Source organism: Cervus elaphus, chromosome 13 (assembly GCF_910594005.1).
Source record: "Cervus elaphus chromosome 13, mCerEla1.1, whole genome shotgun sequence".
Lineage (NCBI taxonomy): Eukaryota > Metazoa > Chordata > Mammalia > Artiodactyla > Cervidae > Cervus > Cervus elaphus.
In genome coordinates, this window is record NC_057827.1 from 24,985,393 (window position 1) to 25,108,087 (window position 122,695).

Below are 122,695 nucleotides of genomic sequence, written 5' to 3' on the forward strand. Positions count from 1 at the left end.
GATGGAAAGAGTCAGACAGGACTGAGCACAGCAGAGAGAGAAGTGGGGGGGAAGGGTGCTCGTATTCGGGGCACACTCTCAGTTGCTTGTGCTGCTTACCACTTTCTCATTCAAAGTAAATCTTAAAAACAGAAAGCCACTCATGCCTGGTCTCCCTTCCTGGGGCAGTGAAACCTCAAGTTCCGCAGACTCCTGCTGGCTTGTCTAACCCTGTATGCTGCTTGTGCTGTTTCTCTCATCTCTCTCTCTCTTTTTCTTGGCCATTCTGCAAGGCATGTGGGATTAATCCCGTGCCCCCTGAAGTGGAAGCACAGAGTCTTAACCACTGGACCACTCCTCTTATACTTTTAAAATTCATGTGTAACTCCTGTGGGAGATAGTAGTTGTAAACAGCTTTAATTAAATTGTATTTATTAAAAAAAAAAAACTTTTCTTTTATTCTACTTTGTGTTTTGGGTATTGTTGATCTTTAAAAATTAAATGGTGTTTGATAATGAGAGCATGGAGGAGGGGAGAAGAATCCTAACATTTGAAAAAGCTCCTGAAGCACTCCTCTTTTTTCCAGCTACATATCTGCATGAGGCTGGGTGTTCTTTAAACACTTCAGCCAAAACAAAATAGAGCAACAGACAGAATGCTGAAGCGGGTGTGAGAATCCAGCTACTACCATTTCTGAGAAGTCAGATCTGAAGAGAGTTGCCAAATGTAAGCAAAACAGCTCCCCTCATTAGCTCTTTTATTTTGGAAAATGTAGTTATTTTTAAGTGAATATATAAACATGTTTCAAATTTTGTTTTAACTTTTAATTCAGTAAATAGGTTTTTGTGTGTGTGCTCAGTCACATCCAACTGTTTGTGACCCAATGGACTGTAGCCTGTCAGACTCCTCATCCATGGAATTTCCCAGGCAGAATATTGGAGCGGGTTGCCATTTCCTCCCCCAGGGCACCTTCCCAGACAAGAGATTGAACCCAGGTCTCCTGCATTGGCAGGCTAATTCCTTACCACTGCGCCACCTGCAAAGCTCCAAATAGGGTTTTATACAGTCTATGTAAACAAAAGCCCTTTGGAGTGCTCAACAACTTCTCAGGGTGTAAAGGGGTCCTAAGACCAAGAAGTTGGATAATTATCCTGGAGGAAAGCACTAAGAGCTCAAAAAAAAAAAAAAAAAATGGGGGCCATGTTATCGAACACGAGAAATTTAATGTTTATACGGTAATGCTATATAATCTGTAGTCTGTATTAAATTGTCCCAAGACTGTCCCAGTCATTCCTTTAAATTTGGGAAGGTGGTCTGGGATCCAGAATCAAGGCTCAGGCATGGCATTTGGTTGTCACGTTACATTAGATTTTTTTTTTTTTAATATTTATTTATTTGGCTGCACTGAGTCTTAGTTGTAGCATGTGAGACTTAGTTCCCTGACCAGGGATCAAACCCAGGTCCTCTGCATTGAGAGTTCACAGTCTTAACCACTGGACCACCAGGGAAGTCTTTCATTAGCTTTCTCTGATCTAAAGCAGTACCTTCTTCTTTTGTGGGAGAAACAGTGGGAGGTGTATAATCTTGCTATTTTTGAAGAATTCCAGGGCAGCTGTTTTGTAGACTGTCCTTCACAATTGCCTTATTTCCTTTGTCTGATGGTTTCCTTATCATTAGATTCAAGTTAAAAAAAAGTTAACCAAAATTTTATGTAAAGTGTGTCATTCCCATTGCATTGGGAAGGCCCTGATGTTAGTTTGTCCTATTTTTGTTATGCCAGAGTAGGTTTGGGGACTTTCTTCTTGATAGTGATATTATGTTTTATCGCACAGGGTTTAATGCTTCTTCAGCACTTATTGACTCTTCCTTTGTGGTCCCACGTGTAGCCACATTTGTAACTTCCATGTGTTCTTGAAGACAAAAAATATAGTTCCCTAAGACTTCCCAGGTGGCACTAGGTAAAAATCTGCCTGTCAATGCGGGAGACCCAGGAGACTCAGGTTTGATTGCTGGGTTGGAAAGATCCCCTGGAGGAAGAAATGTCAACCCACTCCAGTATTCTTGCCTGGAAAATCCCAGGCAAGAGGAGCCTGGCAGTCTACAGTCCATGGGTTTGCAAACAGTCGGAGATGACTGAGCCACTGAACACACACGTGCAATTGTAAGATAAAGCATTCTGTGTCTGCACGTTACAACATTCTTGTCACTGTGTTCTCCCAGTCTCTATTCTTATAAATTTTTATAAGCTTGATCTCTTCGTTTCTGAAAGAGATGTTAAGCTCTCCCAGCATGCTTGTGAACATGTTTATTTCTCTTTGTAATTCCATCTATTTGTGCTATATATATTTTCAAGCTATGTTGTAAAGTGTAGGTTTATGTGCAATATTTTTCTAGTGAATTTTTCCTTTCATCATTGACCTATGATCATCCTTATACTTAATATTGCTTTTTTATTTAAGATTTATCTTGTATTGCAACACCAGCTTTATTTTCCTTGGTATTTGCTTGGTATATATATTTTTTTCATGCTTCTTACTTTCATCTTTTCTGTCATTAGGTTTTACATGTAATCACATGTAGTTGAATTTTGTTTTTGTAACAAATTTAAAAGTCCCTGTCTTTTAACAGACACATTTATACTATTTACATTTATAGGGATTACTGAAAATTTTAAACTTATGCCTGTCACTTTATTTTGCATTTTCTATTTTCCATGCTCAGTCTTTAAGTGCTTCTTCTTCTTTTTGATTTTTGGCTGCGCCACGCAGCATGCAAGATCCTGGTTCTCCAGCCAGGGATTGAACCTGTGCCCCCAGCATTGGCAGCATGGAGTCTTAACCACTGGACTGCCAGCAAAGTCCCCCCCTTTTTAGTTTTCTACTATAACAATGCAGACTTCTTTATTCTTTCTCACCCTTTTCACTGGTTTAGAAATTATACATTCTATTTTTACTTGCTTAGAAATTAAATTCTTGACTTGATTGTACAAAGTTTACAACTCATTGTCTTTATCCTTCTTAGAAATATGTGAAACTTAGATAATTTCTGTCCAATTTCTCCTCTCCTGTTTTCCACGTTATTATTCCACAGCATTTTAGGTTCCACTGGGTTTTCTAAGCCCCTTCATTTTTTTCCAAATAGATTTATCCACGTGTTTGCCTGTTTCTTGGCTCCGCAGTGGTTCTTACATTCCACTCCTACCTGCTGAGTTCAATTTCCTGATAACTGGATGACATCATTGAACAGGTCTTTCAACAAAGATCTGTGAGTAATTAACCTTCTCTCTCTCAAATTGTTCAATTTTATCTTCATTTTGTATACTTTATACTGAAGTATAATATGTATCTATACACACATATGGTGGCTCAGAGGGTAAGGAATCTGCCTGCCAGTGCGGGAAACTCGGGTTTGATCCGTGGGTCAGGAAGATCCCCTGGAGAAAGAAATGACAACCCTCTCCAGTATTCTTGCCTAGAGAATCCCACGGACAGAGGAGCCTGGTGGGCTACAGTCCATGGGGTTGCAGAGTTGGACACGACTGGGAGACTAACACATATACAGAAAGTATACAAATTATTAGTGTACAACTTATGAATGTTGACTGAATCACTACCCAGATCAAGAAACAACATCACCAGGGTCCCCCAAACCCTCCTTAAGCCACCCTCTAGGCATTACCTTTCCCAGCTTCCCATTTGCTATCCTAACTTCTAATGAAATAGATTGCTTTTGCCTATTTTTGTTTTTCTGTAAATGGAATTATTCTGTATGTACTATATTGTGTCTTACTTGTTCTCCATGCTGTGTTTGTAAAATTCATCCGTGTTTTTGCAGGTAGCTGTAATTTATTAGTTCTGCTTCTATATAAAATTCTGTTTATGAATCTGCCACAATGCATCCATTCTACTACAGATGGCATTTGGGTGGTTTCCAGGTAGGGGCTATTATTAATGATGCTTCTATGAATATTCTGGTTCTCGTCTTTTGCTGCACACTTGTATGAAATTCTGTTGGATGATACTGACAAGCATTTGACTGTAACAGACGCTGCCAAACAATTTTCTGAGTGTCTAATTAATATTCTTCCTGCAACGTAGGAGAGCTTTGGTTTCTCTACATCTCATGCTAACAGTCGGCATTCTCATTCTTTTCAGTTTTAGGCATTCTTGTGGGTGTATTGTGGGTCTCATGGTGGTTTTAAATTGCATTTCCTATGTTCTCTCGGGACCAATTGGTCAGTGTGTTAGACTAACAAGTTGCAGGTCCCTGGAGACTAATGAGATTGAGCTTCTTTTCATATCCTTATTGTCCATTCTCTTTTGTGAAGTGCCTGTTTCAAGCTTTTTGCTTATTTTTTTCCCATTGGATTGTTTGCCAGTTTGTGATTTGTAGGAGTTCAATATACATTCTGATATGAGTCCCTTTTTTGGATATATGTATTGCAAAAGTTTTCTCTCCCATTCACTGGCTCACCTTCTCATTCACTTAAAATGTCTTTTGATGCAAAAAAAAAAAAAAAAATCTTAATTTTAATTTAGCCCAACTTATTAGCCTTTTATGTTTATGTCTTATTTCCTGTTTGATAAATCTTTTCTTAGCCCTGTAATATCTTCTAAAAGCTTTATTGTTTTACCTTTCACATTGATATCTCTAATTCCCCTGGAGTTGATTTTTGATGTACCCTATTTCAGACACGTTAAATGTGAAAAACAATATGTATCCAAGAACTGATAAAATTCAGATATTTTTAACTTCCATTTTTAACTTAATACTTTTAAAAATGTATTCTATTTATTTGGCTGCACTGGGTCTTAGTTGTGGCATGCAGGTTGCAGCATTTGGGATCTAGTTCCCTGACCAGGGATGAAACTGGGACCCCGTGTGTTGGGAGTTCAGGATCTCAGCCACTGGACCACCAGGTAAGTCCCTTAATTTAATACTTAACAGGCATTTTTCTTTACCATTAAATCTTCTTCTGGGAAGATCCCCCAGAGGAGGGCATGGCAATCCACTCCAGTATTCTTACCAGGAGAAACCCATGGACAGAGGAGCCTGGTGGGCTATGATCATAGGGTTGCAAAAAGTCAGACATGACTGAAGCAACCTAGCACAAATATTCTTCTACAAGACTTTTTAAAGTAAATGCCTCATAGTGTTGAAAAAGAGACAACAGACTCCAAATGAATTCCCTTGCGCTAAACCCCATATCAGCAAGTCAAGACTTAATAACTAACCTATAACACGACACTGAAAAAGAAAATTAGTCACTCAGTCATGTCCGACTCTTTGTGACACCATGGACTATACCCACCAGGCTCCTCTGTCCATGTGATTCTCCAGGCTAGAATATTGGAGTAGGTTGCCATTTCCTTCTCCCAAACTACAATCCATGGAATTCTCCACACCAGAATACTGGAGTGGACAGCCATTGAGGCTGATTCTTTACCAGCTGAGCCACCAGGGAAGCCCAAGAATGCTAGAGTGGGTAGCCTATCCCTTCTGCAGGGGATCTTCCCAACCCAGGAATTAAACCGGGGTCTCCTGCTTTGCAGGCAGATTCTTTACCAGCTGAGCTACCAGGGAAGCCCCTAACACAACACTGCAAATCAACTATACTTCAATAAAATAAAAAAATAAAAAGCCCTAACCTCTTGGCATTTTCAGCCTCTCCCAGGAATGTGATCTTTAATCAGCCAATCTGGAATTACCTGGTCAGCACTAGTGAGGGTAACGTGCCTGATAGTACCAGCCTTCCCTGAAAGGAAGGTGACCTTGCCTGAAACAATCCACTCTCAGCTAGAATAACTCCCTTGCCCTGCCTCCTTCTGCCTATAAAGTCTACCCTTTTGAACAGTTCCTCAGAGCTCCTTTGCCAGATGGAGTGCTGCTCAATTCATGAATCATTAAATAAGGACAATTAAATCTTCAAATTTACTCAGTTGAATTTTGCCTTTTAACCCAGTCATCACATGCCTCTTACTGGAGCAGGGACTCTGGAATCCAGGCAGGCCTGGTTAATATCTTGTCTTCGTCTCTTATAAGCTCTGTAACCTTTTACAAGTTGTGGGAACTTCAAAGACTCTGGTCTTTAGCTTTCATGAGCGGTGTGCAGGTCTTGAACTGAGTTGGTTTCATAGCTGGATCTCAATTCCTAATTAATAATTGATTACATCAACTGAAAGGAGATCAAACCAGTCAATTCTAAAAGAAATCAACCCTGAATATTTATTGGAAGGGCTGATGCTGAAGCTGAAGTTCCAATACTTTGGCCACCTGATGCGAAGAGCCAACTCATTGGAAAACACCCTGATGCTGGGAAGGATTAAAGGCAGGAGAAGGGGATGACAGAGGACGAGTTGGTTGGATAGCATTACCAACTCAATGGACGTGAGTTTGAGCAAACTCTAGGAGATGCTGAAGGACAGGGAAGCCTGGTGTGCTGCAAGTCCACGGGGTCGAAAAGAGTTGGATACAACTGAGAGACTGAATAATAATGCACCACCTGAAAGAGTGGATCAGTTAACTCCAGAACCGTCTTATGTATTCAGTAAAGTCTAAAGTTCTGGGACAGGACATATTCTGTTTTTTTTTTTTTTTTTTTTATTCTGTGTTATTTAATGTGACTAAGGACCATAAAATAACATCAAGATGAATGCCCTTTGGTAGGGAAAACTAAAGTCAGGGCTGGCGCCATGAAGGAGTGGCAGTTGAGCCACTTAATCACATTTCTTTATCAGATTATTCTTTATCTGTAGTGGTTAGGAGAGGATTCCACCTTATTTTTTCTGGTTACCTTGAAAGAGAATTACTTACTTTCTCTGTGGCTCACCTTATCATTGTAAAATGGTAGAGTAAAATTTAATACCAAGCTCATGGTGATGTTGTAAGGGCGACCTGAAGGAGGATGAGAAAAATGTTAAGTGATCAGTAATGGCCACCATTATTCTCATTGGAAGGACTGATGCTGAAGCTGAAGCTCCAATACTGTGGCCACCTGATGTGAAGAGCTGACTCACTGGAAAAGACCTTGATGCTGGGACAGGTTGAGGGCAGGAGGAGAAGGGGGTGACAGAAGATGAAAAGGTTGGATAGCATCATCAACTCAATGGACATGAGTTTGAGCAAACTTCAGCAGACAGTGAAAGACAGGGAAGCCTGGCATACTGACGTCCATTTGCAACTCTTTGCAGTTCCAAAGCGTTGGATATGACTTAGCGACTGAACACAATAACATTCACATTCTGTGGGATATAGTCCAGTGAGATTAACTGTTGGCTCAGACGGTAAATGATCTGCCTGCAATGGAGGAGACCCAAGTTCAGTCCCCAGGTCAGGAAGATCCCCTGGAGAAGGAAATGGTGACCCACTCCAGGATTCTTGCCTGGAGAGTCCCATGGACAAAGTAGCATGGCAGGCTACAATCCATGGGGTCGCAAAGAGTCAGACGTGACTGAGCAACTAACACTACTACACTACCAAAACTAGAAGGTCCTGTTTCTGTGGAGCTGATGGAGACTACTGAAACTCATAAGAAGTAAAAGTCGTTCAGTCATGTCTGACTCTTTTCGACCCCATGAACAATACAATCCATGGAATTCTCCAGGCCAGAATACTGGAGTGGATAGCTGTTCCCTTCTCCAGGGGATCTTCCCAACCCAGGGATCAAATCCAGGTCTCCCGCATTGCAGGCAGATTCTTTACCAGCTGAGCCACCAGGGAAGCCCATAAGAAGTGGCTAAAGACAAAAATCCTTGGTCTGAGAACTGATATCCCACAAGTCACATGGCCAAAAAAAAGTTTTTTTCCTAGACATCAGTTTATCCAGGGGGGTACTGGTAAATGTTCTGTTTTTTTAATTAATTAATTTGGCTGCATCAGGTCTTAGTTTTGCAGCACATAGGCTCTGCGGTGCGGTGCACGGACTTTCTAGCTGTGATGTGTGGGCTCTGGTGCGCATGAGTTCAGTAGTTGCAATGGATCGCAGGCTTAGTTGCTCCAAGGCATGTGGGATCTTAGTTTCCCCACCAGGGATCAAACCTGTATCCCCTGTATTGCAAGGCAGATTCTTAACAACTGGACCACCAGGAAAGTCCCCAGTAAATGTTAACAACCAGCTCTATGGAGGGTGTGTGTATATATGTTGATTTGTAGCATTTCTGTAGTATAGATACTTCCACCATGGCCAATTTCGAACTACTAATATAACATCACTGAACACAAAGTTGTATAGTATTTCCACGTTACAGTTTTCCATCAGATAGATACAATACATGTAAATATCCTGAAGAGGAGAAATACTAGTAAAATACCATAAAATAAGAATCAATGAGTTTAGAGTTTTTCAATATGGTTTATTTCATTGTGAGTTTACATAACTTAATTTTTGATAGTGCCTATGTTTAACAACTGCCTTACAGAATTCCTGAAAATTTAACAATTGGCTCTCTTGAGCCTGTATAAGTTGGCTGCAGCCATCATGGAGTTGGTGGCCTGTGTGTTGTGCTTACTCAGTCGTGTCTAACTTTTTGCAACCCTGCTGACTGTAGCCCTCCAGGCTCCTCTGTCCATGGGGATTCTCTAGCAAGAATACTGTTAGTGGGTTGCCTTGCCCTCCCCCAGGGGATCTTCCCAACCCAGGGATTGAATCCACGTCTCTTGCATTGCAGGCTGATGGTGGAGCTAGTGTTAAAGAACCCACCTACCAAGGCAGGCAATATAAGAGACTCAGGTTCAAACCCTGGGTGGGAAAGATTCCCTGGAGGAGGGCATGGCAACCCATTCCAGTATTCTTGCCTGGAGAATCCCATGGACAGAGGAACCTGGTGGGCTATGGTCCATAGGATTGCAAAGAGTCAGACACAACTGAAGTGACTTAGCACACTTAGCACAAACTAGCCTACGAGTCCTCATTTAAAGCCTGTGTCACCGACAAGTAGCGTTTGTGTGTAAGACCTGGAGACTGGACAAGTGCCAAGCGCAGGTTCAATGTACTTCTTAAGGACTAGTGCTTGTCCAAGTGTCCCTTCCCCCAGGTCACAGCCCAGAGGTGACTTTTCCTTCCCTGACTCTAAGCTGTTTATCATTCCCAGCCCCCAGCACCTCCCCCTGCTTCAGGGCAGACTGTCTGGGGAATGCCTGGGACATGCACGTAGGGCATTGTAGCCAACCACTTGCTGAACCCACATCAGGGGCTCACAAGGTCAACCAGATGGCCAGAAGGAGAGCAGCAGGCCTGGGAAGGAGCTTCCAGTTCCTGGGCTCTGAGCCCCATGGTGCCCGTGTTTTTGGGTTAGGAATGCCCTTGGCAAAGAGACCCCATCAGTCTACCGCCTTCATATATTTCAAAACCTGGATCCAAGCTACCATTTCTCAGCTTAACCTCTTCTCCCTATTGCTTCTCTACCCCTGCAAATAATAGAGTCATGATGTTGACAAGTACAGACCCTGGGTGCTTATTCTAGAATTATCCCGCTTAAGCCTCATAACAACACTATGAAGTGCGTACTATTTTTATTCCAGTTCTGTGAGAAATCCAGGACGTAGACTGGCATGCTCATCTGCCCACAGTCGTAAGGGAAGGACCCAGTGTTTTTCCTTTCTCCCTCAACTGTCTTCCTTCACAAAGTAGTCTCAGTTCATATGTGCTTTTTTTTTTTTTTTTCATTTTTGGCTGAGTCATGTGGTATGTGGGATCTTAGTTCCCCAACCAGGGATCAAACCTGTGCCCCCTGCATTGGAAGCATAGAATCTTAACCACTAGACCTCCAGGGAAGTCCCAAATATGCTTATTTTGCATTCTTCAACATACTGTGAGTGTGTTTGGTCTCTAATCATGTCCAAGTCTTTGTGACCCCATGGACTGTAGCCCACCAGGCTGCTCTGTCCATGGGATATCCCAGACAAGAATACTGAAGAAGGTTATCATTTCCTCCTCCAAGGGAGTTTCCTGACCCAGGGATCGAACCCACGTCTCCTGCTTTGGCAGATGGATTCTTAACCGCTGCACCACCTGGGAAGCACCTTCAACATGTTACTTCCTCCTAAATGTTCTCAGCCTAGAGATAGTGGTGGAAGCCTTGGGTCTGGAAAGATTGCTCAGGAAGACAATGTGCTGTGAGGATGGAGGAGATGAGGGGAGGCGGGAATGTGGATGAGACCCTGCAGGGCAGCAACATCTGAGGGCCCTGGAGGAAGAGGAGACCCAGAAGGGCTGTCACAGAAAGTGTGAGATTCCCAAAGGATGGACCGAAGTGGGGAAACTGCAGAATGGACAAGAAATGGAGTGCTGAGAGATGTTCCCTCGGTTTAGCCATCCAGAGACCATCTGTGGGACTTCCCTGGTGAGCCAGTGGTTAAGAAGCTGCCTTCCAATCCAGGGGACACAGGTTTGATCCCTGGTCATAGAACTAAGATCCCAATTGCTGCACGGCAACTAGGCTCCAGTGCCTCAACTACTGAGCCCATTCACTGCAACTAGAGGAAAGCCTGTGTGCTGCAACAAAGATGGAGCTCAACCAAAAAGAAAAATCAGAGGCCATCTGTGACCTTGGCAGTGGGCACTCCTCTATTTCTCTGCTGGGTGATACAGTGGCTGCTGCAGGGAAAGCAGGTGCTTTCCCAGCGGTGGGTTGAGGAAAGGCTAGGAGTTAGCAAAGTGGGTCAACCAGTGTAGACCTCTTTCAGGGAAAAGGAGTCAGAAGGGAGAGCCGAGGTGGAGGGAGGGCTTTGGGAATTTGGGTTTTAAGACAGTCAGACACGACTTAGCCACTGAACAACAACGACAACAACAACATCAGGGATTGAACCCTGTCCCCGACTCAGCCCTGAGAGGTCAGAGTCCTAACTAATGGACCGCCAGAGAGCTCCCAACCTTTGGTAAATTTAAATGCATAGGAAAAGGAGCTGGCCGAGGTGAGGCTGAATATGCCAGCGAGAGAGAAGTGTGAAGGCGAGAGGTGGCTGAGACCCCAGCCCCTGAGGGGTCTGAGCCCCCGACGGCAGACGGGAGCATCTCCCCCTTCTTTCCTGGGGAGGAGGTGGCTGCCTGGTGGCATCTATTTCCTCTGACAAGTGGGAGGCAGAGAGTGAGGGGTGAATAGTTGGGAACATGCAGGAGACTGGTGGAGTTTGTGACAACCAGTTGGGCAGGGGAAGTTAAGAAGAGATGAGCTGGAGTCGGAAGTAACACGTGTGTGGGGTGGGGTCAGGCACAGTCTCACAGGAGTCACTGCCCAACATCACAGACGGGAGTCTTTGTGAATGCTATGTGTCTGCAGTCCTTAAGCTCAATAAGCTCATTCACCATCAACTTTCTTACTGCTTTGGCCACCAGGAGGTGACAGCCTCTCTGGATTCTAAGGACAGCTCACCGTGACTCCCAGTAACGGCTTGAGGATGTCTCTGAATTTCTTTCCACCATGTAAGGTTATAAGGGGAAGCCATGTGTCTGCAGCTTGGAAATGTGTTCTCATCAGACATGGAATGAGCCAGAATCTTGTTCTTGGAGTCCCAGCCTCCAGGAATGTGAAAAGTACAAGTTACATGTTTCAGCCATCTGTCTGGGGTGATTTGTTACAGCAGCCTGAGCTGACTGAGACAACGTGCATAGTAACTCCATGAGGAAGGTAATCATTTTGCCCAGAACAGAGTAGGATTTTCAACTGCAGGTTAGTGAGTTTTCCACTGTGTCATGGGATGTACCACACAGTGTTGTGGTCTCCCCAAGACTCCCCTCACTTAATTAAATAGAAAATATGTCTTTGGAACCTGCCTCCCTGAATTCAGCATAGATATAGAAATTGATTGGACACATTAGCTCTTTTCCTTTGAACCAGATTTACCTCTTTAGTCATTTAAAAAAAATTATTACTATTTATTTTTATTTATCTGGCTGCACCAGGTCTTAGTTGGGGCATGCAGGATCATTTAGTTGTGGCATGTGGGATCTAGTTCCCTGACCAGGGATTGAACCCAGACCCCCTGCATTGGGAGCACAGAGTCTTAGCCACCAGACCACCAGGAAAGTCTCCTTCAATCATTTAGACCTGAACTTCATTAGGAGGTAATTAGGTTTCCTCTCCAATTAATTGGTGGTGGTTATGCAGAAGGCCCAGTGGAAAAGTTGTGTGATCACTTAGCCAGGTCCGCCAAGGGTGAGGCAGGAGGAGAGTTAAAACCTGCGCACTGAATATATGCTCAAGCTGGTGAGAGGAGGAGTCAGTGATAGACCTTAGGATTAGCTTTGCCAAAAAATCTTAGAAAAGAAAGAGATTAAAGATTCTACAGAAGTGTATGTTTTTCAGTCTCCTCACTAAATAGAGAATGGTATGGCTGCTGATTGAGAATGTTTATGTCTGTTTGGGGGAGTCAGGGCAGGGGTGTCCAGAAGGGAGATGCACAGAGAGCCGCCTTTGGAGTTTGGACATCCCTCCTTCTCTTCCCCCTACCACTCCCACTCTGCCTTCCACCCCAACCTTGAATACTGGGTACAGTGGGCAGGGCAGTTACCCAGATTTCTGGGCAAGGTTTCCTCTTGGCATCCAGACCCGAAGAGATCAGGGAGGCCATGGTTGTTGAAATAGCCTGGCAGGAGGAATGCTGAGTCTGTCTTCCTGCCAGTGGTAGGCACAGGATGTACCAAATACAGCCTGGTCCTTTGCTCTGGGTGCAGATGAGTCTAGATTCTGAGGGGCCTGGAGCTTACACTGTTGGGTTGGCCGAGAAGGGGATCCTTTTTGAGAAAATAATACAAAATTAGGGAGACCCTTTAAAGGAGCCTATTGAATGAGGGATCCTGAAGTGTAAGCTTCAGAGAGGGTTATGTGTGGAGACGAAAGTGAAATAGGATGAGGAGATAGAGCTTACGGAAGGGGAGGCTACTCTAGACTGGAGTAGTCTGGGGAGGCTGACGTCTGAGCTACAAACCAAACAACCAGGAGCCGGCCATGAGGCCACCGGTGTGAAGAACATTCTGAGCAGAAGGAACAGTGCCAAGTCCCTGGGGCCGGATCAGGCTTGGAATGGCAGGACCGCGAGAAGGTGTGTGTGCCTGGAGATTGGTGAGCCAGGGGAGAGGGCTGGGTGGTGAGTTCAGGGGACGGGGCAGGGGCTGGTTCCTCTTGGGCCTTGAAGACTCGGTAAGGACTCCGTTATTCCAGGATCTGCGGGAGGCTGTTGAAAACTTTTAAGTGAGACTAAATATAAAATCAACATTAAAGGGACTTCCCTGGTGGTTCAGTGGTTAAGACTTCAATGCATGGGGCAAGGGTTCAATCCCTGGTCCAGAAACTATGATCCCGCATGCCCCAAGGTGCAGCCAAAAAATAAATAAACTAAGGAAACTTTATAAACCCAATTCCAGTCCCACATACTTAGGTATGAAATATATATATTATATATTTTTTCTTTTTTTTAAAAGAGCTTTATAGTGGTGTTTCCTGGTGGCTCAGATGGTAAAGAATCCACCTGCACTGCAGGAGACCTGAGTTCGATCCCTGGGTTAGGAAGATCACCTGGAGGAGGACGTGACAACCCCACTACAGTATTCTTGCCTGGAGAATCCCATGGCCAGAAGAGCCGAGTGGTCTACAGTCCATGGGGTTGCAAACGGTCAGACATGGCTGAAAGACCATTAAAAAAAAAAAAATGACTTGCAGAAAATTCCAGAAAGAGGATGGCCAGTGGGGGCGGGGGTGTGTTAGCAGGACTTGGTCCTTCTAGGTCTGATGGTCAGAGGGGCAGGCCCCAGGAACAGAGGGGTGGTTCCTCCCATCTCCTACCATGTCTCTTTCCCTGTTACTGTCACTCACGTTCACCCCACGGGCCCTTGGGGAGCAAAAGGGCTGATCTGTGTCTGCATTGCTGGCCGTCACAGTCTGGACAGCTTCTGAAGCCCTGGGTCGAACCTGCGGAATAGAGACAACCTCAGAGCACCCTTGTATGTGTGCATGCAAAGTCGCTTCAGTTATATCTGACTCTGTGTGACCCTATGGACTGTGGCCCTCCAGGCTCCTCTGTCCATGGAATTTTCCAGGCAAGAATACTGGAGTGGGTTACCATGCCCTCCTCCATGGGATCTTCCCAACCCAGAGATAGAACCCACATCTCTTCTATCTCCTGCTTTGGCAGGCAGATTCTTTAACAGTAGCACCACCTGGAAAGCCCCAAGGTCCCCTTAGCAACCCATGAGAACTCCAGGAGTGAGCACCCTTGTTTCCAGAATATCTGACAGTCACCACCTTTGGGTAGAAAGGAAGGACACCCTCCAAACAACTGGCTGCGATCTGGCTGGGACATGTGGTCTGACCATGACCTCTCAACCTCCAGAAGGTCGATTTCCATAGGAACCTCTGAAACATGCCGCCTAGGGGAAGAAGAAGGAATTGCATTGCTGCAGGTGGCTAATGAATAGATCTGCCCTGTGGTGAGGAGGGAGGAAATGTGGAGTGGGAAGAGAATCTTCAAGTCAGGGAAGGAGGTGGGCAGTGGGGTCAGACCATCGGTGGATACGGTGTTTACCCAGGAAGCCTTGGCCTCTCCGCCAGGTTCCTCCTTTCCCCCACTGAATCCCCAGGGACTCAGGGCCTCCTTGGACAAGGCCAGGACTACATTATTGGACATCCTGGAATCTAAGACAAGAAACCAGTCAACATGGTAGTCCAGCGATTTGGGACTCGGGAATGGGAAGACCCAGGAGCTGGTCTTGGTGAAGATTGAAGAGCTGGTCTTTCAGTGGGGTCTGCTGCTGGAGAGGAATTGGGTTTTAACACTGAGTTTGAGACATCCAAACAAAGGGCTTCCTAAAAAAAAAAAAAATTTTTTTTCAGTATGTACTTATTTGGCTGCACCAGGTCTTAGTTGTGGCATTCAAGAAGATCTTAAGTTGCAACATGTGGGAGCTATTACTATTTCCATGACCAAGGCTCTAACCCCTGGCACCCTGCATTGGAAGCTCAGAGACTTAGCCACCTGGTCCATTCCTGGACCACCAGGGAAGTCCCTCAAAGGACTTGGGGCCAAGTCACCTTGGTTCTTATGGGACCTGGAGGAAAGTGTTTGTCCACACTTCAAGTAATGAGACAAAGAGCGGGGGTGGGGGGGGGCAGCAGGGGGGAGGGGGGAAGTTAAACTGTTTAAAAAAAAAAAGAGATAAACACCTTGAGAAACTTGAGAAACTGGTTAACTAGTCATGGGATCCCAGCGGGCCTGCCTAAGAGGGAACAATAGTTGAGGATTTCCGCCCCCTCCAAAAAAAAAAAAAACCCACACACCAACCACCCAGCCAGCAAACAAAGAAACAATGGAGAGACCCTGGAAACAGCGGCTGTGGCTGGACCCTTCACCCCAGCAATGATGGCAGTCCACAGTCAGACCCTGCCCCCAGTCAATGGAAAATTAAGGCAGACAAAGCTATCTCTGGAAGAGTATAGCTGCAGCCGTTGTGTTAAGCTCTTAGTGGGTGGGACCAACAGGTTGAAAAGGCTCTGAGGCAGGCAACCTGGGTGGGCCCCAGGAAGATGGGATTGTAAACAAGTAGAGGAAACCTCAGGCTTCTCAGGTGGCTCAGTGGCGCCATTATAGGAGACTCAGTAGACAGGTTTGATCCCTGGCTTGGGAAGATCCCCTGGAGGAGGGCATGGCAACCCACTCCAGTATTCTTGCCTGGAGAATCCCATGGCCAGAGGAGCCTAGTGGGCTACAGTCCATAGGGTCACAGTCAGTGACTAAACACACACACACACACACACACACACACACGTTCACTTACGTAAAGGAACCCTCATTTCAGTTCCCTTTCTTGATTAAGACAAAGCTCTTCCTGGGATGGGGTGGGGCAGTTGGTCAACCAAGGGCCAGAAGGTGGCAGTATCTACTCAGAGAGGGGCGGTGGGCAGGCCCCTGGCTGTGGTGTCTCTCACCCGACCACAGACACAGTCACCCCGGTGTGCAGCCCCTTATGGCCCCTTGCTCTGATTCCAGCCCGCCCAGGCCTTCCTCGCTTGGCCTGGAGATGGTCTGCCCACGAGGTAAGTTCAGGCAGGGACCAAGTGCCCAGGCCGTGAGCTGTGTGCCAGCTGGGATGGCCCTGGCCCCTGAGACCTAAATAGAATCTCCTCTTACTCCCATCACAGGAAGTGGGACCCCTAGCATCTTCCTCACTGTTTCCCAGGTTCAAGGGTTCAAGAAGCCTTGTGTTCCAGGCCCCGGTGGCCAGAGTCCAGCGCCACTGCCCTCCCAAGCCCCTTCCTCTCACTTCTCCATCCTCTCTCTTTCCTCTGCTGTCCACCCATCCTGGATTCAGAGTCAGGGAAGAAGAAAAAGAAAATGACAAATGTAGGTGAGGATGTGGAGTAATTGGAACATTTTTCCCCCGCTTTGGTCCACTGCGTGGCTTGAGGGGTCTTAGTTCAATCAGGGATTGAATGTGGGCCACAGCAGTGAAAGCGCCCAGTCCTAACTGTTGCAGGAAGGGGGACCCCTTCCAGGGCCCGAAACTGGGCTCTTGTCTAACACTTGGAAATGAATTGTCCAAGGAGACACATGCTGACAAAGCAAGAGATTTTACTGGGAAAGGGCACCCGGGTGGAGAGCAGTAGGTAAGGGAACCCAGGAGAACTGCTCTGCCACGTGGCTCGCAGTCTTGGGTTTTATGGTGATGGGATTGGTTTCCGGGTGGTCTTTGGCCAATCATTCTAATTCAGAGTCTTTCCTGGTGGCGCACGCATCGCTCAGCCAAGATAGATGCTAGCGAGAGGGATTCTGGGAAGTGGATAGACACGCGGTGTTTCCTTTTGACCTTTCCCGAACTCTTCCGGTTGGTGGTGGCTTATTAGTTCCGTATTCCTTATCAGGATCTCCTGTCATAAAACAACTCATGCAAATAGTTACTATGGTGCCTGGCCAGGGTGGGCGGTTTCAGTCAGTGTGCTTCCCCTAACATAACCACTGGATCACCAGGGAATTCCCATAACTCTTTTGTGTTTTATTGAGGTATTACTTGATGTAAAATATTATATAAGCTTCAGGTGTCCAACACAGTGACTCACAATTTTTTTTAATAAATTTTATTTATTTATTTATTTTTGGCAGTGCCGGGTCTTCGTTGCTGTGAGGGGTTTTCTCTAGTTTCAGTGAGTGGGTGCTACTCACTAGTTGTGTTGGCAGACTTCTCATTGCAGTAGCTCCTCTTATTGCAGAGCACGGGCGCTAGGGCATTTAGGCTTCAGCAGCTGTGGCCCGTGGGCTCAGTAGTTGCAGCTCCTGGGCTCTAGCGTGCACAGGCTCAATAGTCGTGGCACACCGGCTTAGATTCTCTGAGTCATGTGGGACCTGCCCAGATTGAACGTGTATCTTCTGCACTGGCAGGAGGATTCTTTACCACTCAGCCACCAGGGAAGGCCATGATTCACAATTTTTAAAGGCTGTATTCCATTTATAGTTATTTCAAAATATTGGCTGTATTCCCTGTTTCCTACAATATATTCTTGCAGCTTATTTATTTTATACTTAGAAGTTTGTGCCTCTTAATTCCCTACCGCTATCTTTTCCCTCCCCTTTCCCTCTTCCCATAGTTAACCTACTAGATTAATCTCTATGAGTCTGTTTCTTTTTTCACTGGTTTATTTTTTAGATTACGCATATAAATGATATCGTCTGACTTATTTCACCTAGCATAATACCCTATATGTCCAACCATGTTGTTGCAACTGGCAAATTCTCTTTCTTCTTTATGGCTGAGTAATATTCCATTATATTGTTGTTGTTGTTTTATACTACATCTTCCTTATCCATTCATCTGTTGGTGGGCGCCTGGGTTGCTTCTATATCTAGGCAATTATAAATAATGCTGCTGTGAACATTATGGTGTGTGCACTTTTTCAGATTAGTGTTTTAATTTTTTTAGGAGGTATACCTAGGAGTGGAATTGCTGGGTCATTTGGTAGTTCTATTTTTAGTTTTTCGAGAAACCTCAATGTCATTTTCTACAGTGACTACACCAGTTTATATGCCCACCACTAGTGTATGAGGATTCCCTTTTCTCCACATCCTCACCAACATCTATTTGTGTCTTTTTGATGATAACCATTCTGACAGATGTTTGGTGATCTCTCACTGTGGCTTTAATTTGCATTTCTCTGATGATTAATGATGTTGAGCATCTTTTCATGTGCCTCTTGGCCATCTGTAGGTCTTCTTTGGAAAAATGTCTATTCAGCTCTTCCACCCATTTTTCAATGGGGTTGTTTGGGGGTTTTTTATGTTGAGATGTATGAGCTCTTTATGTTCATTTGATATTAACTCTTATTGGTCATATAATTTGCAAATATTTTCTCCCATTCAGTAGGTTGTCTTTTCAGAAATCGGAACTTTTATGCACTGTTGGTGAGAATGTAAAATGATACAGCTGTTGCAGGAAGGGGGACCCCTTCCAGGGCCCGAAAGTGAGCTCTTGTCTAACACTCGGAGATAAATTGTCCAAAGAGACACATGTACTGACAAAGCAAGAGATTTTATTGGGAAGGGGCACCCAGGCAGCGAGCAGGAGGGTAAGGGAACCCAGGAGGACTGCTTTGCCACGTGGTTCGCAATCTTGGGTTTTATGTTGATGGGATTAGTTTCCAGGTTGTCTTTAGCTAATCATTCTGACTCAGAGTCCTTCCTGGTGGCACATGCATCGCTCAGCCAAGATGGATGCCAGAGAGAAGGATTCTGGGAGGTGGGCGGACACGTGGTGTCTCCTTTTGACCTTTCCTGAACTCTTCTGGTTGCTGGTGGCTTATTAGTTCCATGTTCCTTACTAGGACCTCCTATTGTAAAACAACTCATGCAAATGGTTACTAGGGTGCCTGGCCAGGGTGGGCGGTTTCAGTCAGTGTGCTTCCCCTAACACAGCCACTGTAGACAATAGTATACCAGTCCTCAAAAATTAAAAGTAGAATTACCATATGATGCAGCAATTCCACTTCTAGGTGGATACCTAAAATAATTGAAAGCAGGGTTTCAAAGAGATATTTGTATACCCATGTTCATAGAGCAGCATTAATCATAACAGCCAAAAGATGGAAGCAACCCAAGTGTTTACTAATGGGTGAATGGATAAACAAAATGTGCTTATACTGGTGAAGAACCGGGAAGGGTGGCGTGCTGCTGTTTGTGGGGTCGCAAAGAGTCGCACACAACTTAGTGACTGAACAACAACAACAATACGATGGAATGTTATTCAGCCTTAAAAAGAAAGAATATTCTGACAGATGCTGCACCGTGGATTAACCTTGACGACAGTATGCTAAGTGAAATAAGCCAAACATAATACAGTAGTTTCCACTTATATGAGGTACTGAGAATGGTCACATAGACAGAAAATAGAATGGTGGTTGCCAGGGGCTGGAGGAATGGAAAGTTATTGTTTAATTGGTACAGAATTTTGTTCGGGGAAGATGAAAAGAATTCTGGAGACGGAATGGGGTGATGGCTCTAAACAAGGAGGATGTACACCTAGAAATGGTTAAAAAGATAAATTTTATGTTACGTCTATTATGTGGGTTGCCATTTCCTCCTCCAGGGGAATCTTCCTGACCCAGGGATTGAACCCACATCTCCTGTGTCTTCCTGATGAGCCATCAGGGAAGCCATGTGTATTTTACCGCACTTGTTTTAAAAAATGTCCTTTGTTCCTGCCACTGGGGACTTCTCACTGGACACACACCTCCCAGGCTGAGGCTCCTGCTATTTTGTTCTGGCCCCTTTCATTTTTCTGATCTTCTCCCCTGTCTTCTCCTCTTTTATGGGGGGTCCCTCTCCCCCAAGTTCCTGTTAAGACCCCAGTAAAGCTGTTCAGTTCCTCCTATGTTTAACCATGTCCCTGGCACCTCCCTTTCCTCAGCCAAAGTGACTGATCCAGATACTCACCAAAACAATAACAGTTCTCACGCTGCCAAATGGGAACGTGGCATCTGGTGTATACTTTGGCCCCCTGAAGAATTGAGTCATCCAAGTCCACAGTTGAGATGCCATCTTCTCTCCACCAGCTGCGAGGCTGAGGATAGACCTGGGGGCCCCAGGAGTGAATTTGTCAGAGTAAAGGCCTCTCTGGGCATCCTTTGGGCAGCTTGCAAACAGCCCCTGCTGGCAATGTTCCATCTGTCTGAGCATCAGGGATCAAGCCTCAGAAGCACAGGGCCTGAGCATAAAGCAGAGAATGAAGAATCCCAAAGCCCAGGCCAGGTGAACTCAGTATGGGACGAAGTGATTGGGGACCAGAACCACAGGAGTGACAGGAGATGATGGAGGACTGGACATCAAGAAAGTCTGCACCTACGTGTATATGTGTGTGTGTGTGTGCGCACGCGTGTGCTTGTGTGTGTAGACATCCCTGGAGAGGTCTTGGGGGTGGGGAAGATTAAAGGAAACATGGGGAAGCTCTCCCGTTGGGTGGCTGGGTGATTATGACAAATCCCTGCAGGGAAACAGACAGTGCCTCCTAGGCATTGATCTCCAAAGCAGAGGCAGGAGAGGGCCCCTGAGAAGTCTTCAGAACAACAACTGCCACTTGATAAGTGCTTACCAAGTGCCAAGCACTAAACACTAACGTGCTTAGTCACTAGTCATGTCCAACTCTTTGCAACCCCATGGACCGTAGCCCATCAGGCTCCTCTGTCCATGGGGATTCTCCAAGCAAGAATACTGGAGTGGGTTGCCATGCCCTCCTCCAAGAGATCTTTCCAACTCAGGGATCGAACCCAGGTCTCCCACATTGCAGGTGGATTCTTTACTGTCTGATAGTAGCTTCAACTACTCCTGCTACATGCCAGGTTGGCCGTCTTCCAAGCCAGCTAATAAACTTGCAGTGCCAGCCAATTAGGTGATTTAAAATAGTCTAGTAGCTGCATGTTATTTTATTTACTGTTTAAGAAATACAAACAAGGGACTTCCCTGGTGGTCCAGTGGTTGGGATGCTACATTTCCACTTCAGGGGGCTCAAATTCAATCCTTGGTCAGGGAAGTAAGATCCCTAACCCTAACCCCCTCAAAAAAACACAAAATGTCTCTGGGGACTTCACTAGTGGTTCATTACATTGGTTAAACTTCAAGCTTCTAATGCAAGGGGTGCAAGTTCAATTCCTGTTCAGATCCTGGGAACTAGGATCCCACATGCTGTTTGGCATGGCCAAAAAAATTTTCAGTAGGAAGAAATACAAGCAGACATGTATGTTAATACAAGCATGTATGAAGAAGAAAAGTGAAAGTAGTAGTTGCTCAGTCATGTTCAACTCTCCAAGTAATAAACATGTACACCTAATGAATATATGGGAGATATCCAGGGGAAAATTAGTAACTGCTCTGTATTATTAAAAGTTTTTTTTTAAGTGAAAGTAACTCTAAAATATATTCTATTTAACCTAAAAGATATAAACTATTAGTTATCTGTGAGATATTTTGCACTCTCTTTTCTTATTAAGTCTTCAAAATCCAACGTGAATTTATACTCAGGGCACACCTCAGTCTGAAGGAGCCACCTTTTCAAGTGCTCCATGGATGCAGGTAGCTGATGGTTACTCTACTGGACAGAATAGTTTAGATATATTAATATTAATTCTCAATATAAGCACTTTAGCTACATAAAGCGTTTAGCCCCCATTATCATGTTTGGTTATCCTCATTTTACAGAGGGCAGAAGTTCTTTGTCCAAGGCCACCCGGGAGGAAGGTAGCTAAGTCAAGATCTGAGCCACAAGCTCAGCAAGAGGGGGATGGGGACCTGGTCTCCTATAATAAACATTCTGGGCTGTCACCACTATGCGTCTCATCTCCCTTAGGACATAAAGTAAAAGGCTATCTGCGCTTATTCCCTCTGCTTTACAGAGTGGAACAGAGGATGCTGGTGGTGGTTTAGTTGCTAAATCATGTCTGACTCCTGCAACCCCATGGACTGTAGCCTGCCTGGCTCCTCTGTCCAGAATGGGATTTTGCCAGACAAGAATACTGGAGTGGGTTGCCATTTCCTTCTCCAGGGGATCCTCCCAATCCAGGAACTGAACCCGAGTCTCCTGCATTGCTGGTGGATTCTTTACTGACTGAGCCACCAAGGAAGTCCAGAACAGAGCATAAGAGAAGCTAAAGGGTCTTGCCCTGTAGGTGGTCCCAGTGTGATCTTAACCTACGTGGAGTGAACACTTGGGAGACATCATCTCACACTGCAGTGAGTGTCAAGGAAGGGAAGGATGTGGCTACTTGCATCCCACCCTGAAGGTTGAATCTGCTTTGAAAAGTTCAATGCAGGGACTTTCCTGGTGGTCCAGTGGTTAAAACGCTGCCTTTCCATTGTGGAGGGCACAAGTTTGATTCTTGGACATGGAACTAAGATCCCACATGCCTCTTGCCATACCCCCCACAAAAAAGTTCAAAGGAAAAATAACCCCATGGCTCAAAGTAGGAGTGAGAAAGCTCTTTAGACCGTTTTTTACACCATCATTTTAGATGGCTGCCTGAAAGTCATTCAAACAATGCACAGTCATTTATTTCAGCAGCCCCTAGTTGAGGATAATTTTTTCACAAATATAAATAGCTCTGGTATGAACATTCTTGTACTTTCCAGTTTGCCAACAAGGCAAGAAGATTTTAATCTCCACTACTTCATTGTCTGGTGTTCAAGGCGTATAGGAGGGAGTCCAGTGAACGTAGCAAGCCTCACATGTTCCCATGCATAGAAGAATCCCTTAACTTGGCCACTCACCTGTATATTTGTAATTTCACTTTCTCATCGCACAGCCCCATTTCACCTGTGTCCAACACTTGGCTCCACCTAGCCTCCTGCTCTCTGATGTGCTTCTGCTCAAGAGGAAACATTTCTGGGCTACAAGGTCAGCCCAGGATGCCCCTGCTACAGCGTGCGTGTTCAGTTGCTCAGTCATGTCTAACTCTTTGCAACCCCGTGGACTGTGGCCCTCCAGGCTCCTCTGTCAATGGGATTTCCCAGGCAAGAATACTGGAGTGGGTTGCCATTTCCTCCTCCAGGGAATATTCCCAACCCAGGGATGGAACCCATGTCTCCTGTGACTCCTACATTGGCAGAGGGATTCCTTACCACTAGCGCCACCTGGGAAGCCCCTCTCCTAGGGCACAGTATGCAAAAAAGATAGTTTTTCAGGTCCTCCATTCAACCTTGCTCTCTGGAGAATCAGGATAGACCTCCATGGAGCCTTTGCCTCCTGTTTCGTGGAAATGTTTGTTCTGGTTCCTGGCTTCTTCCCAGTTTCCATCTGACTGCCCTTTTACCCTTCAGTCAGGTTTTACCTCTTACTCGGTGGGCAGTTTGTTTGCTGACAGGATCTCAACTGAAACAGTGCCATTAATTGCCTTTCTATGTTTTTAACTAGAAAGGAAGTTCAATTAGGGTACATGAATATTGGAAGGGGAAGACACAACCCCTGCCCGATTTATGCCTAGGCATCTTTCTCTTACTTTTGCTCAATTTCTAGAAGTGTCTGGGGCCCACTCAACCCTGAATATTCATTGGAAGAACTGATACTGAAGCTGTAGCTGCAATACTTTGGCCACCTGATGGGAAGAATCAACTCACTGGAAAAGACCCTGATGCTGGGAAAGATTGAAGGCAGGAGGAGAAGGGGACGACAGAGGATGAGATGGTTGGATGGCATCACTGACTTGATGGATATGAACTTCAGCAAACTCTGGGAGATGGTGAAGGACAGGGAAGACTGGCATGCTGCAGTCCACGGGGTCGCAAAGAGTCGGACATGACTTAGTGACTGAACAACAACAATGGGGACCCACAGGATATCAGAACCACGCCTAGAGAATGTGGTGGGCCTGAGTGATCACCAGATTGGACCTTGCACTGTCTGCTCTTTTGAAGACTTTTTCAAAAGAACCACCCTTCTCTTTGTTCCTCCCTTTCTCTTCCCTGCCCCAGGGGCAGGCTTTCTACTCAGGCCCATTCATCAGGAAGAGACATGCCTACAGTGCCTGTGTAGGTGGATGCCAGTGGCAGCTTGTAGTAAAGATGCCTCACCTTGGCTCTGCTGGATCCTCTGCTTGCCCCACAGGCTGAGGCTCAAATTCCAGCCAGGAAAAAAAAGTTAAAAATTACTTCCTAACCCCATGCCTTTCTCATTACCAGCGGTAACCTCCAGTGTGAACATCTGAAACGCCAAGAACTTGTGTTGATTGCCTTCTCCCTCTTTTTAATGACATGGTGTATTCGTCTGCTAGTGTTACTGTAACAAATACTAGAGACTGGGTGGTTCAACAACAGAAATTTATTTTCTTACACTTCTGAAGCTTAGAAGTCCAAGATCAAGGTGTTGGCTCCTTCTGAGGCTTCCATTTGCAGATGGCCATCTTCTCCAGCCCTATGCACTGGTCGTAGCAAACCCCCTCTTCCAACAACACAAGAGACGACTCTACACATGGACAGCACCAGATGGTCAGTACCGAAATCAGATTGATTATATTCTTTGCAGCCGAAGATAGAGAAGTTCTGTACAGTCATCAGAAACAAGACTGGGAGCTGATGATGGCTCAGATTCAGTTCAGTTCAGTCACTCAGTCGTGTCTGACTCTTTGCAACCCCATGAATTGCAGCACGCCAGGCCTCCCTGTCCATCACCAACTCCCGGAGTTCACTCAAACTGATGTCCATCGAGTCGGTGATGCCATCCAGCCATCTCATCCTCTGTCATCCCCTTCTCCTCCTGCCCCCAATCGCTCCCAGCATCAGGGTCTTTTCCAATGAGTCAGCTCTTCGCATCAGGTGGCCAAAGTATTGGAGTTTCAGCTTCAGCATCAGTCCTTCCAATGAACACCCAGGACTGATCTCCCCTAGGATGGACTGGTTGGATCTCCTTGCAGTCCAAGGGACTCTCAAGAGTCTTCTCCAACACCACAGTTCAAAAGCATCAACTTTTTGGCACTCAGCTTTCTTCACAGTTCAACTCTCACATCCATACATGACCACTGGAAAAACCACAGCCTTGATGAGATGGACCTTGTTGGCAAAGAAATGTCTCTGCTTTTTAATATACTGTCTAGGTGGGCATAACTTTCCTTTCAAGGAGTAAATGTCTTTTAATTTCATGGCTGCAATCATCATCTGCAGTGATTTTAGAGCCCCCCAAAATAAAGTCTGTCACTGTTTCCACTGTTTCCCCATCTATTTTCCATGAACTGATGGGACCAGATGCCATAATCTTAGTTTTCTGAATGTTGAGCTTTAAGCCAACTTTTTTACTCTCCTCTTTCACTTTCATCAAGAGGCTTTTTAGTTCCTCTTCACTTTTTGCCATAAGGGTGGGGTCATCTGCATATCTGAGATTATTGATATTTCCCTGGCAATCTTGATTCCAGCTTGTGCTTCTTCTAGCCCAGCGTTTCTCATGCTGTACTCTGCATATAAGTTAAATAAACAGGGTGACAATATACAGCCTTGACATACTCCTTTTCCTATTTGGAACCAGTCTGTTGTTCCATGTCCACTTCTAACTGTTGCTTCCTGACCTGCATATAGGTTTCTCAAGAGGTGGGTCAGGTGGTCTGGTATTCCCATCTCTTTCAGAATTTTGCACAGTTTATTGTGATCCACACAGTCAAAGGCTTTGGCATAGTCAATAAAGCAGAAATAGATGTTTTTCTGGAACTCTCTTGCTTTTTCGATGATCCAGTGGATGCTGGCAATTTGATCTCTGGTTCTTCTGCCTTTTCTAAAACCAGCTTGAACATCTGGAAGTTCACGGTTCACATATTGCTGAAGCCTGGCTTGGAGAATTTTGAGCATTACTTTACTAGCGTGTGAGATGAGTGCAGTTGTGTGGAGTTTGAGCATGCTTTGGCATTGCCTTTCTTTGGGATTGGAATGAAAACTGACCTTTTCCAGTCCTGTGGCCATTGCTGAGTTTTTCAAATTTGCTGGCATATTGAGTGCAGCACTTTCACAGCGTCGTCTTTTAGGATTTGAAATAGCTCAACTGGAATTCCATCACCTCCACTAGCTTTGCTCGTAGTGATGCTTTCTAAGGCCCACTTGACTTCACATTCCAGGATGTCTGGCTCTAGGTGAGTGATCACACCATCATGATTATCTGGGTCGTGAAGATCTTTTTTGTACAGTCCTTCTGTGTATTCTTGCCACCTCTTCTTAATATCTTCTGCTTCTGTTAGGTCCATACCATTTCTGTCCTTTATCGAACCCATCTTTGCATGAAATTTTCCCTTGGTATCTCTAATTTTCTTGAAGAGATCTCTAGTCTTTCCCATTCTGTTGTTTTCCTCTATTTCTTTGCATTGATAGCTGAGGATAGCTCAGATTATGAACTCCTTACGACAAAATTTAGACTTAAATTGAAGAAAGTAGGGAAAACCATTAGGCTATTCAGGTGTGACTGAAATCAAATCCCTTATGCATATACAGTGGAAGTGACAAATAGATTCAAGGCATTAGGTCTGATAGACAGAGTGCCTGAAGAACTATGGACAGAGGTTCGTAACATTGTACAGGAAGCAGTGATCAAAATCATCCCTAAGATAAAGAAATGCAAAAGGTAAGATGGTTGACTGAGGAGGCCTTACAAATGGCTGAGAAAAGAAGAGAAGTGAAAGGCATAGGAGAAAAGGAAAGCTATACCCATCCGAATGCAGAGTTCCAAAGAGTAGCAAGCAGAGATAAGAAAGCCTTCCTAAGTGAACAATGCAAAGAAATAGAAGAAAACAATAGAATGGGAAAGACTAGAGATCTCTTCAAGAAAATTAGAGATATCAAGGGAACATTTCATGCAAACATGGGCACAATAAAGGACCAAAACGTTATGGACCTAACAGAAGCAGAAGATATTAAGAAGAGGTGGCAATAATACACAGAAGAACTATACAAAAAAGATCTTCATGACCCAGGTAACCACGATTGTGTGATCATTCACCTAGAGTCAGACATCTTGGAGTGCGAAATCAAGTGGGCCTTAGGAAGCATCACTACGAACAAAGCTAGTGGTGGTGATGGAATTCCAGCTGAGCTATTTCAAATCCTAAAAGATGACGCTGTGAAAGTGCTGTACTCAATATGCCAGCAAATTTGAAAAACTTAGCAGTGGCCACAGGACTGGGAAAGGTCAGTTTTCATTCCAATCCTAAAGAAGGGCAATGCCAAAGAATGTTCAAACTACCACACAATTGTACTCATTTCACATGCTAGCAAGTTCATGCTCAAAATCCTCCATGCTAGACTTCAACAGTATGTGAACCAAGAACTTCCAGATGTTCAAGCTGGATTTAGAAACAGTACAGGAACAAGAGATCGAATTGCCAACATCCATTGGATATTAGAAAAAGTAAGAGAACTCCAGAAAAACATCTACTCCTGCTTCATTGACTACTCTAAAGCCTTTGACTCTGTGGATCACAACAAATTGTGGAAAATTCTTCAAGAGATGGGAATAGATCTCCGGGAGCGGCGGCGGCGCGGGGTGCGGCCTCGGGGGCTATGGGGGGCGGCCGGTGGGCAGGTACACTGATGCTGACGTGCTATGAGCTTTCAGAACTTCTGGAAAGACTACAAAGTTCTGGTTGTTATGGTACCTCTGATTGGGTTCATACATTTGGGGTGGCACAGGATCAAAAGCAGCCTTGTTTTCCAAATTCCTAGTAAGGACAACCTCTCTGAACCAGACACTCTGGCAATTACAAGTCCTAAGAAGAACCACCTCCCAGGGGAAGTAGCAGGCTTGCAAGTTTCAGAAAGAAGCAGCTCTGAGTCAGAGCTTGAGCTAGAAAGACAAGATGAAAAATAGCAGTTGGATCAGAAAGAACTGGCTTCTTGTAGCTGTGATTTCCTTCATAGGTGTCCATCTTGGGACGTATTTTATACAGAGGACTGCAAAACAGTCTGTAAAGTCTCAGCCTGAAGGCAAACAAAAGAATTTGAATAACGGAGTAAAATAAATATTTGGAATTACTAAAAAAAAAAAAAAAAGGGATGGGAATACCGGACCACCTTACCTGCCTCCTGAGAAACCTGTATGCAGGTCAAGAAACAACAGTTAGAACCGGACATGGAACAATGGACTGGTTCAAAACTGGGAAAGGAGTGCGTCAAGGCTCTATATTGTCACCCTGCTTATTTAACTTACAGAGTACATCATGTGAAATGCCAGGTTGGATGAAGCACAAGCTGGAATCAAGATTGCCAGGAGAAATATCAATAACCTAAGATATGCAGATGACACCATTCATATGGCAGAAAGAGAAGAGAAACTAAAGAGCCTCTTGACGAAAATGAAAGTGGAGAGTGAAAAAGCTGGCTTAAAACTCAACATTCAAAAAACAAAGATCATGACATCTGATACCATCACTTCATGATAAATAGATGGGGAAACAAAGATTGACTTTATTTTTTCTGGCTTCAAAATCACTGTGAACAGTGATTGCAGCCATGAAAAACCTAAACAGCATATTAAAAAGCAGAGACATTCCTTTGCCAACAAAGGTCAGTATAGTCAAAGTGGCGTTTTCCAGGAGTCATGTATAGATGTGAGAGTTGGACCGTAAAGAAGGCTGAGTGCAGAAGAATTGATAGTTTCAAACTGTGATGTTGGAGAAGAGTCTTGAGAGTCCCTTGGACTGCAAGGAGATCCAACCAGTCAATCCTAAAGAAAATCAGTCCTGAATATTCATTGAAAGGACTGATGCTGAAGCTGAAGCTCCAATACATTGGCCACCTGATGTGAAGAACTGACTCACTGGAAAAGACTCTGATGCTGGGAAATATTGAAGGCAGGCGGAGAAGGGGACGACAGAGGATGAAATGGTTGTATAGTATCACCAACTCAATGGACATGAGTTTGAGCAAGCTCTGGGAGTTGGTGAAGGACAGGGAAGCCTGGCATGCTGCAGTCCATGGGGTGGCAAAGAGTTGGACACAATTGAACGACTGAACAACATCTTCTCCCTGGGCCTCTTTCTATGAGTATCTGTGTCCTAATCCCCTCTCCTTAGAAGGACACCGGTCACATTGGAGTAGTGCTGCATGCTTGCTAAGTCGCTTCAGTCATGTGTGACTCTTTGCAATCCCATAGGCTGTAGCCCTCAGACTCCTCTGTCCATGGGATTCTCCTGGCAAGAATACTGGAGTGGGTTGCCATGCCCTCCTCCAGGGGATTTTCCCTACCCAGTGGTCGAACCATGTCTCTTAGGTCTCCTGCATTGGCAGCCAGGTTCTTTACCACTAGTGCCACTTGGGAAGTGTGGAGTAGGGTCCATATCAGAGTAGGGCCCAACCTAATGACCTCCTTTTTCACTTAAATACCTACTTAAAGGCCCTTTCTCCAAATCCAGCCACATACTGAGGTACTGGGGGTTAGCACTTCAGCATATGAATTTGAGGGGCATGGTTCAGTCTGTAACACGTGTTACATTTCTGTGATTACAAAAGCAACATAGGGGTCACCATAGAAAATTTCCGGAGGTGAAGAAACTAAGGTAAGAATCTCTGCAAGGGATTTCTCTGGTGGTCCAGTTGAAGCCGTTTACCTTAGATTGAGACTTGAACTCATATGCCAGGACTCACACCCAGCCAAAACCCAGATTGGAACTTGAACTGACCCAAAACCCACAGTCTTCAAACTGAGATCACAGACCTGGTTACAAGCTCAGGTTCTTTTTTTTTTTTTTTTTTAACAAGCGCTTTCTTGCCAGTTTTATTAAAGAAAAATTGTATATGATTCACTTTTCGCCAGTCTGTTCTGGCATGCTTCTAATGATATCAGAATCATCAGGATCAATCATAGCCAATGTGCATACCTCTGTTGTACTTTTCACATCTGTGCCCAATTCAGTATTATTGCCATGGTAGTGATGGACACCAGTTTTGGCCAACATGGCATAATACTCTATTTCAGATTTCCTCAAGGCTGAGCAATTGTTGGTGAGGATGACCGGTTTCACTTTGCCCTGTCTGATCATTTTCAGAGACTGCTTGTACCCCAGCACATACTTTCCACTTTTCATAACCAGTTGGAGCCTAGAGTTGATTGACTCCAGTAACTTTTTCACCTTCTTGGCGGCCACCATCTCCCTGCCTTAGGTGCGGGATGCCTCCAACCAAGAGCAGCCACCAAGATGGGAGGGGAGTAAGAAAGCCCAGGCTCAGGTTCTTGATGTCTCATAGCAGAAAGAATTCAGTGAGAAACAAAGTGATAGGTAACAAGTGAATTTATTCAGAGAGAAACACACTCCACAGAGCATGGGACATCACCATCGCAAAGGGGGTGAATACAGTGGCCTTGAAAGGGGTTGTGGTTAGCTTTTATGGGCTGGGTAATTTCATAGGCTAATGAGTGGGAGGATTATTCCAACTATTTTGAGGAAAGGGAGGGGATTTCCAGGGGTTGGACTACTGCCTGCTTTTTGGTCTTTGATGGTCAACTTTGGAACCATCATGGCACCTCTGAGTGTGTCATTTAGCTTGCTGATTGAGGATCAAGGTCTAGTCAAAGTTGACTTGTCTGCCATCTTGGACCCATTTGATTTCAATCGGTTTATGTTGTGTCCTTGGGGTGGCAAAGAGTTGGACACAATTGAACGACTGAACAACATCTTCTCCCTGAAACATCTCATTGTTTCAAAAATTCTGCCTGGCCCCCTTCCCTCCTATTTTACAGTGGCTAAGACTCTGTGCTCCCAATGCAGAGAAAAACTAATTCTGACTTCACGTTGGAACTGTTTTTTTGACTTGCTTTTCGTGGCTGTTGTTATTATCATCATACATAATGGCCTGCCTCAGAAAACCCAGCCCGTCAGCCTGACTGTGGGACTAAAAGTGCCTTTGTTGAGCTCACAGGGAGATAATCCGACCCTGCCCACCTGTGACTGGCTGCATGAAAGAAAAGACTAACACACCCTTCCCCGAGGCTGGCCATTTCCTGAGATGTTTTGCAAGACTGATGGCTCTTTTTACTTTACTTCCTCATTGCCTCTCCATCTTTATTCTGCCTTTTGATTTTGGTTCCTCACTTCTCTCTCTGGTTCTGTAAAAGAATCTGGCATCCAGACCCCAACTAGATGGTTATTTTGAGACTTTAGTCTGCCATCTTCTCCATCTGAGGACTTTCCAAATAAAGCCATATTTGTGGTAACCCAAGGACTAAAGAGCAGATAAAACCAAGGAGAGTCTTAGAATGCAGGAATGGAAAAACCAGACCCTTATTGTCCTTCTGTCCCCCATGTTGTAGCTATTAACAGATTTCTGGTCCTCCTGAGCAGTATAACATGTCTCCCCTCCTACCCCACTCAGGGAGAAGGTATTTGCCTTACTCTTCCCCCACCCAGTATACGTGCCTCAGCCAATCACCAAATGACCCGCAAGACCCTTATCCCACTCCTTGTACCTTGGGTATAAAAATGGACTAAGGACCCCTGTTCAATATCAGTTATCCCTTGAACTGGTCCACTGTTCTAACAACATCTCCCATTCTAATAAACTTTATTTCCCTCACATTCTGTCTCATGTCTGGAAATTCTTTTCTAACCCGTGCCCGGACCATGACAATATTCCTTGCCTCAACAGCTCGTCATTGACTGTGATTGACTTTAAGTAAAAGAGGAAGTATGTTGTTTTCCTTACTCCATCTTCCTACTTAGCTGGCTTTTCTGAAAGTGAAAGTTGCTCGGCCGTGCCTGACTCTTTGCAACCCCATGGACTCTACAGTCCATGGAATTCTCTAGGCCAGGATACTGGAGTGGGTAGCCTTTCCCTTCTCCAGGGGATCTTCCCAACCCAGGGATCAAATCCAGGTCTCCTGCATTGCAGGCGGATTCTTTACCAGCTGAGCCACAAGGGAAGCCAAGAATACCGGAGTGGGTAGCCTATCCCTTCTTCAGGGGATCTTCCTGACCCAGGAATTGAACCTGGGTCTCCTGCATTGCAATGCTGATTCTTTACCAACCAAGCTATCAGGGAAGCCCAGCTGGATATCCTACATTTTCTTAAATGAGCTATTACCTTTTTTTTTTAAGTTACCTTTTAATTAATTAATTAATTTATTTTTCTGGGCCATGCTGTGCAGCATGTGGGATCTTAGTTCCCTGACCAAGGATCAAACCCATGCCCTCTGTACTGGAATCGCAGAACGGTCTTAACCACTGGATCACTGGAGTCTTAACCACTGGTCCCTGAGCTTATATTATTTTTTATAATGGAGGAAATAAACAAATGTAATAGAACATTGTCAGGGAGGACAAAGAAAAGGAGCTTTTGTTTAGACCAAAGAGATGAAAGGAAGAGCAGGCCTGCGTTAGGTGCTGGGAGTGGAATCTTGGAAGGTCAGAACCTGTCAGCAATGGGACCTTTGCCTTTCAGGCATGGAGAAGTGTGCGAGCAACTCAGGGAGGAACTAGCTCTTAGCTATCCCCAAGGTGGGTTGGAAAGTTTGTGAATGAACCTCAAGCTCCTTGAAACAAGGTCTGTTGTGCTGCGTGCTGCGCTTAGGTGCTCAGTCGTGTCCAGCTATTTGCGACCCCATGGACTGTAGCCCGCCAGGCATCTCGGGATCAAGGAATCGAACTGGGGTCTCCTGCATTGCAGGCAGATTCTTTACCAGCTGAGCTACCAAGGAAGCCCCCAAGGTCCTTTGGCCTGGACTAATTATATCCCTCCCACCGAGAAATGGGACGCTGAGTCAGTGCCTGTGGTCTTGGAAATATTCCAACAGAAAATGAGCTGGAGGGTTGGAGAGAGTGGAAAGGCCGGTCTTGATTTTAAAAGGAAAGAAAATGCCTCTTCCCTTCTGTGGCCATCGCTGAAGCGCCGGCGACCAAAATGAAGTTCAATCCCTTTGTGACTTCTGACCGAAGCAAGAATCGAAAGAGGCATTTCAACGCGCCTTCCCACATTCGCAGAAAAATTATGTCTTCTCCTCTTTCTAAAGAGCTAAGACAGAAGTACAACGTTCGATCCATGCCCATCCGAAAGGATGATGAAGTTCAGGTTGTACGAGGGCACTACAAAGGGCAGCAAATTGGCAAAGTAGTCCAGGTTTACAGGAAGAAATACGTCATCTACATTGAACGAGTGCAGCGGGAGAAGGCTAATGGCACAACTGTTCATGTGGGCATTCACCCCAGCAAGGTGGTTATCACCAGACTAAAACTGGACAAAGACCGCAAAAAGATCCTCGAATGTAAAGCCAAATCTCGCCAAGTAGGAAAGGAAAAGGGCAAATATAAGGAAGAAACAATTGAGAAGATGCAGGAATAAAGTCATCTTGTCTACAGCTTTCATTAAAAACTGTTAAAATGAAAAAAATAAATAAATAAAAGGAAAGAAAATGGGGACTTCAAACATTGAGCCAGAGGGCTGAACAGGAATAAAGGGGTGATTTGGGAAGGCCCGGAAAAGGAAACGATGATCCCTGGGCGCCAGAATGGGTTCATCATCCCCAGCTCCATAGCACCCTTGGCTTGAAATGCTAAAAGCAGATATCCTGGATTTAGTAGGTCTCCAAACAGACTTCTTTTTGTTGTCTGGCAGTGGAGAGGCTGAAGTACAGAGCAGATACCAGTGTAATTCAGTCAGAGGATAGCAGACTGAATTACCAGAGCCCCCAGATTAGTGGGTCGATTGATGTCAATGTCTATGTTGGTGACTTCCCTGGTGGTCCAGTGGCTTAAGACTCTGTGCGGCCAATGCAGGAGACCCAGGTTCAATCCCTGGTCAGGAAACCAGATCCCACATGCCACAACTAAGATGGCTCGTGCCGCAACGAAGACCTGGCGCAGCCAAATAAATAAATACAAATATTTTTAAAATAAGACTCGAACTCCCAACGCAAGGGGCATGGGCTTGATCCCTGGTTAGGAAACTAAGATCCTACATGCTGCTTGGCACCCCCCACTCCCCCCAAAAAAAACTATGTCAAAAAGCGCTGTTCTGTTCAACAATTTTAACCAATTGCTAGGGATTAGAGGTATAGCAGAAAACAGGAAAGATACACTCCTGTCCTCATGGACTTTATAAACTAATATAATCTATTCATTTATCAAGGAAAGTTTTTGTCTTAAAGGAATACAACTATTTCTTTGACCTCACTGAGAGAGGTGTATGTAGTTCATGTAACTGTGCATTCATGGTTTACAAGACCCGATTGCCGGACAGGTGGGACAGGTTGCCAACCTCTGCACACAGGTGGAGCCCAGCAGTGCCCTAGAGCAGGATGACGGGGCAGTGGGTCCATGGAGGCAACACACAAGTCGCTCCCCCAGTCACAGCCCCGAGCTGAGCCCACTGTCTCACTCACTGCAGGACACCCCGTGCCTGGCCACCCAGCAGCCATTTCTCACCCCCTTCGTTTCTAAAAATGCCGCAAACCTCTCGCCTCTGGTTTTCACCTCTCCTCCCCGCGTCCATATGCCTCAGGGAATGTTGCCCCCAGCCCAGGAGTGATGAGTGACCCCATCAGCCTAAGGGAAATCCTATGCCCCTTGAGGTGGTTGGTTCGGGACCAGTGTGACCAATATCTGGAGGAAAAGTCCAGGGAATGAGGAAGGGTGAACTTCTGGGAAGTTTTTTCTGCTAAGAGGAAGCCACAGTGCACTGGTTAGAGATGTTTTCATCAGCAGGTAACAGAACATACCTCCTTCCACCTACATACCAACAGATATAGTTTAGGAGTGAAGATACTCAGTGAGCTATATACAAAGTCTGGGGCTAGGTGGTTCCTGGCATTGGTTTGGTGGTTCTAGTGATACTAAGATCAACATCTCTGTGACCGTCTTTGTCTTTGTTTATGGTGTCAAGAAGGCTGCCACTCCAGCCATTCTGTCCATATTAAGACAAGAAGAAAGAGGCTATGCCCATGACACCTGTGTTATTTTATTTTATTTTTGGCTGTGCTGGGTCTTCATTGCTTTCTCTAGTTGTGGAGAGCGGGGGCTACTCTCTAGTTGGCAGAGAACAGGCTTCTCACTGCAGTGGCTTCTCTTGTTGAGGAGCACAGGCTCTAGGCACCACGGGCTTCAGTGGTTTCAGCTCGAGGGCTCTAGAACGTGGGCTTTGTAGTTGTAGCTCATGGGATGTGTTGTTCCACAGCATGCGGGGTCTTCGAACCCATGTCCCCCTGCATTGGCAGGTGATTCATAAGCACTGGACCAGGAGGGAAGCCCGACACCTGTGCTTTTTCTAACCACATCTTTCCCCAAAAGTCCCTCACATGTTCCCACCTTCATCTCATTGGGCAGGACTGTGTCCCGTGGCCACTCCTCACTGCAAAGCAAACTGGGCAAGTCAGTTTCTCCTTAGCCAAAGGAAAAACAGGATGGGACTTCCCTGGTTGTCCAGTGGTTAGGACTCGGAGCTTCCACTGCAGAGGACCCAGTTTCCAGCCCTGGTCAGGGAACTAAGATCCTGCAAACCACATGGTTTGCAGCCGAAGAAACAAATAACAACAACAAATAAGAAACCAAAGAAGAAACAGAAAAGGGAGAGAGGGTTGGGAAGTAGAACTGGGTTAGGGACAAACAGAAAGTAACGCTCCTGATTTCTGATCATCTCAAGGTCGGGAAACTGCTGCTGCCCTCTCAGTTCCAACCTGAGCAGGAAGCAAGCACTGAAAAAGCCAGAGCAGAGAGATGGAAAAAAACCTGCATCCAAGGTCAACAACCTGAATGGCAAATGAGCAAGGTAGGTGAAGACAAAGGTCACAGAAAAGGAAAAACAAGTAGCCCTTAAGTATATGAAAAAATGCTCAATTCGTTCATAGTAAGAGCAATTAAAATTGAAATGACACTGTTATACCACTTTTCCCCTATCAGATTGGCAAAATTCCAAATGTTTGACAATACATTCTGTTGGTAAGGCCGTGAGCAAGCAGGTGTTTTCATGCACAAAGGGCAGAATGGCACAATCTTCAATGTCAGGGGAGGAGTAAACAAAGAAGCTGATGAATTTTGGTCTTTACGTCCTCCCTGAGATGCTGTATCCACTTACCTGGAGACCACCCTTCTGTGGGATGTCCTATTAAGTGACACAATAAACGTCCTCACTGATTCAACCGGCTCGAGTAGGGTGTCTGTTACTGAGAACCAAAAATATCCCGAATCATGCCCTGCCCCCTGCCCTGAGGCCAGGAGCAAAATTGGGTCTGTCCAGAAGCCAGATCACAAAATCTCACTGGGTCATCCAGGGACTAGCCAGATCCAGACAGGTAGAGGTCCAAATGCTGAGATCATTGCTGACAGCAACATCTCGCCCAGAGAATGAACTGTGAGCTGTTCCAAAAGCAGTGGGTGGGCAACTGCCTAGGGTAATAGACAATCCTTACCCGTTGTGAGCAGGGACTGCCTCCTGAGTGGTTAAGAAGCCTGGTGGAATCCAAATGTAGAGATGATCCTAAAAAGTTGGAACTTGGGGTAAGATGACTGCCTTGGGCTTTCTCAATATTGTTTACTTATTTATTTAGCTGTGCCGTCTTAGTTGCGGCATGCAGGACCTTTTAGTTGCAGCTGGCCAACTCTCAGTTGTTGCATGTGCAGATCTAGTTCCTTGAGTAGGGATCGAACTCAGGCCCCCTACATTGGGAGCACAGAGTCTTTCTTAGCCACTAGACCACTAGGCTTTCTTGGCCTGATGTCTTCAGCTATTTGGTTCATCTGACTGTCTTCTTCTTTTTTTGCTGCACTGAGTCTTTGCTGCTGCAAGGGCTTTTCTCTAGTTGTAGGGAGTGAGGGCTACTCTCTAATCGCAGTGCATAGATTTCTCTTTGTGGTGGCTTCTCTTGTTTCGGATCACAGGCTCTAGGGCACACAGGTTTCAGTAGTTGCTGCTGCCGGGCCGTAGATCACAGGCTCAGTGGTTGGGGCACACAGGCTTAGTTGTCCTGTAATAGGTTGGATCTTAGTCCCCCAACCAGTGATCAAACCCATGTCAACTGTGTTGGAAGGCAGATTTTTAACCCCTGAACCACTACGGACGTCCATGTTGGCCTCCTTGACATCTATCCAAGCCCAGACAGCCTTAGTCTGCGGGCCTGGCATTCTTCCAGACTCCTCTCAGACGCTATTTCCAGCAAGTGTCCTGTCTGCAGCCTTCCACTCACGCTGAGTACTGCTCTCAGCACTCGTACGTTTAGTTTACACCCTGCTGTTAATTTGTGACTCTTTGCAAGTTGTGTCATGTGTGTGTATTGTCTATAAGGTAGACAGGCCCCTGAGATCAAGATCTGTCTTCTCGTTTTGTTTTGTTTTTTAATCTCCATTCTCCTCCCTCACAAACACTACCAGCAATAACAATGAGCATCGAGTACCGGGTATTACGTATCACAGACAAAAATGCTCATAAAGATGCTCAGAGGTTTGCCCGCCTTGCAAACAAACACTATGGAGGTGGAAAACTGAGTTTTCAAAGCTGAAGAATGTGGGGGAGAGAGTTCTTTACCGTCCATCTGGCCTGACAGGGCTGTTAAGAATCACAGAAGTGGGAGGTATGTTCCATAAGAACATGGAACATGAGAAGACTGCATAGAACTGGAAAAGATTGCTCTTTCAGAACAATCTTCAGACATCACATCGTCCTGCCTTAGCAGATAAATGTAAAAGAAATTACAGTCAGAAAATTTTACTTTGGCATTGGAAATTCTAAAATAGCTTTTTCCAACAGTCTGCTTTATTTTTTTCCCCAGAGTCTTTACCATGAGTTTCCTTGAGATATCCACTTAAGTGATTTGTGTTCTCAGCTTTTCAAAATTGTTATTTCTTTTTTAAAAACTCCCCTGGACTTCCCTGGTGGTCTAGTGGTTAGAATTCTGAGTTTCCAATGCAGGGGATGTGGATTTGATCCCTGGGCAGGGAAGCTCTGAATGCCATGTGACTGGGCCAAAAAATAAAAATAAAAATTCCCAGGTGGCACTAGTGGTAAAGAACCCGTCTGCTAGTTAGAACCACTTAAGAGATATGAGTTTGATCTCTCGGTTGGGAAGATTCCTGGAGAAGGAAATGGCAACGTACTGCAGTATTCTTGCCTGGAAAATTCTATAAACAGAGAAACCTGGCAGGCTATAGTCCATGGGGTTGCAACAGTTGGTCACAACTGAGCTCACACACACACACCAAATTAATGGTGCAAATTTTCATAATCTGGGAAGACCTGATTGTGTGGATCACAACAAACTGAAAAATTCTTCAAGAGACAGGAATACCAGAACACCTGACCTGCCTCCTAAGAAATCTGTATGCAGGTCAAGAAGCAACAGTTAGAAGTGTACATGGAACAACAGACTGACTGGTTCCAAATCAGGAAAGGAGTACATTAAGGCTCATATTGTCATTCTGCTTATTTAACTTATATGCAGAGAACATCATGCGAAATGTCAGGCTGGATGAAACACAAGCTAGAATCAAGATTGCTAGGAGAAATATCAAAACCTCAGATATGCAGATGACACCACCCTTAGGGCAGAAAGCGAAGAGAAACTAAAGAAGCTCTTGATGAAACTGAAAGAGGAGAGTGAAAAAACTGACTTAAAACTCAACATTCAGAAAACTAAGATCATGGCATCCGGCCCCATCACTTCATGGCAAATAGATGGGGAAACAATGGAAACAATGACAGACTTTATTTTCTTGAGATCCAATATCACTGCAGACGATAACTGCAGCCATGAAATTAAAAAATGCTTACTTCTTGGAAGAAACCTAGACAGCATATTAAAAAGCAGAGACATTCCTTTGCTAACAAAGGTCTGTCTAGTCAAAGCTATGGTTTCTCCAGTAGTCATGTATGGATGTGAGAGTCGGACTATAAAGAAAGCTGAGTGCTGAAGAATTGATGCTTTTGAACTGTGGTGTTGGAGAAGACTCTTGAGAGTCTCTTGGACTGCAAGGAGATCCCACCAGTCCTGAATATTCATTGGAAGGACTGATGCTGAAGCTGAAACTCCAATACCTTGGCCATCTGATGCAAGGAACTGACTCATTGGAAAAGACCCTGATGCTGGGAAAGATTGAAGGCTGGAAGAGAAGGGGACGACAGAGGATGAGAGGGTTGGATGGCATCACCGACTCGATGGACATGAGTCTGAGTACACTCCGGGAGTTGGTGATGGACAGGGAAGCCTGGCGTGCTGCGATTCATCGGGTCGTAAAGAGTCGAACACAACTGGGCGACTGAACTGAACCGGGAAGACCAAGGTGCTGGGTGGCTCGTGGCCACAAGGGGGCGTAGTCTCCCTAGTTCTGGGCTAAGGAGAGGCCTCTGATGACCCCACGGTGCCCAGGCTCAGCGTAGCAGGGACTTCAATCCTCTCCTGTCCGCAGCCCAGGTGCAGGGGTTTGATGGACAACAGGCCACTCCTCTCCGGGCAGCTCCCACAGCGGGTACATCTGGGGTGCAGGAGGCCAGGAGCGGTCAGGCTGGGAGGAGGTCCTGTTCAAATTACAGACTGTGGCAGGAGTGCTGTGTTGGCAGCTTCGCCCAGGAGCCAGGAGGGCGGTGGTGTCTGGGGCATGACCTTGGGTGGCTGGGGTGCTGGTTAGGGTGTTGGGCAGAGCCTGGCTGGTGACGCTGAGAGCGCGTGGGTGTGGCAACCACAACAGAGATGGAGGCCCCAAGGGGCCTGTGGGATCCACTGTGCTGCCCTGCTAGCTCTGCCCAGCCCGGCCGGAACTGGGATGGTGTGCTGTGGTCCAGGCAGAGACCACGGTTTTCATTGAGGTCCACTACGGTCTGGCATTACCTTGTCTAAAAGTAGCTCTTCTGCAGTCGAGCTGAATGGCTGCTCTTCCTCCAAATGACTTGGACTTTGCTTCATTCACGTATTCATTCACTTACTCATACCAGGCCATCAACCTGTGTTGAGTGTGGCCTGTAGCCAGGCACCATGGAAATACAAGACAGTGGGCCCTCATGGACACGTATGTTGTGCTACCATATCTTTTTTTCGTTTTTTTCATTCTTTTTAAAAAATACTTATTTGGTGGCTCCAGGTCTTAGTTGCATCATGTGGGATGTTTTAGTTATGGCATGGGGGAGCTAGCTCCCTGACTAAGGGTCGAAGCTGGGCCCTCTGCATTGGGAACTCAGAGTTTTAGCCACTGGACCACTAGGGAAGTCCTATGTCTCCATATTCCATATTTTTATTCACACTTTTCTCCCCATCACCCTCAGTCTGGCCAGGTTTTACCACTCTTGGAGACTTCCTCAAACCTCACCAGCTCCAGGAAGTCCCTTCTGATTACTCCACAGGGAGGAAAAGTACCTGGTTTGTCCCATTCACTGTTACATCCTGAATGCCTAATACCATCCCCGGTGTAAGGAGGGGCTCGATAAGTGTTTGTTGATTTGAATGAATCAGATGATCTTGTCTGTCTCGGATTTCACAGTCCAGATTGCCTAAAACTTTCACTTGGCAAGTCATCAGGTCCTGCCTGTGACATCTCTCCTACTCAACTGCTGTGTTTATTACCACCCGATGCTTTGTGGCTGGGTTAGGCAGGTCTCTTCACTCACAAGGGATGGGAAGGAATTTATTGGCTCATTTAAACACATACTAGGAGATGGGCAGGAAGGGTTGAGCCTACCTTACGGGATGACCTGGCTTCCCTGAGAGCTCAGTTGGTAAAGAATTCGCCTGCAGTGCAGGAGACCCCGGTTTGATTCCTGGGTTGGGAAGATCCCCTGGAGAAGGGAAAGGCTACCTACTGCAGCATTCTGGCCTGGAGAATTCCATGGACTACAGTCCATGGGGTCACAAAGAATCAGACATGACTGAGCGACATTCACTTTCACTTTCTTAGGGGACAACAGCAATCTGGGACTATATCAGGATCCCCTACTATTCACAATGGCTTCTCTCTTTGATATCTTTATCCCTTGCTTTTGCAAACAGGCTTTCTCCACCCAGAAGATGGCTGTCAGTGGTCCGGACTTACATCCTTCAAGCTCACCAAATCCAAGAAGAATAGGATTTTCCTCTCCAGCTCCAATTTTGAAATTCTGGTAAAAACTCTGCTAGATTTGTTTTGTTTTGTTTTTTATTCCCTACCTTTCTCTTGGACCAGTCACGCTAACCAGGGGCAGTGAGGTAGGTTGATTGGCAGCCCTTACATGATTGGCTGAGTTGGACTAGAAAAAGGGCAGTTGATCCCCCAAAAGGTGATTGAGAAAAACAGATGTGGCCTTTGGGAAGAGCTGAGGCCACCACCCTGATGGGTATCCACAACAGTGGTGGTACTGTGTTCTCACATATCAATATATTCCATGATACTGGGGAAACATACATGTACATAGTGCCTTTGCTGATAATAAAATCTTGGTCAATATTGGCTCATTTACAGGAAAAGGAGTTTAGTGTCTTGTTTTGTTTTGGGCTGAAATCCCCAGTGGATCTTCCCTGCACTTTGCATGAGCTGTCTGTCCTGTCACAGCTGCTATGGGTGGGTCGTCGGTCTCAGAGTGTGAAACTGGAGACAATCCTGGAACCTGTGACTTCTGGTTTTCCTTCTGAGAAAATCTTCCAAGCCAAGCAGTGTGAGTAATATTGGCTTTTTGTCTCAAAAAGGAGAATGGCTCTAAGATTGGTTTTTCTATTTGTGTTTCTTTGTTTGTTTTGGTAAAAAGCAGAGATGGCAATTTTGTAAAATGGAGTTGTTAGGATGGTCTCAGGAATGGGGCCTTTTGAAAAGATATTGTTCAGTTGCTAAGTGCGCGACTTTTTGCCACCCCACGAACTGCAGCATGCCAGGCTTCCCTGCCCTTCACCATCTCCCAAACTCATGTCCTTTGAGTTGGTGATGTCATCCAACCATCTCATCCTCTGTCGCCTCCTTTCAAAAGATGAGGCACTCCTATCTGAAGAGCATGAGGCTTTCACTAGCCCTATTGGGTAGTGTTATTGTACCTATTTTTTTGATGAGGAAACTGAGGCCCAGTGATGGTAACATGGTCACAGAGCTATAGGAGGTGGGGAGCAAAACCTGTCTGGATGGGGAGCCATGTGCCAGAGGCTTTGTATATCTCATATCATTTAATCTGCACTGCAGTCCTCTGAGACCAGAACAAGATGACAAGCTTGGAAAATTTTAAATGCCTTGCCGAGGGTCACAGGCACAAGTAGGGCTGGGATTCATTGATTCAAAAGCCCGTATTATTTTCTCTTCCTGATACTGCATGACCTGGCCCAGGTCACTTTATCTCCATGTGCTTCCATTTCGTAATCTGTAGTACGTGAATAATTAGTAGAGACCTCCTGGGTTTGTTGGGAGGGTTAGATGAATTGCCTCTTACACGTAGAGGACCTATTGTTGTTTGTTGTTGTTATTATGTCACAAGACCTCCCTCCGGGTCACAAGTCAGGCCACTCCCTTTTGCAGAAAAACCAGATCCCGTGGGAGCCCCTTCCTGGCCCAGGTGCTCCTGAGGCCCGGCTGCAGGTGCCTGGGAAAGTTTGCAACGGGCAGCTAGGGAACAAAGGCTCCAGGTGCTGGGTGATGCTTTGTCTGGCGGCAGGCCTGTTTCCTGCTCGATCAGGTTGCTCTCGGCTGGCTCAGCTCCTGGAGCTGACCGCCCCCCTTAGCCCCCCCATCCCTGCCAGCTGAGGGCTGAGGACTGGGCCTGGTGATGCAGGACAGGGCCCAGCTGGACAAGGCCCTTCCTTTCTGGAGCCCAGCCCAGGGATTTCACTGGCTGAAGCAGGAAGCCTTGGGGCACTGGGCCCATCTTCTGGCTCCTTCCCATCCTCCATCTATGGGGTGGCCCCGTGAGGCGGAGAGAGGCTGGGCCTCGGGGCCAGTATCTGAGACCTGGGGTTGAATGCCAGCCGGGGAAGGAAATAGTGGGTCCCCCTAGGCAAGTGACTTTTTCTCTATACCTCTCAGTTTCCCTAGTAGGAACTAGGGACCCCATGGACTGTTCAGGAGGTTGGGCTGGTTCCTGGATAAAGCCCTTGACGGCCCTAAACATTTCTCGGGGCCCCCAACACGGCCTGTGAGAGACAGAACTCCCAACCCTTTGGAGGCTGATCTTAGTACAACACAAAACGAGATCCTGTGTCATTCCCCTCTCCAGAAAACACGCTGCAAGCCCTGGCTTGTGGCCCTGCCCGCCCTATCCCACTGCAGCTCCAAGCCGTCAGCTTCTGCAGGTTCTGTGAACAGGAGTCTCTTCCTGCTTCGGGGCTTGTGCGCTGGCCGTCCCTTGACACTGGGACACTTCGTGCTCTGGGTCTTCTAGGGGCTGTCCTTGTCACTTGGATCCTAGTTCTCAGGTGTCACCTCCTCAGGGAAGCCCTCTTTGGTCACCCCCTAATCTAGCCCCTGTCTCATCCCTCCCTGACAACCTCATCCTGTTCCATTCACTCGAAGCACTCACCTCTCTCTGAAGCTGTGTGTCTGTGTGTGTCCCTCAGTTGTGCCTGACTTCTTTGCCACCCCATGGACTGTAGCCTGCCAGGCTCTTCTGTCCTTGTTTTTAATTTGTCTCCCTTTCTGTTGTCTGCCTCTCCACTGGAACATAAGCTCCCAGAGGGAAGGGCCTAGTCTTTATTTCTTTCTGCTGCCTCCCCAGTTCTAGAACAGTCCCTGGTGCTCAGGGACTCTCTCTAGATACCTGCTCTGTAAAACTCACTTTAAAAAATATGTTTATTTATTTGGCTGTCCTGGGTCTTAGTTGCAGCATGCAGGATCTTTAGTTGGAGCAAGTGGGATCTAGTTCCCTGACCAAGGATCAAACTCAGGCCCCCTGCACTGGGAAGGTGGGCTCTTAGCCTCTGGACCACCAGGGAAGTCCTATATAAGACTCACTTAAAATATTTTTTATTATTATTATTCGTTTATTTGGCTGCTCAAGGGATATTTTAATTGCAGTATGTGGGATCTAGTTCCTGGTCCAGGGATCAAACCCAGGCCCCCTGCACTGGGAGCACAGCGTCTTAGCCACTGGGCCACCAGGGAGGTCCCAAGACCCATTGTGAATGAAGGGCTCGGTGTCCCTCATGCCTCTGTGGTCTGGGCAGTGGACCGGAGCTGTAGTGAAGGAGCTCTGCAGGTATGAAGTTGCTTTGATTTCCAAAACACTTTCTTACGCAGTGCCTCATCTAAACCGCATGTCACACCTACCTGTAAGACAGGTCGGGCAAGATCAGAAGCCCCGTTTTATAGATGAGAAAATTGAGGTGCCCAGAGGCTTAAGGAACATGCCTAAGGTCATATGCGTCATAGGTGCCAAACCAGGACTAGAGACTTCAGAAACTCTTTTCAGGACTCCAGACCAGATATGAGAATGCCTTAAAAGAGAAAAATCCACATTCCAAACCTATTTTTCCCTTAGGTTGTCTTACAGATAAGCACATACTCAGAATTACTGCATGAGGGGGTAGTACTCTGGTCTTCAACGTTCTTTTTCTCATTTTATTTTTATTTATTTATTTATTTCATTTTATTTTTTAAAAAAATCTTTTTAAATTGAAGTACAATTGATTCTAAGGTTTTCTTGAGCTCTGTGATCTATATGTAACCCTTGAGTCACATCCAGGGAAACTCTAAAATATGCCCTCTTTCTTGGCTGAGAAACCCCAGTTTCTTCCCTACCTTGGAATTATAGCAGTGTCTCTAAATAGTACAGGCTTCCCAGATGGTGTTAATGGTAAAGAATCCACCTGCTACTGCAGGAGACATGAGAGACTCGGGTTGGGAAGATCCCCTGGAGGAGGGCATGGCAACCCACTCCAGTATTCTCACCTGGAGAATCCATGGACAGAGAAGCCTGGCCGGCTACAGTTCACAGGGTCCTAAAGAGTCGGACATGGCTGAAGCAACTTAGCACTCACGCGCTGAAGAGAAAGGGTGGAAAGAGGTCTTGATAGGCATGTGACGGTTGTTTTCAGTCCAATCACTCTGGGAATGTAATGCAGGTCAGCCTGCGTCAGCCACTCATAGACCCTCCACTGGGGGGCTGTTCAAAATTACGAATGTGATGAGTCATTCGACACCTTCCAATGAATGAGACCAACAATTCTAACCCTCTTGGCACTCTCTTTGAACAGCTCTCATCTTTCTCAAGCTCCTATGGATGTATGTCACAGCCCTTCCCCAAAGATCGTGTGGTGGCACTGGGAAGAAAACTGAAAGGTGAGATGACTTGCTTATGGAGAATTGTCAGTGAGTCAGAGCTCACACAGAGCTCTGGAGTTTCCAGGCCGTTAACTTATCTTCCTGAACATATGAGTCAGGGTCAGTCCAGCCCAGGTAGTACCGGTACGTGCTTCGCCTGCCCTGCTCTTCCGGGCCAGCACCCAGCCTTCACGCATGCACACGCACAGGTGCCCTTCAGCCTCCTTCTCCATACATCCTGGGAGGGGTGCGGGCAGACTTGGCTTATTCATCTCTCTTAAGAGGGCTGAGCTCAGGCTAGAAACTAACCGCAAGATCTGAACCAAAAAAAGAGAAAGTAAATAGTAATCCTTCCTTTTCATAAATGTTGCAACAGCCTAGCTGTAGCTTGGAGCATGTATTTCGAGAATAACCAGAAACAACCAATGTATTTGTCAATAGTAATCAGTTGTAAAACATTATGGTATATTCAGAGAATAGAATACTATAAAGCCATTAAAATTAATGAAATAGGGACTTCCCTAGTGACACAGTGGATAAGACTCCATCCACCAGTGCCGGGGACACGGGTTTGATCCCTGGTCCAGGAGGATCCCACATGCCTCGGAGCAACTAAGCCAGTGTTCCACAATAAGAGAAGCCACAGCAAGGAGAAGCCCACATGCTGTAACTTGAGTAACCCCCACTTGCCACACCTAGAGAAAGCCCGAGAACAGCAAGGAAGACCAAGTGCTGCAAAAAATAAATTAAAAAATAAAAAAAGAATAAAAGAAGTTGCATAGCAGGGTGTGTATTATGCTGTCAATTTTGTGAATGTGTATTATGACTTTTTTTTAACTTTTCATTTTGTATTGGGGTATAGATGATTATCAATGTTGTGATAGTTTCAGGTGAATATCAAAGAGACTCAGCCATCTATACATGTATCCATTCTTCCCCAAACTCCCCTCCCATCCAGGCTGCCGTATGACATTGTGCAGAGTTCCCTGTGTTAGACCCTAGGTTCTTGCCTGGTATCCATTTATGACTCATTTTTTAAAATTATAAATAGATATCTTGTTAAAGGATAAAAACTACAGAAGAATTTAGACCAAGACATGAAACTTCCCATCACCACTTGGCAGCAGTCAGGATAGACTAGGTTATGATGTGGTAACAAACACCTCTGAACATCTTTGGCTTAAAACAACCAAGATTTATTTCTTGCCCACACTTGAATTCCCAATGTGGCTTGCATAGGCTCAGGACTTTGTTTTCAGCACCTTAGTCATCATTAGACTTTTATGAAGTCACCAGCCCCCAAGAGGCTTCAGGGTTCACCACTGCCATGGAAGAGGGCATGAGAACCACACAGGGGTTCTCAAATCACCCCCCCACCAAAGGGACATGTGTCACTTTCCGTCACGTTTCACTGACCACAGATCATGTGGCTGCACCTAACTTCCAGAGAGTACAGTCCTCCTATGTATCCAGAAAAAGGAGGCTAGAAATACTGGTGAGCCCTGGTAATGTCTACTACCCACTGCAAACCAGCTGCATCTTTTGAGGCTTTTGTGTTTACGTTGATATATCAATAACATCAGATATGCAGATGACACCACCCTTATGGCAGAAAGTGAAGAAGAACTAAAGAGCCTCTTGATGAAAGTGAAAGAGGAGAGTGGAAAAGTTAGCTTGAAGCTCAACATTCAGAAAACTAAGATCCTGACATCCAGTCCCATCACTTCATGGCAAATAGATGGGGAAACAGTGGAAACAGTGACAGACTTTATTTTTCTGGGCTCCCAAATCACTGCAGATGGTGATTGCAGCCATGAAATTAAAAGACACTCCTTGGAAGAAAAGTTATGGCCAACCTAGACAGCATGTTAAAAAGCAGAGACATTACTTTGCCAACACAAGTTCATCTAGTCAAGGCTATGGTTTTTCCAGTGGTCATGTATGGATGTAAGAGTTGGACAATAAAGAAAGCTGAGCACCGAAGAATTCATGCTTTTGAACTGTGGTGCTGGAGAAGACTCTTGAGAGTCCCTAGGACTGCAAGGAGATCCAACTAGTCCATCCTAAAGGAGATCAGTCCTGGGTGTTCATTGGAAGGACTGATGTTGAAGCTGAAACTCCAATAATTTGGCCACCTGATCCAAAGAGCTGACTCATTGGAAAAGACCCTGATGCTGGGAAAGATTGAGGGCAGGAAGAGAAGGGGACAACAGAGGATGAGATGGTTGGATGGCACCACCGACTCAATGGACATGGGTTTGGGTAAACTCCTGGAGTTGGTGATGGACAGGGAGGCCTGGCATGCTGCGGTTCATGGGGTCGCAAAGAGTCAGACACAACTGAGCAACTGAACTGAACTGAACTGAACTGATATACATACTAGTTCTATAGTAATTTTAAAGTAAAACACAGGTTTGGTAGTAAGACCTAGGTTTGAATCCCAAGTAGGTTAATTACCTGCTGTGTTCCTTTAGACAAGATCTTGATCTGCCCAAGACTCAATTTTCCCACCTGTACCTGCTTCCTTGAAGAAGGAAATGGCTTCCCACTCCAGTATTTCCACCTGGAGAATTTCATGAACAGAGGAGCCTGGCAGGCTACAGTCCATGATATTGCAAAGAGTCGGACATGACTGAACACGCATGCACCTGCTTTCCGGGCCAACGTAGAGATGAAATGTAATAGTGGAAATGAAACCTATAATAAACAGTAGTTTACACAAGTAATGCTATCTAACTAGGAAATAAAGAGTGCTTGAGGGTGGTGGTTTGGTGGGCTGGAGGTCAGGTGGACCAGGAAATATGGGGAAAGAAAGCCCCTTTCCATCTATTAGATGGAAAATATCTGGATCAGTTTCTTGTGTATCCCATGGCCCCAGACATGCTGTGGGCTTGGAGATGGGAGCATCTTATTAGCCAGGCTACTGCCTGCTTAGATGTAGCCAAGGGTCAGGTGCAAAATATCTGCCCTGCATCAACCGGCCCCATTCAGCCCTTCTGGGCTCTGCTGCTTCCCATCTGAAGCTGAGTGTGCTGGTGAGGGAGAACACTTTCTATTTAAAGGAGGACCGGCATTCATATTAAATCTGTTGTCTGAGGAAATAATGATCCTCACAGCATTTGTAGAGCACAATTTTGTGGCATGTATCAGACCCTTTGATCCAGCAGTCCTCAGTGAGGAATTCATCCTAAGAAAATGACAGAACAAATGAGTAAAGATGGATCTGTACTACTCATAATGGAAAACTGAACACCTAAATGTCTTGACATGGGGGTTGAAACAAACTATAGAATGCTTTTTGTTTATCCAGCTATATCCAGACATGAAAGGATGTCAATTGTCCATGGAAAAGTTACATGAGAAAGAGCAATATATATGTAAAAGTGTAGATGGAGGAGTACATAGATAGATCTCCTATGATCTCATTGTTGAAAAGAATATATAGGGAATTCCCTGGTGATTTCCTGGTGGTGATGACTATGCTTTCACTGCTGAGGGCTAAGGTTCAATTCCTGTTTCAGGTTGAATCTCACAAACTGCTTAGCTCGGGGGGAAAAAAAAAAAGAGTATATACCTTATATATGCTTTGACATTCTGAAAGGATAAATGCCAGAATATTAGCAATTATTGCCTGCAGGGGGTAGGAAAGTGAGAGTGAAAGTCCTTCAGTCAAGTCCGACTCTTTGTGACCCCATGGACTGTAGCCCGCCAGGTTCCTCTGTCCATGGAATTCTCCAGGCAAGAATACTGGAGTGGGTAGCCATTCCCTTCTCCAAGGGATCTTCCAGACCCAGGGATTGAAGTCAGGTCTCCTGCATTGCAGGCAGATTCTTTACCATCTGAGCCACTAGGAAAGCCAGAATATTAGCGATTATTCCCTCCAGGGAGTAGGAAGAGTAGGAATTCTTTTCTTCGCACAAAGAACATGATTAAGTAGTAAAAGGCCAAGTTATTTAACTGTGTCTCCAGGTACATTTTGTGATCATTTAATGTAACCTGCTCACCTCCGGAGGGGACTTGGCCCTTGTCTGGAAGTCAGAAAACCTTGAGGGGTGTGTGTGTGTGTGTGTGTGTGACCTTGGGCAAGCTACCTGGGATGGGAAGCATTTGTACGAACTTTTTACAAATAGATACAGACACATAGAAAGGCTTGTACTTGAGATCACACAGCTCATGGCTCCTGAACTGCATTTTGAACCCGGGGTTTTCCTGATTCTGGGTCAGGATATTCTTACATTACATCACAGCCACCCCTTTCTGAGTTTCATCTCTAAAATGACAGGGTCAGAATACAGTCCCTTTCAGCTGAAAAGATTCAATGTCCGCAGGAAGTCGCCCCTCCCCCATCATTCCTGGTGTATCACAGGCCCCAGAGTTGGTATGCATGCCCTGTTCATCAGATGCCAGCCTTCCCCAGGGGAAGGGGCTCCAGGCTGGGGGTTGGAGAGAGCTCCTGGCCTGCCCAGGGCCATCTAGAGGGGGCAGGGGGTGGGTGGGTGTGCTCTCTGGCCAGGCGTCTGGCTGGGTGCCTGCAGAACCGGGCGAAAATTGCCCACGAGGGCTGGCTGGGAGCCCAAGAACTTGTTGTCTTTCCCTTTAAACAGACACAGGCTGTCTGTTAAGATTCTGGAAACATCTGACCTTTCGCAGAGCATCTCAGGCAGGGCTGGAGGGCGGTCCTTCCCTTTCTGTAAGTGCTTTAACCCTTTCCACACAATCCTGGACAACAATCCTAACAACCACAACAAAAAAGGAGATCAGTTTCCAAGGAACAGGAAAGGTTCATTGGGTCTCTCTCCTTTGGATTGTCTGGGGTGCAGAGCAGAGATTTTGAGCCCAGAAGTCTCCTGCCTCACTTGCTCAGTTCCTGGTCTCAGGAGCCTGAGCTTAGAGGGAGGAGAGGGGCTGAAAGGAGAACAAAGGGGCCTGGGACTTCAGGGTGGGAGTGGGAACTGCTCCTCTGACCGACCGAACAGTGTATGCCTTCATATTTCCTACAAAGGTTTACATTTGGGTATAGCAGGGCACCTGCTGGGTATCAGGCAGTGAGTGAGGTGATACAAGGCCAACACAATGGCAAACAAACCAAGAGAGAAATGTTCTATGCCTCTGGAAAGGTTCATTTTCTGGGAGAGTGTGTGTGTGCTGAGTCAGGCAGTCGTGTTCGACTCTTTGCGACCCCATGGACTGCAGCCCGCCAGGCTCCTCTGTCCATGGACCCCCAGGCAAGAATCCTGGAGTGGGTTGCCATTTCCTCCTCCAGGAAATCTTCCCAACCCAGGGATCGAACCCACTTCTCTTGCATCTGCTGCGTTGGCAAGCAGATTCTTTACTACTGTGCCACCTGGGAAGCCCTCTGAGGGCGTGGGCTGTGATGAAATAATCACAAGAACAGGGACCCCCCTGGCGGTTCAATGGTTAAGAATCCACCTTCCAGTGCAGTCCCTGGCTGGGGATCTAAGATCCCACATGCCATGTGGTCAAAAAATTTAAAAATATATATTTTTTTATTTAAAAAAAAAGAGTTAAAAAAATAATCACAAGCTCAAATGTCAAATGACAATAGGGTAAAGTGCTAGGGAGGATACAAATGGTGCCCAGAGTGTCTGATGGTGGAGATATAATATGGGAAGGTCAGAGGAGGCGTTCCTGACACCTGGGAGCGGGGGTCCAAAGGGTTACTGCTTGATGATTGAGCACAACCCCTGCAGGCAGCACACAGAAGCTTATTAAAATGCAGGATCTTAGTCCCCATTCCAGATCTTCAGAATCTAAATCTGCATTTTAATCAGATCCCCCAGGTGATCCCTGGGTCAGGAAGATCCCCTGGAGATGGCTACTCCCTCCACTATTCTTGCCTGGAGAATCCCAGGGACAGAGGAGCCTGGAGGGCTACAGTCCATGGGGTTGCAAAATGTCGGACACGACAGAAGCAACTTAGCATTGATACACATACCCAGGTGATCCGGCTATATATGAAAGTTTGAGAAGCGTTGCTAAGGGTTGAACTAGGAGTTCCCAGTCTCGGTATACCTTGAAACTGGAGGAGAACCTTCCGGGTAAGAGCTCTGGGATGGGAAGGAGCAGGCAGCGGGATGGGAGGGATGGGAGTCAAGGGCTATTAGTGTATGTATGTACAGTGGAACCAGGAACAACAACAAGAGTTTGAAATGTGAAGGTCTGCTTACATGCACATTTTTTCCAATAAATATGTACAATACTACATAATCTGTGGTTGGTTGAATATGGGGATATAGAACCATGGATTGTCGCTGTCATTTAGTCCCTAAATCGTGTCTGACTCTTCAGCCTCATGGACTATACAGCACACCAGTCCATGTAGCTTCTCTGTCCATGGAATTCTCCAGGCAACTATGCTGCAGTGGGTTGCCGTTTCCTTCTCCAGGGGATCTTTCTGACCCAGGGACTGAACCCCTGACTCCTGTGTCTCCTGCACTGGCAGGCCGATTCTTTAACCCTGAGCCGCCTAGGAAGCCAAGGAGGCTCAGAGGGAGTATGCTAAAGAAGAGAGCTGGAAGGAAAAGAGACTGTGCCAGAGAAAGTGATTCCTGAACTGAGGACCTTGGTAATGGGGCCAATTACTTCCAGTAACTGGGCGCGGTGGCTGAGGTGAGGGAGAGAGGTCCTTGGAGACTTGAGGAACCAGATTTAGGACGTGTCTCCCACGTGGATGCTGAAGTCATCAAGGACAATGACAGGGCTTTAGCTGGAGAGAAAAACGGGGAGCCACGTGCCTAAGTCTCCAGTGACTACAGGGGAGTGGCTGGGAGGTGGGTGGACAACCTCAGGGCATTTACCAGAGGGTGGAAGAGTGTGGTTCAGGAGAGCCATGGGGATGTGATCCTGAAATGTGTGGATGTGGATTCATGTTCCAAGAGACCCGGGGGAGATGGGGGGTGGGGTGCAGGATGGAGGAGAGCCAAGAAGTGCCCAGTATTATGGAGGATGCCAGTGAGGCAGGGAAAAAAACCCAGTGAGGTAAAGGTTTTAAGTATATAGCAGTTGTTCTCATTTCTTTTTTCTATTTGTTTCTTTCTCTTTCTTCTTCTTCTTTTTTTTTTTTCCTATTTTTAAATTATTTTCCTTACTTTTTTTTTGGCAGTTGTTCTCAAAGTTTGCTTTTTCCACCTGTAGCAGTGGCTTCATCTCATCTTTTGGAAACTTATTAGATATGTAAATTTTGGGGTCCCACCTGTATCAGCTGGGTGGAGCCCAGAAATCTGTGCTACTTATTTATTTATTTATGGCTTGGACTTTGTTCCTATGTGAGGGCTTTCTCTAGTTGCAGTGAGTGGGGGATACTCTCTAGTTGTGGTGCGTGAGCTTCTCAATGTGGTGACTTCTCTTGTGAAGCATGGCTGTGGGGTGCAGGGACTTCAGTAGTTGAGGCTCATGGGCTCTAAAGCTTGGGGTCAGTAATTGTGGTGTAGGTTTAGTTCCCCGTGGCATGTGGGATCTTCCCAGACTAGGGATCAAACCCGTGCAGCCTGCATTGGCAGGTGGATTCTTAACCACTGGACCACCAGAGAACTCTGAAATCTGTGCTTTTTAAAAAGAAAATCTACTGAAGTATGGTTGATTTACAATGCTGTGCTAATTTCTGCTATACAGTAAAGTGACTCCGTTTTATATATATATTCTTTTTTGTATTCTTTTCCACTATGGTTTATCACAGGATATTGAATAGACAATATCCTGTGCTGTCCAGTAGGACCTTGTTTATCCATCCTATATACAATAGTTTGAATCTGCTAATCCCAAACTCCCAGTTCTTCCTTCTCCCACCCCCTTCTCCTTTGGCAATGACAAGTCTGCTCTCTATGTCTGTGAATCTGTTTCTGTTTCATAAATATGGTCATTTGTGTCATATTTTAGGTTCTATATGTTGATATAAGTGATATCATATGGCATTTGTCTTTCTCTTTTTGACTTACTTTGCTTCGTATGAAAATCTCTAGGTCCATCCCTGTTGCTTTAAATGGCATTATTTCACTCTTTTTAAGGCTGAGTAATATTCCATTGTGTGTATCTTTGTGTGTGTGTTGTATGTGTGTATCACATCTTCTTTATCCACTCATCTGTCCATGGACATTTAGGTTGTTCCCATATCTTGACTAATGGAAGTAGTGCTTCTATGAACATAATGGTTCATGTATCTTTTTGAATTATAATTTTATCTAGGTATATGCCCCCTGGAATAGGAAATGGCAACCCACTCCAGTATTCTTGCCTGGAAAATTCCACGGACAGAAGAACCTGGCTGGCTGCAGTCCATCAGGTCATAAGGAGCTGGACACGACTGAGCGACTGAACACTGGGTATATGCCCAAGAGTGAGAAGCAATCTGTGCTTTCAACAAGGTTTTGGTGATTTTTATATATGTTCAAGTTTGAGAGCCACAGGAATGTGATAATGGGAAAAGTGATTCACCTTATGAAAAACAAACAAAACTGAATCTCATGAAATCTACCACCACATGAAAAAGTGAATTTTGGGTTAAAGACCTAAATGTGTCCAGAAGACTATGAAGTTAATAATGTAAAATAATGAAGAATATCTTTGTGACCTTGGGATAGGAATTAACTTATTAAGCAAAATTTCAAAAGCATAAACCATAAGGCAAAAAAAAATCAATTGATTTGATTACTGCCCAAGTATGAGTTCATTGACAAGGTTAACAAATGACAAAATTGGGAGAATATATTTATGATCTCTAAAGCCAACAAAGAACTAATATCTAGATTCAGAATATACTAGTAATTTCTGCAAGTCAGTAAGAAAATCTTCTTGCAAGTCAAATGGCAGGAAAATGGGCAAAGAAAAAAAGGTGATTTACAGGAGGAATTTAAAAGTTAACAAATACAGAAGGAGATGTTAAGATGTATTGGAAATCAGAGAAATATAAATTAAAGCAATAGATGTTAGCAGTTTTAGTTATAATAGCCCCAAACTTCCCAAAGAGGAAATAACCCAAATGTCCATTAGTAGGTGAAACAAACTGATGTTCATACAATAAATACTACTCAGTGATTAAAAAAAAAAAGAATGAACTATTGATACAGCTCTCAAAAGCATTATGCTTAGTGAAAGCGGTTGGACACAAGAGTACATACTGTATGCTTCTATTTGTATGGAGTTCTAGAAGAGGCAGAAAAATTTAGTGATAAAAATCAGATCACTGGTTGTGGAGATGGGGAGGGTAGACTGATCACAAAGGGAACGCTTAGGGTTGATGGGACTGATTTGTCTTGTGTTTACAGATATATCCACTTGTCAAAATTCAAGGAAATGAGTGTAAAATGTGTCACTATCATTGTGTGTAAATTATGCCTTGGTAAACTTGGAGAAGGGCATGGCAACCCACTCCAGTATTCTTGCCTGGAGAATCCCATGGACAGAGGAACCCTACAGCCCATAGTTTCACAAAGAGTCAGAAATACCACTGAAGGGATTTAGCACGCAAACAAACTTAATTTTAAAAATAAAATGTTGCGGTTTCCCTGGTGGCTTAGTGGTAAAGAATCCACCTGCCAATGCAGGAGACACAGGTTCAATCCCTGATCCAGGAGGATTCCACGTGCTGCGGAGCAGCTAAGCCACAACTACTGAAGCCTGTGTGCCTAGAGCCTATGTTCCAAGACAAGAGAAGCCCCCGAAATGAGAAGCCCGAGTACCACAGTGAATAGAAGCCCCAGTTCACCACAACTAGACAAAGCCTGAGCAAAGTGAAGACTCAGTGCAGCCAAAAATAAATAGATAATCTTTTTTTAAAATAAAAGAAATAATAAAGAGATTTAAAAATACAGTGTTAAAACTTCATATCATTTAGACTGGAAAAGTTAGGCAGCTGGATAATGCTAGGAGTTGGCAGAGGGCAGGGGTCCATGTCTGGTGGGCATGTGGACAGGGTGCCCTGTGACCCACAGCAAGTCATACCCTTAGAAGAATCTGCAAGAGATTCTCACATGGCCCATATGGTAAAGAGGGAAGAAGACAGTCACTGCAGACTTCTTCATGGGGGTGGGAGGTTGTAGGCAGTTTGGGGAGTAGATGGATAAAATGTGGCAGATCCACACTTTGGAATACCCCACAGCAGCTAGCAGCAGTAGATGAGATGTGTCCAGGGTTTCCTGGTGGCTCAGTGGTAAAGAATCTGCCTGCCAATGCAGGAGACACGGGTTCAATCCCTGATCTGGGAGGATCCCACATGTAGTGGAGCGACTAAGCGCACTACGCCTACAGAGACGGGGAGCCACAGCTGCCGAGCCCGCGTGCCCCGGAGGCTGTGCTCCGCAACAAGAGAGGCCGCTGCAGCGAGAAGCCCGTGCACCACGACTAGAGAGTAGCCCCTGCTTGCCGCAGCTAGAGAAAAGCCCAAGCAGTGACAAAGACCCACCTAGCAGAGCCCCCCAAAAATTTTTTTAAAAAAAGATGTGTCCAGAGCAGTATGGATGGGTCTGTGGAATAAAAAAGCAAACAAACAAAAAAAAAACCAGAATGAGGTATATGACAAAATGCTATTTATGTAAATCAAAAATACAAAACAGTCCAATTAGAAAATGGGCCACAGACGTTTCACTAAGGAGGAGATAGGGATGGCAAATAAGCACCTGAAAAGATGTTCATCATCATTAGCCATTAGGCAAATGCAAATTAAAACCGCAATGAGGCCTTGCTATGCAATTATTAGGAGGGCCATAATAGAAAACCGTGATAACAACAACTGCTGGCAAGGAGGTGGAGAAACTGGATCTCTTATAAAATGTATAGCCACCCTGGTAAATTGTGTGGCAGTTTCTTATAAAACTACAGCTGCATTTACCATAAGACCCAGCAATCCAGGACTTCCCTGGTGGTACAGTGGATAAGAATCTGTCTGCTGATGCAGGGTACGTGGGTTTGATCCCCGGTCCAGGAAGATTCCACACGCCGTGCAGCAACTAAGCCAGTGTGCCAAAACTACGGAGTCCACACGCCTAGAACATGTGCTCCGCAGTGAAGAGACGCCCACACTCGCCACAACTAGAGAAAGCCCGAGCAAAGCAAGGAAGACCTAGTGCAGTCATAAATACAGAAATAAAATGCCTTTAAAACAAACAAACCCAGCAATCCCAAATTTGGCCTATATTCCAAAGAAATGAAAACTTACATCCATGTAAAAACCTGGACATTAATCAGCTTTATCTGTAATAGCCAAACTGGAAACAACCCAAATCTCCTTCAGTGGGTGAACAGTTAAACTCTGGTACATCCATACCATGGAATACAAAACAGTAATAAAAAGGAAAGAACTGCCCATGTTACAACAACATGGATGTATCTCAAGGGCAATATGATGAGTGAGAAGCCAGTCTCAAAAGCATCTATTTGAACCTACTGTATAGCACAGGGAACTCTACTCAATAATCTGTTATGATCTATATGGGAAAAGAATCTGCAAAGAGTGGATAGGGACTTCTCTGGTGGTCCAGTGGTTAAGAATCCACCTTCCAATGCAGGGGACGGGGTTTGATCCCTGGTCGGAGAACTAAGACCCCACATGCCTGGGGCAACTCAGTGCATGTGCCACAACTACTGAGCACCACAAATAGAGAGTCCATTTCCACGAAACGAAATATCCTGCAAGAAGCAGTGAAGACCCCAAGTGCTGCAACCAAGACCTGATGCAAATAAGTAAGTAAATAAGTAAATAAAATATTTTATAAAAAAGAGTGGATATAAGTGTGTACATATAACAGATTCACTTTGTTCTATAGCAGAAACTAACACAACATTGTAAATCAACTATTCTCCAATAAAAATTTTAAAAAGAAAGCTTCCACTTACATAACATTCTCAAAATGACAGGAATATAGGGATGGAGAAGACATTAGTGGTTGCCAAGTGCAGGGACCTGAGTGGAGGAGCGTGACTATAAAAGGATACCACCAGGAGATCCCCATGGAGATGGGACCTTCTGTATCTTGACTGTGGTGACGGTTACACTAATTTATTTATGGGGTCAAAATAGCATAGAACTCTACACACACACACACACACACACACACACACACAAGTGCAAGAGAAAACTGAATAATTGGGTCTCTATTTAACAGTATGATCCCAATGTCAATCTCTTGGTTTTGCTATCGTACTACAGTTTTACAATTCTAGGGCTTCCCAGGTGGTTCAGTGGTAAAGAATCCTCCTGACAATGCAGGAGAAGCAAAAGGCACGGGTTCCATCCCTGGGTCCCCTGGGTCAGGAAGATCCCTTGGAATAGGAAACGGCAACCGGCTCCAGTATTCTTGCCTGGGAAATCGCAACGATAGAGGAGCCCCGAGGGCTACAGTCCATGCGGTCATAAAAAGAGTCTGACACAACTGAGCGATTGAGCGCACACACACAGTTGTAGAATGTTATCGATGAGGGAAGCTGGATAAAGTGCCCACGGGACACTATGTACTATTCTTTGGTAACTTTCTGTGAGCCTATAATTATTTCAGTTAAAAAAAATTTTTTTTAAAGTACTCGTATACAATTCTATATATCTTGCAAGAATGCCCACAAACAAAAGCATATATTACACACCTTAAAATGGTAGCCTGTGGGGGGAGGGGTGGGAGGAGGCGTGGAAAGATAAAAGGAAATGAACAGCCACATTAATCAAGGGACCCCATGCAGACCACCGTGATAAGGCTGTGAACTGAGAAGGCGATTAACTCAAGCCTCTCTGCACCTGAGGTCCCACATCCAGGAAAGGGGGTGGGTGGAGGGGGATCAATAATGTTAAAGATAAGGCCTTTTTTAAGTGCATCAAAGATGTTTCCCTTTTTTCCATAAAAAGCTGGAGGAAGGTTGGAGGAGGAAGAGAGGCAGGAAAAGGGAGTGGGCAGAAGGGGCAGAAAAGGGAGGAGGGAGAAGGAAGAAAAGATGGTGGAGAGCCAAAGGAGGTGAGAGTAATGTGGAGGTGGATAGCATTCTTTCCTGGAGGCGCTGGGCTGGGCTGGACAGGGAAAGGTCAGGGTTGCCTCAAGCCCTCTGGAGCTCTGAGGCCCCACGGGGGAGGGGGCCTAGATTCCAGGAGCTGCTCTGGAGAGCCTGGGCTCAGCAGGACACGACGTGCTCCTCGGTGCCTGAACTTGGCAGAGCTGATGTTTTGCCTCTCTTCCTGTTCCCTCCCACCCTCAGCGGTGTTTGGAAGGCAGAGCTAGTAAAGCCATTGGACTAATTGTTTTAATTAATTAATTAATTAATTTTGGGTTGCACTGTGTCTTTGTGGCTCCATGCAGGCCTTCTCTAGTTGGGTGAACGGGGGCTCCTCTTGGTTGCGGTGCACAGGCCTTTCATAGTGGTGGCTTCTCTGGTTGCACAGCACAAGCTCTAGGGTGGGTGGGCTCAGTAGTTGCAGCCTGTGGGGCTCTAGAGCACTGGCTCAGTACTTGTGGTCCTGAGCTTAGCTGATCCTTGGCAAGTGGAATCTTCCTGGACCAAGGATCGAACTCATGTGCCCTGTATTGGCAGCTGGGTTCATATTCACTGTACCACCAAGGAAGTCTGATTGGACTATTTTTAAAGCCATTTGCACAAATGAAGTGCACCATCTTAGCTATAAACACAGCTACTACTAATTGGAGACTATGAGCAGGAAAGAAGAACATAAGGAAAAGAAAGAAATGATTGAGAGGACTTCCCTGGTAGTCCAGTGGATAAGAATCTGCCTTCCAATGTGAGGGACTTAGGTTCAATCCCCGGTTGGGGAACTAAGATCCCACATGCCTTGGAGCAATTAAGCCCCCATGCCCGAGTGCTGCAACTAAGACCCAACACAGCCAAAAAGTAAATAAATATTTTTAAAAAGAAAATGATGTGGAACTCTTACTTATGATAATGAACAAATAGGAACAAGTTCAATGTCCAGTAGTAGAGATTTGCTTAAACATGTGTGCCACATCCCTATGATAGAATGCACTAAAAATGAAGGTATGAGAGAATTTCTAATGTTACAGGAAAACATCTGTGATATATTTCTGTCCTAGGGGCAATTGGTTCAGATGGTAAAGAGCCCGCCTGCAATGCAGAAGACCAGGTTCCATCCCTGGGTAGGAATGATCTCCTGGTGAAGAAATGACAACCCACTCCAGTATTCTTGCCTGGAGAATCCCATGGAGAGGAGCCTGGCGGGGCTACAGTCCATGGGGTCACAAAGAGTCAGACACAACTGAGCAACTAATACACATACACACACAAATGTTTGTTGATGGATAACAGAATAACCATGTGTGGAAGAGCATTCTGTGGGGAGTCTGGCAGTCCCTTACCCCTCTCTATTTTTTTTTTTTGCCAGAACAACAGAACATGTGGGACCTTGCAGCCAGGGAGGGAACCCACGCCCCCAGCATTGGAAGTGCAGAAGCCTTACCAACTGGACCCCCAGGGAAGTCCCCAGGCCCTCTGTCCAGAGGAGAGGCCACAGAGGGCACCTAGGCCTAGCCTGGCCTTGGAAGAAAGCTGGCTCTCAGCCTCTGGTTTCACCAGCTCCTTGACTGGCCCGCTCTGGCCAGCTCAGCTCACACACCCAGAACTGGCTGTTTCTGGAACCACCCTGAGACAGCAAAGCCAGGAGGCAAGGGCTGGAGAGGGACGAGCCAAGGTCACTTGATAAATGCTAGATACTATTTATAACTATCTCTCACGCCTCCCGCAGATCTCCTCCTTTTCGTTTCACTCCCACAGCCCGGCCCATGGCAGGTTAGGGGACGCGGTGAGCAGCATTTCTGGGTGGAGAAGTGAGTGGTTTCATGCAGGTGGCTCTGTAAAGCTCGCTCTCCCTTGCCTCTGACTGTAAACAATGCTACCATTATAAAGAGCTGACCATGTGCCAGCCGTGTGCCTACATAATTGCACTTCTCACTGCAACCCTGTGAGGTCCCTGCTGCTCTGAGGCCTACCTTCCAGATGAAGAGCTCAAGGCTCAGAGAGGTTAAGGAATTCTCCCTAGGTAACACAGCCAGTTCGGTGGTAGTTGTTGCTTAAGTGGCTAAGTCTGTGTCCGACTCTTTCTGAGCCCATGGGCTGCAGCCCTCCAGGCTCCTCTGTCAGTGGGATTCTCCAGGCAAGAATACTGGAGTGGGTTGCCATGCCCCACTTCAGGGGATATTCCCCAGCCAGAGATGGAACCTTCATCTCCTGCATTGGCAGGTGGGTTTTTTTTTTTTTTTTTTTTTAATCACTGCGCCACCAGGGAATCCGGGGTGGTGGTAGATGTCAGTGATTTGGCTTTACCAAGCCTGTGCAGATAAGGCAACCCAAGTCTGTTTCAATAACAGATCTAGGATAACAACCCCCATCCTCTGAATTCCAGCTAGTGAGATTGCTGCCTGCGGGGCATAAGTGAGGCCAGGCCAGGCTCTGAAGACGGGGGTGGTGCAGGGGGGCTATAGGCCCCATGGCCTAAGGGCAGCCAAGCAGTCGCGGGGACGTGTCCCGACTGGGACTAGCAGCGAGACTTTTGTCGCCGTCAGTGCCTGGGGGCGGAGGCGGGAGACCGCTGGACAGCGAGCAAGCCCCGGGGGGCGCCTCCGGACAATTCCATCAACATGGGCAGGGGCGGGGCTTGGCGGCTGCCCTGCATTTCCGGGGACGCGGCGCCAGACCGAGGGTATTTGCGGGGACATCCCGGGTGCCCGGGAAGTGCTTTGGGCGGGGCCTGGAAGCAGGGACGAGTCTGGGAACAGCGAGAAAAAGGGCCGCCCCGCCGCGCAGAGGGGACCCTGTGGTGGGCGGTGGTGGCGCGCGGGCCGCGACTCTCAGGTAGGCGAAGGGCACAGGGCGGGCGGGAACGGCGGCCCCGGGAGGAGGAGATCGGAAGTGGGGAGGCCACCCCGCGGCAGCCGCCGCCCCGGCCCCCCACTTCCCGCCGGGCCCCTCTCCCAAACGGCGCCACCTGCACGCTCTGATGGGCACCCGCGCCGCCACTGGGGGAGCCTGTTGTCATGGGAACGCGGGAGGCTGGGCCCATGTTCCCATGGCCACCCAGGGCCTCTGGGCCAAAACTGCAACTCAGAGGCAGTGATCCTCCTGGAGGCAGATAATTAGGAATTTGGGGAAGGCCCGGGCCCCTCCTCATATGGCCCTGGCTATGACCCTTGAATCGGGTTCTTTGTCATAGCTTCTACTCTCTGAGTGACAACGTGGATGTAGGGGTTAGGAGAGAAGGGAAGTTGGGGTCTTGGAAACCGAGGGTGCCCTAGTGGACTCTCTGGAACCATCTTGGTCTGGCAAAAAGCGTCAGGGGCCTGGGTCACCTGAGTAAGGTCATCGATCTCTACTCACATTTCCTCACCAGTAATATGTTGTTTGGCTTATGAATTGCAAGTTTCTTATAAGGGTCGAATGCCGTAAGGACTGGGAAGTGCACAATTAAGATATTTTTTTGCCCAGAGATGGTTTAGCCTTTGGTTTAGAAATCTACCCAGTCCCACCCCCTTATTTTCATAGGCGAAATAGAATCCAGGGAAGTTAAATTACTTCCCAAGACGATAATGATTTGGGAAGGTCAGGATTTGAACCCAGTTTCCTGACTTTCAGGCTGTGCGATTCTTTGCACTGGTGCTTATTATTACTAAAGTTCAGGGAAATCTGAGAAGAAGGAGGTGGCAGAGGATGAGACGGTTAGATAGCATCACTGACTCAATGAACATGAATTTGAGCAAACTCCGGGAGATAGTGTAGGACAGGGGAGCCTGGTGTGCTGCAGTCCATGGGACCTCAAAGAGTCAGACACAGCTTAGCAACTGAACAACAGCAACAGGGAAATCTGGGATGTGTCTCTTCGCAACTGGGGCTCAGACTTTTGGGGTCAGGCGGTCTAAAGATGAGGACATTGGCAGTGGGTGAACTGAAGATGGGGAATGGAGGCTGACATCTTGGGGAAAACAGAGTTTCTCTCCCTGGGCCTATACCTTGGAACTCTTGCTTTAATGTATCATCTGATGGGATTGCCCTAAAAAAACCCCAGGAAACAAGCATTCAGCAGCTTTCCAAAATACTGTCTCTTGTGAAGCCAAGAAATCTGTTGAGACTGTGTGAGCAAGAAATCCTTTGGCTGCCCTAAAGCAGGGAAGTGGGACTTCCCACATCAGAGAGGTGCCTTTCCTTTGAAAAGGTTAAGAGGAAGGTGGAAAAAAAGATCCAGGAAGGAACACTTGGATGAATCATTTGGAAATGATTTGAGACAGTCAGCTAGAACAGAAAATTCACTTATTCACTTTAGTAAACATTTACTGAGAATGAAAGTCGCTCAGTCGTGTCCAGCTCTGCAACCCCATGAACTGTCGCCCACCAGACTCCTCTGTCCATGGGATTCTCCAGGCAAGAATACTGGAGTGGGTAGTCATTACAGTAGTGGGTAGACATTACCTTTTCCGGGGGATCTTCCCTACCCAAGGATCAAACATTGCATTGCAGGCTGATTCTTTGCTATCTGAGCCACCTGGGCGCCTGCTATTTCCAAACTCTTCCCTGGGGATGGAGATTTAAAAACCTGAGTTATGAAGGCCTAGTCCCTGCACTCAAGGAGCTTGTAGTAGAAGAGAGGGATGAGATGTGTAAATGAGTATTTCACTACAGAATCATGAGTGCCTTAATGGAAATCTGAGCAGAGTGCAGAGGCAGCTCAGGAGCCACTCCAGAAATGGCAGTTGAAGATGGCACAATTTTAGCCTTCGAAGCCTGGCAGCATGTCTGGAGCTCTGCCAGGCTGGCCCTTTGTTGGAGACAAAGGAATAAGTGAGTTAAAGTGTCTAAAGAAATGTGGACAAGAATGGGTATTCTCTGGGAAGAAGAGTTTAAGGAATCTTGATGAACTGGAAGCTCTGTGAAGGCAGAACCATATCAGTTTCTTCAACTTCAGCGATGCTGAGAAGGCAGCAAGGGCACAAGAAATATTGAGTGAGTGAAAGAAGGGAAAAAAGGGGTAGGGAGAGAGGGAGGAAAATACAGTAGCTTATGTTATCAAGAGGGGGATGGTTATAGCTTGAGACAAAACCCTGGTTGAAATTCTACCGTACGTAGAGCATCTCCACGGGGTTCTGGAGTCTGATCCAATTTCTGGTCCTTGTACTGACTTGTCACATATGTGACCTTAGCTAATCCCCGAACGTCTCTCTGCCCCCATTTCTCAACTATAAAGCGGGAATATCGTAATTCCTGTTTCATCTTGTTGTGAGATGTAAGTAAATGATTGGGTATAAAAAAGCTCAGCTCAAAAAAAAAAAAAAAAAAAAGCTCAGCTCAGTGGCTTGCTTATAGATAGTACTCAATAAGTGTTAGCCTTATAAATGTCAGCTTTGCTTTAGGTGGGCGTGCATGCTTAGTCAAATCCGACTCTTTGCGACCCCATGGACTATAGCCCACCAGGCTCCTCTGTTCATGGGATTTTTCGGGCAAGAATACAGGAGTGAGTTGCCATTTCCTCCTCCAGGGGATCTTCCCAACCCAGGGATTGAACCCAAGTTTCCTGTGTCTCCTGCATTAAAGGCAGATTCTTTCCTGGCTGAGCCATTGGGGAAGCCCTTAGGTGGGCATAATTTGCCTGAAAATTCATGTCAAGGTATATAAATAACTCTATAAAGACTAATTCTGAAAGTTCCTGTGTCTTCAGACAAAAACACCCCAAAGAAATTATCTTCACTTTTTTTGTGTTGGGGAGGGGAGGAGGGCAACAATCTCTTTGAAATCAAATAAAAGCTCTGATTGCTGTCATCATTCTTGGGGTTCACAGCTCACTGAAGCCGACTCTGTTGGTTAAGGGACTCCTTGCTCTGCTCCACTGCTCACAGGCTGTAAGGAAAGAGTGAAGGCAGTGTTCATAGAGGAAAAGTCTGAGAGGAGCAAGGTGGGTCTGCTCCCTTGCAGAGAGGACTGGGTGGATCAGGCCCTGGGTCCAGGCCCCTTAGAGCCCCTCCTTATTTATTTATTTAATATTTTTGTTTATTTGTTTGGCTGTGGCGGGTCCTACTTGCGACATGTGGGATCTTCAGTCTTAGTGTTGGCATATGTAATCTTTAGCTGTGGCATGTGGGATCTAGTTCCCTGACCTGGGATTGAACCTGGGCCCCCTGCATTGGGAGATCAGTAACCACTGAACCACCAGGCAAGTCCTCCTTCCCCAACTCCTTTGCTAGAACTGAGCTGCGCCCACTCAGAGCCTTATGGTGTCCTGCCGCCTGGTGCTCAGCACTGGGGTGCTGCCAGGCATCCCAGGAGTCTCGAGCCTGGGTAGCTGCTGTGTTAGATCCCTGTCTGACCCTGGATCTGGGGTGCTACCTGCACGCCGACTTTTTGTGAGCATTTTGTTCTGGTGCCATGGTCTACGCCGGCAGGTGGGCACACCGCGGCAGTAACACATTCCTCCTTCCATTCTGTCAGAGCAGTCTTTGGAGCCACAGGAAATCAGTGGAACCCACCCTTCCATCCCCCACCCAATGGGCTCACCTGTCTAGGCCCACTCTCCGAAGGCAGTGCTGGGACCAACAGCAAGGCTCTCTTGGAGTAAGAGCCGGAGCCACCAGGTGACCTAAGGTGACGGAACCACGGGGGTCGGAGGGCCCCACCTCTTTGGGACGAGAGAGCCTTGGTTCCCTGGATAGGAAGGTTCCTTCCCGGGAGTGATGAAGGGCCTTGGCTAGATCTTCTCTCCCTCCATGTAGCAATGGTCAGGGGTCTAGGGCTCAGAGTGGGACTTAAAGAGGAAGAACTGGGGGACAAATGGAGAGGTAGATTCCTGGTTTCTCAAGATCTTGGGACTGGAAGGGTCTCATAAGCCAGACTTGAAACCAGACTGTCCTGGAGGCTTATGCTCCTTGTTTCCCATCCTCACCTGGCCTAGGATATCTGCCTCATACGTCTGAGTGGCTGCAGCGGTTTCAGGGGAAAGAGAGTCACTGGACAGTAATTGTGCCCCTTCGGGGTGACAGGTGCTACGCGTCAGCCAGGCCAATCAGCCAGGCTTTCCAGGCCCCCTGGAGGACAGGCCTGGGGGCCCAGGCAGACAGCCCCTTTGGAACTTGCGTCGGGAGCACGGGCATGATGGTGGCAACCTACCGTGTTCTACCGTGTCGAGCCAGGGACAAGCTGAGCCTGGCTGGTTGCGCCACAGCCCTGTGGGGCAGGGGGGTCCCCTCCCAGGGAGCGGCCAGCTCAGGCCCCGACAGGCCCCGGTGGGGGTGGCGCTCGGGCGCAGCAGGCGCACCCAGGGCCTGGGCCGGGAGGGCCGGTTCCTTCTCCCCGTGAGACTTGCAGCCTCAGCACTGGGTTGGTAGGAGGTGGCCGAACCTGAGCAGGGAGCCCAGAAAAGGGTCCTCTAGCTTGGACGTTGTAGGATGGTTGTGGCCTCGTTTAGGTAAATGAGGCGAACCCGTAATACAACGCGCGTGCGTGGCTTTGTTCGCTGGGCTTTCACCATGCGCAGCACTGCCTGTCGCCTCGTGCGCCCTGTCTCCTCAGCTCTCCTGACAGCCCAGGCAGTACTGTTAGCATTCCCATCTCACAGATGGGGAAGCTGAGGTTCTGAGAGATCCCGTTGCTTGCTACAGTCCCCCAAATAACAGATGGTGCTGAAATTCTACTTCTTATGGAAGAACTGATGTGCTTCATCCCTGGATTCAAACCACTTCGCAGATCAAGAAACATAACGGACGGGGACTTCCCTGGTGGTCCAGTGGCTAAGACTCCGTGCTCCCAATGCAGGCGACCTGGGTTCAATCCCTGGTCAAGGAACTAGATCCCACATGCTGCCACTAAGACCTGGGACAGCCAAATAAGTAAATAAACATTTCTGAAAAAGAGACATAAGGGATCAGTGGAGAGGAGCACAGTTTGCAGAACAGAGATGAGGCCGTTTACATTCATTGCTAGACCCTGGTTAAAGTTGCTGGTGAGACTCGAAGGCAGTGTCCGTGCTGGCCCCGTGAGTGCCCTCCGCTGCAGAGGGTACTGCCCCAGGGACACTCCCAACCCCCGAGATCTGGAAGTCATTGGCCGATTTAAAAGCACACGCAGGGTGTGCCAGCTGGTGTCGCTTTCTCATCAAAATGTATTGATGCTGCAGCCCAACCCCTAGGGAGGAGACAGCCGCATTGTGCCCATCTGGGCAGGGAGGGGAGCTGCAGCTGCAAGTTGGCATGAGAGGAGGGCTCAGGACAACGAGGGGATGGTGGCAGGGGGCCAAGGCCCGGGGAGCTGGGCTACCGCCAGTGCGTGTCTGCGAGGCCTTGCTGGGCAGCCTGCCAGCCAGAACCCAGAGATGGGAGGAGCTTGAGTGCTACTCCAGGACGGGGCGGGGGAGACCTTGGGTTCAAGCTCCACTGGGCTTGGCAAGAGGCCCCTCCTCCACGGCCGGGAAACAGCAAAGCCATGACTCCCAGAGTAGGACTGTGTGAGAGCCAGGATCCCCTGGGTGGAAATGAGAGCCGGCAGGCCGGGCTAGGGGCAGGCTGGCAGGAGCCATCCGTGCCCCAGGTCAGGGCTGGCCTATGCCTGGGCGGAGGCTGTACCTATAGATGATTAATGAGTACTGACGGCTCAAGAGGCTGACTGTGGTCTGGATGAACCATTGCACGGCCAGCACTTGCCCTGAGCCCACACTGCCTTATTCCTTTGTAACTGAGCAGGTTACAGCGGCCTTATATTTTTAGCCACACTTTGCTTTATTTTCTCTTGTGTGTGTGCATGCTAGGTCGCTTCAGTTGTGTCCAACTTTTTGCAGCTCCATGGACTGTAGCCTGCCAGGTTCCTCTGTCCATGGGATTCTCCAGGCAAGAACACTGGAGTGGGTTGCCATGCCCTCTTCCAGGGGATCTTTCTGACCCAGGGATCAAATCCATGTCTCTTGTGTCTCCTGCATTGGCAGGTGGGTTCTTTACCACTAGCACCACCTAGAAAGCCTCATTTTCTCTTGTAGCCTTTCTTATTTCTCTTCACCTCCTCCCCCTGATATGTGCATGCTAAGTCGCTTCAGTGTTGTCCAACTCTTTGAGACCCCACGGCCTGCTAAGCTCCTCTGTCCCTGGGATTCTCCAAGCAAGAATACTGGAGTGGGTTGCCATTTCATATTCCAGGGATTTTCCCAACACAGGGATGTAACCTGCACCTCTTATGTTTCCTGCTTTGGCAGGTGGGTTCTTCACCACCTAGAAAACCTGGAAAAGATCCCCTCCCATCCCCACCCCCAACTCCAGCCCATAGCTAGTCTCATTTTCTTCTTTCACCTGATCCTGCAGATGAGGTGTTTTATTATTATTTTTATTATATTTTTACCTTTTGGTCTCCTTGCTTACCCCCACCCCCACCCCATGATAATAGGTATAAGGTAGAAATTTACATACAGGAAAATGCATAGATCTTCAGTGTACAGCTCAAAAAATTTTAATCTGTTTACACTTGGGAAACCAACATCCTAATTAAGATACAAAATACTCTTGTCATCCCTAAAGTTTCCTTGGCTGCCTATGAGACATGTGGCCCCATTTTGTCTGGCCTCTTTGCATGTATTCCTGTGCATATTTTGGGCTTTCCCGGTGGCTCAGCTGGAAAAGAATCTGCCTGCAATGCGGGAGACCTGGGTTTGATCCCTGTGCACATTTTACCTCTCCTTCTTGCTTTTTATCCTTCTGATGTGTGTGGTAGTGTGTACAGGAGAGAGAACCTCAGAGAGAGAGAGAGAAGGAAGGAGAGAGAGGATGGATGGGGAATGACTGTGTGAATGTGGACAGAGAAAGGAAGCCAGACTTGACTGCATCTTCCTGGCTGGGGGCACAGAGGAAGCGTTGGTTTTCGCTTTGTCTCTTTCTATACTCTTTCCAAGTGGCCCCCCTGAGCTCTTTATAAACACCGGCGTTCTGGCTGAGAAAGACTTGCCTACATCCAAGGGTGGCAAAGGGGAACAGGAGACACAGTGTTGGCCTGGGAACCACTCTTCAGCCCACAGGAAGTCAGCTCAAATGAGGTTTTTCTCTGTCAGTTATCCTCCTTTTTTTTTTTTTTTTTTCACCCTGGGGAGAACAAATTAGCATGCCAGCGGAAGACAGGGGAGCCCACAAGGTCCAAGGCCGCCGTGCTGGGACATGAGTTAGAGGGCTTGTCTCCAGGCCAACAGGTGGGGCCCTCATTTTGTCCGCCCCGTGGAGGTCCTACTGGAGTGCCATGTGAGGCAGTGGGGGTTCAGGGGCAAGACCTGTCACTGTCTTCAAGGGGCTTGCACTGGGTTGGCAGAAGACACACGGAGTGTTTGAGTAGGATATAACTAACTACCAAGTGAGACTGCATCAGCCCCTGCCTCCTCTCAGAGATGAGCACTAAAGTTAAGACAACCCATGTGTTGCCAAGACACTCGGGCAAACCAGCCTGGTTGGTGCTTGAGGGGAGACCTGACATGGAGATTCAGGCACTCATCAAATTCTAATCAAACATATGCCACTCATCAGGCCCTGTTCTAGGTAATAGCAGTAAGCAGAAGATAGAAGGAAACACTATAGTTAGTTGTCATCATTCAGTAGCTAAGTGGTGTCAGACTTTGACCCCATGGACTGCAGCATACCAGGCTCCTCTGTCCTCTACTATCTCCCAGAGTTTGCTCAAATTCATGTCCATTAAGTCAGTGATGCCATGTAACCATCTCATCCTCTGCCACCCACTTCTTTTGCCTTCAATCTTTGCCAGTATCAGGGTCTTTTCCAATGAGTCAGTGCTATAGCTATAGCTAGGACCTTGATTTCAGCAAGATTTCTTATAATTGTTTCATATTATTATTATTGTTGTTGTTATTATTTTTTTTGGCCATGCTATGTGGCTTGTTGGATTTTAGTTCCCTGACCAGGAATTGAACCCAGCAAGACTGCAGAGTCCTAACCACTGGATTGCCAGGGAAGGCCCTCATATTATTCTTATGGATAATATGAAGAAATGTGGGCTGAATGGTGCGGTAAGGAAGACACCATAGCTAACATGTGATTCAGCCTACAAAGGATATTGATCAGTTTCAACCTGGATGGAGGTCTCCAGTAGGCTCTGTTTTTGGAAGTGTCTCCCTCAATTTTTCCCTGCAAATTTATAAAACACCCATAACTTTCTATATTAACCACTTGTTAAAACTCTGCCACAGTAGCACTCACACTCTTTCTAATACACAAATGCACACTCACAACCCACTTGTTTAGGCCTAATCATATGAAAGTAAGTTGTAGACATCATGATAGTTCATGTCGACAAACCTCAGCAGGCGTCTCCAAACAACAACGACATTCTCCTAAGAACACAGTACCATTATTGTACCTAAGAAAATGAACAATAATGCCATAATATCATCTAATACACAGTGCATGTTAAATTTTCTCAATTGCTCTGTGGCTTTCTTTTTTTTCCCTTCAGGATTTCAACCAAGGTTCACATATTGCATTTGATTATCATGTCTTTTTCGTTTTCTATCCTAAAACAGTTCTCTTGTCCTTTTTGTCTTTTCATCAGTTTGACCTTTTTGAAGAACCCAAGCTATTTGTCTTGTACAAGCTGAATGTTTCCTATTGCGTCCTCATTATTAGATCTGGGTTACATACTTTTGATACAATTGTTGATGAGTTGTGTATTTTTTATTGAATCATATCAGGAGGTGAATGGTATCAGGTAGTCCCACTACCAATGATGTTACTTCTGGCCACTTGATTAATATAGTGGCCACTGGGGGAAAAAAAAGATAGTGGCCACCAGTGTGCTCCCTGAGAGAAGCATTTTCCCACTGGTCATTAGTAAGTCATCTGCGGGACAGACTTTGAGACTTTGTTTCCTTTTTGTTTTTGGCTGTACCACGCAGCATGTAGCATTTTAGTTCCCCAACCAAGGATCGAACCCACTCTTCCTAGACTGGAAGCTTTGAATCTCAGCCACTGGACAACCAGGGAAATCTCAGAGATCTTGTTAACGTAGTTTCCTAAGAATCTTCCACCCAAAGGTTTAGCATCCATTAGTTACCCTTGCTTGAATCTAGATTTTCTAAGTCTATCATTTCCTCTACGTCTATCAGGCAGCACTTTTCTATAGAGAAAAATCATCCTTTCTAGCCCTTTTTCTTTTTTCTCTCTGCTTTGCTGAGTTTTACTGTAGACTAATGGATTGTTTTATTTTTATGCATTAGAATCCATTACTTCATTATGCTTTCTGATGCTCAAATTGTCCTAAGTTTGGTCATCAAGCTGGCCCTATATCCTTTTGACATGACCCCATTAGTCTTTAGTCCCTTCCTTGTTTTCCGGCCCAATGCAACGTCCCAGGTTCACCTTGTACTTTCCCTTTCATTTCTCCAAGGAGTTCTGTCGCCTTTTATTGAAGAGTGATATTTAGAAACCAAGAAGTGGGTGCTAGGTCTGCTCATCTAATATTTTTATCAGTGACTTGAATAATGGTCAAGAATGCTTATCAGATTTATAGATGACTCAGAACTGGGAGGGGGAGCCAATTGCATGATAGAATCAATATTCACAATGACCTCAATAGGATGAGATCTGGACCAGAACCAAAAGATTTAAAGGAGATCAATACAAAGTCTTATGCATAGGTTAAAAAAGTTAATTGCATCATTTCTGGTTTCAGGGAATTCCAAACCAAAGTTGAATATCAATAAGGAGCTCTAGTTGTTAGTTGACATGGGACAGCAGTATTCCGTGACTCTGAGGCTGCGTTCATTTATTCATTCACTCAGCCAGTACTGACTGAGGGTTAACCATATGGCAGGCACTGTTCTAGAGGCTATGGATAGCTTATTTACCAAGCCAAAGGAGCAAAAATACTTGCCTTCCTCAGTCAACACTTCTTGAGGGTGAGAAGGCAGGTGGGAGGTTCAGACAATAAAGAAAAACCACAACAAATAAGCCAATCATATAGTGTATTAGAAGATGATGAGCACTTCGAAAAAACATCTCAGGGAAAGGGGAATATTGGGGGAACTTCGGATTCTTCAAGAAGGTGATCTTTTTTTCTTTTTTTTAATTGGAGTATAATTGATTTACAATGTTGTTTTAGTTTCAAGAGCACAGAAAAGTGAATCTTTTATACAAAATCATGCATCCACTCTTTTTTAGATTTTTTTTTTCCCATATAGGTCATTACAGAGTATTGTGTAGAATTTCCTGTGCTATACAGTAGGTCCTTATTAGTTATCTGTTTTGTACATAGTGGTGTGTATGTGTCAGCCCCAATCTTCCAGTTTATCCCTCCCTCCCCTCTACCCTGCAACCGTAAGTTTATCTTCTATATCTGTAACTCTATTTCAGTTTTGTAGATAAGTTCATTTGTAGCCTTTTTATATTTATTTTTAATTGGAGGATAATTGCTTTAAATGTTGTATTGGTTTCTGCTGTATAACAAAGTAAATCAGCCTCAAGTGTACATATAGCCCTTCCCTCTGGAACCTCCATCTCACCCCCTATCTCACCCTCTAAGTTGTCACAGAGCGCTGGGCTGAGCTCCTAGTGTTACACAGCAGCTTCCTATTAGCTATCTGTTTACGTATGGTGATGTATAGGTTTCAGTTCATTCCACCCTCTCCTTCCCAGCTGTGTCCACAAGTCTGTTGTAGCCTTTTTTTAGATTCCATATATAAACAATATCATGTGATATTTGTCTTTCTGTCTGACTTAACTTCACTCAGTATGATAATCTCAAGGTGCATCCATGTTGCTGCAAATGGCATTATTTTGTTCTTTTTTTATGACTAAGAAGGTGATCTTTGAGAAAGATTTGAAGGAAACGAGGAACTCAATCACTTTCTGGGTAGAGAACTCCAGGCAGAGGGAGGAGCCAGGGCAAAGGTCTTAACTCAAGAGTGTTCGTCCACACGAGTGCCTGGGGTAGAGTGAGTGAGGGGTGGGGAGAGCAGTGGATGATGCAGTGGGTGTGGGGCTGAGGTAACCTGGAGCCTTGCCCACCACTGTAAGGAACCACTGGAGGGTTCTGAGCACAGGAGTGCCATGACCTGACTTTGGTTTTGAAAAACTCGCTCTGGCTGCTGAGTTGAGAAGAGATTGAGAACTGCTCAAGGGTAGTCAAAGTGAAAGTCGCTCAGTCGTGTCCGACTATTTGTGACCACATAGGTTACAGTCCATGGAATTCTCCAGGCCAGAATATTGGAGTGGGTAGCCGTTCCCTTCTCCAGGGGATCTTCCCAACCCAGGGATCGAACTCAGGTCTCCCGGATTGCAGGCAGATTCTTTACCAGCTGAGGCACCAGGAAAGCCCAAGGGTAGTCAAAGCTATGGTTTGGAATCCAGTAGCCGCGTACGGATGTGAGAGCTGGACAATAAAAAAGGCTGAGCACTGAAGATGCAATGCTTTCAAATTGTGGTGCTGGAAAAGACTCTTGAGAGTCCCTTGGACAGCAAGGAGATCAAACAAGTCAATCCTAAAGGAAATCAACCCTGAATATTCATTGGAAAGACTGATGCTGAAATTAAAGCTCCAATACTTGTGCCACCTGATTCGAAGAGCTGACTCATTGGAAAAGACCCTGATGCTGGGAGAGATTGAAAGCAGGAGGAGAAGGGGACGACAGAGGATGAGATGGTTGGCTGGTATCACCGACTCGATGGACGTGAGTTTGAGCAAACTCAGGAAGTTGGTGATGGACAGAGAAGCCTGGCATGCTGCACTCCATGGGGTTGCAAAGAGTCAGACATGACTGAGCGACTGAACAATAACAAGGGTAGAAACTTCCCAGGTGGTGCTAGCGGTAAAGAACCTGCCTGAACACAGGAGATGCCAGAGATTCCGGTTCGATCCCTGGGTTGGGAAGATCCCTGGAGTAAGAAATGGCAACACACTCCTTTTCTTGCCTGGAAAACTCAGGGACAAAGAAGCCTGGTGGGCTACAGTCAATGGGGTCACAAAGAGTCGGACACGAGGAGCGGGCAGTAACTGGGACCCCAGGAGGTGGTAAGTGGTCAGATTATAGATTTGCTAGTGGATTGAGTATGAGGAGCAAGAGAAGAGAAAGGAATTAAGGTTTTTTTTTTTTTTTTTTGGAATTAAGGTTTTTAACCTGAGCAATTCAAAGACAGACTTGCCATTAAATGGGATGGAGGAGGCTCACATTAATGGAGCATCTGGAACCACACTGAATTTTAGATACCTATCAGATAAGACAGCCTTGTAGAAATGTCAAGGCCATTTGGAATTTAGGACAAAGGTCCTAGGTTACAGGGCTTCTCGGGTGGCATAGTGGTAAAGCATTCACCTGCCAATGCAGGAGGCTCAGGTTCGATCCCTGGGTTGAGAAGATCCCCTGGAGGAGGAAATGGCAACTCACTCTAGTATTCTTGCCGGGGAAAATCCCACGGACAGAGGAGCCTGGTGGGCTACAGTCTGTGAGGTCACAAAGAGTCCAACATGACTGAGTGACTGAGCACATAGCTAGCTACAGATAGAAGAATGGATATCACTGACTAAAGATGTTTCGACACCATTGATACAGCAGATTGTCCCAGGCCTGGGTAATGCGAGAACTACGGGTAGTGGGTGCTGCCCACGTGCCAGGCGGAATTCTGTGTTCAGTGCTGGACGACCCTTTAAAAAGGGTGCCACCAGTCTAGAAGGTGGAGATACAGAGATCATGGAAGCTTGGGTGTTCATGAGGAGACCTGGGACCATGTGAGCACTGAGCCCCCCCCTTGTCAGTCACCCTGTGGGAGGCCCTGGGAATAGGGTGAGAGCCAATGATGCTGGCTCTGAGAAAGCTCATTGTGGGCTGGGGGTGAAGAGGAACTTTCCAGTCATTGCAGCTAATTCCTGGAGAAACTGTCCCTACTGCCATGGAAATGACTGGCAGAGGTTTCCCAAGTCCTTTTGACTTGGACTACAGGAAGAATTACATTTTGCTTTGATCCTGTGCAAGGGCTTCCCCGGGTGGCGCTATTAGTCAAGAACCCTCCTGCCAATGCAGGAGACATAAGAGACACGGGTTTGATCCCTGAGTTGGGAAGATGCCCTGGAGGAGGGCATGGCAACCCACTCCAGTATTCTTGCCTGGAGAATCCCATGGACAGAGGGCCTGGAGGGCTACAGCCCATGGGGTCGCAGAGTCAGACGCGACCCAAGCAACAGCACCACAGGATGCATGCACGGGATCCTGTGCTCAGTTGAGAAAAGCTGAACCAGGCTTCCTGAATTTTCCTTATCCTTTCTACGATCATTGCACTTCGGTATCTTCCATTCAGTTTCTTTGTTGTTAATGTTGATAGGGATTCACTAACTTGATTTCAGGATCCACTAAGGGATCCTGTTCGCAGTTTGAAACCCCTGGTCTCAGCACTACTGAACTCCACCCCTGGGGACTCAGACCGCGGGAGGACCGGGGGTGGGTGCCTCTGGGATTCCAGCCTTAGGGAGTACTATCCGCTGCCAGGCCACGTGCAATTGTGGAGAAAGTCTCACGTCCTTGGCAGTACATTAAATCCTATTATCCCACTTAAGCTAATTTTGCCCGGATTCCCCCCCATCCGAGGTCTGGCTTCGTGTGGACAGAATTCCAAGCGTGGATGACCACGCGGGCGTCTAGATTAAGTGTCAAGCCTGGAGTGAACCCTCAGCCAAGACCTAAAGTGGACTGACCCATGCAAAAATTAGGTGCAGAAGCAGCTAGCCCGGAGTCCGCAGCAGCTCGGCGGAGTTCATTTGGTTGCCGACATGTGGGTGCCAGGAGCGCTGGCGGGGGGCGGGGGGGGGGGCGGTGAGGGGGCGGGGGCCGGCAGGGATAAAGGGAGAAGACACGCGCTCACTGTGGAGAGACCCACACGTTTTCCCAAACAAACGCGCTGAGGGTCCCCGAGGGGCCGGAAGGGGCCGGGGCGGCGGTGGGAGGGCCTGAGAGGTAGGGGCGGGGAACCAGGGGTCTGCTCTCCTCCGCGCCCCCGCGCTGCCGCGGCCTCTGCTGCTGCTAATAGCCCGGCTCGGCTCCTGCCTGGCGCGCACCGAGGTAGGTGCACCCCCGCTGGCGCCCCTGGAGCCTCCAGCGCCCAGGAAGGAGGAAGGGGAAAGGGGCGGGTCGGGCCGGGAGCTGAGCCGGGAGGGGTTGGACCAACCGCCCAACTTCCTCCTTCGGCCCCTCCCTAACGCGCTCGCGGGCGAGCTTCGATCGAGCGGGGCCGGCGGAGGACAGTGGTGCAGGGGAGGGGGCGGGCGGAGGGGCGAGCGTGCGCGCAGCCACGTGACCCCACTTCCCACCCCGCTCCAGCCCCCTAGGTCCGGAGGCGGGGGCGGCCGGCCCACTCCGGGGCCGGACTTCGGGGCGGGGCTGCTGCCCGCGAGTCCCGGAGAGCCACCTGAGCCGAGCTCGGAGGACGCCGTCGCTCCCCGCGGTCCAAGTCCGGCGCGCCGCGATGGGCCGGGGGAGCCGAGCGGCCGCCCCGCTGGGCGCGCTGCCGCCCCTGCTGCTGCTGCTGCTGCCGCTGTTACCGCCGTCTCCCTCTCGGGCGCTCACCCCTCGGATCAGCCTGCCTCTCGGTGAGTGCTGGGCGACCCCGCGGAGGACGCGGCAGGGGTCTGGGGGAGGGGAGGGGGCCGGAGAGGTGGCTCTGGCGGAGGTGGTGGTGACAAAGGAGAGGGGAAGGGAGGGGGTCTGTCGGAGGCTTGGGGTCCATGAGGAGCCCTCCTCCTTCCAGCACGCTGCTGGGAGGGAGGGAGGAGAGGAGAGGGGAGCTGTGGAACCGCAGGTCTCTTTCTTCCATTCTTTTAATGGGCAGGGAGGGGGTCTTTGGGCCGCTCCGTCGCCCCCTGGTACGGCGCCCTTTCGGCGGTGACGCTACCCCCATGCCCCCCACCCCCGGTGCTGGCTGCCCGCTGGTCCGCCTGCTTGTCTTTGATGCTGACCAGAGTCTGCCGCGGCGCCGCCCCCCTGAGGGCAGCGCGGGGTGGAGGGGCCCTTGATGCCGTCCAGTAAACACTGGGGTTCTGGTGTTACAGCAAGTCAGAGCAGGACTCGGGAACCGCGGCGGGTGCCCCATTCTCCCTCCGCCTTTTCACTCTAGCGAGACGGCGCAGCCTGCGCCCCCTGCCCAGACGTGGTGGGATACCCCCAGGGCCTGGAAGCCACCGCAGGACCCCCACCCCGGAGTCACGCGGGGGCACCATCCTCCTTGGCCAGGTCCCCTGTCTGGTGCTCACATCTGCTTCTCACATCTGGCCCCCTCCCTTCCAGCCCTCCACTCTTCCCGATCCCTACTTCCCCTTTTGTCTGGTTGCTGTTCCAACTCTTTGAAATCAGAAGCACCTGGATTCCAATTCCATTTCTGCCACTGAACAAGTGAGTCCTTTCTCCCCGTGCCCCAGTTTGCTCATCCATAAAATGGACACTGTCATAGGATTTTTTGCGAGGCTATCTTGGAGATTTCATGAGACTAGGCAACATATATAGGTGCCCAACAGATGTTGTTTCTCCAAGCCATTCAACTTGTTGGTTGTCATACTGAGTGAATTAGAATAAAGGATGTATAAAATAGAGTTTACAGATCAAAACTGTACCAGGCTTCCTTGTTTTTACAGCATCTCCACTTCTAAAAGCATTTCATTTACTGGGACTTCCCTGGTTGTCCAGTGGGTAAGACTCAAGAGTTTCCAATGTAGGGGGTGGGGTTCGATCCCTGGTCAGGGAAGTAAGATCCCACATACCTTTCAGTATGGCCAAAAAATTTTTTAAAAGCATTCCATTGACAATAAGAAAGAGGAGCAGAATCGGTCCTTAAAGTAAGTCTGGGTCACTGGGGAAACCCTGTCTGAAACATTGCAGGATAGTACTGAGAAGATGCCCAGAGTTCAAATTCTGCCTCTGCCACTAGGTAATCATGTGACCTTGAGCAAGCTGCTTAACCCCTTTGGGCCTTCATTTCCTCATCTGTAAAACAGAGATAATGATAACACCCACCTCAGAATTGAGAGGATTAAATCAGCTTCTGTTTGAAAAGTCCTTAGGACAGGGCTTGGTACATAAAACCCGCTCCATAAGTGTTAGCTATCATTATTGCCACGTGTCAGCATGGGCTTCGACACATGCTGCCCAGAGCCGGGGTGATTCTGCCCCCGGGGTGGGGGAGGGCCGTGCTGGGGCGTTAGCTTGACCACAGCCCGAAGAGCGCTCCAGCCGGGTGGCTGAGGCTCACAGGTGCATCCGGACCCAGGCCTGCTGCCTTGCTGCCCCTCCCTTTGCGCGATGGTGAGGTGAGGAGGGGCGCAAAGGCTTTGATGGGCTACTTCCGTCCTGGGGAAGCTGGGCCGGCTCATGGGGGTGTGTCAACTGTAGCAGGTATTGGGTCCACCTCTGAAGCTGGCGGGGGACCACTCATAGGGTGATTAACGACAGAGAAGGGAAGGAACGGCGGAGAGGGGAGCTGTGAGGAGGAACTGAGAGGGCCTGCTTCCTGAGAGCGGCTAGAACACTTGGCTGTTAACTGCCCACACCGAAGGCCTGGCCCACGTCCACACATCCGGCCCCGTGGCCAGGCCGTAGTGCAGGCTTCTGTCACACGCCAGCACCCCCTGCGCAGGTCAGCTTGGTGCTGCGGTGTGGGTGTCTGTGTACTCCCACAGTTCGTGTGGTAAAATCCTAACCCCCTAAAAGAAGACACTCAGGCTCACCTGGGAGGACTGTGCAGGTGCATGCATTTGGTTCACGGCACAGAGGCGACCAGCTGAGGGGTTGAGGGCCTGAAACGCAGTTCGTATACTCTGCTTTCCAAGCTGTGGAGCCTCAAGAAAAAGATTTTCCGCTGTGTGCTTGAAGCCGGGTCTATGCAGAGGGGCCCTCTTTTTCTTTTTTTCTTTTAATTAGTTTATTTAATAGGCTGCACCAGGTTTTAGTTGCAGCAAGTCTTCAGGGTTGTTGTGGCACACAGGGTCTTTAGTTGCGGCTTGTGGGATCTAGTTCCCTGATGAGGTAGCGATCCCAGACCCCCAGCGTTGGGAGCGTGCAGTCTTAGCCCCCGGGCCACCAGGGAAGTCCCACCAAAGCCCTGGCATCACTGAGTAGCACCTGAGCTTGTGAGTGTGAGTATCCGCACTTTGCTAAGCTGCATTGCACCCAGAGTGTTCGCCTCCCTGACTTCGCTCCAGGTCGTGAATCCCCACTGCCCCGCTGCCGTCTACATGCAGGTCCTCCCAGCTGCTGGTAGCCCCAGAGGGGAATGCCCTGGGGACTGAGCGGGCGCACCCTCAGAGTGTGGCCTGACGCGGTTTCCTGTCTCATCCCTGGGGGCTCGTTAGATATTCCTGGCAGTGAGCCCATGCTGGCCAGGCCTGTGGGTGACCATGGTATGTTGGGCTTGAAGCCCCAGGCCCCTCCCTTATGGAGAATACACCCTTCTTCCTGCCACCTGCCCTCACTATTCTGAATTCCTACCGAAACTCCCCAAAGGCCCAGGGTGCCTAGGGCTAATGGCCTGTGTCTGTGGTTTAAAGCAAAATCCTTGAAAGTCTGACTGAGTCTGTGCCCTTTGTATGGAGCCCTGGCCTAGGGCCGTCAGAAGGGGGTGCCCCACTTGTGGTCTCATCCAGTGATCAGGATGGAGGGAGGAGGACTGGGGGCTCCAGGGTCAGCTCGGGCAGCAGAGGCCTTAAGAGGAAGTCTCTTGTCCCTGTGAAAGGAATGCTTCAAAGGGGAGTGTGGAAACTTGGTTCTGTTGCATCAGAGACTGTCTGGTCAGGAACGGGAGAGATGCGGAGTGGAAACAGGGCCCCGGGTGTGCAGTGCGTCCAGCCTGGCCATGTGGGCAGAAACAAAACAACCTGCTCTTCTGCTTATGAAAGTCACATTGGGTCCCCTTATTTGGGCAATTAAAGGAGCTATGTATCCCGCACCCCCCCCCCCCCCCACCCCAGCTGCCTCAGAAGTGCCTGGCTGGAAAACTCTGGACACAGTGTTTCCAATCTAGATTGCACAGAAACCCATAAGCCTGCAAACTTCAGTCAACAAAACCCCATTGAGCAGAGAGGACATGGCATTGGCCTGAATCAGCTGTTTGTCCTCTGACCCCAAGCAGGCACTCAAGGTCATGGCTGCCCTGAGAAGTCCCATGCAAGCCACTCTCTTTCTTTCTTTCTTTCTTTCTTTTTGGCCAGGCCACTTGGTTTCTGGGACCCTTCGTTCCCTGACCAGGAATCGAACCCAGGCCCTCGGCAATGAGAACATAGAGTCCTAACCACTGCACCACCAGGGAATTCCCCGAGCGGCTTTCAGAGTCTTTTCCTGGCTGCTTCCTGGCCTCCCTCCTTGAGGTGGCCTCAACTTGAAGGTGAACATTTGTCTTCAGCTCTGTCTGGTGGGCTGGCATCTCCATGGCCCCTCAGCGCCGAGTTGTAACTGTGGGGCTAACAGCCAGCTGACTGCACAACCTGGGGCCAGCGCCTGCCTCTTGCAGGCCCGATTTCACATTGACAAGATGGGAATAATAATAGCAGGACCCACCTCTCCGGGTTCTGAGAGGATTACATGAAATAATGTATGTAAAGTGTTTGGCCTGGTGCCTGGCACGTGCTCCGTCCCCAGTAGAAGGTAGCGGCTTTTTCTGTGGTGGTAATCTCTGCCTGCCTTCTTGGGTGAGGTTATTTGCATCAATTTGGTCGATATAGTCTGAGCGCTGGCTGTCTGTAGGCCCTCTGCTTGCTGCTAAGACCTTCTGGCCCAGGAATGAAGTAGTGCAGACCCCCTGCCTACCCTAGGGGTAGAACAACAAGCAAGTCCATCCTTTCCACACACCTCCTGCCACCACTGCCCTAGGGCTGATCTGAGGCCGTCCCTCAGGGTCCTGCTTAACTCAGTCCACCTTTCAAGTGCTCCTGGTTCAGCTCTTTCAAAGTCCTCTTCTGCCCCAGAACCTCGTCTGCCTGGGGCTGGACCACACCTCTCCCTCCTCCCTGCCCCTCGCTGCTTCCACTCTGCCCTCTGAATAACCCACATTTGTCTGGGTGTTGAAATGCCCGTGTGCCAGCCCAGCAAAAAAATACTCTGAGGTTGCGTAACTTGGTCCACAGCTGGATACACCTGCACGTTCATCTCCCAACATGGAAGGGGGGATGGCACGGGGCCTGGAGAAAAAGCTGGACTCCGGGCATGTCTGTCACTCTTTCCTTTGTCCGCTTCTTAGGACTTGTAAGCCCATTCCCCCATCCCTGGGTGCTTAGGATTGGAAGAGCAGCTTCTGATGTGGTCCTTGAATAAGTAATAGGTTGTGTGTTTCCATCTGGTGAAAAAACTACTGAGGTCACTGCTTGGATTGGACAAAGGAGCCAACTGATGCCCTGATGGCCCAGCGATGGTCGGAAGTATGGTAGACTCAGCAGACTCCTAGGGGATTCCCAGGTGGTGCTAGTGGTAAAGAACCTACCTGCCAATGCAGGAGACATGGTTTGATCCCTGAATCCGAAAGATCCCCTGGAGCAGGGCATGGCAACCCACTCCAGTATTCTTGCCTGGAGAATCCTATGTACAGAGCAGTCTGTCGGGCTACAGTCCACAGGGTTGCAAAGAGTCAGACACGACTGAGGTGACTTAGCAAGCAAGCAAGGAGCAGATTTGACCAGGAATGTGGTTCTCTGGAGACTGGGGCAAATGTCTCAGCCAGATGTTTGTGCAATAGGTTAGAGCCAGCTTGGAGATAAATCTTTGTCTGGCCTCCAGGTGTTTTAGAAAAATTTTATTTAGTCAGCAGTATTTAAAACTCAGGAAATTTTCTATAAAAATCCAGATTTCCAACTCTTCTGAAGACCTGTTGAGGCTTGGTCCTTGTTCCATTGAGCAGTGAGGGTCTGGGTGAAGCAGCAGCTACCCCTTCAGAGGGGTGCCTGCCTGTAGGAGGCTGCACCCCCATCTGTCCCCTTTGTCTCCCTTCCTAGGGGGCTTCAAGGTGGCCAGGGGCAAAGATGAGGACTTGGAGCGGGGGGAATGGGTAAGGTTGATCCTAATTGTTGGTGGCCCCTAATCTGGGAGCGTGTCACTTCCATGGACTGCATTTTTTTTTTTTTGGTCTTCCCAGCAGCCCTGCAAAGTGGCTCCCTCCCAGAAAAGGCAGGTTATCTTGTCTGGCTGGTCAGTGATAAAAGTCAGGACTCACAGGTCTTCTGACTTGCTTCCAGTCTGTGACATTCCCTGCCTCTCTGCGGCACTTTTAGTTGTCATGCTTCCCTCTGGACCCTGGGATCCTAGGACTGAGCTTTTGGGGAGGGGACAGGGAGGGGCTGTGCTCCTCAGACATAGTCTCGAGAACGTGAGGCTTCAGGACCTCTGGACTGCCCCCTTTGATGTCCATCCCTGGACCAGAGCACCCCAAACCGGGACTTGGGACTCTGTGAATCATTCATTCAATCAACAGATGTTTATTGAACAACTCCTTGGAACTCACCTGGTCAGGTGATACAAATACTGGATACAAATAATAAGATAGCTTTTTTTTTTCTTAAGGGCCACTTTGTTTTTATTTATTTGTTTATTTGGGTGCGCTCGGTCCCTGTTGTGGCATGAGGGCTGTCTCGTTGTAGCACATGGGCTCGGTTACCCTGCAGCCTGTGGAGTCTTCATGGACCAGGGATCAAACCCAAGTCCCCTGCATTGCAAGACGGATTCTCAGCCACTGGACCACCAGGGAAGTCCCAGTAAGACAGTTTCGACCCTCAAGGATCCAAGCTTGGTGAGGGAGACAGGCACCAGAGGCCCGTCCTCGTCGGACAGTGTGGCCAGTGCACGGCCAGAGTGTGAGCAGGAAGTGATGGGTCCACAGAGGGCCCTTGCCCAGCCAGGGATTCAGGAAGGCCTCCTGGAGGAGGTGAAAGCGGGCTGGGTCTCAGAGGATGAGTAGGAGTTAGTCAAAAGGAAGAGCATTCCAGGCAAGGGGACTGCCTGGGAGAAGGCTGGGGAGGAGAAATAGGACGCTGAGTTGCACTTAGCTCTCCTGAAATGGGAGGGGGACGTGGCATGAACTGGTGAGTTAGGGGCTGGGGCTTTGGGTCCCAGGACAGTGACAGTTCCCAGCAGCAGGGCAGGGGGTGGTGAAGGGAACAAACCTGGATGGCATTAAGGAGGGGACTTGTCAGGATGTGACTGTGGATCAGATGTCCGTGGTGAGAGAAAGGGAGGCAGGAAGTGCGACTCCTGGTGAGGGATGCCCCACAGACACAAGATCCCAAGTCGAGGAGTGGTCTGGGAAGGGGCAGAGGCGGGGAGGCGCCCATGGAGGGTCTCCGCATCATGGGGTCTGGCTTGCACTGGATGAAGAGGCTAGGGGGTCACCAGCGTCCAGGACATTGAAACAGTGAGAATGAATGTGTGGCCCAAGGTCCAAAGGCCCAACAACCCCAGGGAACAAGAAGATTCAAAAGCAGAAAGGCTGGAGAGGCTGGAGGTGATTTGTAACACTGACTTTGGAGCCGGTGGCCCAAGTTCGAATCCCAGCTCCACCGTTCTTCCTCACTGCGTTACTGAGGGCATGTCAGTTCACGTGCGCTTTGGTTCTCTCCCCTGCGAAAAGCGGATGGTAATTCCTACCTCACAGTGACCCGGCCAGGATGCCCGGCAGCCGCCCTTTTATTTAGAGTGCTGAGTCAGTGCTTGGAGGGATGAGGCCCAGGAGGAGGATGAGGGAGACATGAGGAGACCCCCCCGGTCCCCCCAGCCAAGGCCGGCGTGGCAGACGCTCAGGGAACCCCGCCAGGCCCTGCCCCTCGGCGCCGGGGTTTGGCAGGGAGGTGATGCCTGGGCCCGGTGAGCGTGGGGCTGGCTAAGGCCTGACTCTGGTTAGGGAGTGAGTGGGAGGTGAGGAGTGGAGACGGCTCTGGGTGGCTCTTCTCAGGAGTTGGGCTGAGAAGGTGAGGAGGGGAGCACACCAGTTTCTGGGATGAGCGGTGGAGGTTGATGACCCAGGACTTGGTTTCTGAGGAGATAGGGGGCACCGGGGTGAACAGCGGGAAGTTGAGGCTGTTTATGCCTGAAAGGCCCAGCTTCCTCAGAAAGTGGGGGTCCTCTGAGAGGAGGAGGTAGGGATACAGGCCTCAGCAGAGAGGGGACAGCCAGCCCCTGAAGCAGAGGGCTGTAGGAGCTGACCTTGGTCCTGGGTGGGGTAGGTGGGGGTCAGGCTCCCAAGATGACGGCTGCTCATGACAGGTCCTGGGTTAAGACTCTCCTGGCCAGATGGACACAAGGAGAGGGTGTCTGTAAGGGGCTGGGGGCTGCCTGGGGGTGGCAGGAGCACTTGGCCGGCTTGGAGCAGTAGCGAGCCAGGAGCCAGGCTTTTCCTGAGTGTGCCCGCCCCTTCCAGGCGGGGTTCAGTCCGTAGGAAGCGCTTCCGGCACTTAGCCCCCTTCCCCCACCACGACTGACCCTTCCCTGTCTGGTCTGGGGACTCTGCCCTGGCACCGGGGCTGGTGACAGCGGAGTTGGCAGGCCGCCTGCAGCCCGTCGGGCCGCCCAGCGCGGCGCTGGGCGGTGCGAGAGGAGGACACGACATGCAGGTCGGTGCTGAGTCAGCCCCGTCCAGGAGGGCGGTGCTCCGGCGGGCGCAGGTGGGTCCGAGGGTCCCTCCGTGTGACTCCCTGGGGAAGAGGTGCTCCAGCAGAGCCTCTCGGGCGGGGGTGGGCTCTTGTCCAGGGCCCAGACAGACCCCTCTCTGGGGACCTTGGCATTCAAGCTGACGGGCAGCCAGCCGCCCCCCACCCCATCACCCCCCTTGCCAGCTGGGGGCAACTTCTGGGCTCTGACTCCGCAGGGAAGCTGATGTCTTCTGGCTGAGTCCTGCTGGGGCCTGTGGAGGGCCGACTGCTGAGGCCAGGTCAGCGTCCGCTGTGGCCCCCCCCACCCCGCAGTGCGGGAAAGGTGGGGTGGGGCTCTGAGTCACGGGGGCCTGCCGCAGCGCCTGACTGGCAGGGTGGGACTGCCCCGGGGTGGGGACGGAGCTGAGGCCTGTTCCCGGCTCACCCCGGACAGCTCCGGGCTTCCGGCTGAGTCACGGCCCAGGGTAGGAACTCCAGTTGAGGCTGGGGGCTGAGCTGTCTCGGCATCACTTCCGGCTGAGAGCGCGGGCCCCGAGGGTATGGAAGCGGGGGCCCTGCAGGTAGCCCTGACAAGCCCAAGCCACACTCCCCACCCGTCCAGGTCAGCCCCCATCTCGCCATCTCGGAGCCCTGGAGAAGCCACTGACTCAGGCCGGCCCTAGGCTGGACGGGAAGGTTTCATTCCACCTGGGAGAACCGGCCACAGCTCAGGCAGCCTGACCTTCTCTGCACTGGACTAACCCGCTGGGCAGAGGACGTGGAGGGTGTCTGAGCAGAACGGGACACTCTCTGCCGCACACAGGGCAGGGTACACGCTAAGACTGACCCTGCTGTGTGCCCCAGCGCTTGGGGAGCTGAGTGCATAAACACCCTCCCCCTTCAGTCACCTCGGAGTGAAGATGGCACCCCGGAGCAAACGCACAAGCGCGGACAAGCCCTGCAGTAGGGTGTATACACACACAGACACACACACACAGACAGACGCACACTCACAGAGAGGCAAGCTCAGGCAGGAACCCCACTCAGAACACCGCTGAGCAGGAACCAGAGCGTGCGCGCGCCCCACATGGGCCCGTGACCCCAGCCCCTGTCTGAGCCCACGCTCTCTGCTTGGCCGTGAGACCCTTGCTGGCTCAGCGGAGGCCGAGGTTAGAGGCGCCCAGGGTGAGGACCCGGGAAGCCCAGCTCTTCCAAACAGCCCTGCTCCTCTGGCAGCTCTCGCCAGGCTGGATTTTCCTGCAGGGCTTTCTGATTCTGTTTTTGATCTGCTGGAGTGTTGATCATGTGCCAGACACCGTGCCAACACCGCGATAACATGTGCAAAGTTGTTTTGAGCGAAGCTTTCAGTAAATGTGGGTTATTACGTGTATTACTATTTACGTGTCTAATCTCATTTCTTGTAACTACCCTGAGAGGCAAGGTGCTATTACCCTCATTTCACAGATAAGGAAAACAGGGCTCCTAGATGTGAAGTGGCTGGTCCTAGTGGTACCCAGACAGTAAGTGACAGAGGCAGGCGTTGAACCCGGGTCTCTGAGTCTGTGCTGTTTATTTATTTGACAGTGCTGGGTTTCAGTTGCATCATGCAGGAATCTAATCCCCTGACCAGGGATCGAACCCAGGCCCCCTGCATTGGAAGCGCAGAGTCTTAGCCACTGGACCACCTGGGAAGTCCCTCTGAGTCTGTGTTTTTAACTTCTGGCTTGCTGACACTCCCTGCTGGCAAGCGAGCCCCACTGACTGGCTCTGGTGAAGGCCACAGGGCAAGAAGGATTGTGGATGGCCAGGCCTTCAGGACACCGTGGCACTTTGAGTCTGAGAGACGTGGGGCGGAGGGAGGATCCCCAGAATGGGAATGTGTGTGAGGGGACCCCTCGCCTGCTTCTTCAAGGTGTTTTCTGTCCTGTGGTGGTTGCATTGACTCCCAGTGTGACCAGGGAGGCGTGGGGGCTCCTGGGCAGCTGGTGCGTTTGGAGGGCGGGGCTGGACCAGGGCTGGGCAGCTGGCGCCTAGGCTGCCCCTCCCATCTGGCTGTGACCCTTGGCAAGTCTCCCCGCCCCCCATGTCCCCAGGCCTGAGCAAGGCTGAGCTGCCACCTGGACTGAAGCTTATCTCTGACCTTTGGCATTCCTGTGTCTGGACAGATTCCAAGAGCAGCCTCTGCCCAGGCTTACGGGATCCGCCGCCTCGGTAGAAATGCACCTCCTCAGTAAGCAGATAAGCCCTCACTGTCAGGAAACTGGAGGGCTGTGAAGGGATGAGGGGGGGGGGGCTTCCCTGATGGTCCACTGGTTAAGAATCTGCCTGCCGATGCAGGGGACACGGGTTCGATCCCTGGTCTGTAAAAATTCCACATGCCTCGGGGCAACTGAGCCTGTGCGCACAGCTACTGAAGCCCGGCGCTCTGAGAGCCCATGCCCTGCAGCAGGAAATCTTGGTCTGTGAGAAGCCTGTGTATTGTAACTAGAGAATAGCCCCCGCTCTCTGCAACTAGAGAGAGCCCACATGGCAGTGAAGACTCAGTGTAGCCGGAAATTAATTAATTAATTAATTAAAAATAAATTAAAAATGCTAAAATAAAAGACAAGGGACTGCAGTGGCTATTTGCTCTGGTCTCACTGACTCCTTGTGAACCCGCTGTGAGTTTTCTCTTCATTATCTGCATTATGAGAAAACTCCAGTTCGGTGAGATGGCATCTACCCTGCCCTGCAAACATGGTGCTTCTCAAAGTGTGTTCTGTGAGCCTCCTACTTCAAAATCCCCTGGGAGCTCAAAAACTTTCGCGTTCTCAGGCCCCATCATGGGCCAGCATCTTCAGAGTCTTCAGGGTCAGCTTGTGGATCTAGAGTTTAAGTCTTCCAGGTAGTTTTGCTGCAGTTTGTAGACCAGGAGTCCAGGGAGGAGACCCCCTGAGTTGGCCTTCCATCACACTTCTGGTGTGGTTTTTTTTTTTTTTTAATTGGAATATAGTTGCTTTACAGTGTTGTTAGTTTCTGCTGTACAACAAAGTCGATCAGCTGTATGTATACACATCCGCTTCCCTCTTGGACCTCCCGCCCGCCTCAAGTCCCACCCCTCTAAGTCGTCACTGAGCCCCGAGCTGGGCTCCTTGTGTTGGGAACAGCAGCTTCCCACTAGCTATCTGTTTTATACACAGCAGTGGATACATGTCAGTCCCAGTCTCTCAAGTCATCCCACCACCCTCAGTTCAGGCATTTCAGTTCAGTCGTGTCCGACTCTTTGCCACCTCATGGACTGCAGCACGCCAGACTTCTCTGTCCATCACCAACTCCCGGAGCGTGCTCAAACGCATGTTGGTGATGCCATCCAACCATCTCATCCTCTGTCGTCCCCTTGTCTTCTGCCTTCAGTCTTTCCCAGCATCAGGGTCTTTTCCAATGAGTCAGTTCTTTGCATTAGGCGGCCAGAGTATTGGAGCTTCAGCTTCAGCCCTTCCAGTGAATATTCAAAACTGATCTCCTTTAGGATTGACTGGTTTGATCTTGCAGTCCAAGGAACTCTCAAGAGTCGTCTCAAACACCACAGTTCAAAAGCATGAATTCTTCAGCGCTCAGCTTTCTTTATAGTCCAACTCTCACATCCATACATGACTGCTGGAAAAACCATAGCCTTGACTAGATGGACCTTTGTTGGCACAGTAATGTCTCTGCTTTTTAATATGTTGTCTAGGTTGGTCATAGCTTTTCTTCCAAGGAGCAAGCATCTTTTAATTTCATGGCTGCAGTCACCATCTGCAGTGATTTTGGAATCCAAGAAAATAGTCTGTCACTGTTCCCATTGTTTCCCCATCTATCCCACCACCCTACCCCCTGTCAGCACACTTGTTTGCCTCTCTACTCCAGCCCTGCAAATAGGTACGTCTGTACCATTTTTTCTAGACTCCACATGTATGTGTTAGTATGTTATATTTTTCTCTTTTCTTCACTCTGTATGACAGACTCTTGCTGTGGGGCTTTGTGTAAATGTGATCCTGAGCTTCAATTTCCTCATTTGTAACCTGGGGATGGCAGCAGTTTCTATCTCACAGGACCATCTTGGGTATCCAGGGACTTAATAAGTACAACACGTTGACCCAACACTTTCCTGGCAGCATCTGTGGTGGCCAGACAGAGGGGTCTCTTGGTTGGGGAGGGAGGGGGATGGTTCTTCCCAGAGCAGAATGCAAAATGACCAGGCTGTTTGTTCCAAAAGGCTGACCAGCTCATCAGCTCAAAGTACAAGCAACATAATTGGGCCTCAATTATGTGTTGGGTTTTACGGTTGGGAAAAATAGGGGGTTAGTGCTGGAAACTTTCCTTGGGCCTGCCAGCGTATCCTTCGTGTGTGTGTGTGTGTGTGCGTTCATACTGCGCCAAGCAGCATGTGGAATCTTAGTTCCCTGACCAGGGATCGAACCTGCACCCCCTGCATTGGGAACTTGAAGTCTTAACCACTGGACTACCAGAGAAGTCCCCATTCCAATGTGTAGAGTGCTAAGAGGAAGTGGTGAGGAGTTGGGAATTTGAGGCAAAAGACTTGGAATCCAGTGTAATTCCAGTCTGAACGTAAGAGTTCAGAGAGGCCTTCACTTCTCCAGACCACAGCTGCCCTACGTGGTTTATGCAGCAAAGTTCAGGCTCTGGACAGTGGGCAGGACTTTGCCCTGTGAGTCGCCAGCGCAGCCCGTGTTTCCGCTCTGGTTCTAGACTGACAGGCCTCCTAGCTGCAGATTCCCTCGTAGACTCCCACACTGGCACCTTGTAATACTGCCTTACCGCATCAGGAGACCTTGTGACGAACAACAGCCTTGGGAACTCCATCATTCCTATTCGCTAGAGGGATTTCCCATTTTATGTGCTGGGGGGTCCTGCTGAAGGGCTTCCTTCAGCATGAACAGCCAGGTAAAAAGCCTGGCTCCCCCCAAAAAGGCTGGTATGTGTTCTTCCTCTTGAACCGTGAGGACAAGGTAAACTGATTTTCCTTTTCTCTTTGGCCACTGGGAGGCTCAACACTAAATGCACAGCCCATGTCCAGTAGCTGCCTGAGGACTTTATGACCTGTTGATGTGAACCTGTCCTTCCTTTCTGGTTTAGATGCTTTCTTCAGATTTTTTTCCCCCTCCGCTCCTGATTTTTAGCATTTATATTTCACTACCTTCTTTTCTTCGTGTTTCCTTGCCCTTTGTGGAGCCAGGCTGGGGGTATGTAAAAATGCTCACCCTGTAAACACACATGAAGCTGTCTTCACAACTGCTTTGTTGGCATGGTGCATTTTTTTTTTTTTTTTTGCTTCCTCAGCTTCATGAAACTGTTAGCGTGATTGCAGTCCACTGGTCAGTTACAAGATGCTTGGGGTTGGGCACGGTGGCTGCTTTTTGCTTGTTTTTCTCTTCTTATCAGCTGCCTAGAATTTTTAAAATAATTTCCCTCCAAATCCATTAGTCACTGAGAGCACAGGCGGTACCCTGGTGGATAGATGTGTGTGTATATCTTCTTCTTCCTTTCCTTCTAATTTATTTCTTTAGCATTGCACAAGTGTAACCTGTAGAATCAAAAAAATGATAACAAGTGCAAAGGGAAAAAAATGACCAAGAATTCTACCAGGATACCACTTTTCAGTATTTTGTGATTCATCCTTCTTGAATTTTTCTATGTTTATGTTTTTCCCACAAAAAATGCGAATCTTAACTATGCATAGTGTTTTTTCATTTTCATTTAATGGTAGATAACTAGTATCTTTCCTTGTTATTACATATTCTACAACAATGAAAGATACTTGAAATTTATATGACACATACATGCACATAGTTTTTTTGTTTTTATTTTTTTAAAGCATAGAAAACTTATTGTGAAAAGCAGTAATTGCCTCCGTCTTCCCCAGTCACAGGCCTGGGTAAGAGGGGCAATTTTAATCATTTAGACTTGTTGTTACAGAGTGGTTCCCTCCACTTAAATAAAATGTTTACTCCACGATTTCTTGGTTTATTGGATTTACTGACTTGCCCCTAAGAAAAAGTAAAGGTTTCCATCACTTCCATCACCCTTCCCCACTTCCTCCAAACATTGTCTGCCTCTGTATTTGGTTACCTTTGCAATTTAAAATTTAAGTAATATACTTAAGCCTCAAGTTCTTGTTCTACAAACCATAGTCTCTTGTGGCCCTTATTCTCAGAGGCCCTTCCTCTCAGAGGAAGATACGGAGACTGCATTTTCCTTGATTTCCTTTCACCCCCCAGCATCATAGTGCTTGTCTGATGTAGATTCAGGCTTCTGAGGGCAAGGTTATTAGCATTTCCATTCTGTTTAATAACCATAAATCGCCCATGAGTGACACGAAGCAGTGCTGAGAACTGAAGGCTGGCGCCCCGGGTTAGCGTTCCTCTGTGAATCGTGTTCACTGCTGCCCACGGGAGTGGGCTGTGCTTACAAGTCCTTTTCTTTGCATCTAATGCCACTCAAAGGAGAATGTTAAAGAGACTTTCGTTTCTTACATTCTGTTAGATGCTCAAAATCCATCACTTTCTATTTCAGCTACTCAATATCTTGACCACGCCTTTCTTGGATAACTTTGCTTGTTTGTCTGGAGTTGCTAGTATAGCAGCGTTTTACCAGCTGCATGGCATTCCGACATAGAAAGTGTTGAGATTTATTTTCACCCAGCCCCCTGTAGTTGGATTTGAGGTGATTTCAGTCTTTCATTAACATGAATGGTGCTGTAACTAATGTTCTTTGACATTCATCATTGTGCGTTTGTTTCATACATAATGTTTGAGAATCCGGGAGTGCTGCTCCTTTTAAATCTGACTGCCGGTCCTCAGCCCCATGCACCCACTGCCTTGCTGATCTACCTTCAACCGCATCAGTCTGTTCTACAGGTTGGTGTAAGAGCATTCTCCTGGGAGGAGTGGCCCCCAGGTAATGTCCATCATCTTCTCTCCAGGCTCTGAAAAGCGGTCATTCCTCAAATTTGAAGCTGAAAACATCTTCAACTACACAGCCCTCCTGCTGAGCAAGGATGGCAGGACTGTGTACGTGGGTGCTCGAGAGGCCCTCTTGGCACTCAACAGCAGCGTCAGCTTCCTGCCAGGCGGGGAGTACCAGGAGGTCAGATGATGCTCAGGGGTAGGCTGGGTGGAGGGTGCCGGTAGGTGGGTGGGGGATGGAACTTCTGGGTCCCAGGATAATGTAAATGGGGGAGGGGCAAAGAATCGAGAGGCGGAGCCTCTGTTCCCAGGTGCACACTGACCTTTCCCTTTCTGGCTCCCCAGCTGCAGTGGCCCGCCGATGCAGAGAGAAAGCAGCAATGCAGCTTCAAGGGCAAGGACCCAGAGGTGAGCCAGCACCTGGAAGTGACCTGGGCTGAAGGAGGGCTGGAGGCGTAGGTCTGGCTCCAGGATGGAGGCCGGAGGCGGGAGCAGATGCTGCCAGCTGTGGTGGAAAGGACATGGGCTTCTGAGATGGCCAGACCTGGGTTTGTGTCTCGACCCTGTACTTATTATTTCTATGACCTCGGACAAATGGATTTGCCTGTCCGAGCCTTAGTAAAATGGGGGTAAGGATGCCTGTCTCGCTGGACTCAACATGAGCATTCAGTGAGCTAATACATATAATGAGGGCCAAACAGACATCAGCTTCCAGCAGGAGCAGTGATTGGGTGGGGGTGGGAGTCTGTCCCTTTGAGGATAGTGTTTGATGTGGCAGGCCTGACATATCTCAGCTTGGTTTTGGCCAGACCAATGAGTGGGGACCAGTCAGCCCAGAGTTCTTTGGGAAGATTCCCCACCATTCCCAGAGGCCTCCTGGTCCTGAGTGCAGCAGGGGGCAGCTAAGGTGAAGGCAAAAGACACCAGTCTTGGGGTCAAGATACAAGTTCAGGGAATTTTATGGGGTCCAGTGGTTAGGACTCCTAATCCCTGGTCAGGTAACTAAAATCCCATAAGCCAGTGGCATGACCCCCCGCCCCCCAAATTTTTTTTTAAAACATAGGTTCAAGTCCTGACTGCTTTTGATTTCTTTTATTCAACAGAAATGTGTTAAGTACTTACTCTGTGCCTGGGTGCTTTGAGACACTGGTTATTATCGTTGTTGAATCACAAAGTTGTGTCCGACTCTTTGCGACCCTATGAACTGCTGCACGCCAGGTTTCTCTGTCCATCACTATCTCCCTGAGTTTCCTCAAATTCATGTCCATTGAGACAGTGATAACATCCAACCATCTCATCCTCTGTCGACCCCTTCTCCTCTTGCCCTCAGTCTTTCCTAGCATCATGGTCTTTTCCAGTGAATTGGCTCTTCACATCAGGTTACCAAAGTATTGGAGCTTCAGCATCAGTCCTTTCAATGAATATTCAGGGTTGAGTTCCTTTAGGATTTACTGGTTTGATCTCCTGATTATTATATCATTGTGAAAAGGAAGAAATCAGTCTTGTTTTAAGGGTGGTCAGGTTACACTTCCTTTAGAAAGAGACATTTAAGCCACGATTAGAAGGAGGGTTGAGGGGTTTGACGTAAAGAACAGGACTGTGAATGTCACTCTGAGGGAGGTATTTGGGGAACCTCTGACAGACTGAGCAAGCGCAGTGACGTGGTCTAGTGTGGGTTTTCAGAAAGTCGCTCTAACCACCGTGGTGGGGAGCAGACTCCTGGGGGCAGGGATAGAGGGAGACCAGTGAGAGGCGAGAAGGGATGGTAGCCCAGACCAGGGTTGGACCAACACAGGGAGCAAGAAGTCTTGGTCAGATCCCGGACGTATCTTGAAGATGGAGCCACCAGGATTTCCTGATGGAAGAACCAGGGTGGGGTTGGTATAAGAGGGGAGTCAAGGATGCTGTGAGGTTTGGGGCCTGAGAAGATGGAGTTGGCGTCTGTGAAAGTGGGGAGACCCTGGAGGAGGGAGTTTTGGGGGAACAGTCAGAAGCTCAGGAGATGCCTGTTAGGACACCCTCTCAGAGGCAATCCGAGAGTCTGGAGTCCAGGGTTCAGGGCTGTGTGTTCCTCCTGTTCTGGGCTCAACTTCCTCACCAGGTGGGGTTAGGACAGCTCAAAAGGGAGATGTTCTGTGCCTTCACCCCAGACTGAAGTGAAGTTTCCCAGTCACAGAGCTAACTGAACCCGAGGGTCCCCTCCTACACATGCACACGCACGCACACACACACGTGCGCACACACACGCACACAAACACACACACACACGCTCCATGATCCTCTGCTCCAGGAGGCGCTGTGCCTTGGGTCTGGTGGGGGGGCTCAGAGGCGCCCCCTAGTGGCCTGTCTGTGCCTGACAGCCTCCTCCTCCCTCCAGCGGGACTGTCAAAACTACATCAAGATCCTCCTGCCTCTCAACAGCAGCCACCTGATCGCCTGCGGCACGGAGGCCTTCAGCCCCGCGTGCACCTACATTGTGAGTGCCCCTCTGCACCCCAGGCCGGCCCCCGGCTGGCCCAGGAAGTAGCCCTCTTTCTGCCCCAGGGAACTGGTCTGCAGTGCTGACCACTGGTGAAGGGCAGGGCCCTGGTGGGAGGCTCCTGGGAGGCCAAGGGCCCTGAGAGCCCCGGGACCCTGCCCCAGCCCTGATGGGTGGGTCTCCCTGCAGGGGGCAGGGAGAGGAGGATTCCCTGGGCACAAAGATCCTGGCTGACCCACGATCACACCCTCTCACTTCCTCCAACTCTCTCTCACTTCCTCCAGCTCTCGCTCAATCCCCGCCAGCCCACCTCATCCACCCTCCTCATCACACGCACACCCTTGCGTTTCTGCCCTTTGCATGACTTCGTGGAGAGTGGCATTTTCAGGGCGTGGGTCAGAGCAGCCAGGTTCCGAGTCAGATGTTCCTGGGTTTGAACTACATCATTGCCCTTTTCCGGCTCACGTAGCCTTTCTGAGCCTCTTCTCTGCCCCGTGGGACAGCCACCATGAGGGGTCACAGCGAGGCGCTGTGGGGACTATGGCCCGGGGCCAGGATGGGGAAGAGGCCCTCGGGCCACTGCCCTCACTCTAAACACCTCCCTGCTCTTCGGCCAAGCTCGCTCACTCTCTGGTGTGGCCCTGACCTCCCCGCTCTGCTCCCCTGCAGGACGTGGAGAACTTCACGCTCGCACAGGACAAGCGGGGGAGCATCCTCCTGGAAGATGGCAAGGGCCGTTGTCCTTTTGACCCCAATTTCAAGTCCACGGCCCTGGTAGTCGGTGAGTGGGGGGCAGGGCATCAGAGGGGCCCGGGTGGTTGGTGCCATGCTGGTTCCCAGGGGTGCGGCGACCTCGGGCGGCTTTCAGTTCGGCTCTTCTTAGTTCTTATTCCCTCCTCTGTCCTCTTCAAGCAAGAAGGGCCGCACTCAGGTCACTGTGGGCCCTGAGCGGGAAGGGGCTGTGCCCAGGGCCCATTCCCATGGGAAATGTTCTCTTGGCAGATGGTGAGCTGTACACGGCAACAGCCAGCAGCTTCCTGGGGAATGACCCGACCATCTCCAGGAGCCAAGGCCTCCGCCCCATCAAGAGCGAGAGCTCCCTCAACTGGCTTCGAGGTGAAATCCTCCCGCCGCCCGCCCGGGGGCAGTCCCCAGGCCCCAGGGAGGGGGCCCTGTACCCCCAGCAGGGCCAGAGAGCAGAGTCTTCGCCTGTCTGGGATCTCTGGGCTGATGGTGCTCCCCACTGGCTCCCCCCCACAGACCCAGCATTTATGGCCTCAGCCCACATTCCCGAGAGCCTGGGCAGCTCGGAAGGGGACGATGACAAGATCTACTTCTTCTTCAGCGAGACTGGCCAGGAATTGGAATTCTTTGAGAACACCGTGGTGTCCCGCATCGCCCGTATCTGCAAGGTGAGGGGGCTGGGCCACCCCAGAGGCTCCACGTCTGCGGCCTTCTCCTGTCCTCCAGAAGGAACAGCTTGGCTGCTGGCATTTCTCTTTTTATCTTGAATTTTTGGCTGAGCTGCGTCTTCATTGCTTCCAGGCTCTTCTCTAGCCGCGGTGAGCGGGAGCTTTTTCTCTAGTTGTGCACGGGCTCCTCGTTGCGGAGCCCAGGCTGTGCTTGGAGCTGCGCAGTCGTGGTGCACGGGCTTAGTTGCCCTGAGACGTGTGGGATCTTCCTGGACCAGGGATCGAAGCCGTGTCCCCTACATTGGCTGATGGATTCATAACCACTGGACCACCAGAGAAGTCTTCTCTTAAGTTAAAATGTCTGGTTTTTTTCTTATTTTAAAAAAATGTGAAGACATAGCAAAGTACACACAAAAATCACAAAATAAAGAGGCAACTTGGTATGGTGATTAAGAGTGTCGACGCTGGAGCCCAGCTGCCTGGGTTCAAACCCTGCAGGTCGTGTGATCTTGGGCAATTTCCTTGCTGAGAAATCTGTTTCAGTTCCCTCCTCTGTTCAGCATGTAGGGTGCTTAGAAATGTGCTGAGGAGCCACTAGATGGTGACTGTCGGTGTTAAAATCTCTTCATCTTTCCACAAGAAGTGACCACTGTTAACAATTTAGAATGTTCCTTGCTAATCTTTATTCTTTTGCACATGTGTAAAGACGGTACATATTTATATTACGTAAAACCATGTGCAAACAAAGAGATACTGTAATGCAACTCTTTAGCCTCCCTTTCTGCTCAGCAGTAAATCGTGAGGTCTTTTCATGTTTGTAGACAGACTTCCCTTCGTCTTTTTTTCTGGCTCCTTGCAATTAGGGAAGCACTGTCATTTACCTAGCCAGCCTTCTGGCAAGGGGGAACTGAAGGCTGCCACTTCAAGTCTTTTTTTTTTTAATTTATTGTTTATGTGAAATTTAGATTTAGCCAGAGGCGCTCTTTCTCTCTACATATATATATATACACACACACACATGTATTGGCCATGGGATGCAACATGTGGGATCTTAGTTCCCTGATCAGGGATTGAACCAGCGTCCCCTGCACTGGAAGCATAGCGTCTTAACCACTGGACCACCAGGGAAGTGCCCTGTCTTCTTTATTTGAGATGAGCTCAAGGCCTGGTGTTGTGTCTGTCAGGCCCTTCCTGGTGTCTGTCTCAGCCACTGCTGGGGAGGGGAAGCGAGGAGCCGTCCCTGAGCCCAGCCTCTCTCTCCCTCACGCAGGGCGACGAGGGGGGCGGGCGCGTCCTGCAGCAGCGCTGGACATCCTTCCTGAAGGCACAGCTGGTGTGCCTGCGGCCTGACGACGGCTTCCCATTCAACGTGTTACAGGACGTGTTCACGCTGACGCCCCGCCCCGAGGACTGGCCGGACACCCTCTTCTACGGGGTCTTCACATCCCAGTGGTGCGCCCCCCGGGACCTAGCTGGGAGCGGGCCGGGTGAGGGGTGAGTGGCTGGCCTCACTGGGAACCCCAAGGCTCCTGGGACTCATTCAGCCAACTTCCTCGGTAGGAACGGGGGGACCACGGAGGGCTCTGCCGTCTGTGTCTTCACCATGAAGGATGTGCAGTCGACCTTCAACGGCTTCTTCAAGGAGGTGAACCGCGAGACGCAGCAGTGGTACACAGTGACCCACCCAGTACCCTCGCCCAGGCCGGGCGCGGTGAGTGCTGCTCCCGGCCCCAGGGCAGCATGCTGGGAGGGCGGGTCCACACCCCACGCTGGGCTTGCTTGCTTTCTCTAAGTCTGTTGTCTCATCTCGAAAGTGGGGGCAGAACCCAGGGCTGCTTGTCTTTCCAAGTTCGACGTGACCGTGGCCGTCAGGTTGGCAGTGGGCTGGACAGGGCTGTCCCATCAGAGCGCCGCCTGCCGCGAGCCTCTCTCCTGCCCCACCGTGAGCTCCTCGTTGTTGAGTGGCTGGCTGTGGGCAAATGGTCCTCACCAAGCAGACCTTGAGACAAGGATGTGGGTGCTGGCAGTTTCTAGGGGACCTACTCCCCAGAAGCAGCAAAGAGGGGACAGGATTGTGGAGGGAGGGGTGGAGCCAAGAAAGTGGGGGTCGGAGGGCTGTGGGCGCCTGGAGCTGAGTCCCCGGGGGCCCTGGGAGGCTACATGGAGTACATCTCAGTGTTGTCCCACTGGGGTGTTTGTTACTAACTGCTGGGCCTCAGTGATTGAGGGTCAGTCTGGGATGTTAATTCCTGGAGCTGCTACAGAGAATGCCCCTGGGCAGAGAGAATCAGGAACCCTTGTGCTGTCGCTCAGTCGTGTCCGACTCTTTGCGACCCCATGGACTGTAGCCTGGCGGACTCCTATGTCCATGGCGATTCTCCAGGCAAGAATACTAGAGTGGGTTGCCATGCCCTCTTCCAGGGGATCTTCCTGACCCAAGGACTCGAACTGGGGTCTCCTGCATTGCAGGCGGATTCTTTACCAGCTGAGCTACCAGGGAAATCCAGGAAGCCTCTGGCAATATGGCAGACTAGCTGCAGGCACCCTTGTGGCCCCTACACTAGGACACCTTGCTCAGCCAGGGTTTCTTGGGAAAGGAACTCTCACTTCCTGCTGAAAGGATGCCATAGGAGCAGGAAGTGCGGTCATGCCCAGGGGAGGGGGTGGGGGAAGGATGGGCAGGAAGGAGGGGTGGTTGGTGGGCAGAGAGGGGGAAACCCTGGCAGCCAGGGCCCATGGCCCCAAATCCCTGGACCTGCAGATAAGCGTGTTGACTCCACAGAACTGGAGAGCCATGCTGTGGCCTGGCTTCTGAGGGTGGGGGAATCCCTGCTGTCCACTGGGGAGGCAGGGCTTGGCAATCCCGGCGGGATCTGTAGTACACCCATCCTGCTGGCCACCCCAGTGCCGCCCATCTCAAGCCAATGCCTTCTCCTTCAGTGCATCACCAATAGTGCCCGGGAGAGGAAGATCAACTCGTCGCTGCAGCTCCCCGACCGCGTGCTGAACTTCCTCAAGGACCACTTCCTGATGGACGGACAGGTCCGCAGCCGCATGCTGCTGCTGCAGCCCCAGGCCCACTACCAGCGCGTGACCGTCCACCGAGTGCCTACCCTGAATCGCACCTACGACGTCCTCTTCCTGGGCACTGGTAAGTGCCCACAGCAGGCTGGCTGGGGGTCGAGGGGGCATGGGCGGCAGGCTCCTCGCTCCGGGCCTGAGCAATGTCCCTATTGCAGGTGACGGCTGGGTGCACAAGGCGGTGAGCGTGGGCACCACGATGCACATCATCGAAGAGCTCCAGGTCTTCCCAGCAGGACAGCCCGTGCAGCACCTGCTCCTGGACGCCGACAGGGTGAGCAGAGTGGGGAGTCCGGGCAGTGGGCTTGGGATGCCCCGCCCTCCTGCCCCAGCCGGGTGGAAAGATCTAGGCTCCAGGCATGAGCTGTCGGAATGTGGCGGCGGGGGCGGGCGGGCCAGGTGCGTGAGAAGCGGCTCCCCGGAGGTGGCTTTGTGGGGCGCTGGAGCCGGGGCCTGCCTCCCATGCTGCGTGTCTCTTGCAGGGATTGCTGTACGCTGCCTCACACTCGAGCGTAGTCAAGGTGCCTGTGGCCAACTGCAGCCTGTACCAGAGCTGCGGGGACTGCCTCCTGGCCCGGGACCCGTACTGCGCTTGGAACGGCTCGAGGTGTGCACCCATCACCCTCTACCAGCCGGAGGTGGCCTCCAGGTGAGAGCTCGTTCAGGCCCATTCCCCTTGTTCCTCCTGGTGCACCCGCCTCTAAGTCCCTCTGCTTTAGACCCTCTGTGGAATCACCACACAGCCTCATTTGTGTCTGCTGTCTGGACATCATTTTTTGAAAAATAATTTTATTTATTTAGTTTTGACTGTGCCGGGTCTTTGTTGCTCTGTAGCCTTTGCTCTAGTTGTGGCGAGCGGGGGCTACTCTCATTGCAGTGCACAGGCTTCTCCTTGCAGTGGCTTCTCTTGCTGGGGACCCCAGGCTCTAGAGTGTGACCTTCAGTAGTTGCAGCTCTCGGGCTGTAGAGCACGGGTTGCTTCGCAGCAGGTGAGATGTTCCTGGACCAGGGATTGAAGCTGTTACCTCCTGCATCGGCAGGTGGATTCTTCACCACTGAGGGAAGCTCTGGGCATAATTATTAATCTGCTCCTTTCCTGACTCTCAAAAGAGTTGTAGTTCAGACAGTAAATTATGTTTGCCTTACCCATCTCTAAAGCAGGGACAGGATTTGGTAGTTGGTATGAAATGTCATAACTGTGAAAAGATTTGCTGGAGACTGGATTGACACGTGAATGTAGTTAAATAACAGAAAATAAGGGCTCCGTAACAGTCCATTAACAGACCCATTAAGGGACTTCCCTGGTGGTCCAGTGGTTAGAACTCTGCTCCTCCACTGCAGGGGACGAGGGTTTGTTCCCTGATCAGGAAACTAAGATCTCGAAAGCGGCATGGCCAAAAACAGACCGATTAAAAATTGTTTTCAAAATAACTGATTTCGTCTAAGAAAACTTAGACAATAGAGATAAGCACAAGCAAAATAGAAACTACCCAAATTTTACAACCTAGAGAGACTTAGATTTAATATATATCCTCCCAGATTTTTCCATATATGTGTAATATAAAGAAAAAAAATTTTTTTAAGTTAAAAAAAAGCTTTAGTTTTTTAACAACAACAAAAAATTATTTGGCTGCAGTTGGTCTTTGATCTTTGCTGTGACATGTGGGATCTAGTTTCCAGACCGGAGATCAAGCCCAGGCCCCCTGCATTGGAAGCTCAGGGTCTTAACCACTGGACCATGAGGGAAGTCCCAAATACATACGTTTTAAGTAAAAGTTGGATCTGTCCTATTTGTAGTGTCTGTACTTCACTCAAGTGCATACCTGTTTCCAGTTTTATATTTTAAAACATCACGTGTGTGTGTGTACACATATGTATATCTGAAAGAACACTCCAAAAAAATGCCACCGTTATTGTTGACTGGGTAATTGTATTTTTTTAAATTATATTTTAGCTCCGTAAAGTTTTATTTTGTTTTTAATACTTAGGTATTTATTTGGTTATTCCGAGTCTTAGTTGTAGCATGTGGGATCTAACACCCTGACCAGGGATGGAACCTGGGCTCCCTGCATTGGGAGCTTGGACTCTTAGCCACTGGACCACCAGGGAAGCCTCTGATTGTGATTTTTGTAATGTTTTTAGCCTTTGTGCTTGGTTGAGTTCTGTGTTTTCCAAAATCAAGTCAGTGCCTGTGCTTTGCAAAAGAGACAGATACATGTTAATACATACAGATTTGGCTGTCCTTCCAGACGTTCTCTAGGGTCTCACTCTGCTTTTGTGATTAAGGAAGTATCACAGCAACTTTTATATGAAGTAAATACTGTGTAGACAGAGGAGATGCCAGGTCTGTCTACAGAACCTGTGGGCTGGGGCATCGCGAAGGGAGGCCGCCTGCCTTTCACCCCTGCCTTGGTCCTGGTGGTCCCTGAGCCCTTCCCCAGGCCCACGTCTGCAGGGCTGTGTGCCAGTGTCTACTGCACGGAGGAGGAGGGGGGCAGATGCAGGCTGGTGGGGTTTCCTGGCCCATCCCAGACTCTTTGGTCCCCAGGCCGTGGATCCAGGACATCGATGGGGGCAATGCCACGAACCTCTGTGGCCCTTCCAAGGCCCGGGCGTCTGTACCAAAAGGTAAGGTGCCCCACCAAAAGATGGAGGAAAGGCAGGGGTCAAGTCTGCCTGGCAGGCTCCTGCAGCCACTGATGGGTGTAAATGCCTTTCCTCACTTACTCATCCCTCTGGCCCTGGAAGCAGGGTCCTGGCAAGTGAGATCCACAGTCCCCAAAGTCCCCAAGCTGCCGTTATAGCAACGAGGTGCACAGCCTGGAGGGAGGTGGGTGAGTGAGCCTGGGGCGGGCGTAGACGCCAGCCTGCCCTTGACCGGGGACTGTGTCTCTTCTGCCTGCAGGTGAGAAGCCCTGTGAGCAGGTTCATTTCCAGCCCCACACGGTGAACACCTTGGCCTGCCCCCTCCTGTCCAACCTGGCGACCCGGCTCTGGCTGCACAATGGGGCCCCCATCAACGCCTCGGCCTCCTGCCGCGTGCTGGCCACCGGGGACCTGCTGCTGGTGGGCAGCCAGCAGGAGCTGGGGCTGTTCCAGTGCTGGTCACTGGAGGGAGGCATCAAGCAGCTGGAGGCCAGCTACTGCCCGAAGGTGGTGGATGAGGTGACCGGCGGTGCGGGCCGGAGCGGCAGTGTGCCCGTCATCATCAACACGTCTCGGGTGAGCGCGGGCAGCAAGGCCAGCTGGGGCGCGGACAAGTCCTACTGGACGGAGTTCCTGGTGATGTGTGCGCTCTTCGTGTTCGCCATGGTGCTCCTCATCTTATTCTTCCTCTACCGGCATCGCGGTGGCATGAAGGTCTTCCTGAAGCAGGGGGAGTGTGCCAGCGTGCACCCCAAGACCCGCCCAGTGGTGCTGCCGCCTGAGACCCGGCCGCTCAATGGCATGAGCCCCCCTAACACCCCGCTCGACCAAGGCTACCAGGCCCTGTTGGACAGCTCCCCGGGGACCCGCATCTTCACGGAGTCGGAGAAGAGGCCACTGAGCGTCCAGGACAGCTTCGTGGAGGTGTCTCCAGTGTGCCCCCGACCCCGGGTCCGCCTGGGCTCTGTGATCCGGGACTCAGTAGTGTGAGAGCAGACTTCCGAAGGCGGCCTCCCTCTGGGGGCCCCGAGTGCTCAGAGCTGGTCGGCTGGACCCCTGCTCCTCCTTGTGGAAGAAGCCGCGGTGTCCACCCCTCGGGAGCGACAGAGCCGGCTGCCAAGTAGCAAGGCCCCCCTGACCCTCCACCCCAGATGGCCATGTCCCTGTGGATCCTGGCTGAAGATGGGGGCCTGCCCAAGTGAGCAGATGGATGCTCCTTAAGAGAACTGAGCCCTTTGTTTAAAAACAGTCGAAAATGTGAAACAGGAAAAGAGACAGGATGATGCCACACCTGTGGCCAGCCCAGCGCCTGGCTCCCAGCTCCCAGCTCCCAGGTTGGAAGGACGCACCCAAAGTGGCTGTGTGAGACGAGCTGGAAATGGCGCACCCACTGGCCTCTTCCGCCTTCACCTACTGTCACGGGCTGCCCCTGCTCGCTGCAGAGACAGGGGCCAGCTTGGGCTCCAAGCGGTCCAGCCTCCCCAGCTGGCCAAGTCCTTGCAGCCATCATCCTGTCACCTCAGGGACCAGAGGGCCACGCTGGCCCCACAGCCCTCCCAAGGCCCTGGGCTCAGGCCCACCTCCTCCTGGACTTTCCCGGCCTGTATCAGGCTGCGGCCACATTATAGAGACAGGGCAGCACCAGCCCAGAAGAGTCTGTGACAATGAACATCATCCCTCGGAATTCTAGGAAGAGACTGCTGCCTGCCTTCCTCCAGTCTACAAACCTGTGTCCCTTTTTCCCATACCTGCCCTGGCCTTCAAACCCAGCCCCCAGTTCACCCCTACACCTTGCAACCTCCACTCTTAAGGGACAGCTAAACCCGTGCACCACTGATAACTGCCCAGCACAGGGACCCTGAGTTTATGTGGGTTTTATATATATTTTTTTTAAATAAAAATGCACTTTACTTTTTTTTTTTTAAATAAAATCTAAAGAATTGAAATTGAATCCTGGGCCCTTCCTCTTAAAGGACTGTTGCTTTTTGAGGTTGGTCCAGTTCTCTGAGTTCTGGGAGGTTCTAGGCCACCTCTTTCAGGTGCTAGTGGGCTAACGCCAGCCCAGCCTGGCTGACCACATCTCCCCGCGGAGCCAGGTTCTTTTTTTTTTTTTTTCCTTATTTTGGCTGTGCTGGGTCTTCGTTGCTGTACAGGCTTTTCTCTAGTTGTGGCAAGTGGGGGCTACTCTAGATGTGGTACGCTGGCTTCTCGCTGCGGTGACTTCTCGTTGCAGAGTACGGGCTCTAGGGCTCATGGTCGTGGGCTTCAGTAGTTGTGGCCTGTGGGCTCTAGAGCATGAGCTCAGGAGCTGTTCAAATAATCACAGTGAAGCTGACTTTTTTTTTAGTACATAGTTCTGTGAGTTTTAACACATGTAGAAGTTCATGTACCCACCATCACTATCAGGATACAAAGAGTTCCACCCCTCGTGCTCTCCTTCATACCCCCTTCACAAGGGAGGGTGGGACAGGCAGATACAGTCTGACTTCCTGCTGTCCGCTTCTTTGCGTGCATGCTTAGTTGCTCAGTTGTGTCCAAATCTTTGTGATCCCATGGGCCGTAATCCACCAGGCTCCTCTGGCTGTGGGATTCTCCAGGCAAGAATACTGGAATGGGTTGCCATTTCCTACTCCAGGGGATCTTCCTGACCCAAGGATTGAACCTGGGTCTCCTGCATTACAGGCAGATTCTTTACCATATAAGCCATCAGCCATCCCCCTTTTTAAGTCCTACTTATCCCCAGGGTGACCGAGGGCTCATAAAAGTCCACTCCTTCACACCAGTAATTCTAGTGTTGCACAAAGGCTCAAAACTTCTAAACCTTTATTAGTGATTAGTAGGAACACAAACAGAGCAATGACAGTGAGAAGGGGAAAGGCCCTGACGTGGAGGGCGCTCCACAGCCCCGGGCAAGACCACGCAGTATCAGCTCCAGGCTGGACCAGCTTGGCCGGTGCTGACAACACAGGGGGTAACCATGACCACAGCTCAGCAGTGGCCATTCTTCAACAGGGTGCTGCTGCACATGCTGTGGCTCCCGTCACAGGACAATCTTAAAGGAACTGAACAAGAGAAGAGTGTGTTGGGGCTTTCTGCTGGAAGAAACCCTAGGTTCCTCCCTAGGTTTACCCCTCCCCCAAGACCCCTTGGAATGGGCTATATCCCACATGTGTGAGTCCCCTTTAGAAGAAGAGCTACTCTAATATATTCAGAGGAAGCAGGAGGCCTTTTCCTACCCCACGGACCACCTCCGGAAATAACATCTCAGACCTGGTGCAGCAGGTGAGGACCAAGTCATACCTGGCAAAATCTGGTGAGCGGGAGATGACATGCTGGAACTCGGAGAGGTTGATGGTCCCATCCCTATCAATGTCGGACTCCTCTAGGATCTGGAAAGGGGAAGCTTCAAGGCCAAAGCCCAAGCCTTCCCCGCCTGCTCCCCGGCCCAGCCCAGCCCAACCCCACTGCTCACGTTGTCGATGAGCTGCTTCATCTCTGAAGCACTGAGCCGTGTGTCTTCACTCTCTCCTGTGAGGCAGTTCACGAGCTGGCTCAGGTCTTCTCTGTTCAAGGTTCCATCATCATCAAAGTCTAGAAAGCAGACACAGGAAGCCCAAAAGGAGGTGGTCAGGATGAGCACCCAGCTCGTGACTCCCTGAGCTCCCAGGCATCTCTACAAAGACCACGTCGGAGGAGCTGGTGTTCCACCCGGCCCCCTACTCCTTACCGAAGATGCGGAAGGCATAGTGGGACTTGATGTCTGGGGTGGCTGTGTCACTGAACACACTGAGGAGGTCCAAGAAGTCCTCGAAGCTCAGGCTGTCTCTGCTCGGGGAAGTGGAGAAGACCTTGCAGATTCGCTCCTTGAAGGGGTTGGCCTAAGCAAGAAAGCCTTCTGTGAACGCCACACACGAAGCAGCCCAAATCACACATTCAAACGCCACCGGGAAACTGGACGGAGTGGTTCAGCCTCTCAGGGGAGAACCATCACCACTTTGGGGCCAGCACAGAAGTCAGGAGGACCCATGACCCCACTGGGGAAGAGACAGGAATGGCTTTCTGGGCATCAGAGCTTAACCTAAAGGCAGGCCTGGGAGCAGAGAAGGAAGGAAAGAGGAAGGCATTCTAAGCAAAGAGAACAAGATGAGCTGGTTATTTTAAAACATAAATATTGAACCAAGCAATTACTGTGTTATAGGCCAGGCCCTTTGCATAGAAATTTTCACAGCAGCCCTATGGAGAGGCAATTAGCCTCTGGAATAGAGTTTCTCAAACTTCAATAAGGTAATTCAACTCTTCTTAAAGGACAAAACTTTGAACCTCCAAGAATATGTCTGAGGACCCCAGTGTGCAAAACATTCTTCTGTTACTATATAACTCCCCCGGATGACCTTGATAAAGCACCCAGGAACTTAGGGTGAAACAGAAAGAAGACTAGAATGGGGAGCAGTGACCATGTGACCTCAGAAGGAGTAGCAGAGGGAGGCTGGGGGGCTGGCACCTTGAGCTCTGGAAGGCTGAGGATCTGCTCCAAGGACACCCGAGCCTGCAGTGACTCCTCCACACTCCGCTGCTCCTGGGGAAGCAGCTCACAGAACCGTCTGTGGGCTCTGGCAGAAGGAAGAGAAACTGTTAATGTGCTTTCCTAAGTGTACCACATCCCTCCTCCTGTCCTTGAATACCCATCATGACCAGCTGAGGAGCTAAGCCCTCGGGACTTCTAAGGCAAGAGGAGACACATCACAAGACAGTACAGGGAGCCTGGGAGTCCATCCTTGCGGGTTTACTGCAGGACCCCGTGTCCCAGGCACTGTGCTTGGCCAATTCTAGATTCCCCCAGGTTTGGAGAGGTCCGGGAAGGGGCCAGAAGTTGGCCTTAAAGAGCAAGCAAAAAAGAGCGAAATTGAAATCTAATTTCATTTCAGGAATCTCCCGCTGCTCCTCAAAGCAGCTACCCTGAACTTTCTCCCCCTTAGGCTCCGCCTCATTCCCACTGGGATTATTTTTTGCCAAGAGAAGCCTAGGAACCTTCTTGCTCAGGTGTGCGGCCACATAAAGCTGGCTAGGAAGGGGGTTCCAGCCCCAGGTCAAATCCTCTTACAAAAGAATGTCGTCTTAGGCAAGTTATCCGACTGTTTCACTGTCCCCATACCTCCCTCGTGAGGGTTACAAAGGAAACGTAGACAACCCTTTAGCAGAGCATGGCAGGTGCTCAGTAAGCGTTAACGGTTACGGTAGTATTCAGATAAAGGAGGAGTCAGAGGGCTCCCCAAGGCTTCTCTAGCTTTGCCAGCAGACAAAGCAGCCCAGAACTACAGCAGTCCCTGCCGGACTGGGGCAGGAAGTTCCGTTTTGCAGAAGTCAGGGGAGCGGGGTCAAAGAGCACCCAACTCCGGCTGGAGGCTGCTCCGCGCGGTGCACCGCTGGGGCCGCCGGCGCGAGATGGGAGGGTGTGCCGGGAAGAGGGCACAGCCGAGGGCCCGGGGCCCCGGCCTCCAGTTCCGGCTCAGCTGCTGACCTCAGACAGGCCCCTGCCCCTCCCGCTGGCGGGGCCTTGGTTTGCCCATCAGTAAGACGGAGCCTCCCCGGCTCCCGAAACCGTTCCGAGAGCATCCCAGAGGTGAGGTTCGAAACAGCACTTACAGAAGGATCTCCTGTTTGGTCAGGAACGTCAAGTCCTGGAAGGCAAGACGAGAGAGGAGGGTCAGCAGGCCGCCCGGGGCCAGAGGCCGCGCCCACCCGCCCGGCCGCGGCTCGGGGACCGTCCTCTCCCGAGCGCAGGCCGCGCGCAAACTCCCTGGGGACCGGCGTCTCGCGCACCTGGTACTCGGCCAGCAGCTCCTTGGACAGGCGACTGCCCGAACCCCCCATCGCTGCCGCTCGCACACAGCTCCGCCAACTTGTCTCGGGACGCCGGCAACTTTCTCACTTCCGCCCTCGGGCCGCGTCACCACCCGGTGCCCGCGGCAACCGCTCCTGGGGCCACCGCCCCCCGGGCCCGCCCCCTCCTTAAGGCTCCCAGGCGCTCCCAGCCCGGTTCCGCCGGTTGGCTCCCGGCTCCGGGCGGTCCCTGGAGAGCTGGAGGCGGGGCCCGGGGCGGGGCCGGATGCTCCGGGGCGGGGCCCAGGCCTCACGGCCCCGCCTCCAGGATGGAGGGGCCTGGGAGTCTTCGCACGCTGGCGTGCCAGGCCGCGCATGCGTTGAGGGCGCCACGACCCCGCGATGGCCCCGGTAGAGTTTGGGGAAGTCGCGCGGTGCGTCCGCCTCACCTACAGTAGGTGCCGGGGGTGACGGCCGTGGCGGCCTTGGGCGGAGTCTGGTAAAGAGCACCGGGGGAGTGTTTGGAGCCGGGGTAACCGAGAAAGCTCGTGGCTCGCTGAGTGGCCCGTGGCGGTCGGCTACCCTCTCTGCCTAGCGAGGGCTTTTCCACCCGGACGTTGCCATTCGTCACCTGCCGTACTAGTTGCAACCCTCATGCCACGTCTGCAGAAATAACCATAACCTTGCTGCCTGTTGAGGCTGTTTATTGAGGGCCCACTGAGTCCCGAGCGCTGTGCATAATTAGCTTCAATTCTTACATCTCTGCAAGGTGAGTTACCGTTTTCCAAAGGGGGAAATACAAAGGCTCACTGCAGTTCGGTGACTTTGTGTGTGTGTGTGTGCGCGCGCGCGCGTGTGCTTAGTCGTGTCCGACTCTTTGCGGCCCCATGGACTGTAGCCTGCCAGGGTCCTCTGTCCATGGGTATTCTCTAGGCAAGAATACTGGAGTGGGTTACCATACCCTCCTCTAGGGGATCTTCCAGCCTAGGTATGGAACCCACCAAGTCTAGAGACTTGTCTAGACGAGCTTTTAAAAAGCGGTGGCTCCATTCTAAGGCCCTTTTCAAGGATCCCCACTGCTGTACTCTCCCCAGCCTGCATGCTGCCCTGTGACCTGCACCCAGACTGCATGCTGGGGGAGTAGGAATTGAAACTGAACTATTTGCTCTTGTCCCCGCTCAGCCCCTAAGACAGTGCTTGACACGTGCATGGTACCGTCTCAGTTTGTATTGGATGCATGCATGAATGAGTATCCTGAAAGGTAGGGGTTACAAACTACTGAATGGAGGTGGTAGTGAGATTCGTTATTTTTTATTGTTGTTTTCTACTTTAATACGGTATAACAGACAAAATATAGTTCTTGATTCTTTTAATTCATTCCACTAGCTTATCTTTGTAAAGTCTAAATATGAGCATGTCAGTCTGTTAAAAGCCATTAAGGAGTTAAATACCCAAACCAACCCCCTGTAATTCAACTTCAACCTCTCTTTATCTGTCTGCCAGTCTCCTCAGGCTTTCTGGGTTTCAGCCACTATGGGTTCTCCGTTCCTCCTCCATCTTATTCTCAGGGAATCCTTCCCTGATTTCCTACACTAGATTAAGAATCTGTATTACACTCACAGAGGATCCGGTGCTTTCCTTGACAGCATTTGTCATATTTGCCATCTATATTTACATGTGTGATGATTGAATTAATGTCTTTTTCTCCCACTAGACTGCAAGCTCCATGAGGAGCAGTGGGAATCATGATTTTCAGACACAAGCTGTGGCAGTTGTTGAGTGAATGCTTTTGCTGAGTAACTGTAATTTTCCCAGCACTCAATAATGATAAGGTGATCATTGGAGAATGACTTAGTTAGACTCGTATCAACCTGTGAGTCCCACCACTGTAGAAATATTACCTTCCAGAAAGTAGAGGCTACAGAGCAGTGGGAACACCAAAGCCAGTCAAAGCGACTGGAGTGTAGTCTCTTGAGAATAGACTCCTGTCCAAGAAAGAGTTGGTCTTCAGTTCACAAAAGGCAACGAACAAGAATCCGCCTGCAATGCAGGAGACCCCGGTTTGATTTCTGCGTCAGATGATCCCCTGGAGAAGGGATAGGCTACTCACTCCAGTATTCTTGGGCTTCCCTGGTGACTCAGCTAGTAAAGAATCCGCCTTCAATGCAGGAGATGTGGGTTCGAGCCCTGGGTTGGGAAGATCCCCTGGAGAAGGGAACGGCTACACACCCCAGTATTCTGGCCTGGAGAATTCCATGGACTGTATAGTCCATGGGGTTGCAAGTTGAACACGACTGAGCAACTTTCATTTTCTTTCAATGAACAAGAAGCTGTCATTGTGTCTCCTGTGCTAGGCTAAGAAGACAGAGCACCAACCGGTGAGTGCACATCCTTGGACTTCAGGATGAGACTGCATCTTTTCATGGTGAAGGTGTGGAGCGCCCCTCCATAGTGGCCAGCTGTGATGTAGATTGCTCAGCCACCTCACTTGACTTTGAACCCTTCCTCATTGAACAGTTTTTTGATTATAATTTTGCTTCCTGGTAAATTTCTGTACGGAGGAAGGTCTATAGCAACCAACCACCAAGAACATTTTGTGCTCTTTGCCATGTTTCTCACTATAAATTATTAAATCAGCATTCTGAGTCATCTAGCAGTCCCTGGTGAGCTTGGTTAAAATATGAGCTTCCTGTGTTCAATGAACCCTTGATAACAGTGATAAAACTGAGTGGCTGATTTAAAAATAGCTCCTAGTGTTTGTTTTCCAAGATATTTCTTTCCCTACTTGTCATATTATTTCCCTCTTCCTCTTTCCCTTGAGACATTAGATGGTATGGCCACCAAGGTGTGTTTGAGGTGATGGTGATTTAATTGCTAAGTCAGATCCGACTGTTTGTGACCCCATGAGCTGTAGCCTGCCAGGCTCCTCTGTCCATGGGATATCCCAGGCAAGAATACTGGAGTGGGTTGCTATTTCCTTCAGGGGATCTTCCTGACCCAGGGATTGAACCTCGGTTTCCTGCTTGCTTCCCTAAGCCACCAGGGAAACCCATGTCTGAGGTGGTACTGTTTGATCTGAGATTTAAATGAGACAGGCATGTTAAGACAATCTGGGAGAAGGGTATTTTAGACTGAAAGAACAGAAAGCACCAAAGCCTTGAGCAGGAACAGGTTTAGGAAGAGTGAGGAGCAGAGTAGGCAAGGGGAAGAGTGGTCTAAGAGGAGGTGAGGAGGAGGCACAGCTAAGCCTTGAGAGCCCAGAGCCCATGGTGCGGAAATGGGTTTTGTTTTAGGGGCTCAAGGTCACATCATCCCTAGTGAATAGAAGACTCAGAATTCAAACATCTCGTCAGCCTCCAAAATCAGATCTCTCACCTTCCTGCCAAGATGATACCCACCACACAGGCTTGTTGTGAGGGTCACCTACGTAAACTTGGAAAGACCCCAGCCCATGCCTGGCATAGGAGAGACATGGGACCTGTGTTCCCTTCCTCCTGGTTTTCCTATGAAGGTTCAGTCCTGTCACATGCTCACTATGATTTGTTATTCTGAAGTATTCCTCTTTATTTCTAGGTATTGTTTTTTGCCTCTTAGTTCACTTGAATATCTTCCCTGGTGGCTCAGATGGTAAAGAGTCTGCCTGCAGTGTGGGAGACCCGGGTTCCATCCCTGGGTTGGGAAGATTCCCCTGGAGAAGGAAATGGAAACCCACTCCAGTTTTCTTGGAGCCTGGAGAATCCCAAGGACTTAGGATCCTGGCCGGCTACAGTCCATGGGGTCGAAAAGAGTCAAACACAACTGAGCGACTTCAATTCTTTCTTTCTATTCTTTCACTTGAATATCAGTACAACCAGACCCACTTTCTATTGGTTCTGTTGACTGATATGTCTTTACTCATATTTTTAGTCTTTTGGTACCATTTTGGCCCTGGGTCCTTGGTCTTAGCCCTTGGGTCTTAATGTTATTCTAAATTTCTGTCTAGCCCAGACTTCAACCTTGACCTCCAGGTTTGACTGTTCAGCTGCCTACACCACTTGTCTTGAATGCCCAGGCGATATCTCAAACTCAGTAATGAAAACTGAACTCTTGATCTCTCCCTTCCTCTAGTCACCTATTCCCGCCCGCACCCCATCTCCACCCTCTCTATCTCTGTAAATGCCACTGCAGGGCCTGGTTCCTGAAGCTGAGTCACTCCCAGTTCTTCCTTTTCCTTCAGTGGCCATAGTCAGCATGTCAGCAGGCCCTGTTGGTTCTGTCTTTAAAACATGACCCATATCCCCAACTCCTCCTAACTCTGTTGCCATCTGTGTTGTCCAGTCACCTCACTGCTCACCTGGCCACCAGAGTGGCCTCCAGAGTGGTCTCTGCTTCCCCTTTGCTCCCCTACAATCCACTTTCCGCATAACAGTTAGAAAAAAGTTTGTAAAATATCAGATAGTCCTGGACTTCCTGGGTTCAATCCTTGGTCAGAGAAGTTCCACATACTGTGTGGTGTGGCCAAAAAATAAAATACCAGATGGTCCTTATGAACCTACCAGTGATGTCTTACTCCATTTAGAATAGAATCCAAGTTCCTGTCCATGATGCATAAGGCCCTGCAGCTAATCTGACCTCTGCCTTCATCAAGCTTCACTGATTGGGGAGGTCCTCTCCCCTTTGTCAGCCATACCCCAGTAACATTGCCTTCTTTCTGTTCCTAGAACAGGCCAACCAGCTGCCTGCAAGACTCGTGGCCTCGGACTTCTAGTTTCTTTTGCCTGGAGTACACTCAGCTCTTCCTTGTAGGCCTCATCTTATCCTTCCTGTCTTAGTTCAGCTGGCACATCCCTCTTACAGAAGTGGGATGCCCTGATCCCACCGCTTAGTCACCCCCTGTTTTATGACTTGTTTCCCACAAGATGCTGTCACCACAGGTAGTTAATATTTTCCTTTTGCTTATCACCTAACTTCATCCCAGGATGTAAGTTCCATGAGGATATGGACTTGGTTCTCCTTATTTGCTACCATGTCTTCATTGCCTCATACACAGCAGTTACTTCCTAAATACTTTGATTTTGTGGCTCAGCAGAACATGGACCAGGTTGCACAGAAGAGGTGTCCCTAGAATGTCAACAGTGGGGTTGAAGTGGGTTGATTCTGAATGAATGAATGAGCAACACTTAAGTGAATGTCATTGAGTCGCTCAATCATGTCCAACTCTTTGCAGCCCTGTGGGCTGCAGCATGCCAGGCTTCCCGGTCCTTCACTATCTCCTGGAGTTTTTTAAAATGCATGTCCATTGAGCCAGTGATGCCATCCTGCTTAGGTTTAATTCAGCAAATTGTTGGATTTCTTAAATCTATTTTGAGAATCACTTAAATTGTTTTGAATTGTGGCAAAATACACATAACGTGAAATTTACCATCTTGACATTTTAAAAATTGGGTTAAAAAGTAACATAAACTTTAAAACCTTAACCATTTCCGAGTGTATAGTTCAGTAGTATTAAGTATATTCACATTATTTGGTAGCCCAGTCTCCAGAACTTTTTTCTTCTTGCAAAACTGAAACTCTGTGCCCATTAAACAACAAACGGTTTCTCATTTCCCCTTCCCCCCAACCCTTGGGAACCACTGTTCTACTTTCTGTCTCTATGAATTTGAGCTTTTTTTTTTTAAGTTAATTTACTTATTTGGTTGCACTGTGTCTTAGTTGTGGCATGTGGGATCTACTTCCCCAACCAGGGATCCAGCCTGGGCATCCTGCATTGGGAGTGCAATGTTGCCGCCACTGGACCACCAGGGAAATCCCAGAATTTGAGCACTTTAGGTACCTTATATAAGCGAAATCATAAATAACTTGTCCTTTGGTAACTGGCTAATTTCAGTTAGCATAAAGTCCTCAACATTCATTCATATTGTAGCCTGTGTTGGCACTGCCTTCTTTATAAGGCTGAATAACATTCCATTGCCTGTATAGGCCACCTCTTGTTTATCGACTTATCTATTGGTGGATACTTAAGTTGCTTCCACCTCTTGGCTACTGTGAATAATACTGCTATGAACACGGGTGTATAAATACCTCTTTGAGACCCTGCTTTCAGTTCTTTTGGATATACCCCCAGGAATGGAACTGCTGCATCACATAGTAATTTTATTTTTATTTTTTTGAAGAGCCTCTCTACTGTTTTCCATCTGTATCACTTTACATTCCCACCAATAGTGCCTAAGGGGTCCAATTTCTGCATATCCTTGCCAACACCTGTTATTTTCTGTTTTTGATAGTAGCCATCCTAAAGAATGTCAAGTGGTATCTTATTGTGATTTTGATTTTATTTCCTTACTTAGTGATGTTGAGCATCTTTTCATATGCTTGTTGGCTATTTGTGTATCTTTGGAGAAGTGTCCTAGACTCACTTTTAATAGAAAAATTTAAGACTTTATATTTTACTTATGCTTAGTAAATTATGCATAAATTATGCATAAATTTTTATGCTTAGTAAATTATAAAATTTAAGCTCAAGTTTTTAAAAAAATGTTTATTGTGGTAAAAAATGCAGAAGTCTTACCATCTTAACCATCTCTTAAGTGTGCAGTTCAGTAGTATTACCATCTTAGCCATCTCTAAGTGTACAGTTCAGTACTGTTACCACCATCTTAACCATCTCTGAGTATACAGTTCAGTATTGTTACCATCTTAACCATCTCTGAGCATACAGTTTAGTAGTATTAAGTATATTCACATTATTGTGTTGCCAATCTCTGGAATATTTTCACCTTACAAAACTGAAACTCTATACCCATTAAACTCAGCTTGACTTTTAACAAAACATTGTTTTTCTGTTTTATTAATGTAAAGTTTCTGGACCAGCAGAGCTGAGGGTACCTAAGCTTGTGCTGAGGTGACTCTACTGAGGTAAGCTTCCTTCTGAAGTCCCCTCTGGGCCAACAGCAGGTCATGTCCCTGACCCCTTGGGTCCCCTGGGCTTCAGGGACCCAGTAGAGAGGAAGACTGACACCTATTTCCACCTTAAAGGATTGGCCCTGGGCACTCACGATTGGCCATCCTCACGCAGGTGGTTGTATGCATGGCCATTTGGAATTACTACACAACAGTGGACAAGCTATTCCCATAAAAGGAGTAGTAAGCTTTGAAGCCGTGGCCACTCTCAGGCACTGGAACACTGGTGCAGTCTTCTGGAGGGCAGTTTGCCGGACTGTGTACTGAAAGCCTGAGCCATGAGCCTCTTCTGAACCCGTGGCCAACTAAGATTTTATTTTAAATGAAAATAAAAGCATCTGCAAAGATAGATGCACATGTCCATCACAATATTGTGTATGGTAGTAAGAAGTCAGAAAAACCTAAATGTACAAGAGTTAAAATCAGTTAAAAAAGAAACAAGTTCCAGGACTTCCCTGGTAATCCAGTGGTTAAGACTCTGTGCTCCCAATGCAGGGGGCATGGGTTTGATCCCTGGTTGGGGAACTAAGATCCTGCACGCCTCATGGCATGGCCAAAAAAAAAATCAAGATCTATCTACATATGAATATGAGGCTACATATATAAATTGTGATTTTTCCCTGGGCGTTGGAATAAGTGTTGTAATTTATCTGTATTTCTTTCTCCACTAAGAAAGTTTATTCATTATGTGTAATTTTTAGAAAGAGAAAGAATTTGATTTGTATCTTTAATTCAGCAAAAATGTATGCTAACCTGCAGGTGATAGAATTATGAGTGATTTCTGTGTTTTCAAAATATTTTACCAAAAGCATATATTACTTTTGTAATCAGAACAAAGAGTAAAGTTTATTTAAAAATTAAAATAGGGGAGTTCCCTGGTGGGCTAGTGGTTAGGATTCTGGGCTTTCACCGCCATGGCCCAGGTTCAGTCCCTGCTCGAGGAACTGATCCTGCAAGCTGAGTGGTGCAGCCAAATAAATTAATAAATAATACAAATAAAAATCTCACATGCCACAACTAAGATGGAAAACCACTTGTGCTGCAGCTAGGACCCCCCACAGCCAAATAAGTAAAATACTTTGTGTGTGTTAGTCGCTCAGTTGTGTCCGACTCTTTGCAACCCCATGGACTGTAGCCCACCAGGCTCTCCTCTCCATGGAATTCTCAGGCAAGAATATTGGAGTGGGTTGCCATTTCCTTCTCCAAGATATATTTCTGCCCCAGGGATGGAACCCAGGTCTCCTGCATTGCAGGCAGACTCTTTACCATCTGAGCCACCAGGGAGATCCCCAAAAAATATTAAAAAAAAAAAAATACATAAGTAAAATATAGTGAGTTTATTATTAAAAAAAAATAAAATCTTTAGAAATGGGATAGCATCATGTATTTTTCACCTTATGATTGTTTCAGGTCAGCCCCATGGCTATTCCACGTGCTTCAAATGAAACTTCCTATTTGCTGCCTCCAAACAAGGAAGACTGGGAAGGGCATGGCATTCCTGACTTTGTCTATGGGCAGGAGGAACTCGTGATGGAAGGGGTTCAGTGGCCAAGGGGCGCGCTCAGCCTCCTGAACACGCCACCACTGTCTCACTTTGACTCTGCCCTCTGCTCGGCCTGGAGGCAGCGGATGGAGCTGGGGCTTTTCCGCTACCCACTGGGGGCGCTGCCAACCCAAACCCTGCCTGGGACCGTGGGTTTTGTGGCTCAGCTGAACGTGGAGCGAGGTGTGCAGAGAAGGCGCCCCCAGAACATCAAGAGCGTGAGGCAGGAGTTTGACCCTGAACAGTTTAACTTCAACCAGATCCGGCCGGGAGAGGTCCTTTTCCGTCTGCACGGGAAGCGGGATTGCCCCGGCACTGTCCAGCAAGAGGACATCCTGGTGGTGATCAACGTCAGCCCCTTGGAGTGGGGCCACGTGCTGCTGGTGCCCGAACCTGCCCGAGGGCTCCCCCAGCGCCTGCTGCCCGGGGCACTGCGGGCTGGGGTCGAGGCTGTGCTGCTGAGCTCACACCCAGGCTTCCGCGTGGGCTTCAACAGCCTGGGCGGCCTGGCCTCGGTGAACCACCTCCACCTGCATGGCTACTACCTGGCCCACCGGCTGCCCGTGGAGGGGGCCCCCAGTGAACCCCTGGACCCTCGGGGCCGTCTGCATGTGCTCCAGGCCCTCCCAGCTCCGGGCTTCCTCTTTTACACCAGTAGGCCAGGGCCTGACTTGGAAGCCTTGGTAAGCAGGGTGTGTCGGGCCACTGACTACCTGACTGACTGTGACATTGCGCATAACTTGTTTGTCACCCGGGGGGCCCCACCTGGAAAGACATCATCTTCCTCAGCTCTCTCGGGAGTCCGGGTCATTCTGTGGCCCCGGAAGCCCAGCTTTGGGATAAAGGAAGGTGAGGCATTCAACGTTGCCCTCTGTGAGCTGGCTGGGCACCTCCCGGTCAAAACGGCCCAGGACTTCAGCAGCCTGACCGAGGCGGCAGCTCTGGCCCTCATCAGAGAATGTCTGCTGCCCCCAGCCCAGGCAGAAGACGTGCAGGCGGCGCTGGTGGCCTTGATAGGCCAGGAGGAACAGTAATCCTCCCAGCAGTATTTATTCTTAACTGATCTGGAGAACTGTCCATCGTGGTGCTGTGGGCGCATTCATGAATGCCTTCTCACTGCTTTCAGCATAAGGGGAGGGATAAAGAACTGGTAAGTGGTCTCTTTAAAGAGGGAGATTGTTGGAATAAATGGCATGAATGAGCCCTCTTGGATGTATCTGCCGCTTTTCACCTTGCTTCTTGGACAAGTCCCAGGGATGTCAAACCTGTTACTAAGAAGGGAGTATGTACAGGAGTTACACGCTCCTGACTCTGTATGCTGACTTTTCTTTAAGTGTTAGCAAAGTAATAGTTTATCACTTGTTCTATCTTGCCTCTGCTGGTCCTGCCTGTGCCCACCACGCAGCTGTGTTTCTTCATTCTGCTCCTGTATTCATCCCCTCCATCCATATACTGTATTTGTAGGACATATTTTGCCTACCTGGGCACCTCAAATTTTCCTCCAGCCCCAGTGCTGAGCTAAGTGTTCTTCACATACATTATTTCATGTGAGAACAAGGTGTCTTCACAACTTGAGCGTTGCAGGTCCTTTTAATAGCTGCATTTAGCAGCTATTGAAGAGATGGAGGCTGAGAGAAGTTTAGTAACCCATCCAAGGTCATGTAGCTCAAAAGTAGTGGAGTCAGGATGGCAACACAGGCAGTCAAGACACCATGAAGCTGAGCTGGGGCTGTGCACCTGTGACCATCATTTTAATAAAGTCTTCTTGAGATGAGGCAGAATACGCATCACAATCCATTTCATAAGAAAGTTTAACTGAAACTCCTCTGAACATTTTGGTCACCCTCAATATGCCTGTTTTTGGCAACTGCACTAATTTTAGCTCAGTGCCTCTCTCTACAAGCCTTTGCAAATACAGGCTCTAGAAAGATCACTTTATTTTGCTTGCTTACTCTCTGAAGGGAGTGCAGTGACCATTATAGCAAAGTGGACTTTGAGTGCCTAAGGTGGTAGGTCCAAATACCAGGATTTCCCTAGCTTTCCCTTAGGACTGATATTCAGAGGAAGGCCTTCTTCTGGCCCCAAATAAATCTTTACACAAAAATTAAAAGGTTTTCTTTATGGTTGTACTTCTTAGCCATGTGTACTTTGTGAATGATCAAGAAAGGGATTTATGGAAGCCTTCTCTAAGGTTAAATATGGAACATTTAGGAGCTGCTTTGTACCCAGGGCCCTGGGCTTTGAGCACAGTAGGAAGGTAAGAAGGGGTGATCCAGCTCAGGACCTCTCCACCTCTTTGCTTGCTTTTTGTTTGTTTGTATGTTTGTTTCTTGCTTTTTGATGGAGGGTCTCTTGTCCTAAGGGTGTTGGACTTGAGCTAATGGGAAACCTTGAAGAGTTTTAAATTGAGGGGTAACCAATTTGCATTTTAGCTGTGATGGATGGATGAATGAAGGAGGGAAGACGGAATCCAATTAAGATCCTGCTGAATGCTGGCAATTCAGACAAGCAATGATGATAGTTCAGGTACTAGAACAAAATATTTGTCTAAAAAGTGAGAAAAGTGCACATCCTGCAAGGCAAGGGACTCCAAAAGATTTAAGAAGGAGGTAATAGAGTATCATATACTGAAGGAGGATCCAGAAATCTAGGAATCAGGAAATGTCCATGTCTTTTTAAAGGAGAGACATTTTTAAAGTGTCCTTTAGATGTAGGCACATGGTATAATCTTAAAGTGACAAATTTGGGCTGAGTTTGGCGGAGGTAGCAATCAGAAGTCAGAGTGGGTGCACCTCAGGAAGAGATGGTGATGGTGAAGGAACAGTCTGATGAGCACCTGAAGGGCATGTGTGCTAATCACGGCTGTCCCTCCCGAGTGCTGAGACCATCCAAAATGTGGTTACTAAAAACATTGAAGGAAGGCAAGCAGATATTCGTCCCGAACACTGAGTTGGCCTAATTTCAGGGGTTTGCCCTGCAGGTTCAGGAAAGGATGGGGGTGGGACTTTTGTGAACTGGTGTGAAAAAAGAAGGATAAGTCCTGTCATGCACTGGGTCAGCTGTGGCAAGAATCCACTCTTGAGTGCAGTGTGCCTGATTGCGTTTCCACTGCTTGCTCCAGGAGCAAGGAGGAGGTCCCAGAGGCCCAGCAACACCTGGGAAAGAGCAGGAGCTGGCCGAAGGGCCATCATGGGCTACCAGCTGAGTCTAGCACTGGGCCGATAGGTCTTCAGCTCTATTTTTCAAAGTGAAGGTACCCCTAGTGCTCCCAGCGATCTCCTGTCACAAAGAAAGCTCAGGTCACAGCCAGCTCAGCTCCTGCACCCCAGAGTGCTGTATGGAGTGATGTTGGATGAGGGGCTTATCAGCAAACCTAACATTGCACAGCCCCCCCCCCCCACCCCAGACCCCAAACCTAGTGGAAAACATCCCATTCTGTAGTGGATTGTTCTGTCCTTAAGGAACATCCCCTTAGAACACCACAAAGGTCCTTACCCCCATCCTTCTCCCCTCAGATTCTAACAGGATGGAGCTGAATACCTGGAAGACCAGTGAATCAGAGGAAGGCTACAGTGAAGAAGAGGAATCTGAGGAGTGTGTAAAAGGGGAAGCTGCTATCCCTTCTAATGTTTTTCAGCAGGCACTCTCAAAGGCTGACTACAATACATTTAGGAACAGAGTTCCTTTATACACTGTAGCCAAGAAAATACCAAAGAAAATCATAACCCCAGCTGAGCCAGATGTCTTAGAAGTTGGGAGGAGAAAGAGAAGGCAGAAACAGAGGTAACTGTCCCCTGGACCCCCTCACTTGCCCGGCTCGAGAGTAACCCTCTACCCTTCTGCATTTGGGCGTGGAATCCAAAGTTTTCCCTTTCGCCTGGGAAAGAGGACAGGAAATACAAGAGATCATTAGCCTTGTGGTACAACAAAATCCAGAACCATTTGGGCTGGCTTAATTTAGAATTTCAGCATATTTATATCATCCTGGTCTTTCCCAGGTGGTACTACTGGTAATGAACCAGTCTGCCAATGCAGGAAACATGGGTTTGAGCCCTGAGTCGGGAACACCCACTCGAGGAGAACAGGGCAACCCACTCCAGTATTCTTGCCTGGAGAAGCCCAGGGAAAGAGGAGCCTGGAGGGCTACAGTCCATAATGTTGCAAAAGAGTTGGACATGACTGAAGCCACTTAACACGCACGGTCTTTCCTTTAAGTGGCTTCTAGATAAAATCTGTGGGCTCTCTCTTCATCTGGATGTCTGGTACCACAGGGTCCTTTTCCCTCACTCCCTGATTTCTGCTCTTCCTCCATTCCAGAACCCTGGCCATCAGTCTGACCAACTGCAAGTATGAGAGAAGCACCTAGCTCATCACTCAAATGACTGGGCATCAGAGGATATTTAGGGTTGCAGTTTTTACTCTGAAGATGGTTCTCGCAATTTGCTCCTAGCCCCTGGATCTCGTTCAGTTCAGTTCAGTCCAGTTCAGTCACTCAGTCGAGTCTGACTCTTTGTGACTCCATGGATTGCATAATGCCAGGCTTCCCTGTCTATCACCAAGTGCTGGAGCTTACTCAAACTCGTGTCCATCGAGTCAGTGATGCCATCCAACCATCTCATCCTCTGTCGTCCCCTTCTCCTCCCGCCTTCAATCTTTCCCAGCATCAGGGTCTTTTTCAGTGAGTCAGTCCTTTAAATCAGGTGGCCAAAGTATTGGAGTTTCAGCCTCAGGATCAGTCCTTCCAGTGAATATTCAGGACTGATTTCCTTTAGGGTTAACTGGTTTGATCTCCTTGCAGTCCAAGGGACTCGAAAGAGTCTTCTCCAACACTACAGTTCAAAAGCATCAATTCGTTAGGCTGACTTACAATGTTATGCCCGATGTCCGAATCCCCGAGTGGGAAGAGAGGCCTCCAAGACAATGCAACTTGCAAAAAGGGAAGTTTATTGCTGACTCGAGTCAGGGCTCCTGCCGCATCCAACGCAGTGGTGCGGGGTCAGAGAGCCCCGAGCCCAAGCTGTTACACAAATTTATAGGGTGAGCATAAGCAGTTGGTAGCTGGCATAAGCTTAAGCTGGCTTAACCAGGCAAACATGGTTACATGTTTGCAAAGCAATTTTATTGGTCCAAACTTTTGCGGGCTTTTTTTCAAACTTGGGCGTTCACAGGCTTTTCAGCTTTCCCCTGATAGGTTCCCTTTTTCTTACTGGGTGCATGTTGATTGGCTGGCTCCAGGTGGCCTGATGGGGGTAGGGAATCTTACCATTTCGGGGGAAACCGAAACTTAGGTCCGGGCCGCCTGTCATGGTGTTAGCCCTGGCAGCCTCACATTCCCCCCTGTCTTGTTGTTTCTGTAGAGGAATCCTTCTCTTCATCCTGGGCTACCATCTGATATTGTTGCCTCAATACCATAATCTGAATGGTATTTAGACGTTCTTTAATAAATGACATTAGCCGGTTTAAAATACAAGGGCCAAACGTGAGTATTAATAATAGCACTATAAGTGGGCCCAGGAGGGTGGAAACTAAGGTGGTCAGCCAGGGGGAGCGTTGAAACCAGGACTCAAACCATCCCTGCTGGGCCTCCCGTTCCCTCTTTCGTTGCGCCAGTCCTTCTCTCACTTTTGCCATAGATTCTCTTACCACTCCTGTATGGTCTGCATAGAAACAACATTCTTCTCCCAGAGCCGCGCAGACCCCACCCTGTTGGAGAAAAATCAAGTCTAATCTTCTTCTATTCTGCAAGACCACCTCAGACAAGGAAGTCAGAGAGTTCTCCAAGTGGCTGATTGATTCTTCTATGCGAGTTATATCTTCATCTATGGCGGCTCGTAGGGAGGAAAACCCTTGGCCTTGCAGAGATAGTGAAGCTATTCTTGTCCCTGCTCCTGCCAGCCCAAGACTGAACAAGGTTGCCATGGTGATCGCACTGATTGGCTCTCTCTTTTGTCTTAGCATTTCCCGGTCCCAATGTGAGTACATAACTTCTTTAGAGTGGTATAAGATTTTTGGCATTACAGCAACCAGGACACAGAATTCTTGACTCTGGTTGAAAACCTTCACATTTAAACATGGGGTTAGCCCAGTATGTGAACAAATCCACCAACCCCCAACCTCTGGCACAATCCAATTTTTGCCGTGTAAGCTTAGGTTACCAATAGTCTGGGCACAAAGGGGAGCTTTATCACGTGGCACTGTGCCCAAACAGAGTCCCTGTCCCCAGACCTCATTCATTGTGAGGCCAACCTTGCGTTCTTCCCATCGGCATTGGGGTGGGTTCTGGCCTGAAGACAAGTTGTAAGAGACATTGAGGCCTATGGCCTCATAGAAGGGGGGGCGAAGATTATAACAAAGCCAGCAGGATTGGGTCGCATTAGGGTTGGTATGGTTTAAGACTGTAAAGGCTGCATTCACTAAGGCCCATAGGGAGTCCTGAATTGCTGAGCTAGTAGTAACAGTCAGAGGGCCAAGGGTTTCCGTCAGGTTGCCTCCGAGGCTTGGGGTGGAGGAGATGTTAAATGTTCTCGGCGAGCTTGGTCTGGAGGTGGTTGGCTTGGGGGTCGCCTTGTGCCCCTGTGATGTTTCGACCAGATTGGGACCTAAACTATGTACCTGCACCGGCTCAATAACCTGTTTAATGATTAAAAGCTCACCTGGGTAGGGGCCGGGCCAATTTACGTGAAGCTGAAAGCCCCAAGTTAGTCCTGAGGTCCAGCGGTTTTCCTTTTTCGCCCGTTCCTGGTTAAACTGTACCCGTACCTGAGGCCCCTGGTGTCTGTGGTCATTGAAGGTGAAGTTAACTAGATCTCTGTTTCCGACATCCCACCTCTGGGGTCCATCACAAGAGGTCACACAACTCCAGCTCCTGCAATAATAGCTTCCTATGCCACCACAGGTTTTCCAGTTATTACTTATGTTGCCCGGGCAAGCCCAGAACCCCAACCTATGGTTCTCTATCCCATCCCTATAGTACTTATCATAGAGACCATCTTGCTTAGCGAAGAGGCCCGAGAGACTGAAGTATAGGTCTGGCCACCAGGTGTTTGGAGGGTGGATTCCTGAGGTCTCGTTGAGCAGCTCATGAGTCTGCCCGTCGTTGAGTTTCCAGGTGATCTTAGCAGGTTGATGGGGGTTATGACTGGTCGCTCCTGGGTCAATGAGAGCTGCCATCAGCAGGAGAATTAGGAGGCCTCCCGGCGGGCGAGTTTCAGTTTCAAAGGATTTGACGGGTGAGGACTCGCCTTCCATTCTGCTCGTGCTTTTTCCTGTTCTTCCGGTGTGGCTTGCCGCACGTGATTGCAGTGAACCCAGGGTCCAATCCCGTCGACCTTGACAGTGGTAGGAGTGGTAAGGAGAACAACATAAGGGCCTTTCCATCTAGGTTCTAATACTTTAGATTGGTGCCGTTTTACCCAAACCCAATCACCTGGGCCAATATTATGTGAGGGGATGGCCCCCTTATTTTGGCCCTCGTGTATCTCTCGAATCAATTTTCAAACATGGTTATGCACCTTTCTTAATGCCATCAGAGTTTGCTGGAATTGTCCCAAAGTAGGGGGTGGCAGGCATTTTCCTTCGAAAATAGGACACACAGGAGGGGGTCTTCCATACAGAATCTCAAAAGGGGTAAGATTCAGATTATAAGGGGTGTTATGCGCCCGAAAGAGTGCGAAGGGAAGGAGGGTCACCCAGTCCCCACCAGTCTCTATTGCCAACTTTGTCAAAGTTTCTTTTAGGGTCCGATTCATTCTCTCAACCTGTCCTGAGCTCTGGGGATTATATCCACAATGTAACTTCCATTTTGTCCCCAGAGCTTGGGCCAGCCCTTGTACAATCTGGCTCACAAAGGCAGGTCCGTTATCAGAGCCCATAGTCACTGGCAGCCCGTACCTAGGCACTATCTCCTCTAAGATCTTTTTAGCAACCACTATTGCTGTCTCTCCCTTAGCGGGGAAGGCTTCCACCCACCCCGAGAAGGTATCTACCAGAACCAACAGATAGCGATACCCTTACTTGCCTGGCCTTACCTCAGTGAAATCTATCTCCCAGTGTTGGCCTGGCTTTTCCCCTCGGTATCTCATTCCCCTGTGCTGCTTCTTCCCTGCCCTCATTAGCTGGCACGCTTTGCAAGCCTAAATTATCTCTCGTACAGTTGCATTTTGTCGAGGGAACCTCAGGCAGGCCATCTGGAGAAGTGTTAGGGT

The 122,695-nt window shown here is 48.7% G+C and overlaps 5 protein-coding genes and 1 long non-coding RNA gene across 13 annotated transcripts; 4 read left to right on the forward strand and 2 right to left on the reverse strand.

Moving 5' to 3' along the window:
* The first annotated feature begins 12,638 nt into the window (after nucleotides 1-12,638).
* Nucleotides 12,639-53,326, forward strand: LOC122706914. 2 transcript variants are annotated; one of them, XR_006344502.1, is made up of 6 exons: nucleotides 12,639-13,017; nucleotides 35,533-35,658; nucleotides 40,859-40,968; nucleotides 41,307-41,499; nucleotides 45,011-45,095; nucleotides 53,280-53,326. It is a non-coding gene; the product is annotated as an uncharacterized LOC122706914 (long non-coding RNA). The 2 variants fall into 2 exon arrangements; XR_006344501.1 differs by lacking the exon at nucleotides 53,280-53,326 and having other exon boundaries at nucleotides 45,011-45,674.
* Nucleotides 29,166-31,445, reverse strand: LOC122706913 (60S ribosomal protein L30-like). The gene has a single exon (XM_043922490.1). It carries the CDS (start codon nucleotides 30,051-30,053, stop codon nucleotides 29,706-29,708), a length of 348 nt encoding a protein of 115 aa, XP_043778425.1. The 5' UTR covers nucleotides 30,054-31,445; the 3' UTR covers nucleotides 29,166-29,705.
* Nucleotides 32,761-33,285, forward strand: LOC122706912 (60S ribosomal protein L26-like). Its single transcript, XM_043922489.1, has one exon. The coding sequence runs from the start codon at nucleotides 32,800-32,802 to the stop codon at nucleotides 33,235-33,237; it is 438 nt and encodes a 145-aa protein (XP_043778424.1). The 5' UTR covers nucleotides 32,761-32,799; the 3' UTR covers nucleotides 33,238-33,285.
* A 6,875-nt stretch (nucleotides 53,327-60,201) lies between the features above and the next one.
* On the forward strand, nucleotides 60,202-102,140 carry SEMA4B (semaphorin 4B). Of its 2 annotated transcripts, none has more exons than XM_043921597.1 (15): nucleotides 60,202-60,278; nucleotides 75,355-75,623; nucleotides 90,589-90,752; nucleotides 90,917-90,979; nucleotides 92,949-93,047; nucleotides 93,720-93,831; nucleotides 94,053-94,166; nucleotides 94,311-94,462; nucleotides 95,733-95,914; nucleotides 96,023-96,173; nucleotides 97,403-97,613; nucleotides 97,702-97,817; nucleotides 98,026-98,192; nucleotides 100,092-100,171; nucleotides 100,449-102,140. In XM_043921597.1, the coding sequence occupies exons 1-15, from the start codon at nucleotides 60,217-60,219 to the stop codon at nucleotides 101,177-101,179; spliced, it is 2,673 nt and encodes an 890-aa protein (XP_043777532.1). In that variant the 5' UTR covers nucleotides 60,202-60,216; the 3' UTR covers nucleotides 101,180-102,140. The 2 variants fall into 2 exon arrangements, with proteins under 2 accessions (XP_043777532.1, XP_043777533.1); XM_043921598.1 differs by lacking the exon at nucleotides 60,202-60,278 and adding an exon at nucleotides 60,712-60,890.
* Nucleotides 102,141-102,995: 855 nt separating this feature from the next.
* On the reverse strand, nucleotides 102,996-106,248 carry CIB1 (calcium and integrin binding 1). The gene is made up of 7 exons (XM_043921600.1): nucleotides 106,010-106,248; nucleotides 105,833-105,867; nucleotides 104,691-104,799; nucleotides 103,917-104,067; nucleotides 103,662-103,780; nucleotides 103,490-103,578; nucleotides 102,996-103,251 (listed from the first exon to the last, which is right to left on the reverse strand). The coding sequence occupies exons 1-7, from the start codon at nucleotides 106,058-106,060 to the stop codon at nucleotides 103,230-103,232; spliced, it is 576 nt and encodes a 191-aa protein (XP_043777535.1). The 5' UTR covers nucleotides 106,061-106,248; the 3' UTR covers nucleotides 102,996-103,229.
* A 106-nt stretch (nucleotides 106,249-106,354) lies between these two features.
* GDPGP1 (GDP-D-glucose phosphorylase 1) lies at nucleotides 106,355-119,074 on the forward strand. Of its 6 annotated transcripts, none has more exons than XR_006344394.1 (6): nucleotides 106,355-106,778; nucleotides 108,364-108,387; nucleotides 112,847-112,903; nucleotides 114,359-117,017; nucleotides 118,007-118,274; nucleotides 118,809-119,074. XR_006344394.1 is itself a non-coding variant. In XM_043921599.1 (3 exons), exon 3 carries the CDS (start codon nucleotides 114,368-114,370, stop codon nucleotides 115,523-115,525), a length of 1,158 nt encoding a protein of 385 aa, XP_043777534.1. In that variant the 5' UTR covers nucleotides 106,355-106,778; nucleotides 112,847-112,903; nucleotides 114,359-114,367; the 3' UTR covers nucleotides 115,526-117,979. The 6 variants fall into 6 exon arrangements, 1 of the variants encoding a protein (XP_043777534.1); XR_006344393.1 differs by lacking the exon at nucleotides 108,364-108,387 and having other exon boundaries at nucleotides 114,359-115,641; nucleotides 116,924-117,017; XR_006344391.1 differs by lacking the exon at nucleotides 108,364-108,387.
* The last annotated feature ends 3,621 nt before the right edge of the window (nucleotides 119,075-122,695 follow it).

Coding starts and splice junctions, on each gene's coding strand:
- LOC122706913 (XM_043922490.1), bottom strand. CDS start 30,053: ATGGTGGCCGCCAAGAAGGTGAAAAAGTTACTGGAGTCAATCAACTCT.
- LOC122706912 (XM_043922489.1), top strand. CDS start 32,800: ATGAAGTTCAATCCCTTTGTGACTTCTGACCGAAGCAAGAATCGAAAG.
- SEMA4B (XM_043921597.1), top strand. CDS start 60,217: ATGCCCCACTTCAGGGGATATTCCCCAGCCAGAGATGGAACCTTCATC. Junction 90,980..92,948: donor TCAAGGGCAAGGACCCAGAG/GTGAGCCAGCAC, acceptor TCCTCCCTCCAG/CGGGACTGTCAAAACTACAT. Junction 96,174..97,402: donor CCTCGCCCAGGCCGGGCGCG/GTGAGTGCTGCT, acceptor CTTCTCCTTCAG/TGCATCACCAATAGTGCCCG.
- CIB1 (XM_043921600.1), bottom strand. CDS start 106,060: ATGGGGGGTTCGGGCAGTCGCCTGTCCAAGGAGCTGCTGGCCGAGTAC. Junction 104,800..105,832: donor ACCAAACAGGAGATCCTTCT/GTAAGTGCTGTT, acceptor TCCTTCTGCCAG/AGCCCACAGACGGTTCTGTG. Junction 103,579..103,661: donor TGAAGCAGCTCATCGACAAC/GTGAGCAGTGGG, acceptor TCCCCTTTCCAG/ATCCTAGAGGAGTCCGACAT.
- GDPGP1 (XM_043921599.1), top strand. CDS start 114,368: ATGGCTATTCCACGTGCTTCAAATGAAACTTCCTATTTGCTGCCTCCA.